The 144179-nt window shown below is 37.8% G+C and overlaps 2 protein-coding genes and 1 non-coding gene across 6 annotated transcripts; 1 reads left to right on the top strand and 2 right to left on the bottom strand.

Annotated features, from left to right (window-relative positions):
- Positions 1-33806: 33806 nt before the first annotated feature.
- LOC143650546 (olfactory receptor 7G2-like) lies at positions 33807-133405 on the bottom strand. 2 transcript variants are annotated; one of them, XM_077121444.1, is made up of 3 exons: positions 133296-133405; positions 53158-53249; positions 33807-35044 (listed from the first exon to the last, which is right to left on the bottom strand). In XM_077121444.1, exons 2-3 carry the CDS (start codon positions 53166-53168, stop codon positions 34096-34098), a joined length of 960 nt encoding a protein of 319 aa, XP_076977559.1. In that variant the 5' UTR covers positions 53169-53249; positions 133296-133405; the 3' UTR covers positions 33807-34095. The 2 variants fall into 2 exon arrangements, with proteins under 2 accessions (XP_076977559.1, XP_076977560.1); XM_077121445.1 differs by lacking the exon at positions 53158-53249.
- Positions 59011-59114, top strand: LOC143651051 (U6 spliceosomal RNA). The gene has a single exon (XR_013159799.1). It is a non-coding gene; the product is annotated as a U6 spliceosomal RNA (small nuclear RNA).
- Positions 109209-133408, bottom strand: LOC143650547 (olfactory receptor 7D2). 3 transcript variants are annotated; one of them, XM_077121446.1, is made up of 4 exons: positions 133296-133408; positions 129060-129153; positions 127331-127470; positions 109209-111703 (listed from the first exon to the last, which is right to left on the bottom strand). In XM_077121446.1, the coding sequence occupies exon 4, from the start codon at positions 111688-111690 to the stop codon at positions 110752-110754; it is 939 nt and encodes a 312-aa protein (XP_076977561.1). In that variant the 5' UTR covers positions 111691-111703; positions 127331-127470; positions 129060-129153; positions 133296-133408; the 3' UTR covers positions 109209-110751. The 3 variants fall into 3 exon arrangements, with proteins under 3 accessions (XP_076977561.1, XP_076977563.1, XP_076977562.1); XM_077121448.1 differs by lacking the exon at positions 129060-129153 and having other exon boundaries at positions 133296-133407; XM_077121447.1 differs by lacking the exons at positions 127331-127470; positions 129060-129153 and having other exon boundaries at positions 133296-133407.
- Positions 133409-144179: the final 10771 nt, after the last annotated feature.

Here is a 144179-nt window from a genome sequence, read left to right as displayed (position 1 = left end):
ATTCACCAAGAAGTAAGGCTGTCCCCAACCCTATTTAATCACAATGGGGCAACTCTGTAAAATCATAAGTCCCTTTTCCTATTGTGCTAATGGAGGAAATAGGATCTACCTTGATGGGCATACCCAAAAAGGGAGGCTGGCTGCAGCCCGAATCATACTGAGTGTTGTTATCAGCCTGATATCACCAGATACCTTCACATTTGCATTTTTAGGAATTCAACTGTGTGAGACCATACACAGATGATCAGATGTTGTCCTTTCAGTAGTCCATGCAACTGGTTGCTACTTTAAATGACAGTTTATAAAAGGCTTTATCTATGGAAAATTTCAAACAGGCAAAAGTTGAGAGAATAATACTAAATACAGCCATATGAAATTGCTAATATTCTATGATTTTTGGCCAAGAAAGCTAGAAATTTTCATGACTCAGCTTAGTATAATGAAATGTCATATACTCATCACTCAGCTTCAATGACTATCAACTCAGAACCTTTTCCATCTATATTCTACCAACTTCCTCTCTTCCCCTGGACTATCTCAGCGCTAATTCTACATCTCATATGACTTTAGTATATCTCAGATATTCATATATTAACTGTAATATGTCTATTCAAACCAACTTCCCTCCGTTAACTCCCTGGTTACTCTGAGATACGATTTGTACATTCAGCAGAAATGCTTGACGTTTTATACTCTTTTTTTTTTTTTTATTGGTTTCAAAATAAAGACCTCACTCCCTAGAATCCTTCAAAGGAAATGAATCCATGCATTTTCTTTCTTTTTTGTTCATGATTATGAGTTTATACATATTTGACATTTTTTTTTGGCATGCGCAAGCACCGGGAATAGATTTTTGATATTTTGAATGTCTCCTTCCACTGAAGTTTATTTTTTTATTGTGACAAGCAAAAATTTTTTTAATTGTGAAAAATAACATATATACAAAAAAGCAATAACTTTCAAAGCACACCACAACAATTCGTTATAGAACATCAACTAGTTCCATCCCTCCATCCCATATTATTGACAGCCCTTTCCAACATGAGAAATTTAGAATGGGCATAGCCCAACTACCCCTAAAGATTTCTGATTTTTGGTATGGGTTACAGCTCCACAATTTTAGGATCTTTCTTCTAGCTGCTCCAAGACACTGGAGCCTAAAAGAAATATCAATATAATGATTCAGCAATCACACTCATCTGTTAAATCCTATCTTCTCTAAGGCCACATTTTCCTTTGATCTTTCTTCCAATCTTTAGGGGTACTTGGGCTATGCCCATTCTAAATTTCTCTTGTTGGAAAGGGCTGTCAATAATATGGGATGGAGGGATGGAACTAGTTGATGTTCTGGAGAGGCTAGTCCTTTAGGTTTCAAGACTTATCTGGCCTAGGAACCCATCTGGAGGTTGTAGTTTTCTGGAAAGTAATCATAATGCATGGAATCTTTGTAGAATCTCAGATAAAGCCCTCAGTGTGCTTTAGGAATGGTTTTGCCTGGGGTTTGGCAAACGATGATAAATAGCAATATCTAGCTGAAGCATGTGTAAGAGTAGCTTCCAGAGTAGCCTCATGACTATTTGAGCTCTCTCAGCCACTGATACCTTTTTTGTTATCATTCTTTTCCCCCTTTCAGTCAGGAAGGCATTATTGATCCATGGTGCCAGGGCCAGGCTAATCCCTGGGAGTCATGTCCCACATTGCCAGGGAGACGTTCACCCCTGGATGTCATGTGTCATGTGGGGGGAGGGTAATCATTTTACTCGTAGAATTGGGCTTAGAGAGAGAGAGAGTCCATATCTGAGAAACTAAAGAGTTTCTCTGAAAGTACCTCTTAGGCATGACCGTAGATAGACTTGAGCTTCCCAGCTTCACAAGAACAAGCCTCCAGATCAAATGCTTGGCCTATTGACTTGGGAATCCCTTATGTTTGAGACAGTATCAGGGTTTCCCCTGTGGTAAAGTTTGATAGTTCCATATTTTTCCCCCATCCTTCAAGGGGTTTTGCCAATACTTTTAATTATCTGCTCAACATACTCTGGGATGTATGTGGGCATTAACTAATTTCTTTTATTCCATACATTTCATACAACAACCTCAGCGAAACAATACCAGCATTCTCACCAAACATATGGTTCCTGAAAATAGCTTAAAATTAGGGGGAAGTGAGACTTCCGGAGAAGATGGCGGCTTAGTAAGACGCGCGGGTCTTAGTTCCTCCTCCAGAAAAGCAACTAAAGAAACAGAAACAATACGAAAGAGCTCCCGGAGCCATGAAAGAGACCAAAAAGACAGCGTACCCCATTCTGGAACGGCTGAACGGGCAGGGAGAATCTGCTGCGGTGAGATACCCGAGGGGCACGCGTTTTCCCGGCCGGGGCGGCTGGCGACTGGGGTCCCCTCCATGCATGTGGCTCCCCGGTCTGACTGGGAACGTTGGATAGCGGGGCCCTCCCACCACGCTTGGCGTCTCGGGCCAGCTGGGCAATTTGGACCGGCACTCCCCCAAGCCGCGGCGGCCGGCAACCCCCCCCCACGCGCGGTTTCCCGGGCTGACTGCGAGATTCGGATTGGCAAGTTAAAGGAGCGACAGCATCTTTTACTGGTGGGCCCCGCATACAGACGAGCGCCACGAGCGCCACCTACTGGGCAGGAAAAGAAAAACAGCCCAGAGATTTCACAGAAAAACCTTTCAACCAGCCGGGTCCCACACCCAGGGAAATCTGATCAAATGCCCAGACACCAGCAGAAAATAATGGATGACGCTCGGAAAATTGAAGATATGGCCCAGTCAAAGGAACAAATCAATAGTTCAAATGAGATACAGGAGCTGAGACAACTAATGCTGAATATACGAACAGAAATGGAAAAGCTCTTCAAAAACCAAATCAATAAATTGAGGGAGGACATGAAGAAGACATGGGCTGAACAAAAAGAAGAAATAGAAAATCTGAAAAAACAAATCACAGAACTTATGGGAGTGAAGGACAAAGAAGAAAAAAATGGAAAAAACAATGGATACCTACAATGGTAGATCTAAAGAGACAGAAGCTACAATTAGTGAACTGGAGGATGGAACATCTGAATTCCAAAAAGAAACAGAAACTATCGGGAAAAGAATGGAAAAACTTGAGCAGGGGATCAGGGAACTGAATGACAATATGAAGCGCACAAATATACGTGTTGTGGGTGTCCCAGAAGGAGAAGAGAAGGGAAAAGGAGGAGAAAAACTATTGGAAGAAATTATCACTGAAAATTTCCCAACTCTTATGAAAGACCTAAATTTACAGATCCAAGAAGTGCAGCACACCCCAAAGAGATAAGACCCAAATAGGCGTTCTCCAAGACACTTACTAGTTAGAATGTCAGAGGTCAAAGAGAAAGAGAGGATCTTGAAAGCAGCAAGAGAAAAACAATCTGTCACATACAAGGGAAACCCAATAAGACTATGTGTAGATTTCTCAGCAGAAACCATGGAAGCTAGAAGACAGTGGGATGATATATTTAAATTACTAAAAGAGAAAAACTGCCAACCAAGACTTCTATATCCAGCAAAATTGTCCTTCAAAAATGAAGGAGAAATTAAAACATTTATAGACAAAAAGTCACTAAGAGAATTTGTGACCAAGAGACCAGCTCTGCAAGAAATACTAAAGGGAGCACTAGAGTCAGATACGAAAAGACAGAAGAGAGAGGTATGGAGTAAAGTGTAGAAAGAAGGAAAATCAGTTATGATATATATAATACAAAAGCCAAAATGGTAGAGGAAAATATTATCCAAACAGTAATAACACTAAAAGTTAATGGACTGAATTTCCCAATCAAAAGACATAGAATGGCAGAATGGATTATGACCCAGCAATACCACTGCTAGGTATCTACTCAAAGGACTTAAGGGCAAAGACACAGGTGGACATTTGCACACCAGTGTTTATAGCAGCATTATCTACAATTGCAAAGAGATGGAAACAGCCAAAATGTCCATCAACAGACGAGTGGCTAAACAAACTGTGGCGTATACCTACGATGGAATATTATGCAGCTTTAAGACAGACTAAACTTATGAAGCATGTAATAACATGGATGGACCTAGAGAACATTATGCTGAGTGAGTCTAGCCAAAAACTAAAGGACAAATACTGTATGGTCCCATTGATGTGAACCGACATTCGAGAATCAGCTTGGAATATATCATTGGTAACAGAGACCAGCAGGAGTTAGAAAAAGGGTAAGATAATGGGTAATTGGAGCTGAAGGGATACAGACTGTGCAACAGGACTAGATACAAAAACTCAAAAATGGACAGCACAATAATACCTAAGTGTAATGTAACTATGTTGGAACACTGAATGAAGCTGCACCTGAAATATGGTTTTTTGCTTGTTTGTTTGTGTGTTTGTATCTTTTGTTTTTGTTTTTTTCTTTTTCCTTTATATATATATATATATTTATTATTATTATTATTTTAATTCTCTTCTCTATATTAACATTCTATATCTTTTTCTGCTGTTTTGCTAGTTCTTTTCCTAAATCGATGCAAATGTACTAAGAAATGATGATCATACATCTATGTGATGATACTAAGAATTACTGAGTGCATGTGTAGAATGGAATGATTTCTAAATGTTGTGTTAATTTCTTTTCTTTTTTTTGATTAATAAAAAAATTTTTTTAAATAAATTAATTAATTAATTGGTATCTGGCCCAATTAAAAAAAAAATTAGGGGGAAGTTATTTTTTCGTCCTTGGATATATAGTTAAATGACCATATCTTAAAGTCACCTAAAAGATTCATCTCTGTGTAGTAATTCCATTAATTTGTTTCATTTTGCCCTTTACATTCAAGCATTGATTTTTAATAGAATTGAGTTTTGTAGTACATAAAAATGAACAGCGGGTGGGCCACAGTGGCTCAGCAGGCAGAGCTCTTGCCTGCCGTGCCAGAAACCTGGGTTCGTGCCCATGCAAAAAAAATAAATAAACCTAAAAATGAACATCATGGTTCCAAATATCACATCCACAAAACAAATAATACAGAGTGGTCTGGCTTCTGTCCCTCTCCCCTTCAGTGGTTCCCTTCCTGATGGGAAATATTTATTAAATTTTTTGTTCCTCCCTTTGTATTTTTAATAAAAGTATATTAAAATGCATGTTATTTAATCTTCCTCTTTTTCTTGGTGTAATGGTAACAAACTATTCAAAGTTTTCTTCACTTTGCTTTTTAAACTTTCTACTCCTTAGTAGTATATCAAGCTGCTCCCTACTCTTATTATACAGTTACGCATCATATGGATGTATCATAGTTTATATAAATAATTTCATATTGATGGACAGTCATTTGAGCTGTTATCACTTTTTTTGTCACTTCCAAGAGGTCTGCTTTGCATATGTCTTTATATATTTTTTCCAGAGTATTTTTGGAATAAATTCGTAGGATTAGGATTGCTTGGTCATAGAGTATCTGTAAGTTTGCTAGATGATAACCAAGTAAACTTATATTGGAATAGTTTCATTTTCTCTAGCAACACTTGAGGGGTGTGGTTTCTCTACAACTTGCCAAAGAGTGTGTTGACAGACTGGATTTTTACTAATCTGATGAAGCAGAGAGGGTATTCCCGAGTACCATCCATTTGCATTTCTCTAATGAGTGAGGCTAAGGTTTTTTCACAATTATATGCCAATTTATTAGTTTATCTCATGAGGCATCAATTCAAAGTCCAAAAATACTAAAATTGGCTGACCAATGGATCCTAATCCCAGAGGAAATGTTTATTTGCTAATGAAAATCATAAAGTCCCACAGTGAATATAGATTCCAAACACAAAAGAAATGAACACATCCATGCTGTAATTGGGAGATATTGGTTATTGTCAGGTTACTTTGAGTATCAAATGAGTTAACATGTGGAAAATACTTGGAATAGTGCTTGGAAAATTTTTACTTATTCAGTCAACTTTTAACAATTGCACGTATTAGTTACATTACTGTATATATATATATGAATCATGCGTCATAGACTGCTTTCATTAAAAACAAAGACTTAGATTTTTCTTTTACAAAAACAGATGTTGTAAGGAGTAATGTCACCAAGATAATATAGTGAGATGTTCCGTGAGTCTGTCCACTCACAAAATCTTTAAACAACTAGGGCAGTGTGATGGTGGCTCAGTGGCAGAATTCTTGCCTGCCATGCCGGAGACCTGGGTTCAATTCCCGGTGCTGCCCATGCAAAAAAAAAAAAAATCTTTAAACAACTAGCAAAAACAGGCAGAACCATTTTTCTCAGTGTGCTAAAAAATACTGTAGTTAGAAGACTATCACTTCCTGATTGTAAAACTTATTTCAAAGCCACAGTAATCAAAGCAGCATGGTACTGGTACAAAGACAGACATGTAGAGCAATGCAATCAGATTGGGGGCTCACAAATCAACCCTTACATTTATGGTGAGCTGATACTTAACAAGGTGACAAAGTCTCCTCAGTTGGGAAGGAAAAATCTCATACACAGATGGAGCTAGGAAAACTAGATCTCCATTTGCAAAAAAAAAAAAAAAAAAAAAAAAAAAGAAGACCCCATCTCACACCATACACTAAAACCAACTCATAATGGATCAAGACTTAAATATAAGAATTAGGATGATCAGATTTCTAGACTAGGAGACATCTCTCCAGAGAATAGAAATCTCTCCTAAGAAGATATACAAATGGCCAGAAAGCACATGGAAAGGTACTCAACATCATTAGCCATCAGAGAAATGCAAATCAAAACCACAACAAGATATCATCTTACACCCACTAGAATGACCATTATAAAGAAAACAGAAAATTACAAGTGCTGGAGAGGATGTGGAGAAAGAGGCACATTTATCCACTGTTGGTGGGAATGCAAAATGGTACAACTGCTCTGGAAGGCAGTTTGGCAGTTCCTCAGGAAGCCAAGCATAGAATTGTCGTATGATCCAGCAATCCTATTACTAGATATATATTCAGAGGGACTGAAAGCAAAATGCAAGCGGATATTTGCGCATCAATGTTTATAGCATCATTATTTACGATTGCCAAGACATAGAAACAGCCCAAATGTCCATCAATAGATGAATGGCTTAACAAGTTGTGGTCTATACATATGATGGAATACTATGCAGCTTTAAGACAGAATAAAGTCTTGAAGCATGTAACAATGTGAATGAACCTTGAGGACATTATGCTGAGTGAAGTTAGCCAGAAACAAAAGAAAAAATTCTACTTGGTTTCATTAATATCAACAAGTATTAATGAGTGAAATTTGAGAGTTAAAGTAAGAACACAGGTTATCAGGAAATAGAAAGAGAGTAGAGATTGAGTACTGGTGTGGAAGGAATACAGAGTGTGCAACAGGACTGATTGTAAAAATTCAGAAATGGCTAGTACAATACTACCTGCTGATGGCACAATAATATAAGTACATTGAATGAAGCTGAATGTGAGTCTGCTTGAGGAAGAAGTGCTGGGGGCATGTATGAAACCGGATGGAAAGATGGAGGATGAAGACTGAGACAGTATAACTTAGGAATGCCTAGAACGGACAATGGTGGTGATTAAATGTGCAAATATAAAATGTTTTGCATGAAGGAGAACAAATGAATGCATTGCAAGGCGTTGAGAATAGGTGATATACAGGAAAAGTTACAATCAATACAACGTAGGGTCTATAGTCAACATTAGCACTGTAAATGCTTCCACTGAATGTAACAAAGGCATTATGCCAAAAATAAATGTCAACAAGGGGGGGCGCATGGGGGAGGGCTATGGATTCTTTGCAAAAGAGAAAGAAATGTCTTCATGTAAAATATGGTGGTGAAGGCATGTCTATGTACTTAGGTTGGATTGTATGATGTGTGAATAGAATTGCTTAAAAATGAACATGAAGAAATAAGTGCTAGAGAAAATGTGATTGATAGGAAAGCTGAGAGGTACAGCCCTCCAGAGGGCAATGTGGGGGTTCCATAGGAGGCTAGGGGTGGGGTTGTCATATGATCCTGCAACCCCATTGCTAGATATATACCTGGAGGAAACTGAGAGTGGGGACATGAATGGACATTTGCACACTGGTGTCTTTGGTGGCAGTGTTTGTAATTCACGATGGATGGAGGTGGCTTAAGAGAACAACGACTGAAGAATGGAAGGGGAACTGTGGTGTTTACATACAAAGGGTTACTGAGCAAGAAGGAATGAAGGCATGCAACTAAGTGAATGAACCTTAAGGACTGAATGTTGGATGAAATGTCAGAAACAAAAAGACAAATATTATTATGTCTCTTCATAGGGACTAACTAGAATATACAAGCTCAGAGAATTGAAGTTGAGAGCATGGGTTATTAAGTTGGGGGCTATTGTAAAGGTTCCTAGATTATAGGCTTTTACAACAGTCACATATATTTAGGAGTTCTAAATATTTATTTCTAAATTGAGATACTGAACTATTCGTATATAACCTGGTCATTCCCTGAAATTTCAGGTATTTGTGTGGCACTTGAGATTCTGAGTTAGAGCAATGAAGCTACAAAAGTCAGCATTACCCCATTCAGCAACTGTTTGAAAAGCTAAAAAAGTTATTAGACTACATCTAAAGATATGAATGAAACTGATCTGGATGGGACTAAGGTAAATGAGAATACTGGGTAAAAGATGATATGGTCCATATTTTCAAACTTCACCCTTTGTGTGAGACCAAAGAGAAAGATGCTTATTTGGGGCAAATTTTGTATTTTGTGTAACACATTATCTAATTAAACTTGTATGGTCAGCTTACTTGAACACCATAACTACATGGAATAAGGCATGAGTTCTTATTGGTTCGTACAGGTTAATGCGATGCCCCAATATATCCCAGAGTAATTGGGCAGAGAATAAAAAGGTGTTTGCAAAGTCCCCGAGAAGGAAGGAAATATTTAACTATTAACTATTCCATCTGGGGAATTCCTCATATTCTCAGAAGCAGTGGGAACAATCAATTCAATAGGTCAAGCCCTCAATCTTGGGGTTCGCCCGTATGAAGCTTATTCTTGCAAAGGAGAGGCTAAGTTTACTAATGGTTATGCCTTAGAGTCACCCCCAGAGAACCTCTTTTGTTGCTCAGCTGTGGCCTCTCTCTAAGCCAACTCAGCATCTGAACTCACTGTCCTCCCCAGTTCATGGGACATGACTCCCAGGGGTGTAAATTTCTCTGGCAGTATGGAACCTTACTCTCAGGCATGATCTGGGACCAGGAATTATGAGAATGAGAAAGCCTTCTTGACCAAAAAGGGGAAGAGAGAAACAAGGCAAAATAAAATCTCAGTGGTTGAGAGATTCCGCAGAGTCAAAAGATTTCCTGGAGGTTATTCTTATGTATTATATAGATAGCCCTTTTTAGTTTATGGTGTATTGGTGTGGCTGGAGGAAGGCACCTGAAACTATTGAACAGAGTTCCAGAAGTCTTGATTCTTGAAGAAGACTCTATAACTGTATGGTTCTTACAACGTGACTGTGATTGTGAAAACTTTGTGTCTGATACTCCTTTTATCCAGGGTATGGGGCAGATGACTTAAAAAAAAAAACGATAGAAAATAAACAAATAATAAGGGGAATCAAAGGGTAGATAGAAATACTGTGGTCAGTGAGAGGGAGGTATAAGGGATACGGGATGTAAGAGTTCTTCTTTTTTATTTCTTTCTCTGAAGTGATGCAAATCTAAATATGATCATGGTGTGCTGGAGTTATACAGAGAAGGTAGGATTTAACAAATGAGTATGATTGCTGAATTATTATATTGATACTTCTTTTAGTCTCCAGTATTTTAGATCAGCTAGAAGTAAAAACCTAAAATTGTGGAATTGCAACCCATACCAAACTCTGAAATCTATTCAATAACTAATTGTTGTGATGTGCTGATGGAGATGTCATAATGTCTTGCCAACATGGCTGCCATGGCTGATGCAAGGCAACACAAAATGGCCTAGCCTGGGACCGGCTTTCTTCCCGGAACTGGCGGTGGTTCACGCCAAAAGCGCTAACCTTAAGTCTGCCCTCCGCCCTAGCAACAACAGCCACCAATCCCAGCCCGACACGTGTCCCTGCATGCTCCCAGCCTATATAAGCCTGTTCACTTCCTCAGTAAACCGGACGCCTTCCACTCACCCCTGAGGGTTGTCTCCTGAGTCGTGTGCTGTGTGCTGTGTCTGTGTGACTGACTCAGTACAGCCGCTTACCCCCAGCCATCAGCTAACCAACAATGTGCTTTGAAATGTATTGCTTTTTTGTATTTATGTTATTTTTCACAAAAAAAGAAAAAAAATGGATTGTGATGATATATGCACAGCTATATGATCATAAGTGAACCATTGATTGTACACTTTGAATGATTGCATGGTATGTGAATATATATATCAATGAAAATTAAATAACTAAAAAATGTAAGGAGAAAGTGGAGTTATAAAAGAGACTATAGGATTTAACAAATGAGTATGACTGCTGAATCATATATTGATATTTCTTTTAATATTCAGTGTCTTGGAGCAACCGGAAGGAAACACCTAAAATTATGGGACTGTAATCCATACCAAACTCAGAAATCTGTTCTATAATTGTGATGCTGTGCTTTGAAATTTATTGCTTTTTTGTATATATGTTATTTTTCACACAAAAAGAAAAAGCAATCAATTGTGATGATAAAAAAATATTTATTCCTTCTAGCCTCCAATGTTCTGGAGCAGCTAGAAGGAAAAATCTGAGAGGATGGTATGGCAGCCCATGACAAACTCTGGGATCTGTCCTGTAACTACTTGTTGAAAATTGCTTTGAAAACTATTGCTTTTTTTCTTTCTTGCTTTATATGTATATGTTTATTACACAATAAAAAAGTTTAAAATATATATATGCACCTGAAACAGAGCCCCAAAAGACAAAGAAAAACTAAAGAAATAAAGGGAAAAATAGATAATTTAATAATATATGCTTTATGAACACAGATGACAAACTCCACAACCAAACACTAGAAAGTTGAATCCAACAACATATCAAAATAACTGTGTTCATATCCAAGTGGGATTTATCCCAGGAATGCAAACATGGTACGTCATACCCAAATCAATCTTTGTAATATGCCACATTAACAGACTGAATGGGAAAAACCCACGATCATCTCAATTGATGCAAAAAAGACATTTGACAAAATTCACTAAACTTCTTAACAAAAACAGAAAAGTAGGAATAGAAGGAAACATCCTTAGCAAGATAAAAGGTTTATATGAAAAACTCTTAGGGAACATCATACTCAATAGTAAAAGACTGAGAGCTTTCCCTCTAAGATCAGGAAAAAGAAAAAAGATTCTCACTGTCAACACTGATATTCAACATTGGATATCTGGAAGTTCTAGCCAAAGCAAATAGGCAAGAACTACAAAAAATGGTATCCAAACTGTGAAGGAAGAAGTAAAAAATTCCCTGTTTGGAGATGCCATGATTATATATATATATATATATATATATATTCTAGAATAATCCACAAGAAAGCTACTAGAGCTAATAAACAAATTCAGTAAATTTGCAGCATACAAGATCAAAATGCAAAACAATTAGGTTTTCATATCTGGCAATGAGCAATCTATAAAATAAATCAAGAAAGCAATCTGGCTTACAATAGTATCTAAAAGATTAAAATATCTGGAAATAAATTTAACCAAGACTTGTCCACTGAAAAGTACAAAATAATGATAAAGGAAACTAAAGAAGACCTAAATAAATAGCAACACATACTGTGCCCATGGATTTGACTAATATTGTTAAGATATTAATACCCAAAGCAATTTGCAGATTAAACACAATCCTGATCAAAATTCCAGCAAGAAATTTTACAGAATTGGAAAATCAATTCATTCAATTCATATGAAACATCTGGCTTCACCAAATTGCCAAGAACATTGTGGGAAAGAAGAAGTTTGAAAGACTCACACCTTCCCATTTCAATTCTTACTGCAAAGCTACAGTAATCTAAAGAGTACAGTACTAGCATAAGGATATACAAGTGGGCCAATAAAGTAGAGTTGAGAGTTATGAAAATAATCTACATACCTATGGCCAATTGACTTTTCACAAGGTTGCCAAGCTTCTCCTCTGTAGGGAAAAAATAATCTCTTTAACAACTTGTAATAGGAAAACTGAATATCCAAATGCAAAAGAATCACAGTGGATCCTTACCACATGCCCATTTAATTCTCCTATTTGGCCTGTGCAGAAAACAGATGGGTCTTGGAGAATGACAGCGGATTATCATAAACTCAATCAGGTGGTGACTCCAATTGCGGCTGCTGTTCTGGATGTGATATCATTGCTTGAGCAAATCAACACGTCCCTTGATATACCTGGTATGCAGCTATTAATCCGGCAAATGCTTTTTTCTCAATATCTTTTAGTTAAGACCATGAGAAATAGCTTGCTTGCAGCTGGCAAAAGTCAGCAATATTCTTTCACTGTCTTACTTCAGGGGTTTATCAACTCTCTAGCCCTATGTCATAATCTTGTTCTCAGAGACCTTGATCGTTTCTCCCTCCCACAAGACATCACACTGGTCGATTATATTGCTATCCTATTGATTGGACTTAGTGAGCAAGAAGTAGCAACTACTCTAGACATATTGGTGAGGCATTTAGGTGTCAGAGAATGTGAGATAAATCCAACAAAAATACAGGGGACTTCCACCTCCGTGAAATTTCAGTGGTGTGGGGCATATCAAGACATCCCTTCTATCTTGAAGGATAAGCTGTTGCATTTGCTACCTATGACCAAAAATGAAGCACAACACATGGTTGTCCTCTTCGGATTTTTGAGACGACATATTTTTTTATGTGGGTGTGCTACTCTGACCCATTTACCAAGTGACCAGAAAAGTAACTAGTTTTGAACAGGGAACTGTATAAGAGGAAGCTTTGCAATAGGTCCAGGCTGCTGTACAAGTTACTCTCCCACTTGGACCATATGATCCAGAAGATCCAATAGTGCTGAACAGTCAGCTGCTAATAGAGATGTTGTCTGGAGCCCTTGGCAGGCCCCTGTAGGAAAACCACAACACAGGCCCTAAGGATTTTGGAGTAAGGCCTTATCATCCTCTGCAGGTATCTACTCTCCTTTTGAGAAACAGCGTTTGGCCTGCTACTGGGCCTTAATAGAGACTGAACACTTAACCATGGGCCACCAAGTTGCCATGAGACCTGAATTGCCTATCATGAGCTGGGTGTTGTCTGACCCACTAAGCCATAAAGTTGGGTGTACACAGCAGCACTCAATCATTAAATGGGAATAGAATATATGGGATAGGGCCAGAGCAGGTCTTGAAGACACAAGTAAGTTACATGAGGAGGGGGCCCAAATGCCCAAGGCCCCCACTTCTGCCACATTACTTTCTCTTTCTCAGACCATAGCTATGGCCTCTTGGGGAGTTCCTTACAGTCAGTTGACTGAGGACGAGAAAACTTGGGCCTGGTTTACAGATGGTTCTGCATGATATGCAGGTACCAACCAAAAGTTGACAGTTGGAGCACTGCAGCTCCTTTCCAGGATGTCCGTGAAGGACAGTGATGAGGGGAAATTTTTTCAGTGGGTGGAATTTCGAGCAGTGCACCTGGTTGCTCATTTTTCTTGGAAGGAGAAATGGCCAGAGGTGCATTTGTATACTGTCTCATGGGCTGTTGTTAATGGTTTGGCTGAATGGTCAAGGACTCAAATGCAGCATGACTGGAAGATTGGTGACAAAGAGATTGGGGGATGAGGTATGTGGATAGACCCTTGTGACTGGGCAAAGAACATGAAGATATTCGTGTCCCATGTGAATGCACACCAGAGTGTGACTTCAGCAGAGGAAAGTTTTAGATTTCCTGTTTTGTGAATACAAGTCATCTGCTTTCCCCAGCTACTCCACCCATTGCCCAATGGGTACATGAGCAGAGAGGGCATAGCGGTATGGATGGAAGTTATGTATACACTCAGGAACAGGAATTTCTACTCACCAAAGCCAACCTGGCTTCAGCCACTGCTGGTGCCAATCTGCAGCAGCAGAAACCCACACTCAGTCTCTGATATGGCTCTATTTCCTGAAGTGATTAGCCTGTTACATGGTGGCATGTTGATTGCATTGGACCACTTCCACCATGGAAGGGGCAGTTATTTATTCTAACTGGAGTAGACACATACTCTGGACATAGGTTTGCCTCCCCTGCACACAGTGCTTCTGGCAAAACTACCATCCATAGACTTAAGGAATGCCTTATCCACTGTCATGGTATACCACACAGCATTGCTTCTGATCAAGGAATGCACCTCACTGCAAATGAAATGTGGAAATGGACACATGCTCAAGGAATTCTCTGGTCTTTCCATGTTCCCCATCATTAAGAGGCAGCTGGGCTGATAAAATGGTAGAATGGCCTTTTGAAGACCTAATTATGATGCCAAATAGATAACAATATCTTGCTGGGCTGGGGTGATGTTCTCCTGGAAGCTGTGTATGTTCTGAATCAGCATTCCATTTTTGGTGCTGTTCTCTCATAGCCAGGAATCAAGGGGTGGAAATGGTAATAGCACCATTCACTATTACCATTAATCATTCACTAGGAAAATGTTTGCTTCCTGTCCCTGGAACATTGAGTTCTGCTGGTCTGCAGGTTTTAGTTCGAAAAAGGAGTGCTTCAACTAGGAGAAGCAACAATGATTCCATTGAACTGGAAGTTAAGACTGCTATCTGGTCACTTTGGGCTACTCATGCCCCTGGGTCAACAGGCAAAGAAGGGGTTACTTTACTGGCTGGAGTTATTGACCCTGACTATCAAGGGGGAAATAGGATTGCAACTACACAATGGGGATAAAGAAGGGTTTTCCTGGAATACAGGAGATCCCCCAGGGCATCTCTTCATACTAACGTGCCTGTTATTAGAGTCAGTGGAAAACCGCAATAATCCAGGCAGGACTACTAATGGCTCAGAAACTTGAAGAATAAAGGTTTGGGTCACCCCAGCAGGCAAAGAACCACGGCCAGCTGAGGTGCTTGCTTAGGGTAAGGGGAACACACATTGGGTAGTAGAACAGGTAGTGAGAAATATGAGCTGTGGCCACGTGATCAGTTACAGAAATGAAGACTTAATGGTATGAATATTTCTTCATTTCTTTGTAATTAATAACTATGTATTTATACATAAAGCAAATATCTTTGTTTTCCTCTCTATCTTATCCCCTTTATCACATGACATAAGTTATGTTGTTCTTGCTATAGTATTTAAGTTGTAGGATATCAAGTTCAAGAGTGAATATTACCCAAGGACTTGTACCCTATTCTGGAGAGATTTAATGCATTTCTGGTTGTATGCAGGACAATTGAGTATCAGTAAAAAACATATCTGCTATTGTTTTCTATTTAGACATTAAGTATGGTTTAAGGTGATGTGTATTGGTGTCAAATTGACAGGGGGTGAACTGTGATTGTCAGGTTCATGTGTCTACTTGGCCAGGAGATGGTGCCCAGTTGTCTGGGCAAGGAATCACTGGCCTATCTCTTGCTGTGCAGACATTTCATGGACTTAAATCATGAGCACATTGATTGCATCCATGGCTGATTACGTCTGAAGTTGGCTGAGGAGAGTGTTTTCTGCAATAAGTGATGCTTAATCTTATCACCTGTGCTGGTTTGAAAGGATTTACGTACCCTAGAAAAGCCATGATTTAATACTAAGCAATCTTGTGGGAGCAACCATTTCTCTTAATCCCTATTCAGTAATATAGGTTAGAAACTTGATTAGGTTTTCTCCATGGAGATGTGACTCAATCAATGTGGGTATTAAATTTGATTAGATAGAGGCATGTCTCCACCCATTCTTTGTGGGTCTTGATTAGTTTACTGGAATCCTATAAATGAGGAAACATTTTGGAGAAAGGAGGAGATTCAGAGAGAGCAGAGCAGAAAACATAACCACGAGAAGTAGAGAGTCCACCAGCCAGCAACCTTTGGAGATGAAGAAGGAAAACGCCTACTGGGGAGCTTCATGAAACAGGAAGCCAGGAGAGAAAGCTAGCAAATGAAGCTGGATTCACCATGTGCCTTTCCAGATGAGAGAGAAGCCCTGACTGTGTTTGCCATGTGTCTTCTCACTTGAGAGAGAAAGCCTGAACTTCATCGGTCTTCTTGAACCAAGGTATCATTCCCTGGATACCTTAGATTGGATATTTCTATAGACTTGTTTTAATTGGGACATTTTCTCAGCCTTAGAACTATAAACTAGCAACTTATTAAATTTCCCCTTTTAAAAACCATTCTGTTTCTGGTATATTGCATTCTGGCAGCTAGCAAACTAAAACATCACCCAAAGGCTTTTAAGGAGAATTCAGAACAGAAAATCTCTTTCCACTTCAGTCTGCCAGCCATTCCTGGGAGTTCATTGAGGACCTTCACTGGAGCTGCCAGCTCATGGCCTGCCCAGATTATTATTTTTTTTGTATGCTATATGGCAGGATCACATTTTACTATTTTTCCATATGAGTATCCTGTTATTGCAGCATCATTTGTCGAATTTTTGTTTGGTTGGGTTTTGTTTGCTTTGCTTGTTTGTTTTTTAGGATGTGCATGGACTGGGAATTGAACCCAGGGTTCCCACATGGCAGGCAAGAATCTACCACTGAACTACCCTTGTACCCCCCTGCCCTATGGATTTTGTGCTCTTATATACCACAATTGCATGAGACACTTTTATAAATATCATATTTACAGTTATCTACTCTTGGTTCTGTTTCAATAGAGAGCCCTAACTAATACAGCACTCTCTGTGACTAGATTAAGAAATGGCTCTCACAGTGGTCAAAACAGCATGGTATTGGCATAAAGATAGATATATCGACCAATGGAATCGAATAGAGTGCTCAGATATAGACCCTCTCATCTATGGACATTTGATCTTTGATAAGGCAGTCAAGACAACTCACCTGGGACAGAACAGTCTCTTCAATAAACGGTGCCTAGAGAACTGGATATCCATATGCAAAAGAATGAAAGAAGATCCATATCTCACACCCTACACAAAAGTTAACTCAAAATGGATCAAAGATCTAAACATTAGGTCTAAGACCATAGAACAGTTAGAGGAAAATGTAGGGAGATATCTTATGAATCTTACAATTGGAGGCGGTTTTATGGACCTTACACCTAAAGCAAGAGCACTGAAGAAGGAAATAAATAAATGGGAACTCCTCAAAATTAAACACTTTTGTGCATCAAAGAACTTCATCAAGAAAGTAGAAAGACAGCCTACACAATGGGAATCAATATTTGGAAACGACATATCAGATAAAGGTCTAGTATCCAGAATTTATAATGAGATTGTTCAACTCAACAACAAAAAGATAGCCAACCCAATTACAAAATGGGAAAAAGACTTGAATAGACACCTCTCAGAGGAGGAAATACAAATGGCCAAAAGACACATGAAGAGATGCTCAATGTCCCTGGCCATTAGAGAAATGCAAATCAAAACCACAATGAGATATCATCTCACTCCCACCAGAATGGCCATTATCAACAAAACAGAAAATGACAAGTGCTGGAGAGGATGCGGTGAAAGAGGCACACTTATCCACTGTTGGTGGGAATGTCAAATGGTGCAACCACTGTGGAAAGCAGTTTGGCGGTTCCTCAAAAAGCTGAATATAGAATTGCCATACGACCCAGCAATACCATTGCTGGGAATCTACTCAAAGGAATTAAAGGCAAAAACTCAAACAGACATTTGCACACCAATGTTTATAGCAGCGTTATTTACAATTGCAAAGAGATGGAAACAGCCAAAATGTCCATCAACAGACGAGTGGCTAAACAAACTGTGGTATATACATACGATGGAATATTATGCAGCTTTAAGGCAGGATAAACTTATGAAGCATGTAATAACATGGATGGACCTAGAGAACATTATGCTGAGTGAGTCTAGCCAAAAACTAAAAGACAAATACTGTATGGTCCCAATGATGTGAATCGACACTCGAGAATAAACTTGGAATATGTCATTGGTAACAGAGTTCAGCAGGAGTTAGAAACAGGGTAAGATAATGGGTAATTGGAGCTGATGGAATACAGACTGTGCAATAGGACTAGATACAAAAACTCAAAAATGGACAGCACAATAATACCTAATTGTAAAGTAATCATGTTAAAATACTGAACGAAGCTGCATCCGAGCTATAGGTTCTTGTTTTATTTTGTTTTGTTTGTTTTGTTCTTATTATTATTACTTTTATTTTTTTTCTCTATATTAACATTCTATATTTTTTTCTGTTATATTGCTAGTTCTTCTAAACCGATGCAAATGTACTAAGAAACGATGATCATGCATCTATGTGATGATGTTAAGAATTACTGATTGCATATGTAGAATGGTATGATGTCTAAAAAAAAATGGTCAGCACAATACTGCCTAATTGTAATGTAATTATGTTGGAACGCTGAATGAAGCTGCATCTGATCTATAGTTTTTTTTTGTTTTTTTTTCTTTCTCTTATATATTTTTGTACTTTTTATTTTTATTTGTGTTTTCTCTGAGTTATCACTTTATTTCTTTTTCTGTTGTCGTGCTATTTCTTTCTCTAAATCGATGCATATGTACTGAGAAATGACGACCATACACCTATGTGATGATATTAAGAATTACTGATTGCATATGTAGAATGGATTGATTTCTAATGTTGTGTTAGTTAATTTTTTTTAATTAATAAAAAAAAAAAAAAAAGAAATGGCTCTATCAGGGATATACCTTAGCTTCTGAGAAGTGAGTCTCCAAAAACATAGCTCCATGTGAGGATTTAACTGAATATGCTTTTGCTAAAGAGGTTGTGGCTGAACATGAATCCAGTAATCCATGCCAGTGGAAGTCAGAGTTGGAAATGTACTTATCCAGGAAGGATCTGTGGAACGTTGTTTTAGTTAATGGTTTGGACCCTTTTGAACTGCATGCGGTTCATGAGAATTTATATGAGCAGAACCACTGCCAGCTTGGACTTAAAGGGAAAGAGAAGGGACAAATCGAAAGCAGAATAACTTCAAGGGCAGAACCCTGGAAGGAAATGCCTAGGCCAAAAAGATTTCCTCAGGCCAAGAAAACTGGTCAACCCACATTGTTGAAAGGGTGGATCTGCTCCTGTGCTTACAGTTGGTAGCCATCTAACCTGGAATTTGGAGAAGACAGGCATTTTACCTGACCCAGTGTTCAGGGACATTGCCATCCCTCCAATGCTCAGAGGTGGTGGGGGGCCTATGGCACAATATTCACAGGGAACCTGAGCACCACCCAGAAGCTTGGAGAGGATTGAATCTGTAGAGAGCTCAGCTGCCTGTTCAATGCTTGGAGATGATGGGCTTATATCCCAGTGTCCAGGGAGAGCACTGTTGCCATTCCAATCAATAGAGAAGGTGGGCTTTGCACTCCAGTACACAAGGAAAGCATAGCCACCGTGTAAACCTTTGTGAGGGCTGGGGCTGCCACTTCATTGGGCCCAAAAGACAAAACATCAACCCATGGATGGTAGTTTTGGTAGAAGCCTTGAGTTCAGAGAAGGCAAATCAATATCAAAAGTACAAGTCTATTTTAGTAAGAGCAAAACACCGCCCCTTCCATGTTTGAAATAGTCTACCAGGCAGCAGGCTGATAACCTTGGGAAATTGTGCCGTATCAAGGACTGAGCATGGCTCTCTGCTGCTATCAGTTTGGATGTTAGGCAGTGGCTGGAGATGAGTCAGCCTTAGTGAGTAGAAATTCAAATCACTGAGCCCATGCAAAACCTCCATCCCTACCACTATAGCAACTTTGTTCATGAGCCCATTGGGCAATGACAGGAGTGGCTGGGGAAACAGGCTGACCGGTATCTACAGAATGCATCACCCTATCCATTTGATTATTAAAATCCTCCTCTGCTGAAATCACCCCCAGTGAACATTCACATGGGACACTAATATCTTTCTCTTTTCTTGCAATGTCGATCCACATACCTCTTCCCCAGATCCCTTCCTCACCAATTTTCCAATCATGTTTCTCTCAAGTACCTGGCCATCCAGTGAAACCATTGGAAACCACCATGAATCAGTATAAAAATTCACACCCACTCCATTTTTCCTTCCAAATCAAACGAACAACCAGGTCCACTGCTTGAAGTTCTGCCCACTGGGAGGATTCCCCCTCACCACTGTCCCTCCTGGGTATCCCAGAAAGGGGCTGCAGTGCTGAAACTTTCCACTTTCAGGTGGTACTCTATGTCATCCCCAAGTTTTCTCTTCCTTGCTCAACTGATCATTTGGAAATACAAAAAAGGCCACAGCTGTGGGTTGGGAAAGAGAAGGCAGGAATAGGAGGCATGAGCGTTTGGGCCACTTTCTTGTGTACTTACTCATGCCTTCAGGGTCTGAAAGAATGCAATTTCATGTAATACCGTACTATTTGATGATATCTCATGTAATACCCTACTATTTGATGATAGAGTCCTGCTCTCTATGCCCAAGTTTGTGATTGGACATACAGATAGGGTCAGACCAATCCCAGTTTGTGATGGCCAACTCAGTCCTCATGGTAACTTGGTGGCCTATATTTAAGCATTAGCTCTCTTTTAAGGCCTAGTAGTGGGACAAAAGCTGTTTTTCAAAAGGAGAGTAGTTATCTGCAAAGAATGATAGGGCTTCACCCCCAAATCCTAAAGGTTTGCACTGTGATTCTCCTATATGAGTTTGCCAAAGGCTCCAAGCAGCATTTCTATTTACCACCGAATTTTCCAGTGGCATGGGAAATACTATAGCCCAAGTGGTAAAGAAGCTTATATGGCAGTCAGGACATGTTGTAGAGACTGCTGTTGTTCTGATCCCCACTCAAAACTACTGGCTATTCAGGTCACTCGGTAAATGGGCCAGAGTAGCACACCCAAATGAGGACTATGTTCCGAATAAGTACCAAACCTAATGAAGCTCACCTTGGGGGTGGGGGATGGGTGCTGACCACCATTACACAGCAAGTTACTCAAAATTTTTTTTTTAACCACAGTTTCTCTGTATCTTTGTCCTCTTCCACGGATACTGGTCAGTGCTTCCCTGGCCTCAACAGCCCCAGAAGAGTTGTTTCAGGCAGTTTCTGCCTGTCCACTAGCTATTTTTGGAGGAAAAGTGAGTCCAGTAGCTCCCTACTCTGCTCTATTCCCTGGAAGCCCCTACATAACTCTTCATTCCTTTTTATAACCAATTAATATTCCATTCAATGCAACATACCACGTTTTGTTCATACATTCATCTGTCTATGGACACTGAGGAAACTTCCACTTTTGGGCAATGGTGAATAATGCTGTTATAAACATCAATGTGTAAATATCTGTTGGAGTCCGTGCTTTCCATTCTTTGGGTTATATCCCTAGAAGTGGAATTAGCAGGTCACATGGTAAGCCTCTAATTAGTTTTATGAGGAATCACCAAACTGTCCCACAACGGCCGCAACATTTTACATTCGTATTTCTCCACATTCCACATCATTTGATAGCTCCTGCTTTTTAATAGTGGCCTTTCGAGTGGATGTGAGATGGTATCTCAGTTTTGTGGTTTTGATTTGCATTTCCCTGATGGCTCATGTTGACCATGTTTTTGTCATTTGTACATTTTTTGAGAAATGTCTATGAATGTCTTTCCCATATTTTTAATTGGGTTGATTTTTTTTTGCTATTGAGATGTAGACATTCCGTACATAGTGTATATATAACACCTTTATCAGGGATCTGGTTTCCAAAAATTTTCTCCCATTCTTATGGTATCCTTTAACTATTTTGATAAAGTCCTTTGATAGACAAAAGTTTTAAATTTTGATTAAAACAAGTTAATTTAAATTAGTTTTAATTTCTTTGAGAATTTTTAATTTTGAGAATTCCCATTTATCTGCTTTTTCTTTTGTTACAACAAATTTGGGTGTAAATTCTAAGAAACCATTGCAGACACAAAGTCCTAAATGTATTTCCCTAGGTTTTATAGTTTTTACAGGTGTTTTATTGATATTTCCCTGTGTTTTCTAGGTTTTCTTTCCCTGTTGTTTGGGTATTTGATCCATTTTGAGTTGATTTTTATATATAGCATGAGGTAAGGGGTGACCTTTACCCTTTGCCTATGGCCACCCAGTTTTCCAAGCATTATTTGTTGAATAGACTATTCTTTTATAACTGAGAAAAACTGTCACCCTTGTCAAAAATCAGTTAGCCGTAAGTGTGAGGGTTTATTTTTGACATCTCAGTTCAATTCCTTTGGTCTAGATGTACATACTTGTGCCAGTAACATACTCTTTTGATTAAGGTAACTTTGTAATATGTTTTGTTATTGGCAAGTGTAATTCCTCCTGCTTTTTACTTCTTTTTCAAGTGGGTTTTGGCTATCTGGGGCCTCTTACATTTCTTATAAATTAGATAACTTTATTTTCTATTTCTGTGAAGAAGGCTTTTGGAAAGTTGTTTGTGACTGCATCAAATCTGTAAATCACTTTGGGTAGAGGTCACATCTTAACACTATTTAGTCTTTCAATCCATGAACATGGAATGTCCTTTCATTTATTTAGGTAATTAATTTCTTTAGGTTGTAATTTCTTTTTAAAACTGATATTGAAATCTTTCATTTATTTAAGCAATGTAGTTTAGTATACTATGTATGAGTTCTTTACATTCCTGCTTAAATTTAACCCTAAATACTTCATTCTTTTAGCTGCTATTTTAAATGAAATTTTTTCTGATTTCTTCTTTGGATTTTTCATTACTAGTATATAGAAAGAGCAGATTTTTGCCTGTTGATCTTGTACCTTACCACTTTGGTGATCTCCTTTATTAGCACTAGATGTTTTGTTGTGGGTTCTTCTGAATTTTATCTACATAAGACCATGTCATCTGCCAATAGTGAAAGTTTTAATTCTTCCTTTCCAATTTGAAGGCCTTTGCTTGTTTTTCTTGCTTAATTGCTCTGGATAGAAATTGCAGTACAATGTTGAATAACACCGGATATAGTGGAAATTATTTTTTTCCTGACTTTTAGAGGGATAGCTTTCAGTTTGTCATCATTGAGTGTGTTGTTAGCTGAGAGTTTTTAATATTTATCTGTTAACATGTTCAGGTGACTTCTTTCTATTTTTAGTTTTCTGAGTGTTTTTATCAAAATGTTTTCCTCTTGAATGGTTAGTAGAATTCACCAAGGAAGCAACCCTGTTCTCAGCTTTTCTTTGTTGAGAGATTTTGTTTGTTTGTTTTTTATTCCATATTTTTACCTGCTATTGTTTTGTCAAGATCTATTCCTCTTTGAGTCAGTTTTGGTGGTGTGTTTGCTTCTATAAATTTTTCCATTTCATCAATTTTGTCTAAATTATTGGCATACAATTGTTCTTAGCATCCTCTTACTTTTTTATTTCTGAGGCATTGGTAGCAACATCCCTTTTTTATTTCTGATTTTAGTTATCTGTATCCTCTTTTTCTTCATCAATCTAGCTAATGGTTTGTCAAATTTATTGATCTTTTCTACGAACCTGGGCTATGGAGGCTCAGCAGGCAGCGTTCTCACCTGCCATGCCTGAGACCCGAGTTCGTTTCCTGGTGCCTGCCCATGCAAAAAATAAATAAATAAATAAAAATTAATATCTAAGAACCCAATTTTGGTTCCTTCTTATTGTTTTCTTATTCTCTATTTAATTCTTTTCCACTCTATTCTTTATTAATAATTTCCTTTCTTTTTCTCACATTGCGCTTAGCTTTCTTTTCCTTATATCATTACTTACATTGGAGGTTAGGTCTCTGATTTGAGACCTTTTTTTTTTTTACATGTACAATCAGTAATTCTTAATAACATCACATAGTTGCATATTCATCATTTCTTAGTACATTTGCATAGATTTAGAAAAAGAAATAAAAAGACAACAGAATAAGAATTAAAACAATAATAGGAAGAAAAAAAAAACAAAAAAAAAACAAAAACAAAAAACCTATACCTCACATGCAGCTTCATTCAGTGTTTTAACATAATTGCATTACAATTGGGTAGTATTGTGCTGTCCATTTCTGAGTTTTTATATCAAGTCCCGTTGTACAGTCTGTATCCCTTCATCTCCAATTATCCCTTCTCTTTTTTTTTTTTTTTAATTAACGGAAAAAAAGAAATTAACCCAACATTTAGAGATCATACCATTATACACATGCAATCATTAATTCTTAACATCATCACATAGATGCATGATCATCATTTCTTAGTACATTTGCATTGGTTTAGAAGAACTAGCAACATAACCGAAAAAGATATAGAATGTTAATATAGAGAAAAAAATAAAAGTAATAATAGTAAAATCAAAACAAAACAACACAAAACAAAACAAAAACCTATAGCTCAGATGCAGCTTCATTCAGTGTTTTAACATGATTACTTTACAATTAGGTATTATTGTGCTGTCCATTTTTGAGTTTTTGTATCTAGTCCTGTTGCACAGTCTGTATCCCTTCAGCTTCAATTACCCACTGTCTTACCCTGTTTCTAACTCCTGGTGAACTCTGTTACCAATGACATATTTCAAGTTTATTCTCGAATGTCCGTTCACATCAGTGGGACCATACAGTATTTGTCCTTTAGTTTTTGGCTGGATTCACTCAGCATAATATTCTCTAGGTCCATCCATGTTATTACATGGTTCATAAGTTTATCTTGTCTTAAAGCTGCATAATATTCCATCGTATGTATATACCACAGTTTGTTTAGCCACTCTTCTGTTGATGGAGATTTTGGCTGTTTCCATCTCTTTGCAATTGTAAATAATGCTGCTATAAACATTGGTGTGCAAATGTCCGTTTGTGTCTTTGCCCTTAAGTCCTTTGAGTAGATACCTAGCAATGGTATTGCTGGGTCGTATGGCAATTCTATATTCAGCTTTTTGAGGAACCGCCAAACGGCCTTCCACAGTGGTTGCACCCTTTGACATTCCCACCAACAGTGGATAAGTGTGCCTCTTTCTCCGCATCCTCTCCAGCACTTGTCATTTTCTGTTTTGTTGATAATGGCCATTCTGGTGGGTGTGAGATGATATCTCATTGTGGTTTTGATTTGCATTTCTCTAATGGCCAGGGACATTGAGCATCTCTTCATGTGCCTCTTGGCCATCCGTATTTCCTCTTCTGAGAGGTGTCTGTTCCAGTCTTTTTCCCATTTTGTAATTGGGTTGGCTGTCTTTTTGTTGTTGAGATGAACAATCTCTTTATAAATTCTGGATACTAGACCTTTATCTGATATATCATTTCCAAATATTGTCTCCCATTGTGAAGGCTGTCTTTCTACTTTCTTGATGAAGTTCTTTGATGCACAAAAGTGTTTAATTTTGAGGAGTTCCCATTTATTTATTTCCTTCTTCAGTGCTCTTGCTTTAGGTTTAAGGTCCATAAAACCGCCTCCAGTTGTAAGATCCATAAGATATCTCCCAACATTTTCCTCTAACTGTTTTATGGTCTTAGACCTAATGTTTAGATCTTTGATCCATTTTGAGTTAACTTTTGTATAGGGTGTGAGAGATGGGTCTTCTTTCATTCTTTTGCATATGGATATCCAGTTCTCTAGGCACCATTTATTGAAGAGACTGCTCTGTCCCAGGTGAGTTGGCTTGACTGCCTTATCAAAGATCAAATGTCCATAGATGAGAGGGTCTATATCTGAGCACTCTATTCGATTCCATTGGTCGATATATCTATCTTTATGCCAATACCATGCTGTTTTGACCACTGTGGCTTCATAATATGCCTTAAAGTCAGGCAGCGCGAGACCTCCAGCTTCGTTTCTTTTCCTCAAGATGTTTTTAGCAATTCGGGGCACCCTGCCCTTCCAGATAAATTTGCTTATTGGTTTTTCTATTTCTGAAAAATAAGTTGTTGGGATTTTGATTGGTATTGCATTGAATCTGTAAATCAATTTAGGTAGGATTGACATCTTAACTATATTTAGTCTTCCAATCCATGAACACGGTATGCCCTTCCATCTATTTAGGTCTTCTGTGATTTCTTTTAGCAGTTTTTTGTAGTTTTCTTTATATAGGTTTTTTGTCTCTTTAGTTAAATTTATTCCTAGGTATTTTATTCTTTTAGTTGCAATTGTAAATGGGATTTGTTTCTTGATTTCCCCCTCAGCTTGTTCATTACTAGTGTATAGAAATGCTACAGATTTTTGAATGTTGATCTTGTAACCTGCTACTTTGCTGTACTCATTTATTAGCTCTAGTAGTTTTGTTGTGGATTTTTCCGGGTTTTCGACGTATAGTATCATATCGTCTGCAAACAGTGATAGTTTTACTTCTTCCTTTCCAATTTTGATGCCTTGTATTTCTTTTTCTTGTCTAATTGCTCTGGCTAGAACCTCCAACACAATGTTGAATAATAGTGGTGATAGTGGACATCCTTGTCTTGTTCCTGATCTTAGGGGGAAAGTTTTCAATTTTTCCCCATTGAGGATGATATTAGCTGTGGGTTTTTCATATATTCCCTCTATCATTTTAAGGAAGTTCCCTTGTATTCCTATCTTTTGAAGTGTTTTCAGCAGGAAAGGATGTTGAATCTTGTCGAATGCCTTCTCTGCATCAATTGAGATGATCATGTGATTTTTCTGCTTTGATTTGTTGATATGGTGTATTACATTAATTGATTTTCTTATGTTGAACCATCCTTGCATACCTGGGATGAATCCTACTTGGTCATGATGTATAATTCTTTTAATGTGTTGTTGGATACGATTTGCTAGAATTTTATTGAGGATTTTTGCATCTGTATTCATTAGAGAGATTGGTCTGTAGTTTTCTTTTTGTGTAATATCTTTGCCTGGTTTTGGTATGAGGGTGATGTTGGCTTCATAGAATGAATTAGGCAGTTTTCCCTCCACTTCGATTTTTTTGAAGAGTTTGAGGAGAATTGGTACTAATTCTTTCTGGAACGTTTGGTAGAATTCACATGTGAAGCCATCTGGTCCTGGACTTTTCTTTTTAGGAAGCTTTTGAATGACTAATTCAATTTCTTTACTTGTGATTGGTTTGTTGAGGTCATCTATGTCTTCTTGAGTCAAAGTTGGTTGTTCATGTCTTTCCAGGAACCCGTCCATTTCCTCTAAATTGTTGTATTTATTAGCGTAAAGTTGTTCATAGTATCCTGTTATTACCTCCTTTATTTCTGTGAGGTCAGTAGTTATGTCTCCTCTTCCATTTCTGATCTTATTTATTTGCATCCTCTCTCTTCTTCTTTTTGTCAATCTTGCTAAGGGCCCATCAATCTTATTGATTTTCTCATAGAACCAACTTCTGGCCTTATTGATTTTCTCTATTGTTTTCATGTTTTCAATTTCATTTATTTCTGCTCTGATCTTTGTTATTTCTTTCCTTTTGCTTGCTTTGGGATTAGTTTGCTGTTCTTTCTCCAGTTCTTCCAAATGGATAGTTAATTCCTGCATTTTTGCCTTTTCTTCTTTTCTGATATAGGCATTTAGAGCAATAAATTTCCCTCTTAGCACTGCCTTTGCTGCATCCCATAAGTTTTGATATGTTGTGTTTTCAGTTTCATTCGCCTCGAGGTATTTGCTAATTTCTCTTGCAATTTCTTCTTTGACCCAGTCGTTGTTTAGGAGTGTGTTGTTGAGCCTCCAGGTATTTGTGAATTTTCTGGCATTCCGCCTATTATTGATTTCCAACTTCATTCCTTTATGATCCGAGAAAGTGTTGTGTAAGATTTCAATCTTTTTAAATTTGTTAAGACTTGCTTTGTGACCCAGCATATGGTCTATCTTTGAGAATGATCCATGAGCACTTGAGAAAAAGGTGTATCCTGCTGTTGTGGGATGTAATGTCCTATAAATGTCTGTTAAGTCTAGCTCATTTATAGTAATATTCAGATTCTCTATTTCTTTATTGATCCTCTGTCTAGATGTTCTGTCCCTTGATGAGAGTGGGGAATTGAAGTCTCCAACTATTATGGTATTTGTGTCTATTTCCCTTTTCAGTGTTTGCAGTGTATTCCTCACGTATTTTGGGGCATTCTGGTTCGGTGCATAAATATTTATGATTGTTATGTCTTCTTGTTTAATTGTTCCTTTTATTAGTATATAGTGTCCTTCTTTGTCTCTTTTAACTGTTTTACATTTGAAGTCTAACTTGTTGGATATTAGTATAGCCACTCTTGCTCTTTTCTGGTTGTTATTTGCATGAAATATCTTTTCCCAACCGTTCACTTTCAACCTATGTTTATCTTTGGGTCTAAGATGTGTTTCCTGTAGACAGCATATAGAAGGATCCTGTTTTTTAATCCATTCTGCCAATCTATGTCTTTTGATTGGGGAATTCAGTCCATTGACATTTAGTGTTATTACTGTTTGGATAATATTTTCCTCTAACATTTTGCCTTTTGTATTATATATATCATATCTGATTTTCCTTCTTTCTACACTCTTTTCCATATCTCTCTCTTCTGTCTTTTTGTGTCTGACTCTAGTGCTCCCTTTAGTATTTCTTGCAGAGCTGGTCTCTTGGTCACAAATTCTTTCAGTGACTTTTTGTCTGAGAATGTTTTAATTTCTCCCTCATTTTTGAAGGATAATTTTGCTGGATATAGGAGTCTTGGTTGGCAGTTTTTCTCTTTTAGTATTTTAAATATATCATCCCACTGTCTTCTAGCTTCCATGGTTTCTGCTGAGAAATCTACACAAAGTCTTATTGGGTTTCCCTTGTATGTAATGGATTGTTTTTCTCTTGCTGCTTTCAAGATCTTCTCTTTCTCTTTGACCTCTGACATTCTAACTAGTAAGTGTCTTGGAGAACGCCTATTTGGGTCTAATCTCTTTGGGGTGCGCTGCACTTCTTGGATCTGTAATTTTAGGTCTTTCATAAGAGTTGGGAAATTTTCAGTGATAATTTCTTCCATTAGTTTTTCTCCTCCTTTTCCCTTCTCTTCTCCTTCTGGGACACCCACAACACGTATATTTGTGCGGTTCATATTGTCCTTGAGTTCCCTGATACCCTGTTCAAATTTTTCCATTCTTTTCCCTATAGTTTCTGTTTCTTTTTGGAATTCAGATGTTCCATCCTCCAAATCACTAATTCTATCTTCTGTCTCTTTAAATCTATCATTGTAGCTATCCATTATTTTTTCTATGTTTGCTACTTTATCCTTCACTTCCATAAGTTCTGCAATTTGTTTTTTCAGTTTTTCTATTTCTTCTTTATGTTCAGCCCATGTCCTCTTCATGTCCTCCCTCAATTTATCGATTTCATTTTTGAAGAGGTTTTCCATTTCTGTTCGTATATTCAGCATTAGTTGTCTCAGCTCTTGTGTCTCATTTGAGCTATTGGTTTGTTCCTTTGACTGAGCCATATTCTCGATCTTTTGAGCGTGGACAGTTATCTTCTGCTGCTGGCGTCTGGGCATTTATTCAGATTTCTCTTGGTGTTGGACCCAGCAAGGTTGTAATATTTTTCTGTGAAATCTCTGGGTTCTGTTTTTCTTATCCTGCCCAGTAGGTGGCGCTCGTGGCACACGTTTGTCTGCGGGTCCCACCAGTAAAAGGTGCTGTGGGACCTTAAACTTTGGAAAACTCTCGCCGTCCTGGGGGTTCGCTAGCCGAAGCGGCTTGAGCCGGCCTAGGGGTCCGAACGCAGGGAGGGTGTCCGAACGCAGGGAGGGTTGCTGGTCACCGCAGCCAGGGAAAAAGCCCGTCCAAATTTCCTAGTCGGCCCTGGGCAACAAGCGTGGCGGGAGGGCGCCAGCGGCAGCAGCCCGCCCGGGAGAGTGCACGTTCCCCGGGAGTCACGGGTTTGGAAGGGGCCTCCCCCACCCGTCACCGTTCTCCGCGGCCTGGGGGTTTCCGATCCAATTCTCTCAGTTGGTCCGGGGGCTGCGCGTGGTGTGGGTGCCAGTCGCCTTGGTTTCAGGGGACCACCTCTCCAATTCTCCCAGCCGGCCCGGGAAGGGGGAAGGGAGTAACTCCGGCCGCTTGCCACCCCGCCCGGTAAGGCCCGCGCGCCTCGGCGATCTCACCCGAGCTGCTTCTCTCAGCCAGCCAGCCGTTCCAGGATGGGGTACGCTGTCTTTTTTATCTCTGTTGTGGCTTTGGGCGCTTTCTGTATCGTTTCTACTCCCCTAGTAGGTGTCCTGGAGAAGAAACTAAGATCCGCGCGTCTTACTAAGCCGCCATCTTCCCTGAGACCTTTTTTTTTTTTTTTTTTTTTAAAGGAAAGACAGAGAGAAGGAAGGAAGGAAGGAAGAAAGGGAAACATCTTTAAACATTTTCTTGTTTTATTGTATTTTGTTTTTTTGTTTTTGTTACATGGGCTGGGGCCGGGAATCGAACCGAGGTCCTCCGGCATAGCAGGCAAGCACTTTGCCCGCTGAGCCACCGCGGCCCGCCCAGCTGAGACCTTTTTTAATGTAAGTATTTAGAACTGGAAATTTCCCTTTCAGCCCTGCCTTTTTGTGTCTCTTAAGATTTGGTATGTTGTGTTTTCATTTAAATTAGTCTCAAAATATTTCCTAAATTTCTGGTGATTTTTTTCTTTGTTCCATTTATTTATTTATTATTATTATTTTTTTACATGGGCAGGCACTGGGAATCGAACCTGGGTCCTCTGGCATGGCAGGTGAGCATTCTTGCCTGCTGAGCCACCGTGGCCCACCCTGTTCCATTGATTTTTTAAGAGTGTGTTGTTTAACTTCCAAAAATATGTGGATTTTCCAGTTCTCCCTCTGTATGGATTTCTAGTTTCATTCCACTGTTTTCAGAGAAGATGCTTGATAAAACTCAATTCTTTTAAATTTGTTAAGACTGGTGACCTCACGGGTGATTTCTCTTGGAGAATGATCTGTGTGCAGTTGGTATTTGGGGCAGCATCTTGTATATGTATGTTAGGTCTAGTTCATTTACCATATCGCTCATGCTATCCATTTCCTTATTGATCTTCCACCTGGTTATTCCATCCAGTTATGAAAGTGTTATTAATAAGTAGGTGTCTTTTCCTCCCTTCAAACTTGTGAATGTTTGCTTCATTTATTTTGTGGCACTGCTATTAAGTACATAAATGTTTATGATTGTTATATATTCTTAGTGGATTAACCCTTTTGTTACTATATAGTGTCATTTTCTATCTATTATAAAAGTTTTTTGGCCTCAAGTCTATTTATCTGATATTATAAGAGTTATCCCAGCTCTTTGTCATTAAAATTTGCATGGACTATTTCTCCTACCCTTTGTGTCTTTGGGTCTAAGGTAGTCTCTAGTATGCATCATAAAATGGATTCTGCTTTTCAAAGCGTTCTGCCAATTTTTATCTTTCACTTGGCAAGTTAATTCATTTACATTTAGTGTAATTACAGTTAAAGCAGGACTTCCACCACTGTGTCACTTTTTTCCTATGTAACTTTGAAATGTAAATGTTTTTGTCTCTCCTTTCCTTTAGGGCATACATTTTGTGTATGGTGTATCTTATCTAATTACTGTCTTTCTATTACGCTGGAGCTTGTATTAAACAATATAAATCTATTACTTTTTTTTCTATTACCTTTTAGTTTGAAATGATACCAACTTACTTTCCATAGCCCATACAGTCTCTTCTCCTAAATCTTCCATTCCCCCACTTTATATTATTATGTCCCACATTGTCTCTTCATATTTTGTATGTCCATAACATAGAATTTTATTTTTCTATTATTCAATTGTATTCTAAATCTTAGAGAACAGGATTATATATTAAATATAGTATATTATTGGGTTTTGCATTTACCCCTGTAGTTACCTTTCCTAGAAATCTTCATTTCTTCATGCTGTTCTAAGCTACTATATTCTGTCTTTTCCTTTCCAACCTGAAAAAGTCGCTTTAGCATTTCATGTAGGGCAAGTCACCCGATGAACTCTGTCCATAAATATCATAGACTCTCCCTAATATTTGAAGGGCACATTTGTGAGGTGTAGAATTCTTGGCTCATGATATTTCTCTTTCAGTAGGTTGAATACCTAGTACCTGCCTTTTTGCTTCCAATTTTCTCTTGAGTACTCTGTGGTTAGTCTTATTTGGGATCCCTTGTATGTAACAATTCATTTTTCTCTTTCTGCTTTCAGAATTGTCTATCTTTGGCATTTGATGTTTTAATTAGTATGTGTCTTGTAGTAGGGCTATTAGGGCTTATCTTTTTAGGAGTTTATAGTGCTTATTGGACATGAGATTCATGACTCTCATCTGATTTAGGAAATTTTCCATCATGATTTACTGAAATATTGTTTCTGCACCCTTTTTCTTCTTCCTTCTGGGGCTACCATAATGCTCCAAGTCCCTTAGGCTCTGCTCACCTTTTTCATTCTTTCTCCTATCTGCTATCCCAACTGCATGATTTCAATTGTTCCATATTCTAATTCACTTATTCTCTCTTCTGCCTGTTTAAATCCGCTGTTAAACTCTTTTAGTGTATTTTTGTTCTCCATTTTTTTCTCATTCCCATAAGTTCTATAACTTTCCTTTTTTAAGTTTTTAGTTATCCTTTTTATTTTACACATGGTCTTGATACCCTTTAATGTTTTATCCATAATTTCCTTTTCTCATCAAAATGCTTAAGAGACATGACTGAACATCTTTGGTTAGTTGTTCTATTATTGCTTCCTTCTTTGTTTTAATTTGATTCCTTGAATGAGCCATCCATTCCTGTACTTTGTGTGACTTATTTTTTGTTGATGACTATGTGTTTGATTATTTTGATAAGATAGTATACACTCTCTGAACCCGAATTTATTAAAGATAACAGTTTTAATTTGTTTGAGATCATTTCAGTGACTTTTTTTCAATTTTATGACTGGAGACATCCACATTGATTGAGTTAAAATATATCATAATTTTCTCAAATCCTGAACAAAATATCTACATTAATTTTATGGATGATGAAGCCAAGAATTGTAGCTCCTGTTGGTGCTTTACAGAGAGCACATTTATTAGCTACCACATTAAACCCCAGCTGCTGGCAGATTTGACTGACAACAATTCATGGCTGCTCCCTTAACTGGAGAATTACTTCCATCAGAAAAGAACAATGCTACTTTGTCCTGCAGGACAAGCCAGTGACACCACCACAGTAACACACTGCAGGCAGTCACTGGTGGCATGAATTTAAATGGTCAGCCCACAGACCTCAAGACAGGAATTACTGTGAGATGTGATATACATGGCACTATCCATGGAGTGTCTCTAGCTGCAAGGATACCTCTCTTAGAACTTAATTCTGGCCCATCTTCCTTCTCTCACTAACGTTTTCTAGAGAGTTTTGCCCTCAAAATCATTATAGCAGTTGTCTCTTACTCAGGCTCTGTTTCTGTGGAGCCTGATTGTGGTAGTATGGAGCTATGTATCACAGAAAAAAACATGCTCCTAATCTCAATCCATTCCTATGAGTGTGAACCCATTGTAAATAGGAAATTTTGATGAGACTATCTCAGTTATGGTGGGGACTAACTGAGTTAGTATGAATCTTAATGATATTACTGAAGGCCTTAGAGGGAATTTCAGGAGAGAGAAAATAGGAGAGAACAAGGAGAAGTTGGATGTGGATGGAATCCAGAAAAGCCAGGAGAGGCCTCCTTGTACATTTCCATGTGACAGAATAATCAAGGACCAAGGGTCACCAGCAGTAAGCCCAAAATGCCAACATCTTATAGGAGAAAGCATCATCTTAATGAAGACTTGAATTTGGACTTCTTCTGATCTAAAAACCATGATTTCTGATCTAAAAGCCAATGATTTCTCATTGTTTAAGCCAACCCATTGCATAGTTTTTGTTTCAGCAGCCAGAAAACTAAAATGCTGACCAAAGAAATTAAACTCAGACTTCATATAAATTTTGAGAAATCACAAAGTTAGAGAAGAGGAAAGTCAGTTTTCAAATCTAATTGAATTTCTGTTAGTATTATGGTATTTAAGAATTGTCCCACAGACATGGTGATAGGAGATTCAGATTTCTGGCTCACCCAATATTCTTGTTATTTTTACTTCTTCTAGAAGACCAAACCCAAGGCGGATGGCACAGTCATGAGAAAGCTGCTTTTGAGATGAGGTTCCTCAAGGCCCCTTTAATATCTCTGTTCCTCAAGCTGTAGACAAAGGGGTTCATCATTGAAGGGACCACAACGTACATCACTGAAGCTACTGCAGTTTTCCTGTAAGAGTGAGTAACTGCAGAACTAATGTAGACCCCAAAAGCTGTTCCATAAAATAAGGAAACAATTGAGAGGTGAGATCCGCAGGTTGAAAACGCTTTATACTTTCCTCTAGCTGATGGCATTCTCAGAATTGAGGAGACAATGTGAATGTAAGAGAAAATGATCCCAAGGACAGATACACCACCCAATATGCTTGTCACTAAATATTCCAGGATGGTATTGATGAGGGCATCAGAGCAAGCAAGCTTGATGATCTGAACAAGTTCACAGAAGAAGTGGGGGATTTCCAGGTCTTTGCAGAAAGATAGCTGTAGCATCATGAGACTGTGGAGCAGGGCATCCACAATGCTAATAAACAAAGAAACTAGGATCAATAAGCCACAGAGGCAAGGATTCATGATTGCTGTGTACCTCAGTGGATGACAAATGGCCACATAGCGGTCATAAGCCATAGCAGCAAGGAGGAAATTTTCCATACCAGCAAAAAACAGGACAAAGCCAGCCTGGATGAGGCAACCTACGTAACTGATGGATTTGCTGTGTGTTTGGATGTTGACCAACATCTTGGGAACTGTAGTGGTGCTGAAACAGATATCAATGAATGAGAGGTTGAAGAGAAAGAAGTACATTGGGGTGTGGAGGTGGTTGTCAGAGCTGATGGTGAGAAGGATGAGCAGATTTCCCAGTATGGTGATCAAGTACATGGTCAGAAAGAGTCCAAAAACAAGGGGCTGCTCTTCTGCAACTTCTGAGACACCCAAGAGGAAGAATTCTGCTACATCTGTTTGGTTTTCTGATTCCATGTTGTTGATGAGTCTAAAGGAAAATGAGAAGTGATAGGAGAGATTACACATGTACAAGGATCCTTTATGTTTTAGAGAAACTCACAAATATTTATTGTAAAATGGGGTATTATTATAACTCTTTCCCTTTCTCTCTCTCTTTCTCTCACTCTCCTCCCTTTTCTTCCCTTTCTTCGTCTACCTTCCTCTCCCCCCTCTTCTTTTTCTGTTCTCCTCTCCCCTCCCCTACTCCATCCACAAATATTATTTATTGAATATCTACTATTTTTCCATATTGTGCCAACTAATAGGAATAAAATAAGAAACAATACATGGATTTCCTTTGAGAATTTCTCCAAGGATTCAAATTAGCAGGACCCCCAAATAAAAAAATAAGAATAATCTGTGCTTTAGAAGAGTGGATCTTAAACTTTGCCTTACATCAGAATCAGCTGGAAGGTTTTAATTGTTTTTTCATTGTTAAACTTTTTATTTGAGAATGATTTCAAACTTACAAAAGGATACAAAAATAAAAAACACTTTATTCTTTAGCCAAATTCAGCTATTATTAATATTTTACTCCTATTTGCTTTGTCATTTGTTTCCTTTCCAAATATGCATGCACAATTTTTTTGTGAATCATTTGAGAATAAGTTATATTTTACGACTCTTTACCCCTAAATATTTCAATATGTATTTCCTAAGAATAGAGATTTTTCTGTTACATTAAAACTACAGTATAGATATAAATTTCATCAATTTATATTGATAAAATACTTTTCTCTAAATTACTCTTCATTCTAATTTTTTCAGTTTATTCAATAATGTCCTTTATTGCATAATCCTCCTTGTTAGGGTGAGATATTGCGGTTGGTTGTCATATCTCCTTAGTGTCCTTTAATCTGGAACACTTCCAGAATTTTCTTTGCATCTTATGACATTGGCCTTCATGATGAATACAGCAACCCCTTTTAATAACTGTTTTATTGAGATATAATTCACATACCATAAATTCACATATTTAAAGTATAAAGTTCATTGGATATTAATATATTCAGTGTTGTGCAACCATTACTACAATCAATTTTAGGGTCTTTTCATCACCCCCAAAAGAACCCCATACCAATTAGCAGTCATGTCTCATATCCTCAGAAGCCCCCTCCCAACCCTGGGCAATCCCTAATCTACTGCCTCCATGGATTTGCCTATTCTGGATATTTAGTATAAATGTTTTTTATGTAATATATGGTGTTTTATGACTGGCTTCTTTCATTCAGCATGTTTTCAAGGCTCATACATATTGTAGCATGTATCAGTACTCGATTCCTTTTTATTGCTAAATGATACTCCACTGTAAGGGTATACCACAAAATGTCATCCATTCATCAGTTGATGGGCATTTGGTTTTTTTCCATATTCTGGCTATCATGACTAATGCTGCTATGAACTTTCATGTGCAATTTTTTCTTTTCTCTTAAGTATATACCAAGAAGTGAGATTGCTGGGTCATATGGTAACTATGTTTAAACTTCTGAGGAAAGTTTAAACTTTCCATACTGTTTTCCAAAGGAGTTGCACCATGTTACACTTCCACTAGCAGTGCAAGAAAGTTCCAATTTCTCCATATCATCACAAGGACTCGTTATGATCTATCTTTTTTGTTATAACCATATCCCAGTGAGTATGAAATGGGTATATCATTATGATTTTTAATTAAAAAATGCTTTAGTAGAGAAGTTGTGGGTTTACAGAACTATCGTGCATAAAATACAGGATTCCCATTTATCACCCACACTGGTATTGATGTGGAAAGTTTGTTACCATTGATGATAACACTTTCCTGCAATTCGACTATTTTTTTAACAGTAGTTACATTTGTTACAATTGATGAAAGATTATTAAAGTTGTATGATAACTAATTTCCATAGTTTATGTCTTGGATATTTTCTTTATATGTATGACCTATTATTATTTTTATGCATGTATTTATTTTATTAATCATCTACCCAAATACTAAATGAAGGGAGTATCTGTCACAAGGTTTTACAATCACATGGTCACATGATAAAAGCTATATAGTTATGCAATCATTATCAAAGATCAAGTCTACTGGAATACAGTTCAACAATTTTTGGGTATTTCCTTCTGGCTATTCTAATATTCAGTAAGATTAAAAGAAATATCATATAATGTATCAGTAGTCATAATCATTGTTAATCCTAATTTCTCCGTTTCACCTCCGACCTCTCATTTGATCATTCTTGCAACCTTCGGGGATATCTAGACAATGACTATTTTAAATTCTTTGTGCTGGAAAGGGGTATTGACCTTATGAATAGAAGAATGAAACTGGTTGATGTTCTTGGAGAAACTGGTACCTCTGGGTTTCAGGGCTTATCTGGCATAAGCCTCCATAACAATCTGGAGGACTTAAGTTTCTGAAAAAATAAACTTGCTAAGTAAAAACTTTATAGAGTCTTAGATAGAGCCAAGGGCATTCTTTAGGGTTTTCAGGAATACTGTTGGTTAGGGCTTAGCATACTGTTGCAATTTGCAATATCTGGTGGAAGTTTGCACAAGAGTAACCTCCAGAAGGACCCCTGGACTCGAAGTTGCTATGCCACTGAAACTTTATTTTGTTCCATTTACTTTCCCACTATTGGTCAAAAAGGCATTCTCAATTCTATGATACCAGCACCAGGCTCATCCCTGGGAGTGATGTCCCACAATGGGTTGAGGGTGGGGAGAGCACAGTGAGTTTATTTGCAGAGTTGGCTTCGAGAGAGAGGCCACATCTGAGCAACAAAAGAGGTTCTCTGGGGGTGACTCTTAGGCAAAATTATGAGCAGGCTTAACTTCACAATTGCAGGAATAAGTTCATAACAGCAAGCCTAAAGATTGATTGCTTAGCCTATTAAATTGGGAGTCCCTAATGCTTGATAGAATATCAGGAATTCCCCAGGTAGGGACATTTAATTGTTCCACATTTTGCCCCAGCTCATGATGGGAACTTTGCACATACTTTTTTTATTTACTGTCCCAAATAATCTGGAATGCATCACTGTATTAGATTAATCTGTACAGAATAAGAAGATCTCATTCTCTATTTCTAGGTTCCAGGTAGTTAGTTCATCTAAATAAACTGAACAAACAGGTTAAATTAGATAGTGTGCTGCAGAAAATTTAAATTTTGGACAAAATAAACATCCTTTTCCTTGTTCTCATGCAGAAATGGAAGTTTTAAATACAGACAACATCATTCTTTACCCTGCATTTTGATTTACCTTAGTCCTAACCAGATCCACTAACATCCGTATCTCTAATTGAAATCTGATCTCTTCAGCTGCCTTAACAGTTGCTGTATGGAGCAATGCTGACTTATAGAGCTGCAGAGCTGCTGAACTCTAAAACTGAACCTCGGGTGTCACAAAGATACCTAAAGTTCCAAGAAGCTACCAGGTTATACACAGAACACATCATCTCAGAATTTAGAAATAACAGATAAAACTCAGGAGTAATTGTGACTTCTGTAAGAGTGTACAAACTAGGAATCTTTATAATGAAGCTTATGAAACATTCTGAACTCCTTAATCATTGATTGTCCAATCTTTGCCCACTTTCCAAGGATTTAAAAAAAAAAAACACTGATTGTTGTATCCAATTCAAAAAAATTTGACACTGGGGCAAAAAATTGGCCTCATCTGGGACCATACTTTGACTAGAGTATAGATGTTGTGGAGTGTTGGTACTCAACTCTTAAGCAGGTTGGCTCAGATACTCTCACTTCCTCAGGAGTGGGTGGCCGGACTCTCAATGTTCTCCAAATGGGCTGTGTACGAGAAACTCAAGCTCATGACTCCATTTATCGTCTTCATTTTCATGAGCCATCAAGATCTGCCTTCTATTCCCCATTTCCATTTCAATGTCCCATCAAATGAGTGTTTAGCCCTTGCAATAGTTTTTCTAATTAGTATTAGGAGAAATCAATAATAGCTATAATAATTATTATAAACTGCTACCACCACCATCATTAATACGAATAAACCTCCAAGTATTGTCAGAAACAGTTCTCAGCACTTTACCTATGTCAACTAATTTTATTTTCTCAACAGACCTATGAGTTAGCTGCTTTATAATCCACTATTTCACCCATGACTTTACAAAAAGATAAACATGAAATCTATACAAAATGTGTTGCAATCTGGTAAGAGGTGGTGGAGGGATTTGGACTCAAGCGTCCAGACTTCAGAGCTGACCTCATTCCACCATATGAGTCACATACGATTGCAAATCCTAAGGCATCAATCACATTCCACCAATTCCTTTTGAAATTTTCCACTTGAATAAGGCGCTGAATTCTTTCTCTGGTTTCAAAGGCTTAAAAAACTCCCTGAACACTTACGTATTGTCTATCTGGTAACAGCCTCAAAGCAAAATATGCATGAAGGAGCTTAAATTAAAATTAGGATATTTCACCTGAAACCTCGAGGTGTTATGGCTCTTATGAATATACAATTATCAGAGTTATTTGTTGATAACGAAAACTGAATTTCATAAATTCCTTACTTTCTCCCACTTCAACCAAGCAATATATGAATAAACCGCCAGTCACAATTTTATATGAAAAGCAATATGAAGTGACACCATGTGATTCCTAATTTCAATATGTGTTCATTTCCATTAATAGGTTATTACTTCTACAGTTAGCTTTCCTGTTATCTACTCCCTTCACTGCAAGTCACAGAGTTCTGTCCCTTTACTCATTTTCACTCATGTCCATGGCAGCCTATGGAAATAATTCTTCACATCTGAGTCAGTTGTCAGATAATGTTAGGAAAGTAAATATGAAGGTAAATAATGGTAGATAAGATCCTCTTTCCTTCTTTTTTCTTTTTGGGAACTGTCACAGCCTGGGCCAGAGAGCTGTGGGAAAAGGAATCCAAAATTTGGTGTCCTTCTATTTCCAGTATTAAGAAGACATCCCTGAGGACGTGGTCACTGGATTTCCCCCAAAACAGGCAAGAGTTTATTGGCAAAGTCCTGGGTACATTAAAGTATTTTGCCATTATTCTAATGAGCAAATGATTTTTTAAAAAGTCTTAAAAGTAACTTAAGTGTAAACCACTCACTAGGATCCTTATATTTAGAGTTGCATGTCACTAGAAAAACTCTTTTTTTAAATTTTATTTTATTTATTTTTTTATTAATTAAAAAAAAATTAACTAACACAACATTTAGAAATCATTCCATTCTACATATGCAATCAGTAATTCTTAATATCATCACATAGATGTATGATCATCATTTCTTAGTACATTTGCATTGATTTAGAAAAAGAAATAGCAAGACAACAGAAAAATAAATAAAATAATAGAGAGAAAAAAATAAAAATAAGAAATAAAAATACATATATAAAAAAACAGAACAAACAAACAAACAAACAAAAAACTATAGCTCAGATGCAGCTTCATTCAGTGTTTTAACATAATTACATTGCAATTAGGTAGTATTGTGCTGTCCCTTTTTGAGTTTTTGTATCTAGTCCTGTTGCACAGTCTGTATCCCTTCAGCTCCAATTACCCATTATCTTACCCTATTTCTAACTCCTGATGGTCTCTGTTACCAATGACATATTCCAAGTTTATAGAAAAACTCTTTTAAGTTTAAGTTTACTTAAATCCCTAAGTACTTAGTTACGTACCAATCGTTTGGTGTGTGATTTGCTTTCAGACAGGCCTGAACTTAATTTAGCCTCCAGCATTGCTCTGTGAACAAGGATATTATACAGCATTTAAGATGATTCCATCTCTTCATTTGCTTATGAAAACCATCATAAAACTTTGTAGGAATGTTGAAAGGATGAGTAATAAATAGCCCAAATCACCAAGTTTGGTGTGTAACAAATGAGACCCTCTCAATATGTCCTAATGGGATTTGTTTCTGCCCTGGACATGAACTGACCATCTGCCATGGCTCATACAGGGGGAGTCAAGGGAGAAGTGAGAACAAGCACATACCAAGTGTGATAACTTTAGATTTCAGGAAAGAATGGATGTGCTGAAACTACCATGGCAACCCTTGTGGAGTTAGTGAAGCAGAGGGAAAGAATAACCCAAATGAACATTAGTGATATCAGGATTCATTTGGCGTGGACATAGGACGCAATATATCTCAAATAAAAATGAATGAAGTAGACGTACATGTATCAACATGATACATGTAATGAATATTCAAAGGAGAAAGGTAATTTGTCTAACATAATATCTATCATATGAGAAGTATTAAATGTTTTAAATTTCTATTTTTATTATTTAACTTTTCAAATATACTGAAAAATAACTAAATCTGGATGCGCACCTCTCAACATCATCAAGTGAAAATAAAATATTTCAAATATTTTTATAGGAACAAAATAATGCATGCTTATTTGAAACTCCTTTATTTTCTGCATTCTCAAGCTTTTGTCAGTCCCTCTAAAAAAATTACCACACTCAACTTGAGATGCATTATTCCTCTGTATTTTCAGTACAGTTATTCTGATTCTAACTATAAACAATGTCTTAGTTTGCATTATGATTTAAAACTTCATATACTGTACATGTCATTTCACAATGGGTTTTTTAAATAATACATTTAATAACACACCTTTCATTTATTAATTTTAACTACCCTATTATATTCTACTGCCTTTTTACATCACAATATATTTAGCCCTTCTCCAATGGATGAGCATTTTCATTGCGGCACACATACACACACACTCACATGAAAAACAGTATAAATTAATGCCTAAAATACAGAGGTAACAACATCTGGAAATAGGAGAAGAGGAATAAAAAGGAATATGAGAAATATATTATCTTTATGGATAGTATTTTGCTACATTACATAAAGAACTCTAATAGCAAAATGTCAGCATGTATTAATTCTTAAAACATAGACATATGGATATTTATCCTATTTGACTGTGCTATTATGTTTTGTGGATTATTTCATAAGTTAATAAAGTGAAATAGGTAGTTGGGGGATTTTAGGAGGTTCTGCACGGTTGTCTACCTTTCCCCAGTGTATTCACAGCCAGTTAAAAGGATCAAGACAAAAGATATCCCCTTCAGAGGGGTATCAGCATCCCCTCCCACCAGGTCAAGAAATTAGAGATAATTTTACAGCATTCTAAAACATTCATCAGAATTGAGTAAGGGAAGAATTATGTTGATAATAAAAACATACCTCGAACTTCAGGGTCAGAATAGGAGATTAGCATAATGAGACTGTTCGAATATGGGTACACATATACAACAAATCATATGAAATAGATGGATTACTTCCGCATGTACTCCCCAGAAAGCTGACCCTAGATGGAATGGTAGACCAAAATATCTTCTATTTGCAAAACATCAACTAGGAGACTTCATATTACCTGGGTGCCAACACTAATGTAGGACATTCAGTTCCTCACTGGATGTTGAGGGATGAAAATGGAATCTCTGTACTCAGGCCACATAGTAAGGCACTGGCTTCCATGCAGATATGATGGTTCCTAGGATGAGACCCGGGTGTACTGTCTACTGTTCTGGGCAGTGGTATGGAGTGAGATGGTCACAGGAAGATTATTTGCAGTCATAGCGGCCCGTGGGGATTCAATATCCAAAGCTCCTCATTATTCAAATTCTCTGTTGTCCTTGGATCCCAGGACAGGAAAAGTCCTTAAGGAGTAAATACCAGCAAAGGAAGAACTTTGCATTGGCTAATTCCTTCACTCAGAGAGGTCAGGGGTATCCTGTTCCCCATGCCCCAACTCATTCTGCTCATATTTGACTTGCATGAATGGACACACCTTCCTTCTGCAACTGAATTTCAGTAACTTGTCTTTCAGTACACTCAAAGGCACCAATATCCTAACAACAATATCAGGAAGACTGATACCACACTTAGGTTCAAACCTATAATTTATGTAGGTGAGAATATATTTTAAAATGTATGAATACAAATGATGATATAGCAAAATTTTTCTAAAAATTTGAAATGAATGGTTAATTCTATTCACGTTACTTTCAGCAGTTTCTAATATGTTTTCTTCCATTTATATGGACTGTGAATGTAATAGATATTTTAATCTGATTTTAGGATTTCAATACCAATATGTCCAAATTTCAAAGTAGTAGCTTCTGCATATATATATTTTTTCACGTTACAGAACACGGGTTGAGTTACAAGTCTTGATTTTCAATGTTGTTGCATTAAATTGCAATCATCGAAGAAGCTGTCAATCTGTGATACCATGTACCCTTGTGTCTTGGGTCTGATTTGTTGTGACAACAAAGTTTAATAGAAGACGAGTATGATAAAATAATTAAAATGTGTAATATTTGTGCTGGTATAGATATAGTAAACATGATCAGAAAAGAGAGCCCAGAAAAAGATGAACACATAAATAAAGACTGTTATTGAAGTGGCATTGCAGTGAAGGTATGGATGCTTTAACAAAATGTTCTTGACAGAAAAATGAATTTGGATTCCTGTGTTACATGAAAGGCAAAAATAAATTTCATCTGCATTCATACCTCCAATGTAAAAGGCAACAATATAAATCCTTTAGACTGATGTAGTTAAATGTTTCTTAAAAAGATAGTTTGCACAAACCATTTAAAAAATATTGACAAATTCAACTATATTAAGATTAAGCACTTGTGTTCACTCCAGAAACACTAAAAATATACCAAACAAGCCACACACCTAATGAAGAAATTTCCAATGCATCCACTGACAATGGATAAATACCTTTTATGAATTAATAAGAAAATATAGCTCAGTAGGAATAATATAAATAGATATTTCACAAAATATGAAAAATAAATAGGATATAATACATAAACCATATTTTATAGTATATAAAATATACAGCAAACTTTCAACCTCATAGTGAGAAATGTACATTAGGAAATAATATTTTGTACCCACTAGATTGCCAGAGTAAATAAAATTATGATGTGATCCTTTGGAGTACCAAGAACTTCTAATGTGAGTGTAAATTGATTAAACCACTTAAGAAACCCTTTGAAAGTACCCACAGGAGGATAAGTACGCCCCTATACACAGTAACTTCAACTATAAGACTCTCTCATTTCCACCAGGAATCACATATAAGCATACACAGTTTCATAATAGCAGAAAATTAGCCATCAAAATTTCCATCAACATCAGAAAGGACAACTTTTTGTGATATCATTGTAAAATTGAAAATAAATGAACTCATGCTACATCTGTAAATGAAGTGTCAATCTCAAGCACAAGGATAGAAAACAAGACCACAAAGTCCATATATTAACATTAACTTTTTGACTCATTCAAAAAGATGCATTTATTTAATAAGTTGTATAGAAATACATACAGAGATGATTAAGTGATTGTTCTAGTTTGCTAGCTACTGGAATTCAATATGCCAGAAACAGAATGGCTTTTAAAAAGGGGAGTTCAATAAGTTACTAGTTTACAGTTCTAAGGCCAAGAAAATGTCCCAATTAAAGCAAGTCTCTAGAAATATCCAATCTACAGCATCCAGGGAAAGATACCTAGATTCAAGAAGGCCGATGAAGTTCAGAGTTTCTCTCTCAAGTGAGAAGGCACATGGCAAACACAGTCAGGGCTTCTCTCTCAGCTGGAAGGGCATATGGCGAACACAGTGTCATCTGCTAGCTTTCTGTCTTGGCTTCCAGTTTCATGAAGCTCCCTGGGAGGCATCTTCCTTCTTCATCTCCTAAAGTGACTGACTGGTGGACTCTGCTTCTTGTGTCTATGTTTTCTGCTCTGCTCTCTCTGAATCTCCTCCGTTCTCCAAAATGTTTCCTCTTCTATAGGATTCCAGTAAACCAATCAAGACCCACATAGAATGGGTGGAGACATGTCTCTATCTAATCCAGCTTAATAACCACTATTGATTAAATCACAACTCCAAGGAGATGATCTAACTACAGTTTCAAATGTACAATGCTGAATAGGGATGAGAAGAAGCGGCTGCCTTTACAAAATGGAATTAGGATTAAAACATGGTTTTCCTAGGGTACATACATCCTTTCAAACCAGCACAGTGATGAAGTGGAATCCTATTTTTAAAACCCATGTTTATATACTGAGAATGATCAAATACTTGTAATTTTGTAGGATTCAACCTAATAGAAGGACAACAGAGAAAATGATAAATACATAGTTGAGGATAGTGGATAATAAAGAAGAGGGATAACGATGTGACCAGAGCATCCTTCGAGTGCATTCTACAGTGATGGTAATGATTTATTTCATAACTGATTGATGGGAGCATGAGTTTTTATTGTATTATTTTAGATTGATTTATATTATTATTTAGATTTATACTATTATTTAGATTTTATGCTCTGTTTTGTAGTAATATTTTAACAAGTAAAATCTAATGAAGATGTTTCAGATTCTTGAGTATAAATCTGTTCTCCTATGTTCTCATAATAAGTCATGATTCTCAGACTTCAGAGCGCATCAAGATCTCACAAAATGTGTATTAAAAATGCTAATCCTTCACACCTCTCCCAGAGGTTCAAACAGTGAAATCCTTTTGTGATGTTCATGGACATGTAGCCTGAACAAGGGTCTCTGTTGGCATCAGTAGAGGATGCTTGCCCTAGAATACTGCAAGGGTTCAAATCTAAATGGTCCCCTAAAGTTTTGGTGATGAATGAAAGCCTGCTCACCCACACAACCTCTGATGACCAAAACAGAAGTATCTCCAGAAACTTCCTTGGATATCCTCCGGGGATTGCATAATTTTCACCATTCCATTACAAGGTCAATTCTGACTGATGTTGCCACTTTCGCACTTTTTGTGGGAAAACAGATCCTCCACACTTGCCTACTTCCCTTTATTCTTATCTTGTTTTACACTCAATACCTAGAAGATCTAGCTAGAGCAGTTAAATATAAAAAAGATATAGGCAGCATCCAAATGAGAAAGGAAGAAGTAAAAGTTTCACTATTTGCAGATGACATCATCCTATATTCAGAAAGTCCCAAAAATCTACAACAATGTTAGTAGAGCTAATGAAGAAGTTCAGCAAGATAGCAGGACAGGAACTCATCAGGCAAAAATCAGTATTGTTCTTATACATTATTAATGAGCAATCTGAGGAGGAAATCAGGGGGGAAAATCCATTTACAATGGCGACTAAAGGAATCAAAAATCAAGAATAAAATAAACAAGGATATAAAGAAACTTTATACAAAAAACCACAAAATGTGGCTAAAAAATCAAAGAAGACCTAAATACATGGATGGGTATACCGTATTCATGGATTGGAAGATTAAATATCATTAAAATGTCAATTCTAGCCAAATTGATTTACAGATTCAATGTAATATCAAACAAAATTCCAACAATTTACATTGCAGAAATGGAAGGGCTAATTATCACATTTAATTGGAATAGTAAGGGGCCCAAATAGCCAAAAACATCTTGAAAAAGAAGAATGAAGAGGAATTACCCACACTTCTTGACTTTGAGGCATATTGCAAAGCTACAGTGCTCAAAGCAGCATGCACTAACACAAGGATAGATATATCAACCAATGGAATTGAATTGTGTTAAGAAACAGAACTTCACACCAATATATAAGTAGTTTTTCACAACACTGTCAAGTCCACTCATTTGGGAAAGAGTAGTCTCTTCAACAAATGGTGCTGGGATAATAAGTTATTCATGTGAAAAGAAGGAAAGAGGACCTTTCTCTTAAAACATGTGAAAAAAAGAATCAAAATGAATCAAAGACCTAAAAACAAGAACCAGGACTATAAAACTCCTAGAAGAAAATATAGAGAAGCTTCTTCAGGATCTTGTGTTAGACGATTGTTTATTAGAATTTACATCCAAGCTCAAGAAATAAAAGAAAAGTAAGTAAATGGGATGTACCCCAAACTAAAATTTTATGCAGCAAGGACTTTGTCATGAAAGTCCTACTCAATGGGAGAAAATATTTGGGAACCACATATTCAATAAGGTTTAATATCCAGAATATATAAGGAAATTCTACATCTCAACAATAAAAGGACAAATATCCCAATTTAAAAATGGGCAAAAGACTTTAATAGACATTTCTCCAAAGGGGGTATAAAAATGGTCAAAATACAGGAAAAGATGCTAAATCACTCTCTATTAAGGAGATGCAAATCAAAACCACAATGAAATATCATTTCTCATCAACTAGAATGACTATTATTTTTAAAAATGAAACACAATCGTTGAGAAGATGTGGATTAACAAGGAACACTCTTTCATTGCTGGTGTGTATGTAAATCGCTGACAACCATTGCGGAAAATAGTTTGGCATTTTCTCAGGAAGCAAAATACAGAATTACCATATGACCAGTCATACCTGCTACTAGGTATATGTACAGAAGAACTGAAAGCAGGACATCAAACAGATATTTGTATAATTATGTTGAGTAGCATTATTCACAATTGCCAAAAGATGGAATCAAACTATGTCCATCAGTCAATGAATGGATAAACAAAATGTGGTGTTTACATACAATGGAATATTGTTCAGCAGTAAATTATGAAGTCTGGATGCATATGACACCATGGACGAATCTTGAGGACACGATGTTGAGTGAAATAAGCCGGATGCAAAAAGACAAATATTTTATTGTTTCTCTGATATGAAGAAATTATAATAAGGAAACTCCTTGAGTTAGAATCTAGAATATAGTTACCAGGGCACAGATTGGTGATAGAAATAAGAAGCTGATGCTGAATTTGAACAGAATTTTTATTTAGATTGATTGTAAAGGTTTGGAAATGGATGGTGGTGATGTTAGCACATGATTGTGCTTACTCTGAGTGTAATTAACAGTGCTGAATTATGTATGTGCCTCTGGTTGAAAGGGGGAAGTCGTGGGTAGTGTATGTCACTAAAATGAAAGAAGATAAAACATGGGAATGTTTAACACAGTGAATCCTGTTGTGGACATTGGACTGGGGTTAATGATACAAGGATAAGAATGTTCCTCTTATGAATATCATTCATAAGAAATGCATGACACTAATTCAAGGTGCTAGCAATATTTTGGTATATGGGGAAAATACACAGTGTTAACTGTGGGCTAACATTAAGAGTACTATTTTAATATTTTTGCATCAATTGTACCAGGGCACCACACTAATGGAAAGTGTCAACAATAAAGAAGTGTGCTGATTTGAAACTGCTCTGTACCCCAGAAAAACCATATCATTTAATCCTGATTTAATATTGTTTGGGGTGGAAACTTGGATTAGATTGTTTCCAAGGAGATGTGATACCCAATTGTGGATGTGTCCTTTTGATTAGATGGAGATGTGACCCTGTCCATTCAAAGTGGGTTTACTGGAATTAGTTTACTGGGATCCTTTAAAAAGGGAAACATTTTGGAGAAACCTCAGAAGTGATAGAGCCAGCAAGAGACCCAGACATTTGGAGATGAAGAAAGAAAATGGCCCTGGTGAAGCTATTTGAAACCAGAAGCCAAAGGACTAGCAGTTGCCAGCCACATGTCTTCCCAGCTGATAGAGGTGTGCTGGACCCATCTGCCTTCCTTGAGTCAAAGTATCTTTTCCTGGATGCCTTAATTTTGGGCATGTTTATGGCCTTAGAGCTGTAAACTTGTAACTTAATAAATTTCCTTTATAAAAGCTGTTCCATTTCTGATATATTGGATTCTAGCAGCTTTAACAAACCAAAGCAATGGGTTATATGAGAACTCTGTATTTTTATATGATTTTTTTTTGTAAACCTACAACTTCTCTAATTAAAACAATACTAAAAAGTAAATGAATGAGTCAGGCAATGTCAGCAGGATGGCAGAAAAGGATGATTGTGATGAATACCCCCTCTATTTGAAAGAGCAAAACACAGGTAGACTATGCTAGAATCAACTTTCCCAAAGCTCTAGAAGATGATCAATAATAGAGCCCAGCACAAGAAATGTTGACTCCAAAAGATAAAAGAAAAATATTAAAAATGGTAGGAGAGGCATTGCACAGCTCATGTGTTCAGGTCTTTCCACTTCCTTTGGTTCCATGTAGCAATTTGACAATCTATGATGGAGGATTAATAGTCCAAGTGAATTCAGCTGCATTTTTCTAGGGACTGATTACTGGTGCACCACGATGAAAATATTGTACATATGTCACAGTACACTGGCACTAAAAGTTGCCCCAAAAGACCAACTCAGGGTGCAAGTCCAGGTCTACTAGTTGAGAAGTTACCCTAGAAAGAAAAGTTGCATTGAATGGGGTTGGGGGGGAGCCATTGAGTGGAGCTAGTGCTGAAAGCTGAAGTGAAAAGGTGGACCAGGACAAAAACACCATGTACCAAAACCCATGGGATTCAGTAAAGGCAGTGCTGAGAGTAAGATTAGTAGCTCTAAATGCTCACATTTATAAAGGAAAGATTGCAAATAAATTGCCTAGCCTCATACCTGGATGACCTAGAAAAAGAAGAGCAAATTAAACACAAACTGAGTAAAAACATGGGAATAACAAGAGTTAGAGCAGAAACAGAGAATAGAAAAGCAATAGAGATAATCAACATAACCAAAAAATTGGTTCTCTGAAAATATTAAAAGTGACAAGACTTTAGCTAGACTGAAAAGGAAAAAAAAAGATATACATAAATAAAATCAGAAGTGAAATGGGGATATTACTGCCAACTTTATGGAAAGAAATGGGTTAAAATAGGATAATGTGAACAATTTTGGGCCAAAATATGAGATAAACTAGATGAAATGGTCAAATTCCCAGGGACATACAAATTTTCTAAAGGAAAGGAAGAAGAGATAGAAAATCTCAACAGACTAAAAATAATTAAGAAATTGTATCAATAATCAAAACCTTCAAAGAAATGAAGGACTAGATGGCTCCACTGATTTTTACTGAACATTCAAAGAAGAATTAACAGCAATACTGCTCAACTTCTTCCAAAAAAAAAATTGAAGAGGAGGGAACATTTCCTAACTCATTCAATGAGGTCAGCATACCCTCATACGATGATAAATAGGTAGATAGATATCAAAAGAAAGGAAAATTATATACCAATATTTCTCATTAATAAAGGTACAAAAATCTTCAACAAAATACTAGCAAATAGATTCCAAGAATTATACACCGTTATCAAACAGGTTTTATCCGAGGAATGCAGGTGTGGTTCACTAAGAATGTAATACATCACATTAATAGAAAGAAGGTAAAAGAGCATAATCATATCAATTGATGAAGAAAAGCATTCCAGCACTTCTTTTTTAACTGCACACAGAAAGCTAATATAAGGAAATATCCTTAACATGATAAATAACATATTTGAAGAACCCAAAGCTAGTATCATACTCAATGATGAAATACTAAAGACTTTCTGCCTAAGATCAGAACCAAGATAAGGTACCCACTATTATCACTGTTATTCAATGTAGTACTGGAAGTTCTAGCCAGAGCAATTAGACAAGAAAAAAGAATGAAAGCTTGCAAATTGGAAAAGACAAAGTACAACATCCCTTATAGGCAGATGGCATAATCTTATTATATAGATAAAATCCCCAAAAATCTACAACAAAGTTATTAGAGCTAATGAACAAATTCAGTAAAGTGGTGAGGTACGGGATTAGCTAGTGAAAATCAGGGATCTTTCTATACACTAGTAATGAAAAATCTGAAGACATTAAGAAGAAAATTCCATTCACAATAGCAATTAAAATAATCAAATGTCTAGGAATGCATTTGACCAAGTGTTCTAGTTTGCTAGCTGCTGGAATGCAATATACCAGAAACAGAATGGCTTTTAAAAGGGGGAATATAATGAGTTGCTAGTGTACAGTTCTAAGGCTGAGAAAATGTCCCAATTAAAACAAGTCTATAGAAATGTCCAATCTAAGGCATCCAGGGAAAGATACTTTGGTTCAAGAAGGCCAGTGAAGTTCACGGTTTCTCTCTCAAGTGAGAAGGCACATGGTGAACTCAGTCAGAGTTTCTCTCTCGGCTGGAAGGGCACATGGCAAAAATGGCATCATCTGCTAGCTTTCTCTCCTGGCTTCTGGTTTCATGAAGCTCCCTGGGAGGTGTTTTCCTTTTTCATCTCCAAAAGTCACTGGCTCATGGACTCTCTGCTTTGTGGTGCTGCTCTTTCTGAATCTCCCATTCTTCAAAATGTTTCCTTTTTTATAGGACTCCAATAAACCAATCAAGACCCACCCAAATGGGTGGAGACATGTCATCACCTAATCCAGTTTAACAACCATTCTTGACTAAATCACATCATCCAGGGAGATGATCTGATGACAGTTTCAAACATGCAGTATTAAATAGGGATTATTCTACCTTTATGAAATGGGATTTTGATCAAAGCATGGATTTTCTAGGGAGCATACTTCCTTTCAAACCAGCAAACCAAGCATGCAAAGGACATGGACATGGAAAAGGACAAAACATTGCTGAGAGAATGAAAGTATATTCCATGTTCATTGATTGGGAGAATAAATATTGTTATGATGTCTCCTCCACCCAAAAGGTCTACAGATTCAATGCAATTCCAATCAAAAGTCCAAAAGGATCCCTTGCAGATTACAGAGAGCCGATCACCGCGTTCCCATGAAAGGGTGGGAAACTCTTAAGTAATGAAAAACATCTTGAAAAAAGAAAAAGAAAGTTGGAGAAATCACACTTCCTGACTTTAAAACTCATTACAAAACAGTAATCAAAAGAGTGTGGTACTAATACAAGGACAAACTTTTAGACCAATAGAATAAAAATGACACTTCTGAAACAAACCCTTACATCTCTGGCCAGCAGTTTTTTACCCAGGTGTCAAGACCACTCAATAGGGACAGAACAGTCTATTCAACAAATACGGCTCTGGGAGAATTGATATCCACATGCAGAAGAAAAATGTGGACATTTACTTTACACCTTAATCAAATATTAACTCAAAATGTGTCAAAGACCTAAATATAAGTTCCCAAACTATAAAACATTAGAAGAAAACATACAGAAACCTCCTCAGGACTTTTTTTTCTTTTTATAACATGAGCAGAAACCAGGAATCGAACCCTGGGTCTCTGGCATGGCAGGCGAGAACTCTGCCTCCTGAGCCACCATGGCCCACTCCAGGACATTTTTTATGCAGGAATTTCTTAGACTTTAAACCAAACGCACATGCAACAAAAGGAAAAATAGCTTGTACCATATAAAACTTTTGTGCATCAGAGGATTTTTTCAAGAAGGGAAAAAGATGACTTAGAGAAAGGGAGAAAATGTTTGGAAACCACATATCTGATAAGGCTATCCTATCCAGAAAAATAAAAAAAGAAACTCTTACAATTCAACAACCAAAAGATACAAACAACTCAAATACATATTTATCCAAGAATGCTTACAAATGGCCAACAAACACATAATAAGATGCTCAACATCATTAGCTATCAGAGAAACATAAATCAAAATACAGTGAGATACCACTGCAAACTCATTACAATGGCTACTATTTAAAAAAAAAAAGAAAATAGGAAGTGTTGGAAAGGAGAGTATGTGGGGAAATATAAATACTTATACATTTTTTATGGGAATAGAAAATGACTCAAGCTTTGTAGAAAACAGTTTGGCAATTTCTGAGAAATTTACGTATAGAATTGTCATATGATCCAGCAGTCTCAATGCCATCTATATGCACACCAAAGTATTGAAAGCAGAGACTTGCACATATATTTGCGTACTTATGTTTAAAATAGCATTATTCACAATTATCAAAAGATGAAAGCAACCCAAATGTCCATCCATAGATGAACTGATAAACCACATGTTCGGAACACTTACAATGCCATCATCCATTATCAAAACTTTTCCACCCCATCAAACAGAAATTTTGTACCAATTGAAACTTAGCTCCTCATCCTTAACCCTAGCTCAGCTCTTTTCTTTATGTTTTCAAATCACTTTACTACAAAAACTGCTTAGGGAGTACAAGAGGCAATAAAACGCAATACAATGAAATATTCTTCAAAATGTCAGCAATGGTACCAAGGCTATTTAAACCAATATGCATCCTTTAAAATTAGAATAACCATTTCATTTAAAAAATTATTGATAAATCTTTACACACATACCTTCCATGCATGGTGTACAATCAGTGGTTCTCAATATCATCATATAGTTGTGTTTTCATCACCTGGATCATTTTTTAGAACAATTTGTATCACTACGAAAAAGAAATAAAAAGAAAAAACTCATACATGCCATATCCCTTACCCCTCTCTCTCATTGACCACCAGTATTTCCATCTACCCAATTAATCTTACCTTTTGTCCCCCCTATTGTTTATTTATTTTTATCCATATTTTTTTACTCATCCGTACAGACCATGGATAAAAGGAGGAACAGACATAAGGCTTTCACAATCACACAGCCACATTGTAAAAGTTCTATCTTTATACAATCATCTTCAAGAATGAAGGCTACTGAAGCACAGCTCAATAGTTTCAGGCACTTCCCGCCAGCCATAAACTAAAAAGGGCTATTTATATAATGCATAGAAATAGCCTCCAGGATAAGTTTCCGACTCTGTTTGAAATCTCTCAGCCACTGAAATTTATTTTGTCTCGTTTCTCTCTTCCCCCTTTTGGTCAAGAAGGCTTTCTCAATCCCTTGATGCTGGGGCATTTACATACAATGGACTACTGAGTGGCTGCAAGAAGGAATGAAGTTGTAAGGCACATAACCAAATGAACCTTGCATTGAATGAAATGACAGAAACAAAAAGAAAAATATTATCATGCCTCACTCACATGCACTAACTAGAATATACTAACTCAGAAAATTGAAATCTAGAGCGTGGGTTACTGGGTGAGACCTATTGTAAAGGGTTCTAGATTGTAAACTTTTACAGGAGTCACATCTATTCAGGAGTTGTAACTAATATTTGTAAATTCTGAGATACTGAGCTATTTGTGTATAACCTGGTTATTCCCTGAAACCAGGTAATAGGACTTACCACAAATCCTTTCTGGTAACTCCATCTCCAATCCTCACAATTCTTCTAATGGCTGCCATTGTATGTTTGTTTCAAACCTCATGTGAGGCCTTATTCACTGGCCTAATACCTTACAGAATCCTGATATGGAATACACCATTCAATGGGATATTATTAGGCCATAAAAAATCATTTTAAGATGATTTTTACTATTTGGGGCCCCTTATCTTCCAAATAAATTTGACAGTTGGCTATTTCATTTTTGCAAAGTGAGTTGTTAGAATTCTGAACAGGGTTACATAGAATCTGAAAAATCATTTTCAGTAGACTAAACATTTCAAAAATACATGAACAACCAACTTCTGTTTTTGTTGTCTATTTTTTCATTTTTATTATTGTTTTTTATTTCATTTGCTTGTGCTTGAATCTTTGTTATTTCTTTCCTTCTGCTTGCTTTCCATTTAGTTTGCTGTTCTTTTTCTATTTCTTCCAGGTATGGTATTAGGTCTTTGGTTTTAGCTCTTTCTTCCTTTTTAATGTAGACATTCAGGATTATAAAGTTCCCTCTCAGCACTGCCTTAGCTGCATCCCATACATTTTCATATGTTATGTTCTTTTTCTCATTCATCTCAGGATACTTCCTGATTTCCCTTTCTGTTTTTTCCTTGACCCACTGACTGTTTCAGGTTATGCTGCTTCACCTCCATATATTTGTGATTCTTCCAATTTCCACCTTTTATTTCCAGCTTCACCCCATTATGATTACAGAAAGTTTCTTTGTGTAATTTCAGTGTTTTTAAATTTTGAGACCTGTCTTGTGGCCCAATATGTGGTGTGTCCTGGAGAATGATCCATGAGCACTTGAAAAATATGCCCTACTGTTTTGGGATGTAGTGTTCTGTATACGTCTGTTAAGTCCAGTTCATTTTCCATATTATTCAAGTTCGTTCTTTCCTTATTGATCCCCTGTACATATGTTCCATCTACTGATGAGAGTGGTTGAACTCTCCAACTATTATTGTACAAATGTAAATTACTCCCTTCAGTTTTTACAGCATTTGTCTCATGTAAATTGGAATACTCTTGTTAGGTGCATAAATGTTTAAGAACGTTATTTCTTTTTGGTGGAGTGCCCCTTTTATTAATACATAATGCCCTTCTTTGTCTCTTTTTTAACAGTTTTGTATTGAAGTCTATTTGTCAGATATTAGTATTGCTACCTGTATTAGTTAGGGTTCTCTAGAGAAACAGAACCAACAGGGAACACTCACAAACATAAAATCTATGAAAGTGTCTCATGTGACCGTGGGAATGCAAAGTCCAAAATCCACAGGGCAGGCTGTGAAGCCAACAATTCCGATAGAGGGTCTGGACGAACTCCACAGGGGAGGCTTGCCAGCCGAAGCAGGAAGAGCCTGTCTCTTCTGAATCCTCCTTAAAGGCTTCCAGTGATTAGATTAAGCATCACTCATTGCAGAAGACACTTGACTTGGTTGATTACAAATGGAATCAGCTGTGGATGCAGCTGACATGATCATGATTTAATTCTATGAAATGTCCTCACCGCAACAGACAGGCCAGCACTTGCCCAACCAAACAGGTACCGCCACTTGGCCAAGTTGACAGATGAACCTGACCATGACACTACCCCACCTCTTTTTTGGTTACTGTTTGCATGGAATGACTTTTTCCAGGATTCCACTTTCAATATATTTGTTTTTTTTGTCTAAGGTGAATATCTTGTAAAAATATACACTAGGACCATTATTTCTACATCCACTCTGCCAGTCTGCATATTTTGATTAGGGCTTTTAATCTATTAATGTTTAGCATTACTACTGTAAAGGCAGCAAGTCCTTCAACCATTGAGAAAAAAAGCATTTGCCAGATCAATAGCTGCATACCAGGCACCAGCAGATGTGTTGATTTACTCAAGCAATGATATCAAATCTGGAGCAGTAGCTGCAATTGGAGTCACCACTTGGTTAAGTTTATGATAATCCACTGTTACTTTCCAAGACTTATCTGTTTTCTGTACAGACCAAATAGGAGAGTTGAAGGGGATGTGGTGGGAATCACCACCCATGCATCCTTCAAGTCCTTAAAGGCAGCACTAATCTCTGCAATCCCTCCAGAAACCTGGTATTGCTTCTAATTTACTGTTTTGCTGGTTAGGGGCAGTTCTAGTAGAGAGACTTGGAGCCCAGCAGATGTTGTTATGTGCCTTCCTATGAGATGTTAAATAAGCCAGAACCTGTGAGAGCCAAGGGAAGCCAAGGGATGAAAGCCAGCCCCAGAGAAGCAAATTGAGGAACCCCTACAGGAACAGAGGCTGAAAGTAATGGAGCTCAGGAGCAAGGGACCAGCAGAAGGCAGCTACATGCTTCCCAGCTGAGAGAGATGCTCGAGACAACATTAGCCTTTCTTGAGTGAAGGTAATCTCTTATTGATGCCTTGGTTTGGACATATTCTTGGACTTAGAACTGTAAATTTGTAGCTTATTCATTCCCTTCATAACAGCCATTCCATTTCTAGTATATTGCATTCCGGCAGCTTAAGAAACTAATACACCAGTTAATAGTCACTTGGAAATTTCAAGTTTGGAATTATATGATTAGTGTTGTTATGAACAAAGTGAGATTACTCAATCATTTGGTAAATTTATGGTCATCCTTTTTAAGAAATCAGCCATACAATTTTCCAAAGTGGCTGCAACATTTTATATTCACACCAGCAATGCATGAAGGTTCCAGTTTCTTTGCATCTTTACCCACACTTTGTATTCAAGAAAATCTTTAATGAATAATAAATAAGGAGTATACATTTAATTTAGCATAATTTTGTGTGGAAGGCATAGGGATAGTAGAGTGGAAATCAGAGGAAGAAGCAACAACATTGCACAGAAGTATGGAGATATTCAAGAGTAAGTGATATAAAGAGGATTTATGGAATTTATGGCTAAGTTATTAGAGATGAGACTGAATATCTACATATAGGACAGACTTTGAGAGTCTAATTTGAAATACTAAAGATTTTATAGGCAATTGAGATCCAGAGCCGAGGTAGTAATTGTAGTTATAATATGAGGAATTTGGGAATGCCAGGAGTAGGAAAAATTGAGTCAAAGGAAATGGGTAGGAGACTATTGAAGGAGTCAAGGAGAGAAATGATGGGTACCTGATTTAAGCCAGTGACAATAGATGGATAGATTTTGGAAGAAAGATGTATTTGTTTTTTATTTTTGTTTGAACAAATTACCAATATTTGTGCCTTAAAACAGTACAATTTTATTATCTTACAGTTCTGGAGGTCAGAAATTTGAAATTGGCAGGGCTGCATTCCTCCTGGAGGTGCTAGAGAAACATCAGTTTCCTGCCTTTCCTAATGTTGTTCTAGTCTGCTAGCTGCCGGAATGCAATATACCAAAATCAGAATGGCTTTTAAAAAGGGGAATTTAAAAAGTTGCTAGTTTACAGTTTTAAGGCCAAGAAAATGTCCAATTAAAATAAGTCTATAGAAATGTCCAATCAAAGGCATCCAGGGAAAGATACCTTGGTTCAAGAAGGCCAATGAAGTTCAGGGTTTCTCTCTCATCTGGAAACGCACATGGCTAACACAGTCACAGTTTCTCCTTCATCTGGAAAGGCACGTGGTGAACACGGTCAGGGTTCCTCTCTCATCTGGAAGGGCACATGGTGAACACAATGTCATCTGCTAGCTTCTTCTCCTGGCTTCCTGTTTCATGAAGCTCCCCGGGAGGCATTTTCCTTCTTCATCTCCAAAGATTGCTGGCTGGTAGACCCAGCTTCTTGTGGCTATGTGGTTCTGCTCTGCTCTCTCTGAATCTCCCATTCTCCAAAATGTTTCCTCTTTTATAGGACTCCAATAAATCAATCAAGACCCACCCAAATGGGTGGAGACATGTCATCACCTAATCCAGTTTAACAACCACTCTTGACTAAATCACATCATCCAGGGAGATGATCTGATTACAGTTTCAAATATACAGTATTGAATAGGGATTATTCTAGCTTTATGAAATGGGAATTTGATTAAAACATGGCTTTTCTAGGGGGCATGCATCCTTTTAAACCAGCACAAATGTCTAGAGGCTTCAGGCATTCCTTGGATGCCCCAACCACCATTTTCAAAGCCAGCAGTATAGAATCATCAAGTATCTCTTTCTTTCTATCTATAGCTTCTAACATCCTCTCTCAAGGACCATTTGTGACATTAAGGATAATTGAAGATAATCTCCTCGTATCAACAGCCTTAATTTAATCACAGCCACAAAGTATTTTTTGCCATGTAAGATTCCAGGGATTAGGATGTGGATTTTCTAGGAGGTCATTATTTAGCTACCATAAGAAATGTGTGTCAGTTAAAATTGGCAAACGCTAATCAGTAAATTCTGATAAGAATGGGGAGGGTTTCTCTCATAACACTACTTGCCTAGTTTTTATTTCACCTGATCATCTTATGAGCCTGTGTCAAAGAAAGATGGGGTTGCACCACACAGTCACATTTGGTGGAAATTAGAGAAAAGAGAATATATGATTTAGCATTATATAGATGAACAGAGGCACTGTCAGGCAGCAGCCCAACTGGATTCTGAGGCTCAAGTGGTATTAGGATTTCCTTTCAGTTTATCAGCATTATTTTCTCAAACAAGCTACACCCACCTGGAAAAAGACGTGAAAACCAACAGTTTTCACAACTCACACCTCCCAGCTTCACTACTAAAAAAGGACCTGAATTTATTTTCCTCTTTATTTACATTTATATGAACTAACCAGATAAGTAAGTCTACAGAAACAGAAAGAAGAATGGAGTTTGCTAGGTGAGGGTAAGGAAAGGAATGGGGAGAGACAGCTTAATGAGTACAGGATTTCCTTATAGGATGAAGAAAATATTTTGAAAGTAGATAGAGGTGTTTGAAAATTAACGTACTAAAGTTCAATTAATTTTACACTTTAAAATGGCTAGCTTTGTACTTGCTTTGGCAGCACATATACTAAAACTGGAATAATACAGAGATTAGCATGGTCCCTGCACAAGGATGACACAAAAATTCGTGAAGCGTTCCATATTAAAAAAGAAAAGAAAAAATGGGTAGCTTTATTTTATTTGAATTTCACCTCACTACAAAAAAGATGGGGGGAGTGGACATAATATACCTCACTGACAAAAGTACATATGTGAAATAAGTAAATGATGTATGTAAGTACATATCTGAGAAAAGTATCATTCAAGCAGAAGGTACAGATGATACCAAGACCCTGAGGTAAGGGGATGTCTGGAGGGAGCCTCGCTGGGAAAGATGGCAAAGAGAGCACAGTAGAAGAGGAAATCAGAGAAGTAGAGGTGAGGGGCTTTCTCTGGTATTTGAAGGACATTTGTAATTATTTTCTCTGAGTGAACTGAGGAGTCATTGCTGCATATTTAAGTAGAAAATTTACATGCTCTGACTTAGGATGATAAAAATCATTCTGGATGCCACTTTGAATATCAACTGAAGGAAGTGCGGAAACTTGCTTTTAGCCAACTTCAACAATCTAGGTGAGATATGACTCTATTACCCAAGATGGGGAGATAGTGAAAATGTAACCGAGAAATTAGGATTTAAGGGATGATTTTGATTACTGAATCATATACCTTTTCAATCTCTAGGATATTAAAGTAGAGAGGGGGAAACACCTGAAATCCCTAAATTGGAGTTCAGCTGCCCTGATATCTGAAATGATTGTAAAACGCTTATCTTGTGCTTTTGTGACTGTAAGGCTTTTACTCCTTTTATCTGATCGTTTTCTTGTAGGGGAAAGGCCCTAATGCTAATGAAGAATTTGAAGTCAGCCCTTAACTAGCTTCAGTTCTGGACATTTGTAAATCACATCAGCTAGACTCTGCAATTGAAAGAAAACTTGTCCCCCTTCCTTTGGCTTAAACTTTTAGTACTGAAGTGATCATTCTGCCTCCCCTCCTGTCAGCTTATGTTCTCCTATTGAAATGATAATGATAAAAACTAGCTCCTTTTCTGCTTAGAACTTGTTATTCAAAATGACCTCATCTCTCTTTGCTAAAATTCTTTTAAAATTTTGAACCTCCTAAACTCAGGGAGACAGATTTTGGACCACTAGGCCATCTGTTCTCCTACTACTTGCCTAGTAATAAACTCTTTCTCTCTTTGACACCCTGGTGTCTCAGGAATTGGTTATTGAGTGTGTCAGGCAAAAGAATCCACAGGCTTTGTCCAGTAACAAAAGGGTTGAGAAGTGGTTAGTTCAAGCAATTTTGAAGGTAGAGTCAAGAAGAATCATTGTCAGACAAGATATTGGTGTGAAAGAAAGAAAGCAGCCAAGGACGCCTACTGGGTTTGGAGACTGAATAGCCAAACAATGGAATTGAATCACTTGAGATAGGGAAGACATTTTTACTGTGGGTGGAGCAACTGGGGAAGGAAGGGGGACATCAGAAGTTGACATTTTGAAATGTCAAAATTGAGATATTTCTTTGACATCCCAGTAGAATCAGGAACTTAGGTGAGAGGTCTCCACTGGAGACATAAATTAGGGGGCCATAACCATATAGGTAGTATTTGAGGCCATGAACCTGGTTGGGGGCACCAAAGAAGCACGTGTAAATAGAGAGGTAGCCCAGGGGCACAACTCTTGGGCACTCAAGGAGAAGAGGAGTAACCTGCAGAGGAGATTGAGGGGAAGATGGGGAGAACCGTGAGGCAGTAGGAAAACCAGGAGACATGATGTTCTGAAAGACCAGTAGAGTACATGAATTACTCAAGGCTCTGGTGAGGAGAGAAGCCAGTCTCCACAACAGGAGTAGGTGGGAATCCTTGCTAGGGACAGGTCCTTCCTAGACTGAGCCAGAATGGTGTTGCAAAGAAGATTCTTTGATTTTGTTGAACTCATGATGTTCCTGATGGCTTGGGAGTCAGGTAGGGTTCCAGGTCCCATTGACAAGTTTCTTTAAAGACATTTTTCTTTTTTGTGAAAAAAAAAAACATATATAGAGAAAATCAACAAGTTTCAAAGTTCATCACAACAATTAGTTGTAGAACAGATTTCAGATACTGGTATGGGCTGCAATTCCACAATTTTAGGCTTTGAATTCTAGCTGCTCTAAGATACTGGAGACTAAAAGAAATGTTAATATAATAATTCAGCAGTCATACTCATTTGTTGACCCCAACCTTCTCTGTATAACTTTACCATCACATTTGATCCTTCTCCCAGTCTTTAGGAGTATTTGGGCTATGCCCATCCTAATTTTTTTATGTTGAAAGAGGCTGTTGATAATATGGGTTAGGGGAATGGAACTAGCTGCTCTGGAGAGGCTGGTCCCTCTAGGTTTCAGGACTTATCTTGTCCAAGGACCCATCTGGAGGTAGTAGGTTTCTGGAAAGTTACTCTAGTGCATGGAACCTTTGTAGAATCTTATATAATTAGATGTTCTTTAAGATTGGCAGGAATGGTTTTGGTTGGGGTTTGGCAAGCTATGATAGCTAACACTGTCTGACTGATGCTTGCATAAGAATGACCTCCAGATAGCCTCTGGACTCTATTTGAACTCTCTCAGCCACTGATATCTTATGTGTTACACTTCTTTTCCCCCTTTTGGTCAGGATAAAATTGTTGATCCCACAGTGCTAGAGCCAGGTTCATTGCTAGGAGTCACCTCCCATGGCACCAGGGAGACTTTCAGTCTGGATGTCATGTTCCACATAGAAAGGAGGGCAAAGATTCCACTTGCAGAGTTGGGCTTAGACAGAGAGGCCACATCTGAGCAACAAGAGAGGTCCTCCAGAACTAACTCTTAGACATACCTGTAGGTAGGCTAAGCTCCTCTGCTACATACATAAGCTTCACAAGAGCAAGCCTCAAGATCAAGGGCTTGGCCTATTGATTTGGGTGTCCCTAATGTATTGGGGTTTCCCTTGTGGTAAGGTTTAATAGTTCTGTATTTTATCTCCCATCCCTCAAGAGACTTTGCCAATACTTTTTTTTTTATCTGTTTAATATACTCTGGAATGTATCCAGGCATTATATTAAGTTACACAGGATTAAAGGCCCTCATTCTCATTCTGAGCTCCGTGTGTTTGAATTATTTAAATTATCTATCCAGACAGGTTGAGTTAGATTACGTGCGACAGAAAATTTAGGTTCTGGAAAAAATAAAACTTTCTTCTTTCTTCCTTTGATCTCAAGGAGCAGACGAGGTTCTAAAGTACTGAAAATGTCTTCCTCACCTCTGTATTCTGAATTACCTTAATCCTCATCTGATTGGCTTCATTCTTATCTCTAAATACCAGATTATACATATATAAAACAGCCTCTCAAAATCCAAAAATAACAATTACCACTCCACACTAAATCTGATTGCTATAAGAGCTTACAATCTAGGCCCCTGTTTTCTCATAAATATTTTCTAAATGAGATCATACAATATTTTGTTTCTGGTTTATTTTGCCTCACCAGATTTGTTCCACAGGTTCATTAACAATGTTGCATGCCTCATAACTTCAGTCATTTTTGTACAGCACAATATTTTATCATATGTATGCACCATCATTCACCAATCTATTTCTCTGTCAGTGCATTCTCAAGCCAATTCCATTCATTGGCTTCAAAGTCAATTCCATTCAATTCCATTCAAAGTCAACAGTTCATCAACACTCTCAATTTTAGATAATTTCATTATTCCCAATAACAAGAAAACAAATAAACACACCCTCATCAAATAGAAAATACAAACCTCCCATTAACTCTTGTCCTTCCCCCCATTATTTGCTCCTGGTGTTGCGGTGGTACTGTTGATGTTTTCTTGTTAAACTCACCCATAGCATGCAATAGCAGTTTTCCCCCATACAATGAACTTACACACTCTTTGTACACTTTTTGTACAAGATTCATACATTTCCAGTAGTTCACGTAATAACTTATTTGTATTTGTAGTGTTAATTGGCAGGACACATAGATCTATACAATCCCGTTCAATCATGTTCACCTTCATTATGGCAATATTACTTACGGACCCACTAGTGAACTGCCTTCACTTCTATCTATTCCCTTACATTTAAGTTCAATCTCATTACCTAACCATTCACCCATCTCTAGCTTCCAAATACTTCTAGGTCCCTTATATGCTGTATTGCATTGATTCATTTTCTTGTGTTGAACCATCGTTGCATTCCTGGCATAAATCCTACTTGGTCAAGGTGTATACTTCTTTTACTGTGTTGTTGGATTCGATTTGCTAATATTTTGTTGAGAATTTTTGCACCTATGTTTTTAGGGAGGTTGGCCTGTAATTTTCCTTGCTTATAGCATCTTTATCCAGTTTTGGTATTAAAGTGATGTTAGCTTCATGAAATGAGTTAGATAGTGTTCCTTTTTTGCTCAGTTTTTTTGGAAAAGTTTGAGCAAGATTGATGTTAGTTCTTTTTGGAATGTTTGATAAAATTCCCCTGGGAAGCCATCTGGCTTTCTTTGTAGGAAGATTTTTGATGACTGATTGAATCTCTTTACTTATGATCGGTTTGTTGAGATTTTCTGTTTCTTCTTGAGTTACTGTAGCTTGTTCAGATGTTTCTATGAATTTGTCCATTTCATCTAAGTTATCTATCTTGTTGGTATACAGTTGTTCATAGCATCCTCATTATCTTTTTTTTTTAATTTCTTCATGATTTGTAGTAACAACCCCCATCTCTTTTTTTTTATCTTATTTGCATCCTCTCTCTTTTTATCTTTGTCAGCCTTGTTAATGGTCCATCAATTTTACTGTTTTCTTAATTGTTTTATAGATTCAATTGTTTTTTTTTGTTCTCCCATTCATTTAACTTTAATCCTTGTTATTTCTTTTTGCTTTATAGATTCTATTGTTCTTTTGTTCTCCCATTCATTTAACTTTAATCCTTGTTATTTCTCTTCTTCTATTTGCTTTGGGGTTAGTTTGCTGTTCTTCCAGGGGAGCAGTTCAGTCCTTGGTTTTTACTCTTTCTTCCTTTTTAATAAAGGCACTTAGGGCAATAAAGTTCCCTCTCAGCCCAGCCTTTGCCACATCCCATAAGTTCTGATGTGTTTTATTCTCATTTCATTCATCTCCAGATAGCTGATTTCTCTAGCAATTTCTTCCTTGACCCACTGGTTGTTTAAGAATGTTTATTTAATTTCCATATATTTGTGAAAGTTCTCATTCTTTGGTGGTTATTGATTTCCACCTTCATTCCATCATGATCAGAGAAAGTGCTTAGAATAATTTCAATGTTTTTAAATTTATAAAGATCTCTTTTGTGCCCCAACATATGATCTATCCTGGAGAATGTTTCATGAATACTAGAGAAGAATGTATATCCTGGTATTTTGGGGTGTAGCAGCATATATATATATATATAGGTCATGTCTAATTCATTTACAGATTGTTAAGTCTTCTATTTCCTTGTGGATCCACTTTCTGGTTGTTCTATCTATAGAGGAGAGTGGTGTATTGAAGACTTCTATTATTGTCATAATGTCTATTCCCCCTTGAGTTTTGTCAATGTTTGTCTCATGTACTTTAGGGCTCCTTGATTGGGAGCACAAACATTTATGATTGTTTTTTCTTCTTGGTCAACTCTCTCTTTTATTACTATATAGTGTCGTTCTTTGTCTCTTATGATGTCTTTACATTTAAAGACTATTTTGTTTGATATTTTTATAGCTACACCTGTTTTCTTTTGGTTACAGCTTGCATGGAACTTTTTTTTCCATTCTTTCTCTTTCCATCTATTTGTATCTTTGTGTCTAAGATGAGTCTCATGTAAGCAACATATAGCTCGATTATATTTCTTAATATTCTGCCAATCTGTATCTCTTAATTGGTAAGTTTAATCTGTTAACATTCAAAGTTATTACTGTAGAGGCATTTCTTGAATTCACTATCTTATCCTTTGGATTTTATTTGTCAATCTATATTTTCCTTTCCCTCTTTCTCTTTTATCCTTTAAGTTACCCTTACTAGTAGTCTTTAATCCTGCACCCTCCACCAGACCTTCTTCTTTTCAGCCAACAGAACTTCCTTTAGTATTTCTTGTAGGACTGTTCTCTTGTTGACAAATTCTCTCAGCATTTGTTTGTCTTTGAAAATTTTAATCTCTCCCTCAGTTTTGAAGGACAGTTTGGCTCGGTACAGAATTCTTGGCTGGAAGTCTTTCTCTTTCAGGATCTTAAATATATCATACCACTGCCTTCTTACCTCCATAGTGCCAATTGAGTAGTCTGAATTCAGTCTTATATGGTTTCCCTTGCATGTAGTAGATTGTTTTTCTCTTACTGCTTTCAGGATTTTTCTGCTTCCTTTCAACATTTGACAGACTGATTAGTATGTATCTTGGGGTAGGCCTATTTGGATTTATTCTATTTGGAGTTTGTTGGGCTTGTTTGATTTCCATATTTATGGCTTTTATAATGGCTGGGAAGTTTTCTCACCATTTTATCCTCAACTAATCTTCCTAACCCTTTACTCTTCTCTTCTACTTCTGGAACAACCATGATTCTTATATTTGTGCACTTTGTTTTGTTCATCATTTCCCTGAATTCAAATTCAAATTTTTCCATCTTTTTTCACCATTTGCTCTTTTGTGTGTTTGAAATCATTTCTCCTGCCCTCTAGTTCACTTATTCATTCTTCTGCCTCTTCAAATCTGCTGTTGTTTGTCTCTAGTATATTTTTCATTTGGTCTACAACTTCTTTAATCTCTGTGATATCTGCTATTTTTCTGTTTATTCTTTCAAATTCCTCTTTATGCTCTTCTAGTGTCTTCTTGATCACTTTTATCATTAGCCATCCTATTGATTTTATATAGTAGAGTTATATGAACAATTTTGATTAGTTGTTCCAAAGTCTGTGCCTCCTCCAGTATTTTAATTACATTGTTAAGCTGGGCTATATCTGTCTGCATCTTCATATGCTTAGGTACCTTCTGTTGTCTTGAAGGCATATAAATATCCTGATAGGGTTACTTGGAGGTTGATTTCCTTCAGTAGTCTAAGGCTTTGTATTTGTAGGGTGGATGTGGAGCAGGATGTGGGGCATGGGGCAGGGCACAACAGTGGCGTGACAGGTTGCAGCACGGGTATAGGCACAGGCCAGGGATGCTACACTGGTGCCTGTGAGTATGGGGTGCAGGGCAAGGCATTGTAGAGGTGTTGTACGGGAGTCATGGGGACAGGGCACAGTTCAGGCATGCCTTAGAGTGCCAGAGTAAGGTGTGGCATGGGGGACACAGAGGTGTGGCGTTGTGGGAGGCAGACATAGGGGGCTGTGAGGATCCACAAGGGCTGGTATACAGGCAGAATATGGGTGGGTATCAGGGCACAGAGGTCGGGCACAGGGAGGGCATGGCACCGGTGTGTCCTTGTGCAGAGAGAAGGGCCTGGGGAGCTGGGATGCAGATGCTTGAGTGCACAGGGGCAGGGTACAGGTTGTGGGCATTGCAGGACGTGGGTCATGGGTGTGTGATATCGGGTGGGTGGAGCCCTGGTGTGGGTGTGCAAGTGTGGTGAGGTTTGGAACAGGGATGCACATATGTGCAGGGTAGGGGCTATAGAGCACAGACGCACACATGAGCACCTGCTAGACATGGAGCAAGGCTTTTGCGCCATGGGGTGGAGCAAGAGTGTGCGTGTGTATGGGGTAGGGTTTGTGGGGTGCAGGGGTTAAGAGGTTGATGCACCATGGAGTGCCTGGTGGAAAGGATGTGGCTGAGCACATGCACTGGTCTGGGGCTGGGGCTCCTCTCTGCTTGTGTGCAGAGCTCAGTTGCAGTGGGGTGGGATTGCACCTGCTTGGGCTGGGAGCGAATGTGATCTATCAGGTCAGTGCTTGCCCAGGGCTGGAGGACATGGCGAGGTTATGTGAGTGCGCGTGCACAGATCTGGGAGGATTGGATGCTGATGTACGCAAGTGCAGAGCTCAAGGGGGCATAGCGGGGTTGCAGGAATGTATGCTCTGGGGTGGGAGTGGCCTGAGCATGGAGGTGAGTATCAATAGCCTGGATGTACAGGTGACTGCCTGCAAGGGGCAGGGAAGGGGAGGGGAAAGTCAAGGAGTGCTCAGCTCTCGGGACAGGCAGTGCGCAGCTCTTGGAACAGGCAGGGCAAGACTGCACTTGTGCATGACAGGTGGGTAGGGCTTGGGCGAGCATGAGCACCCGTGCGGGATGGGATTATGAGGTGGGGTTGTGGGGCGGGATGCGTGGCAGATGTTCAAGGCTGGGGTGCTTGGACCACAGTGGGGGTGCAGGTGATGGTATAGAGGTACATGGGGTGGGGGGTGAGTCACAGGCTACGGAGCAGGGGTGGCATGCATGAGGGTAGCACATTCAAAAGACGTGGCTTGGCTTACTTCCTTGTCCCTGTCTCCCTGTCCATGCACTCCTGAGGGCTCCCAGCTTCCATTTGGAAAGGGGCGACTTAGACTGTTGGCACTAGCTGGAAGATCTCTGGTTCGCTGTGTCTCAATTCTTCAGCTTTTGCAATCAGGTCCTCCCTATGTGGTGTAGAAGACCCTCCCAGGTCACTTGTAGCATGGAATCACCATCCCAGTCACCTTACCGTTACTTATCTAGCTGTTCCTTGGAGCAGGAGTGAACTTGACCTATCCTATTCTGCCATCTTCCCAGAACTTCTCTATAAAGATTTCATAAAGCAAAGTTTTACATTAGTTTTCTCATCTCCTCCAATAATATCATATAGCCATGACCATATAGGGAACAAGCATATAACAGGAGACTTGGTATCTTATGAACTTGCATCTTATCTCCTTCTATAGGAAATGAAAATGAAAATGAAACTCAATCATAGATCCATTTTCCCCTTTGGATATTGCTGCAAACTTGGAGGTTGTAAATCTGTACTTCCAACTTCCATTTCCCCCCTGCTCATTCTCTCTTCAACCAACCATATCTGCAGACTTTGTGCCTCCACCACAATCACTCTTCTTGAGGTCTGCAGTAACCTTGTACCCCCATAAATTCTAAGGGACATTCCCAGGCTGCAAACTCCTTGATTTTTCAGTAGTGAAGTCATTAGTGATTGCATGCTATTTCTTCAAATAGATGTACTTCTCACAATCAAGACATGATGGACCAATATGCCCCATAATCGTGCAAAGATTACTTAACCAAAATACATTTTTCCTTTGTGAACATGGGGTTCTGCAGTTCAAGGCTATTGGGGGTCCTTGAATCATTAACACATTCATCAGGGAGAAACTTCTAACCTTGATATTAAACCCTGTGAAGCAGTGGCAAGAGTTAGGGCAGTAACTTCAGGAGCACATGGGGCCCTGGGAGATTTCCTTAAAGGAAGGTAAGGGAACTTCTTTAATCTCCAGGAGAATGAACTTCTTCACTGAAAATGTGTGAACATACTAAATAAAGGAGGGCTTTGGAAGAAAGAAATTCATCTCTTTCCACAGCTACCTTTAGGGAGCTAGAATTAGAAAGTTTCCTCTCTATTATTTTCTCCTTATCCCTGGGAGGCTGCTATTTTCAAAAGTAGAATGACAATAGAACAGTTTATTTAATGAGGCGCCCTGAAAGTCATTCCTAGAGGTCTTGGAAACTTTAAATAAGCTCCCAGAGCCCCCAAGGCAAATCATCTTGGGCTCCCCAAAGATCTAAGTAATTCCCTGCCTGGACCATCTCCAAGTACTTCCTGTGAAAAAGTCATTGTAGGAGAAGGGCAACCAGGGACTCCCAGTTTGGCATCTGAAAGAGACAGTACACCTTAGTGAGCACTGCGTGGGGAAAGAAAGAAACGATGGAGGGAAAACTTTACTTAGACTCAAGGGCCCAACAAATAAGTGTCTGTTTATACAGGAAGAATGGTTCTCAACGTGTAGTCCCTGAACCAAACACATCAGCACCACCTGGGAGCTTGTTAGAAATGCACTTCCTTGGTCTCCAACCCAGATCTATTGAAGTAGGAACTCTGCGGTTAGGGATGAGCCACTTATACTTAATAAGCCCACCAGGTAAATTTTTTGCCCAGCTAAAGTTGGGGTGAGGATAACTGCCCTAGGAGATTAATTAAAATAAATCCATGAGGGTTCCACACAAGGTACATTTTCACCACCACAAGCTAATCTGCAAATTACATTTGTTTTTGTCTTTGCAATGCTGATACTTTTTCCATTGTGCATCTTCCTGCATTTGTTGAAATTGGCAGAAAATTAAAATACGTATGCTTGATAGCAATAATCTTTTATACATTCCTTAATTAGCATTTCTCAATGTTTCCATGTTGAATTTAAAAATCAACATCATTTATCATTTTAAAGATATATCCTTGTTTTTCCAGTTTGAGAGCTTGCACCAATTTCTCCTCTTCTACACTTAACATTGCACCATTTGCCTCAGCCTGCTAAAAATGATCAGATACATAAGTATTTGCATTATAAGTATAAACATTATTTTGTCACAGCATATTGTTCTTAAGATACAGACATGTGCATTTAATATTTTATATCAAATATGGCAATTCTAGTTATGAAAGTAATTTGTCAATTATTTTTTCTATTAAATTTGGCAACTATAAGTCTAAGTTTTATTTAATATTTGTTGCACATTTATTGAGCACTTACTGTTCAAAACCATGGAAATGGTTTTTTTATGGTGAGCAAAAAAAGAAGCAGTACCTGAATACATGAAGTTCACATTTTGGATGATAAGGAAGGGGGACAGACATATATGAATTAAACAGCTCCCTAAAATAACATGACTATGATAGAGGCAGTAAAAGGAACTGCAGGTGATTGAGAAGTGGAAGGAGGAAAGGTAAGGCATATTTAAGTGGAGAGGTAAGTGATGAGTTGGAGTTAAACTGCACGCTGAGGGAATGAAAATTATTCCAGATGGCCTGGAACAGCCTAGCTTTCATGGGTATATTGACCACCTCCCAAGAGCCACTAGAAGCCAGGTAGGATGTGCAAACATACACTGGCTAGAATAAAAAATACTGTAACAATTCCTTTTTTCTTATGTTCTGTAATAATTTTTTAAGTTATTTTTCTTTGAATATCTTAAGTTATTATAAAACTAACTCACTCCAGAAACTTAAGATATTTTTGATCACTTAATTACTTTTCATCTGTTAATAATTCATTCCATAGCTCCATCGTAAGTTGCAAAAATTTACATTTTCCCAGAGAGGAGAAAAAAAGGTTTGATCTCTTTGAGATTCGCACATTTTAAACAAGGTTAAAGATTAGGAGAGTTTATTATACCCATATTTATTCTCATTTATTTAATTCAGTGATTTATATATTCATTTGCTTTTTCAATTAATGAATTTCTGTGGGTTTTTAATTCTCTGATTTAAATGATCTTGATTTTTATTTGTTATGTTTTCTTAGTATCGGATTCATCATATTTAATTAACTATTTTATGGTAGTAAAATACAAGCAATCATTCATGGAAATTAAAAAAACAGCAAAAATATTGAGTAAACAATATAATCACAATTAACTTCAATTTATTACTCCTTTTAAATATAAACAATACTATCATTTTATCCCTAATCTCCAAACCTTTTCCATTTGTGCTATGTGTAGAGTTAGAAAAATCTTTATATCCTGAAATTTTGTATTAATTATATATTCTCATCTGTAGTGTAGGAATGTGTGGTTCATGCTTTAAATTCCTGGCTGCAGGAGGACTCAATAATTGAAACTTATTATTTTTTAAGCTCTTCTCTTTATGACAAATATTTTAAATATTCAGTCTTCTCAAGAAATAGCATAGAATAGTGGTTACAAGTATGGGTTCAGATTGCATGGGTCTGGGTTACCTGCATTTGGTTTTTGGCTTCACTGCTTTACAATTTGGGTGACCTAGGAAATGTCACTATTATTATATTTTCACCACAGTATTTTAGCTATTACCTCAAATTCTTTCCTGAGTTCTGTTACATCATTTCTGAGCTTTTGTAATTCTGATTTATGTTGTTCCTTTATGACTTATATTTTAATGTCTTTTACATTGTTTTAATGTAGATCATAATTTTGATCTGTTTTGTGGGTATCTTTTACTGGCATGCTTTATTTTCTGTAGGGAAGTTATTCTGGGTCTTATTCTTTAGCAAACTTCTTGTTGCTACTTTTCTGTTGCTCACCTTTATGTGAAATATATTTTCTTGAACTTTTAGAATAAGGTAAGGTTCAGGAAAGCTTTTCTAATTTGACAGAGCTCCTGTTCAGTTCAGTGTTCAAAAATACAGTGATTTATTTTCTCAGTTTTCTGAGATCTGGGCTCTTCTACTTTGGACTGGACATGCAGACTGTAAAAGAAATATAATACACACTACATATGCAATTTAAAATTTCTAATAGCCATGTTTAGAAAGGTGGGTGGAAAACATTAATTTAATGACATATATAACCCAATACATCCAAAATATTTCCATTTCAACATGCAATGAAGATAAGCAACTATTAATGAGATATTTTACTTTTTTGTACTGTCTTTAAATTCTACTTTTACAGAACATCTCAATTTGGATGTTAAATTTTCATTAGAAATACTTGGTTTGTGTTTGGAGTTCATAAAACTTACAGTTGAAAAACTATATTCACCTATCTGAATTGTTCCAAACACATGTTCTTCACTCCCGTTAGCAACATTTCAGATGTTCGATAGACACATGTGGGCAATTCAAGTCTAGACCTTCTCTTTCCCTGTCTTTTTTCAGACTCAGTTATGATTCAACTCCAGAAGTTTCTCTTCAGTGTATTAGTGTGGCTTGAAATGGACCCTGGTGGGTCAGTTTTAAGAACTCTTCTCTCCTTTTTACCCTGGATCCCTCACTCATTGCATTTTTAATGCAGTTTGTTGAGATTTATAGTCACAGACCATACAATCCATCCAAAGTATACAAACAGTGGCTCACAGTATCGTCACAGAGTCATGCGTTCATTACCATGATCAATCTGAGAACGTTTTCATTAGCCCAAAAAGAAAAACAAAAAAATATAATTATAAAAGAAAACCCAAAACATCCTTTACTCTTATTTTTGTGTGTGTACTATATGGTGGCATCACATTTCATTATTTTTCAATATGAGTATCCAGTTTTTGCAGCACCATTTGTTGAAATTTTCTTTTGTTTTGTTTGTCTGTTTTGCTTGTTTGTTTTCTGGGAAGTGCATGGACCAGGAATTCAATCTCGGTCTCCACATAGCAGGCAAAAATTCTACCACTGAACTATGCTTGCACCCCCAATATCCCTTACACTTTATCCACCCTAGGCCAGTTTGAAACTATTATGTGCCTAAGAAAAGCCATGTTTCAAACCTGATCCAATCTTATGGGGGCAGCCATTTCTTTTAATCCTGATTCAATATTGAAGGGCAGAAATTTTTAAATGTATTATCTTCATGGAGCTTTTACCCACCCAATTGAGGGTGTGGCCTTTTGCTTAGATGGAGATGTGGCTCCATCCAACCAAGGTGGATTTTGATTAGTTTTTTGAGGTCCTTCAAAAGGGGAAACATTTTGAAAAAACCTCAGATGCAGATGCTGGGAGAACAGCTGTTTCAGAGCTGATAGAAACATAGATGTTTGAAGTTGCTTGGAGGGCCACAGAGAGAGCAGGTGCTTAGACATGGGCAGAGTCCAGCAGATGTCACCATATGCCTTCCCATGAGATGCTAAGCAAGCCAGAACCCAGAGATGTGTCCTGGAGGAAATAAGTGAAGGCCCACAGATGCCTAGAGAAGAAACCACAGGAAATAAAGGCTTAAAGCAAGAGAGTCCAAGAGGAAGGGGCCAGCAGATGCCAACCATATGCCTTCTCAGCTGACAGAGGGGTTCTGGATCCATCAGCCTTCTTGAGACAAGGTATCGATCCCTGGACGCTTTAGTTTGGACATTTTTATAGCCTTAGTACTGTGATCTTGCAACTTAATAAATTTCCTTTTTAAAAGCCATTCCACTTCTGGTATATTGCATTCTGGCAGCATTTACCAAACTAATATACAGCCCTATTGTGGAACCCTAGTATTGGTATGGTACATTTGCTACCATATATGAAAGAATGTTAGGATCACTTTTGCAATAGATACATTTTTCCCGTATGCACTCTATCACTAACTCCTTGTCAAAATGTCATATATTTCTTCTTATTTATATTTGTTCTGTTAATCATAATCATCACCCACCACAAGGCTCACTGTTATATCCCTCCATATTTTAACCTCTATTTTTTCTTCTGGTGGCATACATGACTGTAAACAACCCTTTTCAACCACACTCACATACACGTAAGAATTATTACTTATACTTACAATAACATGCCACCATCACCTCTATCCATTTCAAAATTATTAAGTTCAACCTAGATAAAAATTCTACACATATTAAGCAACCACTCTCCATTCTCTAGCCTCATTCTATCTCCTGGCTATAGATATTCTAGAGTTTTTTTTTGGGGGTGGGGGTGCATGGTCCAGGAACCTCGATTTTTTTCCTATGAGTTTACATATTATAATTAGTTCATGTTAGATAAATCATACAATATTTGTTTTTTGTGTCTGACTTATTTCACTTAGCATAATGTCCTCTAGATTCATCCATTCTGTCAAGTGCTTTCATGAATTCATTCTTTCTTACAGCTGAATAATATTCCATCGTATGTTTATACCATATTTTGTTTATCTGTTCTTTGGTTGATGGACACTTAGGTTATTTCCAATTTTTATCAACTGTGAATAATGCTGCTATGAACATCAGAGAGCAAGTGTCTGTTTATGTCCCTGCTTTCAAGTCTTCTGGGTAAATCCTGAATAGAGGGATTACCTGGTGGTAAGGCAATTCTATACTTAGCTTCCTGAGGCACCACCAAACTGTCCTCCACAGCGGCTGGACCATTTTACATTTCCACCAGTAGTAAGTGGTTCTTTTTCTCAACATCCTTTCAAACACATGTAGTTTCCAATTCATTTAATAGCAGCCATTCTAGTGGGTGTATAATGATATCTCATTTTGGTTTTAATTTTCATTTCCCTAATAGCTAGTGAACATGAGTACTTTTTCAAGGTTTTTTTAGCCTTTTGTTATTTTTCTGTGGAAGATTGTCTATTCATTTCTTTTGCCCATTTTTTAATTAGGTTGTATGTTTTATTATTGTTGCATTGTAGGATTTCTTTATAAATTGTGGATATCAAAATATGTGGTCTCCAAATATTTTCTCCCACTGAGTTGGTTTTTGTTTGTTTGTTTATTTTTTGCATGGGCAGGCATCGGGAAATGAACCCAGGTCTCTGGCATGGCAGGCAAGAACTCTGCCTGCTGAAATACCATGGCCCGCCCAAGCTGGTTGTCTTTAAACTCTTATGACAAAGTTCTTTGAAGCACAGATGTATTCAATTTTGAGGACATCCCATTTATCTAGTTTTCTTTCATTTCTTCTGCTTTCAGTGTAAGGTTTAAGAAGCTACCTCCTATCACTAGGTCCTGAAGATGTTTCCCCACATTTCTTCTAGAAGTTTTATGGTATGGGCACTTATATTTAGGTCTTTAATCCATTTTGAGTTAATTTTCATATAGGGAGAAAGATAGAAGTCCTCTTTCTTCCCCCCTCTTCAATTTTTTTTAAGAGTCTAAGCAGGATTCTGAAAAATAGACTTCTGCTCAGACTCTTTAAGAGTCTGAGCAGCATTCAGGATTCTTTCTTAAATGCTTGGTAGAATGACATATGAAGCTATCTGGTCCTGGACTTTTCTCTTTTGGGGAGCTTCTTGATGACTGATTCATACTCTTTACTTGTGATTGGTTTGTTGAGGTTGTGTATTTGTTCTCTTGTCATTGTTGTATGCTTATGCTTTTCTAAGAAATTGTCCATTTCTATGGACAATTTCTATGCTTTCTAGTTTATTAGCATATAGTTTCTCATAGTATCCTCTCATTACCTTTTTTATTTCTGCAGGGTCAGTCTTTACGTCCCCTCTTCTATTTCTGACTTTATTTATTTCCATCCTCTGTCTTCTTTTTGATTAGCTTAGCTAAGGGTCCATCGATTTTATTGATTTTTTCAAAACACCAACTTCTTGTTTTGTTGATTTTCTCTATTGTTTTCATATTCTCAATTTTGTTTATTTCTGCTCTAATCTTCATTATTTCTTTCCTTTTGTTTGCTTTGGAGTTAGTTTGAAGTTGTTTCTCTAGTTCATCCAGGTGAACAGTTAATTCCTCAAATTTTGTCCTTTTTTCTATTTTTAAGGTAGGCATTTAGGGCAATAAATTTCCCTCTAAGCATGGCCTTTGTTGCATCCCATCAGTTTTTTGATGTTTTTGTTTGCCTTGAGATAGTTCTAATTGTCTTACAATTTCTTCCTTGTCCCCTTGGTTGTTTAAGAATGTGTTGTTTAGTCTCCATATATTTGTGAATTTTCTGGCCCTCTGTCTATTATTGATTTCTGTCTTCATTGCTTTATGATCTGAGAAGGTATTTTGTATCATTACAATCTTTACAAATTTATGAAGACTTGCTTTGTGACCCAGCTTATGGTCTATCCTTGAGAATAAACCATGAGCATTTAAGAAAAATTCATATCCTGGTGTTGTGGATTGTAATGTTCTGTAAATGCTGGTTAAGCCTAGTTAATTTGTCATGTTATTCAAAATCTCAGTTTCTTTATTCATTCTCTGTCTAGATGTTCTGTTCATTGATGAGACAGGTCAATTGAAGTCTTGGTAGAGGTTTCTACATCTCCCTTCAGTGTTGTCAGCGTTTGCCTCATGTATCTTCAGGCACTCTGGCTTAGGGCATAAATATTTGATTGCCATGTCTTCTTGATGAATTGTTCCCTTTATTTAATACATATTGTCTTTCATTGTGTCTTTTAATTATTTCACATTTGAAGTCTAACTTCTCAGATATTAGTATAGCTACACCCATTCTTTTCTGGTTGTAGTTTGTGTGAAATATCTTTTTCCAACCTTCCACATTCAATCCATTTTGTATGACCTTGGGTCTAAAGTGAGTCTCTTATAGTCAACATATAGATCAGCCCTGTTTTTTTTTTTTTTTTTTATTAATTAAAAAAAGAATTAACAAAACAATTAGAAATCATTCCAATCTACATGTACAATCAGTAATTCTTAATAACATCACATAGTTGCATGTTCATCATTTCTTAGTACATTTGCATCGATTTAGAAAAAGAAATAAAAAGACAACAGAATAAGAATTAAAACAATAATAGAAAGAAAAAAAAACAAAAAACAAAAAAACAAAAAACCTATACCTCACATGCAGCTTCATTCAGTGTTTTAACATAATTGCATTACAATTGGGTAGTATTGTGCTGTCCATTTCTGAGTTTTTATATCCAGTCCCGTTGTACAGTCTGTATCCCTTCATCTCCAATTATCCCTTCTCTCTTTTTTTTTTTTTTTAATTAACGGAAAAAAAGAAATTAACCCAACATTTAGAGATCATACCATTCTACACATGCAATCATTAATTCTTAACATCATCACATAGATGCATGATCATCATTTCTTAGTACATTTGCATTGGTTTAGAAGAACTAGCAACATAACCGAAAAAGATATAGAATGTTAATATAGAGAAAAAAATAAAAGTAATAATAGTATTAAAAAAATAAAAGTAATAATAGATGCAGCTTCATTCAGTGTTTTAACATGATTACTTTACAATTAGGTATTATTGTGCTGTCCATTTTTGAGTTTTTGTATCTAGTCCTGTTGCACAGTCTGTATCCCTTCAGCTTCAATTACCCATTGTCTTACCCTGTTTCTAACTCCTGCTGAACTCTGTTACCAATGACATATTTCAAGTTTATTCTCGAATGTCCGTTCACATCAGTGGGACCATACAGTATTTGTCCTTTAGTTTTTGGCTGGATTCACTCAGCATAATATTCTCTAGGTCCATCCATGTTATTACATGGTTCATAAGTTTATCTTGTCTTAAAGCTGCATAATATTCCATCGTATGTATATACCACAGTTTGTTTAGCCACTCTTCTGTTGATGGAGATTTTGGCTGTTTCCATCTCTTTGCAATTGTAAATAACGCTGCTATAAACATTGGTGTGCAAATGTCCGTTTGTGTCTTTGCCCTTAAGTCCTTTGAGTAGATACCTAGCAATGGTATTGCTGGGTCGTATGGCAATTCTATATTCAGCTTTTTGAGGAACCGCCAAACTGCCTTCCACAGTGGTTGCACCCTTTGACATTCCCACCAACAGTGGATAAGTGTGCCTCTTTCTCCGCATCCTCTCCAGCACTTGTCATTTTCTGTTTTGTTGATAATGGCCATTCTGGTGGGTGTGAGATGATATCTCATTGTGGTTTTGATTTGCATTTCTCTAATGGCCAGGGACATTGAGCATCTCTTCATGTGCCTCTTGGCCATCCGTATTTCCTCTTCTGAGAGGTGTCTGTTCAAGTCTTTTTCCCATTTTGTAATTGGGTTGGCTGTCTTTTTGTTGTTGAGATGAACAATCTCTTTATAAATTCTGGATACTAGACCTTTATCTGATATATCATTTCCAAATATTGTCTCCCATTGTGAAGGCTGTCTTTCTACTTTCTTGATGAAGTTCTTTGATGCACAAAAGTGTTTAATTTTGAGGAGTTCCCATTTATTTATTTCCTTCTTCAGTGCTCTTGCTTTAGGTTTAAGGTCCATAAAACCGCCTCCAGTTGTAAGATCCATAAGATATCTCCCAACATTTTCCTCTAACTGTTTTATGGTCTTAGACCTAATGTTTAGATCTTTGATCCATTTTGAGTTAACTTTTGTATAGGGTGTGAGAGATGGGTCTTCTTTCATTCTTTTGCATATGGATATCCAGTTCTCTAGGCACCATTTATTGAAGAGACTGCTCTGTCCCAGGTGAGTTGGCTTGACTGCCTTATCAAAGATCAAATGTCCATAGATGAGAGGGTCTATATCTGAGCACTCTATTCGATTCCATTGGTCGATATATCTATCTTTATGCCAATACCATGCTGTTTTGACCACTGTGGCTTCATAATATGCCTTAAAGTCAGGCAGCGCGAGACCTCCAGCTTCGTTTTTTTTCCTCAAGATGTTTTTAGCAATTCGGGGCACCCTGCCCTTCCAGATAAATTTGCTTATTGGTTTTTCTATTTCTGAAAAATAAGTTGTTGGGATTTTGATTGGTATTGCATTGAATCTGTAAATCAATTTAGGTAGGATTGACATCTTAACTATATTTAGTCTTCCAATCCATGAACACGGTATGCCCTTCCATCTATTTAGGTCTTCTGTGATTTCTTTTAACAGTTTTTTGTAGTTTTCTTTATATAGGTTTTTTGTCTCTTTAGTTAAATTTATTCCTAGGTATTTTATTCTTTTAGTTGCAATTGTAAATGGGATTCGTTTCTTGATTTCCCCCTCCGCTTGTTCATTGCTAGTGTATAGAAATGCTACAGATTTTTGAATGTTGATCTTGTAACCTGCTACTTTGCTGTACTCATTTATTAGCTCTAGTAGTTTTGTTGTGGATTTTTCCGGGTTTTCGACGTATAGTATCATATCGTCTGCAAACAGTGATAGTTTTACTTCTTCCTTTCCAATTTTGATGCCTTGTATTTCTTTTTCTTGTCTAATTGCTCTGGCTAGAACCTCCAACACAATGTTGAATAATAGTGGTGATAGTGGACATCCTAGTCTTGTTCCTGATCTTAGGGGGAAAGTTTTCAATTTTTCCCCATTGAGGATGATATTAGCTGTGGGTTTTTCATATATTCCCTCTATCATTTTAAGGAAGTTCCCTTGTATTCCTATCTTTTGAAGTGTTTTCAACAGGAAAGGATGTTGAATCTTGTCGAATGCCTTCTCTGCATCAATTGAGATGATCATGTGATTTTTCTGCTTTGATTTGTTGATATGGTGTATTACATTAATTGATTTTCTTATGTTGAACCATCCTTGCATACCTGGGATGAATCCTACTTGGTCATGATGTATAATTCTTTTAATGTGTTGTTGGATACGATTTGCTCGAATTTTATTGAGGATTTTTGCATCTGTATTCATTAGAGAGATTGGTCTGTAGTTTTCTTTTTTTGTAATATCTTTGCCTGGTTTTGGTATGAGGGTGATGTTGGCTTCATAGAATGAATTAGGTAGTTTTCCCTCCACTTCGATTTTTTTGAAGAGTTTGAAGAGAATTGGTACTAATTCTTTCTGGAACGTTTGGTAGAATTCACATGTGAAGCCATCTGGTCCTGGACTTTTCTTTTTAGGAAGCTTTTGAATGACTAATTCAATTTCTTTACTTGTGATTGGTTTGTTGAGGTCATCTATGTCTTCTTGAGTCAAAGTTGGTTGTTCATGTCTTTCCAGGAACCCGTCCATTTCCTCTAAATTGTTGTATTTATTAGCGTAAAGTTGTTCATAGTATCCTGTTATTACCTCCTTTATTTCTGAGAGGTCAGTAGTTATGTCTCCTCTTCCATTTCTGATCTTATTTATTTGCATCCTCTCTCTTCTTCTTTTTGTCAATCTTGCTAAGGGCCCATCAATCTTATTGATTTTCTCATAGAACCAACTTCTGGCCTTATTGATTTTCTCTATTGTTTTCATGTTTTCAATTTCATTTATTTCTGCTCTAATCTTTGTTATTTCTTTCCTTTTGCTTGCTTTGGGGTTAGCTTGCTGTTCTTTCTCCAGTTCTTCCAAATGGATAGTTAATTCCTGAATTTTTGCCTTTTCTTCTTTTCTGATATAGGCATTTAGAGCAATAAATTTCCCTCTTAGCACTGCCTTTGCTGCGTCCCATAAGTTTTGATATGTTGTGTTTTCATTTTCATTCGCCTCGAGGTATTTGCTAATTTCTCTTGCAATTTCTTCTTTGACCCAGTCGTTGTTTAGGAGTGTGTTGTTGAGCCTCCAGGTATTTGTGAATTTTCTGGCACTCTGCCTATTATTGATTTCCAACATCATTCCTTTATGGTCCGAGAAAGTGTTGTGTAAGATTTCAATCTTTTTAAATTTGTTAAGACTTGCTTTGTGACCCAGCATATGGTCTATCTTTGAGAATGATCCATGAGCACTTGAGAAAAAGGTGTATCCTGCTGTTGTGGGATGTAATGTCCTATAAATGTCTATTAAGTCTAGTTCATTTATAGTAATATTCAGATTCTCTATTTCTTTGTTGATCCTCTGTCTAGATGTTCTGTCCCTTGATGAGAGTGGTGAGTTGAAGTCTCCAACTATTATGGTATATGAGTCTATTTCCCTTTTCAGTGTTTGCAGTATATTCCTCACGTATTTTGGGGCATTCTGATTCGGTGCGTAAATATTTATGATTGTTATGTCTTCTTGTTTAATTGTTCCTTTTATTAGTATATAGTGTCCTTCTTTGTCTCTTTTAACTGTTTTACATTTGAAGTCTAATTTGTTGGATATTAGTATAGCCACTGCTGCTCTTTTCTGGTTGTTATTTGCATGAAATATCTTTTCCCAACCTTTCACTTTCAACCTATGTTTGTCTTTGGGTCTAAGATGTGTTTCCTGTAGACAGCATATAGAAGGATTCTGTTTTTTAATCCATTCTGCCAATCTATGTCTTTTGATTGGGGAATTCAGTCCATTGACATTTAGTGTTATTACTGTTTGGATAATATTTTCCTCTAACATTTTGCCTTTTGTATTATATATATCATATCTGATTTTCCTTCTTTCTACACTCTTTTCCATATCTCTCTCTTCTGTCTTTTCGGTTCTGACTCTAGTGCTCCCTTTAGTATTTCTTGCAGAGCTGGTCTCTTGGTCACAAATTCTTTCAGTGACTTTTTGTCTGAGAATGTTTTAATTTCTCCCTCATTTTTGAAGGATAATTTTGCTGGATATAGGAGTCTTGGTTGGCAGTTTTTCTCTTTTAGTATTTTAAATATATCATCCCACTGTCTTCTAGCTTCCATGGTTTCTGCTGAGAAATCTACACAAAGTCTTATTGGGTTTCCCTTGTATGTAATGGATTGTTTTTCTCTTGCTGCTTTCAAGATCTTCTCTTTCTCTTTGACCTCTGACATTCTAACTAGTAAGTGTCTTGGAGAATGCCTATTTGGGTCTAATCTCTTTGGGGTGCGCTGCACTTCTTGGATCTGTAATTTTAGGTCTTTCATAAGAGTTGGGAAATTTTCAGTGATAATTTCTTCCATTAGTTTTTCTCCTCCTTTTCCCTTCTCTTCTCCTTCTGGGACACCCACAACACGTATATTTGTGCGGTTCATATTGTCCTTGAGTTCCCTGATACCCTGTTCAAATTTTTCCATTCTTTTCCCTATAGTTTCTGTTTCTTTTTGGAATTCAGATGTTCCATCCTCCAATTCACTAATTCTATCTTCTGTCTCTTTAAATCTATCATTGTAGCTATCCATTATTTTTTCTATGTTTGCTACTTTATCCTTCACTTCCATAAGTTCTGCGATTTGTTTTTTCAGTTTTTCTATTTCTTCTTTATGTTCAGCCCATGTCCTCTTCATGTCCTCCCTCAATTTATCGATTTCATTTTTGAAGAGGTTTTCCATTTCTGTTCGTATATTCAGCATTAGTTGTCTCAGCTCTTGTGTCTCATTTGAGCTATTGGTTTGTTCCTTTGACTGAGCCATATTCTCAATCTTTTGAGCGTGGACAGTTATCTTCTGCTGCTGGCGTCTGGGCATTTATTCAGATTTCTCTTGGTGTTGGACCCAGCAAGGTTGTAATATTTTTCTGTGAAATCTCTGGGTTCTGTTTTTCTTATCCTGCCCAGTAGGTGGCGCTCGTGGCACACGTTTGTCTGCGGGTCCCACCAGTAAAAGGTGCTGTGGGACCTTAAACTTTGGAAAACTCTCGCCGTCCTGGGGGTTCGCTAGCCGAAGCGGCTTGAGCCGGCCCGGGGTCCGAACGCAGGGAGGGTTGCTGGTCGCCGCAGCCAGGGAAAGAGCCCGTCCGAATTTCCTAGTCGGCCCTGGGCAACAAGCATGGCGGGAGGGCGCCAGCGGCAGCGGCCCGCCCGAGAGAGTGCACGTTCCCCGGGAGTCACGGGGTCACCGTTCTCCGCGGCCTGGGGGTTTCCGATCCAATTCTCTCAGTTGGTCCGGGGGCTGCGCGTGGTGTGGGCGCCAGTCGCCTTGGTTTCAGGGGACCACCTCTCCAATTCTCCCAGCCGGCCCGGGAAGGGGGAAGGGAGTAACTCCGGCCGCTTGCCACCCCGCCCGGTAAGGCCCACGCGCCTCGGCGATCTCACCCGAGCTGCTTCTCTCAGCCAGCCAGCCGTTCCAGGATGGGGTACGCTGTCCTCTTTATCTCTGTTGTGGCTTTGGGTGCTTTCTGTATCGTTTCTACTCCCCTAGTAGGTGTCCTGGAGAAGAAACTAAGATCCGCGCGTCTTACTAAGCCGCCATCTTCCAGGAAGTTCCTCAGCATTAAAGTTTTAAGGTTCCTTTGTGCAAGGGCAAAGTCTGTACCCAGATCAGCCCTGTTTTTTAATCCATTCTGCTAGTCTATGTCTTTTGAGTAGGGATTTTAATCACTAATATTTAATGTTATCTGTGTAAATGTAGTATTTCCTTCTATCATTTTGTCTTTTGGATTTTTATGTTATATCTTTTTTTCTCTTTTTACCTTTACTGATAGTCCTCATTTCTGCTCTCTTCTCTGCTCTCTCTCCAGATCTGTGTTTTCCTGTCTTCCTGTAGTGCTTCCTTTATTATTTTCTATAGAGCCAGTCTCTTAGAAACAAACTCTCTGAGTGACCATTTGTTTGAAAATATTTTAAACTTCCCTGTGGTTTTGAAGGACAGTTTTGCTGGGTATAGAATACTGGTTGGTAGTTTTTCTCTTTCAGAATATTAAATATATCATACAACTGTCTTCTCACCTTCATGGTCTCTGCTGAGAAACCTGCACATAGCCTTATCAAGCTTCCCTTGTATGTGATGGATTGCTTTTCTTTCACTGCTTTCAGAATTCTCTCTTTGCCTTTGATATTTGACAACTGAATAGTAATTGTCTTGGAGTATTTTTATTTGGGTCTATTTTGTTTGGAGTATGCTGTACTTCTTGGATCTTTAATATTATGTCTTTCATAACAGGTGGGAAATTTTCAGTGATTATTTATTAGTTTTTTTTTTCTTTTTTTTTTTTTTTGCCCCTTTCCCTTCTTTTTTCATTTTTGGATTCCCCATAACACATAAAATCATGCACTTCATGTTGTCATTCAATACCCTGAGACCCTGCTCATATTTTTCCATTCTTTCCCTTGTCTGTTCTTCTGTGTGCAGTATTTCACATGTCCTGTCCTCCGGCTCACTAATCTTTTCTTCTACCTCTTCAAATCTGCTGTTGTAGATCTCCATTTTTTTTTCATCTCTTCTACTGTGCCTTTCATTCCCATAGGTTCTTCCATTTGCTTTTTCAAATTTCAGCTCTTCTTTATATTCACCCAATGCCTTCCTTATAACCTTCTTCTCTTTTGGCATATCTTCCTTCAACTTGTTGACTTAACTTTGTTGAGATTTTGTATTACTCTTTGAACATTCTTAATTAGTTGTTTCAACTCCTATCTCTCGTTTGAAATGTTGGTTCCTTCCTTTGAAGGAATTAGTTATATCTTCAGTTTTCCTAGTATGAAAGTTTTTCTCCATGTCTTGGTATTTAGCTTCCTTAATTAGTTTATTCTGAAGGTCGTTTTCACTATTTTACCTAGGGTTTTCTTGTTAGTTGGCTTTATTTTATATCTGTTCCTTGGCATTCAGTTCAACTAATTCTAAACCTCAGCATAGTGTCTGTCTAACTGATGAGAATTTTTCAGCTCTTGATTTCCTGGTTCTTGCTCTGCCTATATGGAACCTGTTTTGAGGAGGATTTCCTCAGATATGACTGACCCCAGTCAGACCAGACAGGCTCACATCTCAGGAGGAGGGGTAACCAATATCAAGATTCTCTAATAGTGAGACATAACACATTATAAGACTTTCCTATGAAACTTCTAGACTCCACGCTTTTCCAGTCCTGCCCAACATATGGCACCTGTCAGCCTGCATTTCCCACCTGCATAAAGTGATGCCATCCCTTTAATTTTCAGCAGTCTTTCTCTGCCAGTGGTGGTGTTGTGACTGAGTCTGAGGAAGGAGGCGGGCTTAGACTGTTTCCAGTCCCTGGGGCCTGAATTCCTTGAAGGAGGGCCACCACTTGAACTGGACACTGCCCGCCTTTCTTGGGAAAGATATCTCTCTTAGGGAATTATCCCCATTTACCAATTTCCTTTGTCACTCAGTCATGCTTAATTCTGCCCTTGCCTTGGGTAGTGCTGAAGCCTGAAAATGTTCCCAATTCTCCCTAATGAGCTGTTAAAAAGTTTAAAGACAAAGTAGAATAAACAGCTTTTCAGAGCCAGATCACAGTTCCGCATGTTTGCTTAAGCAACAGCTGGAGTTGGTACATTGCCCTATGTGCCCCCAGGCTCTATTTGCCCCCTTTTTCTTGGGGCCCAGTCCTTTTCCAGTATTTTGTGCTGTCCAACTTAAAAAGCCTCTGTTTTTTTCTTCCCCTGTCAGACCCACCCGTTCACTTTGGGTTCCCTTAGTGCTTACTCTAAGTTTATTTGTGCTCAGGGGCTGTTTTCAGCAGTCTAAATTGTTCATTAGTTCTGCAATTTGAGCTTGGATGAGCTACCTTCCTTGCTTCTAGTAGGGTCTGTTCCTTTTTCCCTTGGGGAACCAGCCTGCCATGCTCATGCAGGAGGAGGAACAGCCTCTGTGGCTTGGGGGACAGTTTTGTGGGGGATCTCAACCACTCCACCCATTTCAGACTAGTGTATTGTGTGTGTCTGGTCACTGAGGTTCCCCCAATTACTGTTCCATACAGTTCCTGGCTCTTTACTAGCTGTCCTGGAGGACAACATAAATTCATACCTCACTGTGCTGCCATCTTGTGCTGCCTCCATGTTAAGGGTTTAATATCCAGAATATATACAGAGCTCATACAGCTTAACCACAAAACGACAAACACCCCAATTTTAAAAATGGGCAAAAAGACATCTTCAGACACTTTTCTCAAGAAGAACTACAAGTGGATGAAAAACATATGAGATGTTCAACTTCACTGGCTATTATGGAAATACAAATCAAAACCACAATGATACATGATCTCATACCTGCCATTATATTAAAAAAAAATGAACAAACAGAATATTACAGGTGCTGGAGTGGATGCGGAGTAAGAAGCACACTATTTCACTCTTGATGGGAATGTAGAATGTTGCAACCACTCTGGAAGGCAGTGTGGTGGTTCCTCAGGAAGCTAAGTATAGAATTGCCATATGATCCAGCAATGCCATGACTAGGTGTGTATTTGGAGGAACTGAAGGCAGGGATACAAATGGACACTTGCACACTGGTATTTATAGTGACATTATTCATGATTTCCAAGAGATTGAAACAGCCCAAGTGTCCTTCAAGTGATAAGTAGATAAGCAAACTGTGGTATAAACGTATGATGGGATATTATGCAGCAGGAAAACAGAATAAAGTCATGAAACATGCAACAATTTGAATGAACCTTGAGGACATTATATCCAGTGAAATTATCAGAAACTAAAGGACAAATATTGTGTGGTATTACTAATGTTAACTCACATTGATGAACAATTTCTGAGAGTTAAAGTTGAGAACATACATTATCAAAAGACGGAAAGAGGGTAGAGATTGGACATTTGATGCTGAAGGCATACAGAAGGTTCAACAGAATTGATTATATAGATCCAGAAATGGATAGAATAATACTATCTGACTGTAGTACAATATTGTATGAACACTGAGCAAAATTGAGTGTGAGCATGGGTTGAAAGAGGATGGCTAGGGGCATATATGACACCAGAAGTTAATATAGACAAAGACTGGAACTCTGCACTTAGTGAAATCTAGAGTGGTCAATGATGCTGATTAATTGTTCAAATACAAGAATGCTGTTATATGACAGAGAACAATTGAATGTCAACATTGCAAGGTGTTGAAAATGGGATGGTATATGGAAAAAATGCAATATTATAGTAAACAGTAGCATTGTAATATGCTTCCGGTAAATGTAACAAAGGAAATATGCCAAGGCTAAATGTCATTAAGAGGGCAATATAATGGAAGGCTATTGAATTCTTGGTGTTGGTATTTGTCCTTTTCATTTCATTTTAATTTTTTTTTTACTTTTTATTTTTTAATCTTCTTTTTTCATTCCTCTACTTCTTTCTTTGCAAAAGAAATAGAAATGTGCTTATATAGATTGTGATTATACCAGGAAACATTGTTTACTTAGCATGGATTTTAAGGTGTGTAAACAAAACTATTTTAAAAATAAACAGAAGATAGAAGTGCTGGAGAAAATGTGGAGAGAGGGATATACCCTTCCCTATTCACTGTTGTTAAAGAAGTAAAATGATGCAGCCCATTATAAGTGCAAAATGGTGGTTCCACATGGACTGTGTATAGAATTTATATGTGAGCCTGGCAACCCCGCTTTTAAGTATATACTTGGGAGAACTGAAAGCATGGACATGACTGGATAGTTTCACGGTGGTGTTTATGGTGTCAGTATTCACAGTTTGCAATGGATGGAGATGGCCTAAGGATACGGTGACTGATGGACAGAAGGGTGGACTGTAGTGCGTACATACAATGGAATATTGAGCAGATGTAAGAAGGAATGACATTGCGAGCCATGCAACTAGGTGAATAGAACTTGAAAGCAGTGGGTTGATTGAAATAAGCCAGAAATGAAAAGACAAGCATTATAACACCTCACTAAAATGGCCTACCTACTATGTAAAGACTCAAGAATTGAATCTGAGACCACAGGTTATCAGGAGAACATTCTGTACTGCAGCATAAAGGTTTCTAGATGGTAATGTCTTACAGCGCTCACATCTATTCCAAAGTTATAACGGTTATTTCTAAATTCTGAGATGCTGAGCCCGGCATGTATGACCCGATTGGTCATTAGAACTCTGGGTATCTGTGTGACACCTGAGTTTCAGAGCTAGAGTTCTTCAACTCTGAAAATCACTATTACCCCATACAGCAACTATTAATAAAGCTGAAAGAGAAATCAGATTTCAATTAGAGATATGAAGGAAGCAGTTCTTGTTAGGACTAAGGTAAATCAGACCAAAGGATAAAAGATGATATTGGCTGTGTTTTAAAACTTCAACTTCTGTGTGAGACCAAAGGAATGGATGTTTATTTGGTGCAAAATTTATATTTTTGGTAGAACATTATCTCATTTAAAGTTGTATGGTCAGTTTTTTCAAACACCATCATTACATGGAACCTTGAATAGGGTTTGAGATCTTGTTGGTTTGTATAGGTTAGTGTTATGTTCCCAATACATTCCAGAGTAATTTGAGCAGAGAATAAAAAAGTATTTGAAAAGTTCCCTTGAAGGACTGGGAAAAATGTGGAAATATGAAATTTCCCCACCTGGGGAAGACCTGATATTCTTGCAAGCATAGCGGACTACCACTTTAATTGGCTGAGCTCTTGATATTCGGGCTTACTCTTATAAACTTACTGCTTTAAAAGGGATGCTAAGTCTACTTATAATTATACCTGAGTCACTCCCATAGGACCTCTTTTTTCCCTCACATGTGGTCTCTCTCTCAGTCCAACTTGGCAATTAAACTCACTGCCTCCCCAACTCCTATGTGGGACATGACTCCCAAGGGTATAAATCTCCCTGGCAACATAGGACATTATTCCCCGTGGTGAGCTTGAATCTGACATCATGGGATTGAGAAAGCCCTCTTGATCAAAAGGTGGAAGACAAAGGAAAAAAAATTAAATTTCAGTGTCTGAGAAATTTCAAATAAGGTCAAGAGGCTATTCTGGAGCTTATTCTTATGCATTATCTACATCCCTTTTTAGTTTTAGGTGGATTTGAATACTTATAAGAAAATACCTGAAACTGTTGAACTTTATTCCAGTAGTCTTGATTCTTGAAGATGATTATATAACTACATAGCTTCTACAGTGTGATCCTGTGACTGTGAAAACCTTGTGGCTGACACTCCCTTTATCCAATGTACGGAGAGAGATGAGTAAAAAAAAAAAAAAAGACAATAAATAAATAAAGGATGGGGGGATAAGGTGCCTGGGATGTTCTGGATGTTCTTTTACACTTTTATTTTTATTTTCATTCTTTTATGTTTTTTTGCAGTAATGAAAATATTCAAAAATTGCTTGTGATGATTAATTCACAACTACACGATGATATTGTGAACCATCAATTGTGTACTTTGGATGATTATATGAATACATCTCAATAAAATTTCATTAAGAGCATATACGAATGTTAAATATTGCACTGTGAAAGAATCAGCAGATCAAAGAAGAAATTGCAAGGGAAATCGGTAAATATCTTGAGGTGAATGAAAATAAGGACACAACATACCAGAACTTATGGGATTCAGTGAAGGCAGTGCTGTGAGTGAAATTTATAGCTCAAAATGCCTTTGTTAAAAAGAATAATGAGCTAAAATTGAAGAAATAAATGAACACCTGGAAAAAGTAGAAATGAAATATCTAAAATTGAAAGCAAGCAGAAAGAAAGAAAAAACAATAAATGACATTGGAAAGAAATAAATGACATTGAAAAAAATAGAGAAAATCAACAAAACGCACAGTTCGTTCTTTCGGAAGAACAGCAAAATAGGAAAATCCTTTGTTAGATTGACAAAGAAAAAAATAGAGAAGACACAAATAAATATAATCAGAAATGAGAGGGGGATAATTGCTACTGTACCCACTGAAATAAAAAAGATCATAAGAGGATACTATGAACAACATATACCAAAAAGTTAGACAACTTAGATGAAATTGACAGTTTCCTGGAAACACGCAAAAACCTACAGTGACTCTAGAAGAAACAGAAGACCTTAACTAATCAATCAAGTAAAGAGACTGAAACAGTCATCTAAATCCTCCCGCCAAATAAAAGCTCAGGACCAGGTGACTTCACAGGTGAATTATACCAATCATTCCAAGAAGTTTTAAAATCAATCCCCCTAAAACTGTTCCACAAAAATTGAATTCTAGAGAAAACTAGCTAAATCATTCTATTACTCCAACATCAAACTAATACCAAAGCCAGATAAATTTTCTACAAGGAAATAATATTACAGACCAATCTCTCTAACGAATCTAGATGCAAAAACCCTAATGAAAATACTAGTAATCAAATCTGATGCAATAATCCTAATAAAAATATTAGCAATTGAATCCAACAGCACATTAAAAGAAGTATACACCATGATCTCTTGTACATAAGTGGGGTTTCAACACAAGAAACCAATTAATATAATACACTACATTAACACATTGAAGGGGAAAACACACGATTTTCTTGGTTGAAATGTAAACGGCGTTTGACAAAATCCTGCGTCGTTTCTTGATAAAAATACTTGGAAAGATGCGAATAGAAACTTCCTCAATCTGATGAACAGCATACATGAAAAACCCACGGATAACATCTTATTCAATGATGAAAGACTGAAAGCTATCTCTCTAAGATTGGAATGCTTAAGTTGTGTAGGGTTTCTAATTTGGTTGATTGCAAATGTTTGGAAATGGGTAGAGGTGATGGCAGCACATTACATGTAATTATTGGTGCTGAATTATGGTTTAAAGGGGAAATCAATGGGCAGGTGTGTCACTAGAAGAAAAGCTAGAGGATAAAACATGAGACTATATGATGTAGTGAACCCTGTTGTGGACAATGAATGTGGCTAATTGTACAAAAATAAGAATGCTCTTCCAGGAACCAGAATAAATGTACATCACTATTAAGAGATGTTAACAGTAGGGTGGTATAAAGGAAAAATGCAACTAATGCAAACTATGGACTATAATTAACAGTAATATTATAATATTATTTCATCAATTGTAACGAAGTTACTATACCAATGCTAACGGTCAATAATAGAGGGTATAATAGGTATGGGAATTTTTTCCTTTTGGAGTAATGAGAATGTTTCAAATTGATCGTGATGATGAAAACACAACACTGTGATGTAACCAACAGCAACAGATTGTACACTTTGGACCCATATGGTTTGTGAATAAAACTGTTTTTCATAAATACATTTCAGTGGATTTAGGATGTTACATGTGATTCTCATGTTAACCATAAAAAACATATCTTTAAAATCTACCCAAAAGAAAAGGATAAGTAATTCAAAATGACTCATTATAAAAAATAATATAAACAACACGAAGACAGTGATGCAAGTAATTAGGGACAAATATGTGCGACTTACCACAAACTAATTAGCAAATGGCAGAAGTAAGTCTCGCCTTACTGGTAATTACTTTAATGTAAATGGATTAAATTCTCCAATCAAAAGGCAGAGATTGGCAGAAAGTATAAAGACATATGACACAACTACATGCTGTTTACAAGAGACACATTCCATCCAAAGAGCAAACATGTTGGAAGTGAAAGGATGAGGAAATGTTTCCAGAAAATGGTATCCAAATGAAAGCAGTGGAAGATTTAATAATGTCAGACCAAATAGACTTTAAGCAGAAAAGTATTACGAGACAAAAAAAAAAGACAGTATACATTTATAAAAGGACCAATTCAACAAGAAAAGTTAACAATTATAAGCATAAATGCACTTAATAACAGGGCCTCAAAGTATACAAAGCAAACATTGTTAAAATTGAAGAAAGAAAGAGTAGGGTTTTTCAGTACACAATTAAAATGATTATCTAGGTGAAGATAAATTAGGAAATAGAGGATCTGAATGACATTATAAGACAACTGGAGATAACAGAGACATATATAATATTTCACTCAACAGCAGCTGAACACACACTCTTTTCAAGTGCACATAAAATCATTTTCCAAAATAGACCATAAGTTACGGCACAAGAGAAGTTTCAGCAAATTTTAAAATATTAAAACATAAAATAACTTCACCCCAAAAATTGAACAAAACTGGAAATCCCCCATCTCAACCTGATTTTAATTATCTGCATCTTCTTCCTTTTTGTCTTAGTCTAGCTAAAGGTTTGTAACTTATTTTTTATCTTCTCAAAGCACAAACTTGGTTTTATTGATACTGTCCACTGTTTTTGGTTCTCTGATTTATTTACATTCTAATTCTAATCTTTTTTATTTCTTTCCTCCTTCTTGCTTAGGAATTAGTTTTCTATTTCTCTGCTTCCTCCAGATGTTCCACCAGGTCTGTGATTTTAGCTATTTCCTCCCTTTTAATGTAGGTGTTTAGGACTATAAATTTCCTTCTTAGCTCTGCCTTCATTGCATTCCATCCATTTTTATATGTTTTATCCTTATTTACATTCATCTCAAGATATTTATTGATATCTCTTGCAATTTTTTCTTTGACCCACTGATTGTTTAAGTGCTTGCTGTCTGAACTCCACATAATTGTGAATTTTCCAGTTCCCTAGCTATTATCGATTTCCAGCTTCATTCCAATATGATAAGAGAAGGTGCTTTGTAAAATTTCAGTCTTTTAAAATTTATTAAGACCTTATTTGTGTCCCAGAATGTAGTCTATTCTGGAGAATGTTCCATGAGCACTTGAGAAGTATGTATATCCTGCTGTTTTCGTGTGCAATGCCCTATATATGCTATTAGGTCTGGTTCATTTAGGTTCCTATTTCCTTACTGATCCTCTGTTTAGACATTCTATATATTGAAGAGAGGGGGATGTTTAAATCTCTCATTATTATTGTAGAGATGTCTATTACTCCCTCTTGTTTTGCCAGTGTTTGCCTCACTTACTTTGAGACACCTTGATTAGGTGCATAAATATTTATGCTTGTTATTTATTCTTGGTGAATTGCCCTTTTTATTAATATACAGTGACCTTTTTCATGTCATAACTTTTTTGCATTTAAAGTCTATTTTGTCTGTCAGTATAGCTGCCCCAGATTTTTTTGTATACTACTTGCCTATATATGTATAACTTTGCCTTCTTCCCTCCATGGTGTCTGATGAGAAGTCAGTACTTATCCTTTCAGTGCTAATCTCTCAATGCTTTTTGGATTCTCTCCTTCATTTTGGCACTTGGCAGTCTGATTAGTATGTGGCCTGGAGTAGTTCTATTTGGATTGAGTCTATTTGGTGTATGTTGGGCTTCTTTAATTTGCATATTTATGTATATGATAAGAGTTGGAAACTTTTAGCCTTTATTTCCTCAAATATTCTTCCTGACACTTTTTCCCTTCTCTTATCATTTTGACACCTATGATGTGTATATTTGTGTGCCTTGTGTTGTCAATCATTTTCCTGATACCTTGCTCAAAATTTTCCATTTTCTTCTCCATTCGTTCTTTTGTCTCTTCACATCAGCTGCTCTGTGTTCTAACTCACTGATCCTTTCCTCTTCCTCTCCAAGTCTGTAAGTCTGCTGTTGTGTGTCTCTAGTATATTTTTAATTCAATTGACAATGTCTTTCGTTTATGTAAGATCTGCTGTTTTTCTATGTAATCTTTCAAAATCTTCTATATGCTCTCATAGAGTCTTTTTAATATCTTTGTGTTTAGCCATCTTGTTGAAATTAGAAGATATTTGCTTGCACAGAAATTATATTTGTTTGCACATCTTTGGATAGTTATTCCAAATTCTGTATCTCCTCTGCCTTTTTAATATAATCATTTGTCTTAGCCATATCTACTTCTTTCTTAGTATGTCTTCTAATTTCTTTTTGCTGGTATCTGGGTGTATTAGTTAGGGTTCCCTAGAGAAACAGAATCAACTGGGAACACTCGCAAATATAAAATTTATAAAAGTGTCTCATGTGACCATGGGAATGCAGATCCAAAACCCGCAGGGTAGGCTGTGAAGTCGATGACTCAATGGAGGGTCTGGATGAACTCCAAAAGAGAGGCTTACCAGCCGAAACAGGAAGAGAGCCTGTTTCTTCTGAATCCTCCTTAAAAGGCTTCCTGTGATTAGATTAAGCATCACTCATTGCAGAAGATGCTCCCCTTGGCTGATTACAAATGGAATCAGCTGTGGATGCAGCCGACATGATCATGATTTAATTCTATGAAATATCCTCATTGCAACCAACAGGCCAGCACTTGCCCAACCAGACAAACAGGTACCACCACTTGGCCAAGTTGACACATGAACCTGACCATGACACTGGGCATCTGATTATCTTGATAAGATTATTTTGAAAGTTGGTTTCCCTCCATTTTCTAAGATTTTATTCTTGATTTGGTTCATGTTAAAGCTATTCTTTGGTACTTGGCTTGTCAGTATTTCCCAGCCAAGACAGGGATAAGGTTCCACACAAGAGATGTAGACCATTTCCAAGGGGCTCTGAGGTTAGGAAAGTAGCTTCTCAATACTTCACGTTCCCAACCTCCCAAACAGATGGTCCTTTGGCAACCTATTCCCGCAGACCTACAAAGATAAGTTATTGTTTTTGCCTCTGCCCCCTCTTTCTGAGGTGGGCAGAAATAATTGCACTGCAATGCTGTTGAAGCATGTCCAGAAAAGAAAAATGCTGTGGGGCCCCACAGTCCAATTTCACTGACCAACACTTTGATCAGAACTGTGTCCTGTAACCCTCGGTTCCCAGGTGGAGGAGGGCTTACCAAACTCTCCCAGTCTGCAGCAGCCAACAGGGCAGCATCCTGGCCAAGCAGAAGCCAGTTGCCTCAAGAGTGGGGATAGGGACAGGGAACTACAGTGGATTTGATTCACTGTAGTTTCTCTGTGTGCAGAAATAATGGAGACACAGGTGCCCTGGTCACCCACGTGGAAAGGCTCAAGGCTGTGGAACCCAGAGGGTCAATGTCACTGGTCAGCAGTTGGAACAGGACTGTGCCACATCCTCATCTTCTCCTGGACAGAGAGCTCCTCTCTCTCTCAGTCCATGGAAGCCAGGTGGGCAAGAAGCAGGTCTACCTGAAGCTGCTGGCCTTGGTTGTGAAGAGCAGACCCTGGGAGCCAGAGTTGAGTTCAGCTACTCTACTCCCCACAGCTTCTCCATTTCATCGTGTTGTTCCTTATATATTGCAATGGTCCTCCCCTGTCTCCTGAGCCCCAGAACTGCTGCTTTTTTGGCCATTTTCTCGATGTTTTTGGTGGAGGAGTGAGCTCTGCCTCTCCTTATACTTAACTTTTAGTTTTATGCTAAAAGCAATTCTGAGATCTCCTTTTTTATTCCTCTGTGATCATTCCCATCTTTCTTGAGAACTTCAATAAAAATTCATGTTATCACATACATATGTAACATATGCAAACATACATATTTATGTTAATCTATGTCTAGTCCACGTTCTTAAATGAGGATAATTAATTTATCATTGTGCCAAAAATCCCCTTTCAATAGTAGTTAAGATCCTGTGAACTAGCAACACTTCCCTGTCTTCAGTAGGAGCCTTGGAATCCTGTATAATTTAAAATAAGTCTGATGCTGTCCAATTGCAGAATTTTGGGGGTTTTATTGATATCACATTGTCAACTGGACCTCTTATGAATATTGGTTTCACTTCCAAAATGGGGGTCTGAACAGGTCCTGACTTATTTCACTTACCATAATATCCTCAAGTTTTGTCCATGTTGTTGTGTACTTCAAGACTTCATTCCTTCTTACGGCTAGATAAAATTCTTTGTATGTAGATACTACATTTTTAATCTGTGCATTGGCTAATGGACACTTGGGTTGTTTCCATCTTTTGACAATTGTGAATACCATTATGAATATTGTTGTGCAAATGTCTGTTCACATCTCTGCTTTCAGATCTTCTGGATATATCCCAAGTAGCAGGATTGCTGCTTATACTACTTGTACTTGTAAGTACTTATATGTAGAACTCTATACTTAGATTCCTGAGGAACTGCCAAACTGCCCTCCACAACAGATGTACCATTTTACATTCCCATAAGCAATGAATAAGTGTTCCTAAAGTAAGTCTTTTGTAGGCAGCATATAGACTCTGCTATTTTAACCACTGCAGCTTTGTAACATGCTTTAAAGTCAGGAAGTGTGAGCCCTCCAACTTCGTTCTTTTTCAAGATGGTTTTGGTTATTTAGGGCCCCTTGCCCTTCGAAACAAATCTGATGATTGTTCCATTTCTGCAAAGTAGGTTATAGGGAACTTAATTGTCATTTCGTTGAATCTGTAATCAATTTGTGTATAATTGACATCTTCATGATGTTTATTCTTCCAATTTACTAACGTGGCATGTCCTTCCATTTTTTTTAGGTCTTCATTGATTTCTTTTAGTAATGTTTTATAATTTTCCATATATAAATCTTTTACACCCTGGATTTAATTAATTCCTAGATATCTGGCTTATAGTTTCTATTGTAAATGGAGTATTTTTTCTTGATTTCCTCCTCAGACTACTCCTTACTAGTGTATTAAAACATTACTGACTTATAGGCATTAATCTTGTATCCTGCCATTTTGCTGAATTAATTTGTTTAGTATGCTTGTTTTAGATTTTTCAGAGCTTTCTAAGTATCTGATCATGTCATGTGAAAAGAGTGAAAGTTTTCTTTTTTCCTTTTCAATTTGGGTTCCTTTTTATTCTTTTTCTTGCCTAATTGGCTCTAGTTAGAACTTTCAGCACAATGTTAAATAATAATAGTGACAGGGTTTATCTTGACCTGTTCCAGAGCTCAGAGCAGGAGTTTTCAGGATTTCATGACTGAATATGATGGCTAACTGTGTATCTTTCATATATGAACTTTGACTTTTCTACATCAATTGAGTTAATCATGTGATTTTTCCCTTTGTCTTTTTTTTAGCTTTTACCTAATGTCTTTTTTTATTAATTAAAAAAATATTACAAGAAAGAAACACAAACATTCTTAACATATGCTCAATCTGTTCTACATATATAAGCAGTAATTCACAATATCATCACATAGTTGCATATTCATCATCATGATCATTTCTTAGAACATTTGCATCAATTCAGAAAAAGAAATAAAAAGACAACAGAAAAATAAAATGAAAACAGAAAAAAAATTATACATACCATACCCCTTATCCCTCCCTTTCATTGATCACTAGCATTTCAAACTAAATTTATTTTAACATTTGTTCCCCCTGTTATTTATTTTTATTCCATATGTTCTACTCGTTTGTTGACAAGGTAGATAAAAGGAGCATCAGACACAAGGTTTTCACAATTACACAGTCACATTGTGAAAGCTATATCATTATTCAATCATCTTCAAGGAACATGGCTACTGGAACACAGCTCTACATTTTCAGGCAGTTCCCTCCAGTGTCTCCGTTACATCTTGAATAGCAAGGTGATATCTACTTAATGCATAAGAATAACCTCCAGGATAACCTCTCGACTCTGTTTGGACTTTCTCAGCCATTGACACTTTGTCTCATTTCACTCTTCCCCCTTTGGGTCGAGAAGGTTTTCTCAATTCCTTGATGCTGGGTCTCAGCTCATTCTAGAGTTTTTCTACCCTTTGTCTTTTTGATGTGCTCTATTACATTAACTGATTTTCTTGTGTTGACCCACACTTACATATCTAGGATTAATCCCACTTGATCGTGGTATATAATTCCTTTAATATGCCATTGGATTCTACTTGAAAGTACTTTTTGAGAATTTTTGCATCTATATTCATTTAAAAAATTGGTCTATAATTTTCTTTATTTGTAATAAATTTGGGGGGGTTTAGTATTAGGATGATATTGGCTTCACATAATGAATTAGGTAATATTCCCTCCTCGTCAATTTTTGGAAGAGTTTGAGCAGGATTTGTGTTAATTCTCCTTGGCATGATTAGTAGAATTCACCTTGGTGGAAGTGGGCTTTCAAACTTTTGGAGATCTTTGATTATTATTTCAATCACTTGTGCTTGTATTGTTGCGATATTCTATTTCTTCTAGAGTCAGTGGTGGTTGCTTGTGTTTCTAGGAAGTTGTTCATTTCACCTGTCTTCTAGTTTGGTGGCCTACAATTGCTCATACAATCCTGTAATGATCTTTTTATTTCTATGGCTTTAGTAATGTCGTCCCTCTCATTTCTGATTTTTCTTATTTTCATCATCTCTCTTTTTACTTTGTGAGTCTTAAGGGTTTTTCAGTTTTATCAAAGAACAAACTTTTGGTTTTGTCGAATCTCTATATTGTTTTTTATTCTTAATTTCACTTATTTCTGCTCTAATATTTGTTATTTCTTTCCTTCTGTTTGCTTTCACTTTAGTTTGCTGTTCATTCTCTAGTCCCTCCAAGAGTGCAGTTAGGTCTTTGACTTTAGCTCTTTCTTCTTTTTAATGTTGGTATTTAGGACAATAAATTCCCATTTCAGCACTGCCTTCACTGCATCCTATAACTTTTTAAATGCAATTTTTTGAGACATATTCACACATCAAATTATCCATCCAATATATACAGTCAATGCTCACAGTATCGCCAAATAGTTGGGTATTCATCACCATGGTCAAGTTTAAAACACTTTTGTTACTCCAAGAAAAAAATAGAAAAAAAATTTTTCAAAAAACACCCAAAATATCCCATGCCACTTCCCCCCATTATTTATTTATTTATTCATTTTTGTTTATTTTATTAGTCACCTGCCCATACACTGGATAAAAAGGGCATCAGTCACAAGGTTTTCACAATCACATGATCACAGGATAAAAGCTATATAGTTATACAACCATCATCAGGAATCCAATCTACTGGATTACAGTTCAACAGTTTCAGGTGTTTCCTTCTAGCTATTCTAATACAATAGAAACTATAAAAGGACTATTCATATGATGCAAAAGAATAACCTCCAGAATTACCTCTCAACTCTATTTGAAATCTCTTAGCCACCCACTAAAACTTTGTATTGTTTCATTTCTAACTTCCCCCACCCACCACCACCTGCACCAAGTAGTCATTCTCAATCATAAGATGGCAGGACGATGCTCATCCCTGGAAGTCTCCACATGGCTGGGGAGACTTATGCCCCTTTGAGCTATGTCCCATGTCGGGGAGAGGGAAGTGAGTTTATTTGCAGAAGTGGCTGAGAGAGAGACCACAACTGAGCAATAAGAGGCTCACTGTAGGAGCCAAAGATTAAAACAAGACCTGCAGAATTTGTTGGGAGCAGCTGGCCTCAGGGTGGTGGCAGGAAACTGTGGAGATTGCTATCTGCTTTATGTAGAACAGTCTGGGAGGAAGAGAATGTTTATCCCAAATGGTTATGTTAAGTATAAAGGAAGAGAGCACTGAAAGATAAGCACTCTGTTCCCCCAGGAAATGCATGCATACCTTTTGTCACCCTGCAGTATGTAAGCAGGATCTGGTTCAGAATAAAGTTGTCTGTTGTTTGCTAAAGTTAAGCTTCAGACCCCCGAACCCATCGGTGTCTTTTTCTTTCTTTCTTTCTTTCTTTCTCGTCATTCCTTAATATCCTTCTTTTCTTCTGTCTCTCCAAATCTACTACTGAATGCCTCCATTGTATTTTTAATCTCTTGTATTTTTCTTTTCATTCTCATAAGATTTTTTATTTTTGCATGCTTTTGAAGTCATTATGCTCACCCAGTTTCTTTTTTATATCCCTTATCTCTTTTACCATATTTTCTTCATCTCCTCACATTGATTTAGAAGATTCACTTGAAAGTCACCAATTAGCTGTTTCAACTCTTATATCTCATCTGAAGTGTCAGTTTTCTTTTTGTGTGGCCATATCTTCTTGTTTCTTAGTAGAGCATGTTTATTTGCTTGTGTCTAAGCATCTCATCTTCATGATGAGTTTATTCTAGATGTCAATTTCTCTCCCTTGCTTAGGATTTTCTCGTTGATTGACTTTGTCACATAGTTCACCTGTCGAATAGATCATGCCTAACTGATCAGAATGGTTTTGTCTCTTAATCATCTAATTCTTGCTCTGAATGTATGGTACAATTTTTAAGATCACACTATTTTTGCAATTACTTCACCCTCAGGAAAAATGTTTCCTTTTCCCTCTTCTTCTTCCAAGATGACTGATCTGTTCTTTTTTTTGTTTTATTTGCCTCTATATGTTTTTAACACTCCTTCCATTATCTTTAGCCTGCTTTTACCTGAACACTAATTCATAGGGGAGGGTTTCCCCAAAAAAGACCTACCCAAGTCTATTTTCCAGTCAGAACAGACTCAGGGCCCACAAAGTAGGTGCATATAAGTTCCAAATTTCCCTGGAGAGGAGACTTGGAAGAATGCTTATCTTCTCTATGCTATCTCCCGGATTTTGTGCTTTCTTGTAATGCCCAGCCAATGATACTCTTCAGCCAAATTGTCCCTATAGTTCTAAGGAGGTGCTATAATTTTAATTCTCAGCCCACTCTGGCCCTGCTATTGGATGGTTGAGACCAGCCATTTTTGGCCAGGGCAGGTTGAAACTGTTGCTCAGATCCCTCTGGGATCTGGATTCTCTAAACAACAGCCACACACTGTGCTGGGCTTTGCCCCTGTATTAGCTAGGGTTCTCTAGACAAACAGAATCAAGAGGGAACACTCACAAATATAAAATTTATAAAAGTGTCTCACGTGACCATGGGGACACAGAGTCCAAAATCCGCAGGGCAGGCTGTGAAGCCAATGATTTCGATGGAGGGTCTGGGTGAACTCCACAGGAGAGGCTCGCCAGCTGAAGCAGGAAGAGAGCCTGTCTCTTCTGAATCCTCCTTAAACGGCTTCCAGTGATTAGATTAAGCATCACTCACTGCAGAAGACACTCCCCTTTGGCTGATTACAAATGGAATCAGTTGTGGATGCAGCTGACATGATCATGATTTAATTCTATGAAATGTCCTCATTGCAACAGACAGGCCAGCACTTGCCCAACCAGACAAACAGGTACCACAACTTGGTCAAGTTGACACATGAACCTGACCATGACAGTCCACCCCTTGTCAACTTGGCAGCTATATATATCACCTTAAGCCATACCCCATTTCCAAATAAAAAACAATAAAACACACATTTTTTTCTTTGACCTAACAATACTCAACTGTCCTGCATATAACTGGAAACACATTAAATCTCTCCAGAATAGGATGCAAATCCTTGGGCAACATTCATTCTTAAACTTGATATCTTACAACTTAAATATTATAACATGAACAAAACAGCATTACAGTTCTTGTTTCTGTAATCGATCACGTGGTCGAAGTTCATATTTTTCACTACCTTCTTCCACTACCCATTCCATGTTCCCTTAACCCTCAGCAAGCACTTCAGCTGGCCGTGGTTCTTTGCCTGGTGGGGTGACCCAAACCTTCATTCCTGAAGTCTCAGAGCCATTAGTGGTCCTGCCTGGATTGTGTTGTTGCAGTTTTCCATTGATTTTAATCACAGGGCATGGTAGTACTAATAGACGCCCCAGGGGATCTCTATATTCCAAGAAAACTCTTCTTTACCTCCATTATGTAGTTGCAGTCCTACTTCCCCCTGATAGTCAGGGCCAATCACCCCAGACAATAATGTAATCCTCTTCTTGGCTTGTTGATTCAGGGGCATGAGTAGCCCAAAGTGATGGTGGCAGTCTTAACTTCCAGTTCAGTGGAATCATTGTTGCTTCTCCTGGAGGAAGCACACCCCGTTTTGGAACTAAAACCTGTAGACCAGCAGAGCTCAGGGTCGCAGGAACAGGAAGCAAAAATTTTCCTAGTGGATCACTAGGAGTAATAGTGAGTGGTGCCACTCCAATTTCCACCCCTTGGTTCCTGGAACCATGGATCCTGGCTATGGAAAAAATAGCACCATACAGCGGATGCTGATTCAGAGCATACACAGCCTCCTGGAGAACATTACCCCAGCCTTTCAAGGTATTGCCACCTTGTTGGCACCATAATTGAGTTTTCAAAAGGCCATTCCACTGTTCTATCAATCCAGCTGCTTCTAGATGATGGGGAACATGGTAACACCAGGGAATTCCACCAGCATATACCAATTCCTGCACTTCATTTGCTGTGAAATGTGTTCCTTGATCAGAAGCAATGCTATGTGGAATACCATGATGATGGATAAGGCATTCTGTAAGCCCACAGATGGTAGTTTTGGCAGAAGCATTGCATGCAGGGAAAGCAAACCCATATCCAGAGTATGTATCTATTCCAGTTAGAATAAATTGCTGCCCCTTCCATGAAAGTAGTAGTCCAATGTAATCAACCTGCCACCATGTAGCTGGCTGGTCACCTCGGGGAATGGTGCCATATCAGGGGCTGAGTGTGGGTCTCTGCTGCAGGTAGATTGGGAACTCAGCAGTGGCTGTAGTCAGGTCAGCCTTGGTAAGTGGAAGTCCATGTTGCTGAGCCCATGCATAACCTCCATCCCTACCACCATGACCACTTTGTTCATGAGCCCATTGGGCAATGACAGGAGTTGCTGGGAAAGAAGCTGACTGGTATCCACAGAATGGGTCATCTTATCCACTTCGTTATTAAAAATCTTCCTCTGCTGAAGTCACCCTCTGGTGTGCATTCACATGGGACACAAATATCTTCATGTTTTTAGCCTATTCAGAAAAGTCTATCAGCATACCTCTTCCTCAGACCTCTTTGTCATGAATTTTCCAATTATGCTCTTTCCAAGTCCCTGATCATTCAGCCAAACTATTAGAAACGGCCCATGAGTCAGTATACAAATGCACCTCTGGTCAGTTCTTCCAAGCAAAATGAACAACCAGGTACACTGCTCAAAGTTCTGCCCACTGGGAGGATTTCTCGTCACCTTTGTCCTTCAGGGACTTCCCAGAAAGGCGCTGCAGTGCTGTAGCTGCCCACTTTCGGGTTGTACCTGTATATCATGCAGAACGATCTGTAAACCAGGTCTGGGTTTTCTTCTCCTCAGTTTACTCACTGGAAGGAACTCCCCAAGAGGCCACAGCTCTGGTCTGGGAAAGAGAAGGTAATGTGGCAGGAGTGCAGACTATGGGCATTTTACCCACTTCCTCATGTAGCTTACTTGTGCCTTCAGGACCTGCTCTGGTTCTATCTCATATATACTATTTCCATTTTCTGATGGAGTGCTCACACACCCAACGTTATGGCTTGGTGGGTCAGACAACACCCAGGTCATGATAGGCAACTTAGGTCTCATGGTAACTTGGTGGCCCATGGTTAAGTGTTCAGTCTCCTCTAAGGCCCAGTAGCAGGCCAAAAGTTATTTCTCAAAAGGAGAGTAGTTACCTTCAGCAGATGGTAAGACTTTGCTCCAAAATCCTAAGAGTCTGCATTGTGATTCTCCTGTAGGGGTCTGCCAAAGGCTCTAGGGAACTTCTCTATTTGCCACTAACACTTCCATCACCTTTGAATCCACTGGATCATACAGTCCAAGTGGCAGAGCAGCTTGTACAGCAGCCTGGACCTGTCGCAGAGCCTCCTCTTGTTCAGGTCCCCACTCAAAACTAGCTGATTTTCTGGTCACTTGAAAAATGGGCCAAGTAGCACACCCAAATGAGGAATATGTTGTCACCAAAATCCAAAGAGGCCAACTAGGAATTGTGCCTCTTTTTTGATCATAGGAGAGGCCAGATGCAGAAACTTATTCTTCACCTTAGAAAGGACATCTCAACATGCCCCACACCACTGGACACAAGAAACTTCACTGAGATGGAAGACCCCTATATTTTGTTGGATTTATCTCCCATCCTCTGACACGCAAATGCCTTACCAATAAGTCTAAAGCAGTTGCTACTTCTTGCTCACTAGGTCCAATCAACATGATATCATCAATATAATGGACCAGTGTGATGTCTTGTGGGAGGGAGAAATGATCAAGGTCCCTGCAGACAAGATTATGACATAAGGCTGGAGAGTTGATATACTCCTGAGGTAGGACAGTGAAAATATATTGCTGACCTTGCCAGCTGAAAGTGTACTGTTTCTGGTGGTCCTTACTAACAGCTATTGAGAAAAAAGCATTTGCCAGAACCATAGCTACATACTAGGTACCGGGTGATGTATTGATTTGCTCAAGCAATGATACCACATCCAGAACAACAGATGCAATTGGAGTTACCACCTGGTTGAGCTTAATACACTGTCTCTTCCAAGACCCATCTGTTTTCTGCACAGGCCTGGGTGGCCAACTGCACAGGTCAGGCTGGAGGTCGGGCAGCTATGTCCTCAGGGCAGACTATTACAGGATTGTCTAGAAAAAAACTCAGCCTGACCTAGGGTTTCAACCTCTCCACATCCATCATTATCAATCCATATGTCACCATCCCATTTTTCAGGGTCCCACTCCTTTCCAATCAATGCTCTCATTTTAATGGCAGACACCATGTAAGACTGTGATTTCAGTTTTTTGTTGTAAAGTTGCTATGCTAACAATGAAATCCTGAGTCTGATTTTCAGAGGCCTCAAGTCTGCAGCCACAGGAAATAATATTTTCCTTCAGGGCACTCATAGAAACTTTCACATCTGTCATATAGCATGTAAGCTTCTCATTTGAAGCCTTCAGCTCATCCGTTTGTCTCATCAATGTATACAGCATATCTAATAACCACCAGCCAAAATCTCTATGCCTCCTAATTCCACAGAACTCTGTAATGGTGTGAAAAACATTATCCCCCCAGAGCCTGGCTTTGTATAAGTGAATCATCAAAAGAATCCAATGGATATTTTGATGATCTCTTTTGCCAGCTCACCCCAGGGATTGGCAGTGTCATTCTGATTATTGGAAACAGAGACCTTAGTGCCTTTGTCAGGATAGAAACCAATTGTAAAAACCCATTTTTAAGATTCTGTGTCTTAAGAACCATTCCCAGTACAAAGCTGTACTAACTAGGGTTCTCTAGAGAAACAGAATCAGCAGTCAAATTCCATAAATATAAAATTTATAAAAATGTCTCACATCATCATGGCAATGTAGATCCAAGGTCTGTAGGGCAAGCCACAAGTTGGCAGCTTCAATGAAGGTCCTCAATGAACACTCAGGAGAGACTGGCTGGCTGAAGCAGGAAGAGTGACTGTCTCTTCTGAATCCTCCTTAAAAGCCTTCCGGTGACTAGATTAAGCATCACTCATTGCAGAAGACACTCCCCTTAGCTGATTACAAGTGCAATCAGCTGTGATGCAGCCAACATGCTCATGATTTAAATCCATGAAATGTCCTCATAGCAACAGACAGACCAGTGCTTGCCCGGCCAGACAACCAGGCACCACTACCTGGCCAAGTTAACACAAGAACCTGACCATGTCATTAACATATTAGTCACGTTCTTTATTTATTGATTCTCTGCCTAGATGTTCTGTCTATTGATGAGAATGGTGTATTGAAGTCTCCAGCTATTGTTTTAGCCTATTTTTTTTCCTTTCAGTTTTACCAATGTTTCCTAATGTATTTTTGGAGATTAGGTGTATAAATTCTAAATATTTAGGTGTATAAATATTTGGAGAGAAACTAATTAGTGTTATAAGTATTTACTCTTGGTGGATTTCCCCTTTTATTAATATATGATGGCCTTTGTCTCTTTTGCATTTAAAGTTCATTTTTTTCTAATATTAGTATAGCTACCCCCACTCTTTTCTGGTTACTATTTGCATGGACTATCTTATTCCAACCTTTCATTTTCAACCTGCTTATGTTCTTAACACTAAAGTTAGTCTCTTGTAGAGAACATTGAAATGGATCATATTTTTTCTCCCCTCTTCCAGTCTATGTCTTTGAATTGGGGAGAATAATCCATTTACGGTCAATATTATTATTGTAAAGGCAGTATTTTCTTCACCATTTTATCTGGTAGCTTTTATATGTCATATCTTATTTTTGTATCTTTCTTTTAACTCTTTTGGTTACCCTCACTGACATTCATTTCTACACTCTCTTTCCAACCTCTCTCCTGTCTTTTTCTTTCAGCTTGTAGCACTCCCTTTAGTATTTCTTGTAGAGCAGGTTTCTTTTTAACAAACCACCCCAGTTTCTGTTTATCTGTGAACATTTTAAACTCTCTCTCTCTCTCTTTTTTTTTTGGCATGGGAAGGCACTGGGAATTGAACCCAGGTCTCCGGCATGGCAGGTGAGAATTCTGCCACCAAGCCACCATTACCTGCCCTCTCCCTCATTTTTAAAAGGAAGTTTTGCAGGATAAAAAAATCTTGGCTGGCATTTTTTCTCTTTCAGTATCTTTACTATATCACAGCAAACAAACAAGTGTGTATGTATATATATATATCACACCACTGCCTTCTTTTTTATAAAAACTTTTTCTATTGTGTAATATAACATAAACACAAAGCAAAGAAAGGAAAAATGCAATAGTTTTCAAAATACTCTTCAACAAGTAATTACAAGGACAGATCCCAGACTTTGTCATGGGCTACCATACCATCATCTCAGATTTTTCCTTCTAGCTGCTCCAGAACATTGGAGACTAGAAAGAATAAATACATATACATATTTATTTATTTATTTATTTATTTATCAGAACTTTTTTACTTTCTGTGAAAGATAACATATATACAAAAAAGCCATGAATTTCAAAGCAAAGCACAATTAGTTGTAGAACAGATTTCAAAGTTTGGCATGGGTTACAACTCCACAATTTTAAGTTTTTATTCCTAACTGCACCAGGATACTGAAGTCTAAAAGAAATGTAATAATGATTCAACAATCATACTCATTTGTTAAGCACGACCTTCTCTTTATAACTCCACCATCACTTTTTCTTCAGAGACATTTGGGCTATGCCCATTCTAATGTTTTCATGTTAGAAGGGCTGTCAATAACAAGGGGTTGGGAGATGGAACTAGCTGATGTTCTGGAAAGGCTGGCCCCCTCTAGGTTTCAGGAACAATCTGGAGATTGTAGGTTTCTGGAATCCTAGTGCATGGGACTTTTGTGGAATTTTATATATTACCTAGGTGTTCCTTAGGGTTGGCTGGAATGATTTCAGTTGGGGTTTGGCAAGCTATGATAGGCAGCAATGTCTAACTGAAGTTTGCATAGGAGCAACCTCCATAGTAGCCTCTCAACTGTATTTTAACTCTCTCAGCCATTGATACCTTATTTGTTACACTTTTTCCCCCTTTTGATCAGGATGGTGTTGTTGATCCCATGGTGCCAGGGCCATACTCATCCCTGGGGGTCATCTCCTATGCTGCCAGGGAGACTTTCACCCCTGGATGTCATGTCCCACGTAGGGGCGAGGGCAATGATTTCACTTGCAGAACTGGGCTTAGAGAGAGTGAGACCACATCTGAGCAACAACAGAGGGTCTCTGTAGGTGACTCTTAGGCACATCTATGGGTAGTCTAAGCTTCTTTGCTACTTACGTATGCTTCACAAAAGCCAGCCTCAAGGTCAAGGGCCTGGCTTATTGATTTGGGTGTCCCTAAAGTTTGACACAGTGTCAGAGGTTTCCCTGGTGGTAAAGTTTAATAGTTCCATATTTTTCTCCCATCCCTCAAGGAACTTTGCCAATATTTTTTTATTACTGCTTAATATATTTCAAGATATATCCAAGCATTACATTAAACTATGCAGGATTAAAGGCCCTCATTTTTATTCTGGGCTCCCTGTGTTATGATTGTTTAAATGAGCTATCTAGACAGGTTGAGTTAGATTATGTGCTACAGAAAATTTAGGTTCTGGACAAATTAAACCTCTCTTCCCTTTGGTCTCAAAGAGTAGCTGAGGTTCTAAAATATAGACAATGTCTTCTTTAGCCCTGTGTTCTGAATTATGTTAATCCTGACTTGATTGCCTTCATACATATCTCTGAATACCAGATTGTTCATATATAAAACAGCCTCTAAAAATCCAGAAATAATAATTACCATTCTGGACAAAATGTAACTGCTACAAGAGCTTACAATCTAAGCCCCTGTTTTCTTCTAAGCATTTTCTAAATGAGCCTATACAATAATTGCTCTTTTCTTTCTGGCTTATTTTGCCTCAGTAAATACCCCATAGGTTCATCCACAATGTTGCATGCCTCACAACTTCGTTCCTTTTTGCATCAGCACAATATTGGGTCATATATATACAACATTATTCACCAATCTACTTCTTAGTCATTGCATCCCACATCACTGCCTTCTGACCTCCATGGTTTTTAATAAGAAATTGGCCTGTAGTGTCACTGAGCTTCCCTTCTGTGTGGGAACATTTATTCTGTTTGGGCAACATTCTACTTCTCGGAACTGAGTGCTGATGTCTTTCATAAAAGTTGGGAAGTTTTCAGCCATTATATTCTCAGTTGGTCTTTCTGAACCTTCCTCTCTCTGCTATTTCTAGGGAATCCATAATGTGTTTATTTGTGTGCTTCGTGTTGACATCAATTCCCTGAAACCCAACTAATTTGTTTTTTTTTCTATTCTCTTCCCTATCTGTACTTCTGGGTGTAGTACTTCGGGTGTCCTATCCTCTAGGTTACTGATCCTTTTCTCTGTCTTTTCAAATCTGCTGTTGCATGACTCCATTGTATTTTTTAAATCTATTTTTCCTTTCATTCCCATATGATTTTTTTATTTTTTGCACATTTTGAATTGTTCTTTTGGCTCACCCAGTTTCTTCTTTATATCCCTTACCTCTTTTGCCATATTTTCTTCATCTCCTCATGTTGATTTAGAAAATTCATTTGAACATCATTAATTAATTATTTCAACTCCTGTGTCTCATCTGAAGTTTTTTTTTTCCCTCCGTTCATAGAGCCATATCTGCTGGTTTCTTAGTATAGCTCTGACTTATTTGCTTGATCTAGGAATCTCATCTTTATGATGAGTTTAAACTAGAGATCAGTTTCTCTCTTTTGCTTAGGATTTTCTTGTTTATTGACTTTGTGCTATCATTGACACATGGTTCAACTTATTGTAGACCTTTAGAACAGATTATATTTAACTAATCAGAATGTTTTTAGCTCTTAATAATGTGATTCTCGTTCTGAATGCCTGGTACCATTTTTGAGATCACACTATTTTTGCAATTATTTCACCCTCAAGAAAAAGCTTCCTTTTCCCTCTTCCTCTTCCAGGAAGGTTGATCTGTTCTTTTCATATTTTATTTGCCTCTATATGTTTTTAACTCCTTTCATTATCTTTAGCTACTTTTACCTGGAAGGCTAATTCTGCAGGGAGAATCTCCCCCATAGGGATCTACTCAAGTCTATTTTCCCAGCCCAAAAGACTCAGAGCACATAAAGTAGATGTATATAAGTTCCAAATTTCCCTGGAAAGGAGATCTGGAAAGACACTAATCTTTTCTAAGCTATCTCCCTGATTTTGTGCTTTCTTCTCATGCCCAGCAAATGGTGCTTTTCAGCCAACTAGTCCCTATAGTTCTAAGGAGGTACTATACCTTTAATTCTCATCCCACTCCGCCCCTGCTGTTGCATGGTTGAGACAGATGCAACCAACCATTTTTGGCCATGGCAGGTTGAAACTCTTGCTCAGATCATTCTGGGATCTGGATTCTCTAAATAATAGCCACACACTCTGCTGGGCCTTGCAACCACCCTCATTTTCTTGGGGAACAGCTGCCTTTTGGTAACCTGTTCCCTGCCACAGTAAGAAGTTATTGTGCCTCTCAATCAACCCCATTTCCTGAAGCACTCAACAACAAGGATGAACCTTAGACATATTATAGTAAGTGAAATAAGTCAGACACAAAGGAAAACATATTGTATGATCCTATTGAAATTAACTAATTATCATAGGTAAACTCATGGCCATAGAAGCTGGAATATAGATTACCAGGATATAGAATGAGGCTACAGAATGGAAAGCTGTTGCTTAAGATAGGCAGAATTTCTAACTAGATTGAATTTAAATGAGTGGGAATGGATAGAGGTAATGGTAGCAACCTGTTGTGAGTATAAGTAACGGTGCTGAATTGTTTGTGAATGTGGTTCATAGAAGTTTTGAGTCATATATTACTTTCCTTACCAGAAGGAAAGCCAGAGGTTTAAACATGGGACTGCATAACATAGTAACTTTTGGGGTGGACAATGACTATGATTAACTATCCAAATATAAGAATAGAGCAATCAGGGCGGGCCACGGTGGCTCAGCACAAGAATGCTCGCCTGCCATGCCAGAGGACCCGGGTTCAATTCCCGGTTCCTGCCCATGTAAAAAGTAAAAAATAAAATTGTGAAAAAAAAGAATAGAGCAATCATATGAAACTAACACAAAAAGTTAATATAGAATGGTATATGAAAAAAATGTGTACTGCAGACAATGGACTATAGTTAGCAGTAATATTTTAATATTCTTTCATCAACAGTAACAAATACACCACATGAATGCTAGGGATCAATGATAATGGTTGGGATGGTGATATCAGGTGTTTTGGGTTTTTCTTTTTCATGGAGTAATAAAAATGTTCCAGAATTAATAGTGGTGATGAATGCACAACTATCTGATGATACTGTGACCCATTGACTGTATACTTAGGTTGGATTGTATGGCATGTGAATAAGTCTCAAAAAATTGCATTAAAAAAGAAAAATGTCGGGTGGGCCACGGTGGCTCAGCAGGCAAGAATGCTTGCCTGCCATGCCAGAGGACCCGGGTTCAATTCCCGGTGCCTGCCCATGTAAAAAAAAGAAAAAAGAAAAATGTCCAAAAAATATAACAGTCATGAGAGTAGTCAAGCTCTCAAATTTGGATTTATAGTCTTTGGATTTGTAGCATTTTGCATAAGTTAGGTTATGTTGCTACAACAAACAGAACTAAAATGTAAATGAAGTAATGAAAAGTGTCTTTCTCGCTCAGGAAAGATATCTATGGTCTTAGACAACTGTCCAATGGAGCCTGGCACATAATGTCTTAGTTTTCTAGATGGTCTATCAAAATAAACCTCCATAATTTCCAAACTCAAGTTACAAGGAAATATATACCAGCTCTTAAATGCATTAGCCTAGAAGGGACACATTACGTTCACTAATATTTCATTGGCCTTATTAAGATGTACCGCATGCAATTTCAAGGGAGCAAGGAAATACAAATTATCTTGGTTCTCCAATAGGACAGAAGAGCAAGAAGGAGTGTCACTCCCTGGTAATTTAAGCTACAGTGGTGTAAACAGCATCAAAATCCATGTGAAAAGAATGGATTTTGTACAGCCTGCAGGTAAGAATGTGGACTAAGGGTCAGGGGTGTGGTTTTTGAATCCAGATTTTTCACTTGCTCCCTCCATAAGTTTCTTTTTTTTTTTTTAGCTTTCACGGTCTCAGTTTTCTCCTGCCCAAACTGGGCACTGTGATTCTTCTTATTGGGAAGATTATATAATAAACAAAGAGCTCTTAGCACAACCCAGGCATGACAGATTTGATAAGCATTAAATGATAAATTTTACTACATGTACTTTAATCATACTTTATCCAGTAAAAAAAACACTGTTGGTGATCCATATATATAAACAACACAAATCCACACGCAAACACATAGAAATAAATTAAGGTAAACAGTGTCAATAGTTTGAGAACGTTGCGCCAACACTTCAGGTGACAAAGCTTCTGATCCAAATTTAGAACTTGCCAAGGTGGAAGGACGATGACCCCGGATATAACTATTGGACACAGCAGACATGGCATCTAAGAAATGACTGGGATATATTTGTTTACAATTATGTAATCACTAGGGGAAACCAAGTTCATAGATGGTTTGAGAGATCTAAGGATATAAACTTCAGAATCAAATTGTTCTCACCACGGAGACCCACAGAACTCCTTACTCCTGGGGCCAGTGCATCCATCACAGGTCAGAGGCTGCTCTGCGGATGAGTCTTCCCAAGGCCCTCTTCACGTCCTTGTTCCTCAGGCTGTAGATGAAGGGGTTCAGCATGGGGGTGACCACCGTATACATTACTGAGGCTACTGAGACTTTCTCGGGGGCCTGGGTCACTGCGGAAGTGAAATAGACTCCAACACCTGTCCCATAAAATAGAGAAACCACTGAGAGATGAGACCCACAGGTAGAAAATGCTTTCTGCTTCCCCCCAGATGATGACATCTTCCTTATGGATGAAACAATTCGAGAGTAAGAGAAAAGGATCCCCGAGAGGGGAAAAACACCCAGCATACCTGTCATAAAATATATCAAAGTGCTATTAAGGAAAGTATCAGAGCAGGCTAGCTTGAGAACCAGTGTCAGTTCACAGAAGAAATGTGGGATCACAAGGTCTCTACAAAAGATCAGCTCTATCATCAGAGAAATGTGCAGGAGAGAGGTCATAACACCAATGAACCAGATGATAAAAACCAGCAGGCCACAGAGGTGGGGGCTCATGATGACCATGTAATTCAGGGGGTGACAGATGGCCACAAACCGGTCAAAGGCCATCACCGTGAGAAGGAGAGTGTCCAGGATCGGAAAAAACATAGAAAAATAGACCTGGGTGAGGCAGTCCATGTAGGAGATGACTTTGCGCTCTGTCTGGATGTTAATGAGCATCTGGGGGACAATAGTGGTACTGAAACAGAGGTCAACCAAGGACAGGTTGGACAGAAAGAAATACATGGGGGTATGGAGGTTGGAGTCAGAGATGATGGCCATGACGATGAGCAGGTTCCCCAGAAGGGTGACCAGGTACATCATCAGAAACAGTACAAAGATGAGCGGCTGCAATTCTGAATCAACAGAGAGCCCAAGGAGAATAAACTCTAAAACTCTTGTTTGGTTTCCTGCTTCCATGTAGCTGATATATCTATGAAGAAAGAGACAAGAAAAACAAAAATTAACAGCAAAGGGGCATCCTCAATGTAACTGAAATGTCAACCATGTTTTCCACTCATTCTTTATGGGGTCAGTCATTTTGTCTAAGAGTCGGACCTCCTTTCACTCAAAAATTTGGTGAAATTCTAGAATATGTAGTCTTTAATCTCAGTTGTCTGTCTTAGCCATCCATTTTATAACAACCCTGTCTGATGATCTGGAAGCAACAAGAACGAGGAAAAGCAACGTCCTCTCCTACTTATAGGATCAAATGACAAGGACACATTATCCCATTTGTGGAAGTTCTGCCCAAAATGCACGATCTCAGTCTAAAGATTAAGGAACATCAGACAAACTCAAATTGAGGGACATTGTGCACTATGTCTAAACTACATTCTTCAAAAGGGTCAATACCATAAATGACTAAGAAAGTCTAGGAAATGTTTCAGATTAGAAAGGCTAAAGAGATTTGTTGACCAAATATAATGCATCAACTGAGATGCTCTTCTCCCAAAAATGAAATTATTGGGATAATTGTGAAAATCAGAATGAATTTTGTGGGTTTGATAGTAGTATCAGTGCTATTTTAGTTCTTTTGATAATTATTCTATGGTTATATAATACAATAGCCTTTTTTAGGAAGTACTGAAGATTTCAAGGTAAAGGTGGATCAGTTCTGCAATGCAGAATAGTTTTAAACAGTTCAAAGAAATTATGCAAACATACACACACACACACATGAGAGAGAGACAGCACGCAAAAGAAGTTAGAGAGAGAGAGCACGCAAAAGAAGTGAGAGGAAGAGGAGAAGGACGAACAGGAGGAGGAGGAGGGGAAAAGGAGGGAGAACAGTGGATAAAGAAAGAAAACTAAATATAAAATGTCAGCATTGGAGAATCCCAGTGAAGGGAACACACAGAAATTATCTGTACTGTTCTTTTAACTTTTCTGTAAATCCAAGATTATGTCAAAATAAAAAGTGAAAACGCAGCACTTTCACATAATGCAAACAGTAATGGATAGAAAAAGGGGAGAAAAACCATTCAGGAGTTACAGAAAAGAGTCCAACCTCAAAGAAAACTGCATCTGAGGTCACCACCACTCATAGATTTGGAGGCTGTGCAGAAGAATTAACAGGACGGAGACTGCTATCCTTACAAAGTCCCGCTTGCAAGGTTGGTTCCTGGCAGGAATCTGGAAACTTGGATTGTAGGAGGGTCCCCACCATTCCTTGATTAAGAGTGGCTCACTGTGCCTAAACTGAGCAAACTATGTGGTTTATGCTTCCCTTATGGGGTCTATGATTTTGTATATGTGCTAAGCAGAGGTGCCTATGTCACCAGCCTAGGCACCGAGTCTCTCATGAGATTCCAGGGCAGACATTTGATATGCACTGTCACAGCTCATTGCTGAAGAAATGAGTGTCCCATGTGACTCTACTGGGAGAGAACTCCTTTTGAAGGTTGTTCTTTGTTTCTTCTGGATTTTGTCCCATGCCCTTTTCTTCTTTGCTGATTTTGCTTTGCATACTTTCCTGTAATAAATCAGGACCCTGAATACAAATAAAGGCTGATCCTGTGAGACCTCATAGCAAGTCACTGAATCTGGGTCATCTGTGGGACATCTGACACAGAGCCCAAATTCACACTCACCTAGCAATCTCAGACAGGGGAATTTAGTCTAAAGTGATCCTGGGTGGATTGTGCACCAAGCCCCAGGTAGAAGCAAATGCTAATGTGTCTTGGTAAGTTCTTTTGACTTAGAATTTTTGCCTCAATGTTTATAAGAAAGATCGGAGTGAGTTTTTTTTCTTTTAATACAAAGTTTGGTATTCAGATAATGCCAGCCTTATAAAATATGGTGGGAGTTTTTCTATCACCTGCATTACATTGTATATAGTTAATGTTATTTTTCCTTAAATATTTGGAAAAATTCATAGAGGAGGCACTGGACCTGACATGCTCTTTATGATAGGTTTTTAATTAGCAATTCAGCTTTTGAGATAGGCATAGTTTATACAGAGTTTGTATTCACTCATAGGTCAGTTCTGTTAAATTTTGTTTTTCTGGGAATTTGTTCATTTCATGTAAATTTCTGAAATTACTAATTTAAAGATGTCCATATATAGTGCTATTTAAAATGCTTTTTTCATGATCATTTCACCAGGAATTTATCCATATTTATAAATCTTTCAAAGTTACCATCTTTGTCTTCAATGATATACCCCATTGCATTTTGTTTTCTATTCCATTAATGTCTTCTTTAAAGATGATAAAATTTTTTTTGCATTCTTTAGGTCTAATATCCTATATACTTTTTCTCACTTCTTGAAATGGATGTATAGCTCATTGATTTACAATATTTCTTATTTTCTAATAAATACATTTAAGGATGATATATTTCCTCCTTACATTTTATTTACTAAATAGATTTCATTTTTAAAATAATTTATTTACTATAAAATATACATTTGAAGTATGAAAACAAATATTTTCATTCTACGTGGCAGAAAACAATGTTAATATATCTGCTTGCACAGAGTCTTAATTATAAACAGTAAATACACCAATTAAAAAAAAGAGCAACACAGAAAACAATGTGGGGAAGCATCCTAGGATCTCATGTTAGGCAATAGTTTCTTAGACTTTATACCTAAAACACAAGTGATGAAAGAAATAGGAGTACTCATTCATTGCTGGTGGAGATAAAACATGGTGCATCTGCTGCAGAAAAACAGTTTGGCAGTTCCTAAAAAAGTTAAATATAGAATTACCGTGTGACCCAGGAATCCTACTACTAGATATATACCCAGAATAACTGAAAGCAGGGACTCAAAAACATATTTGCACCATAATGTTCTTAGCAGCATTATTCACAATTACCAAAAGATGGAAGCAACCCAAGTGTCCACCGACCAATGAGTAGATAAACAAAATGTGTGTATATATCCATGATGGAATGTTATTCAGTTGAATAAAGGACATGATGCTGAGTGAAATAAGCCAGTCACAAAGGGGCAAATATTGTGTGATCCCAGTGATAAGAACTGATTATAATAAGTGCGTTCACAGAGTTAGAATCCAGAATATAGGTTATCAGGGATAGACTGGGAGTTTTCTATGTAGAGTGATTATAACATTTGCAGATAGTGGGGATGGTAGCACATAATTGTGAGTGTAATTAACACTGCTGAATTATGTATATGAATGGGGTTTAAAGGGGGAGTTTTGGGTCATGTATGCTACTAGAATGAAAATTATAAGATAAAACATGGGCTTATATTACACAGTGAACTATATAATACAATGTGGATGGTGGAATGGGGTTAACAGTAAAAGTCTAAGAATGCTCTTTCATGAATTATAACAAATGTATGATGACACTAATACAGGATGTTAATGATAATATGAGGGAAAATACACCTAATGTAATCCATTAAAAAAGAAAGAGCAACATATGCTTAAAAGAAGAGATAGAAAAGGTCAGATAATATTGATAAATTGTTCACACCCTTACTCATAACTATAGAAATAGAAACTAAGTTGACACAACTATGTCATTTTCAACTATTACGAGGAGAAATTATATCGTAAAATAGTAACTCCTAGTTTTGTCAAGGGAGCATTGAAATAACGACCTCACATCCTGTTAAAGAAAACGGGAGCTTTAAAAGATACAAATGTAAATTAATTAAACACACACACAAAAAGAGAATTGAGCCATAAAGGCAAAAAACATATTTCTGGAATTAATGCCAATGAAACACACACACACACACACACCACAAATACATTCAAAGAAAATGAGAAAAGAACCCTCATGACACATAAAGGAAATGTTATAAATTAGTAAAGATGCATGAATGTCAAGATGTAAAAGTAATGGGAAACGGACATTTTTTCAAGGAAACTGTATTTCTAGCTCAAGAGGAAGCGAATACACCAATAACAAGCGCAGAAATTTTGTGGACAAAGGATTATCACCAACCTCAGCAATTTCGCTCAGCTTAAACCCCTTTTATTTTGGCATGGGCAAGCTCCAGAAATCGAACCCGGGTCTCCGGCATGGCAGGAGAAAATTCTGCCTGCTCAGCCACCATTGCACCGCCCCCTTTCTAGAGACTTTCTCTCTACTCTCAGGATAAAGACCGCTGCTCTCCCCCAAGGACCTGCCCCTGCTGATATCAGCCATCCTCCTTGCCTCATCAAACCCCATGCCAGCCTTTCATTCTCCAAGCTCTAACACTTTTGCCTTCTTAAGTAACCTAAGAAATATTGATTCTCCTCCCCCCAGCTATGCCTGTGCACCTACGCCTTTCAGCTGGTGTCTTCCAGACCTTTGTTTTCTTATAATAATTTTATCTTCAGCTCTCAGAGCAAGTATCACTTCTTCAGAGAAGCCTTCCCCAGCTCTCCAGCTCTTTCTGCTACCAAGTATGGTCCCCCTTGTTTGTGTTGTCACAGAACCCTTTACTTTTCTTCACTGCATGAATCATAGTTATGTTTGCATTTACTTATGGAATTATTTGATTAATGTCTGACCCCTTCACCACTGAATGATAAGCCATGCAAGTTCAAAGATTATATTTAAGATGCTTCTTTTTAACTAATCCTGGTTTCCTCAGTGCTTTGTATTCAAAGAGCATGGAAAGTTAAATGAAAGTTGAGACTAAAAATGATCTTACATAAGACAAAATGAGAATCTACATGGTAATCTCACATTGATTTTGGAAGCAAAACCTGAAAAAAGAGTAAAAGCAGAAAGAAAAGTATGCCTGCTGTTGTCATATTTAACATTATTTCTGATCATTCAAAAGAAATGTCAAGGGGTGCACGGGTAGTTCAGTGGTAAGAAGTCTCACCTGCCATGTGGGAAACCCAAGTTTGATTCCCAGCACATGTACTCCAAGAAATGCACACACACATTCAGCAAACGGTGCTCTGATAATGGGATATGCACATGGAAAAGAATGAAATGTGACACTCCACCACCACTGCAAAGCATACCAAAGAAAGAAAGAAAAAGATGCCAAAAGAGAAGAGAAATAAATGAGATAGAATATTAGAAAATCAAAATCAAAATGGTGACTATCAACTGCTGATATGAATACCTGCTAAAGAAATTAAACTTCAAGAAATTAGATCTAGCCAGTGCCAACAACGTTCTCAGATATCTGCAAACGACCATTAGGGAAGTTTAGAGAGATAATGTCCATTTGCAATTGCAGTGACAATATAAATAACAGCTGGCATAGAGTGACCATTGTCATACGTGCTTGTTAAATAAAAGAATTACATATGCCCTCTAGTGGAAACTAACTCATGGTGGAGGGGGATGGAGAGACAGGTGCTTTGCCGGAGAGAGGTTCTTGAACTTTGCTACACATCAGCACCACCCGAAGGGCTTGTTAAAACAGACTGCTGGCCCCCATGCCCAGAGTTTCCACCAACAGGTTTGGGTGAAGCCATCTAAGAATTCCCAGGTGATTCCTGTGCTGCAGCTCTGGGGACCCACTTTAAGGATTTCTATACTAGAGAGAAAAGGAAGCCTTTAGCATCTTTAGGAAAGAAAGCACTTGAGGATTGCCAATTTCTACCAACCCTGAGAATAACACTAGTTTCCAGAATGAGAGACCATGCGAGCTGGAGGTGAGAGAATATGCTGTGATGGAATCTAAAAAAACAAATAGTCAGAAAAATAAAATCCAGAGATTTAAAAAAATTGTTAAGGGACATTACCATGTTATCTCTTTCTCTGCTGCTTCCCCAACCATTCTTTTACATTCTCTTTTTCACACAGCACTCGGTAGGGTGTTGTGACTTGCTCAGATATTATCACTGGGAGAAATGTTTGTCCAACCTCCTTTTCCTTTGGCTGTTGGGTGCTGAAGACTGACTATGCCACCAGGATGACAAGGAGATAGAGCCTGTTATAAAGTCATCCCCAGCTTAGGTCTCTGAGAGGTGCAAGTACATTCTCCTCCTGGTCAAATGTCAGTGAACTACAGGTGCTAAGGACGTATATGTGGTTTCATGAGTCTTGGGAAATTTTTCATCACTCCTCATTAAATAAATTGCTCTTCTGGTGTCTTACTCTCCAAGTGATTCAGCTCCCTTGGGGTGAAGAGCAAATGACATACAGGAAACACGTTTGCTAATGTCTTTGGAGCCAGGTGGAACTTTTTGCCACCACTGGGCCTCTTCCTTCCTGGAGGAGTCTTTATCACTGTTGATTTGGTTTTGAGGTGAAGAGGCTTCCCTTAAGGAAAGTGTTTTTGTGACAAAGACTCATCTCCCTGTAGCCACGGTATTGTCTTCTAGAAGTAACACAGAAGAAAATGAATCTGTTGTGATTCTTTGGCAACTTGGTGCTAAACCATGTTTCTTGAAGATGATTGTATAATGATATAACTTTCACAATGTACTGTGTGATTGTGGAAACCTTGTGTCTGACGCCCCTTTTATCTACCTTATCATCAGACGAGTAAAACATATGGAATAAAAATAAATAAATAATAGGGGGAACAAATGTTAAAATAAATTTAGTAGATTGAAATGCTAGTGATCAATGAAAGGGAGGGGTAAGGGGTATGGTATGTATGAATTTTTTTCTGCTGTCTTTTTCTTTCTTTTTCTGAATTGATGCGAATGTTCTAAGAAATGATCATGGTGATGAATAGGCAACTATGTGATGATATTGTGAATTACTGATTATATATGTGGAACAAAATGATCATATGTTAAGAATGTTTGTTTGTTATTTTTTTAAAATTTTAAAAATTAATTTAAAAAAGCAAAAAAAATAAGGACTAAACAATGTCCCTTAGATTTAGCAACATGGAAGACATTAGACAGAGCACTTTGGGTATAGTGTGGGGGAGGAGTCAATTTGTAGTGTGTTTGGGAGCAACTTGGCAGTGAGAAAATTCAGCTTATGATTATAGAACACTGGCAGAAAAGTTTGATTGTGAAGAAGAGAAAGGATATGATACCATAAATTTTTTTTGAATGCTGTATGGTGGTGTCACATTTCATTCTTTTTTCCATGTGAGCATCCCCTTATCGCAGCACCATTTGTTGAATTTTTATTTGGTTGGTTTTGGGTTTGTTTGCTTGCCTGTTTGTTTGTTTGGGAAGTGCATGGACCAGGAATCGAACCTACGTAAGAATTTTTTTTTTAAGATGTGATAAAATATTTAAATAGCAAAGGAAATTCTCCAGTTGGTTGTAAGAAATTGAATAATTATAGAATTGTAGAAATCAAGGCTCTAAAAGATGTGCCATCTTTGTGTTCATTGAATAAATTAGAAGGAGAGCAGTGGAATCAAAGTCAGATGTATTATTAACAGAGTTAGTAAGTAAAAGCAATTTCCTATAATCAAGTATAAACTGTTAAAGGAACATTTTTCTACCATATATATATCCCATGACAAACATTTGCGATCTCCATGGTATAATTTGGCAGTCATTGAATCTATAAATACAAGACTTTAAATGTCACATAGCAATTTTCCATCCTCTTAGTAAATAGTCTTAGAGAGCAAAAATTCCATTGTTACAAGATTCAAATAGATCTACACTGTAAGGGTGACATTTTTAGGCTATGAATTTACCAGACTTCTTTTTAAATTAGTAAATCATTTTATGACAAAAGGTATCCAAAGTATTAATTTACAGTCTTTTATATTGTAAGTATCAGCTAAATAAAAGTGCTTGCATTTTCTCAAATTTTGTGTCAATTGGTCTTTGATATTGTTCAAAAGTTCTTTATTCTACGGATAAATGTCCAATGGATTAATTGGAGCTCTTTTATGTTTTAAAACATACCTTTTAATCCTTTCCTCATAATTCCAATGAAATTTCCATAACTGAAATGATTTATCATCTCACTGCTAAAAGTTCTATATCAGTGCAATAATCAAAGACACTTTATATAGGAAACTGTGGTTTGTAACCCAGAAAATCATGTTCTTAAAGCTAACCCATTCCTGTGGGTGAAATCTATTGTCAGTAGGATCTTTTGATTAGGTTACTTCAGTTAAGACATGGCACAATGTGGGTTTTAATTCTCTTACTGGAGACCTTTATAAATAAGATGAATACAGATAGAGAGAGAAAGCCACAGAAGAGGCTGAAAGCAAGAAAACCCAGAAGAGAAATGAGAGACCAGCAGATGCTGCCTTGTGCCTTGTCATGTGAGAGAGGAGTCCAGCATCGTTGGCACCTGGCCTTCAAGAAGAAAGCATTAGCTTGATAATGCCTTGATTTGGACACTTTCAGGGCCTCAAAACTGAAAGCTTGTAATCTAATAAATTTCCATTGTTAAAAGACAACCCATTTCTGGTATCTAAGCTAGCCAACTAAAACACTGACTGAAGTTACAAGCTCATATACTGTTAAAAATGGTTTAAATTTTTTTGTTTGACATTTAATTCTGATTTCAGGTAACTAAATTTACCAATTCTGTTTTGATTATTGAGAGAAAAATGTTCAAATTCACTATGCATTTGCTGAAAAATATCTCATTTTCTTCACTTTGTTGTCTTTGAAAAATTGCACAATAAATAGCTTTTTGTTTTAATGTCATGGTAAATTGGAATTGACACACAAATGACATATTTTCTTCCAGTTTCTTTTCTTCTTTAGTATTCCAGGTGTATTATTAGTTTCTGTATCTCCACTCAATTCTGCATCTGTAATATGCTGTGCTGGTTTGAAACTGCTATGTACCCCAGAAAAGCCATGCTCCTTTAACCTTAATCCAATCTTGTGCATGCAGATTTCTCATGGGTGGGATCTTTTGGTTAGGTTGTTTCCATGGAGATGTGACCCTGCCTATCAATTACTTTCCTGGAGTCCTTAAAACAGCCAGTACAGAGAGCAGACACAGATGTTTTGGAATGCAGACAGAAATACCCCAGGTGCTAAGCAAGTACTCAAAGAAGTAGTCAGAACCTAGAAGGAGGTGACAAAGATGGCAGAGAGATGAAACCAAAGGACACAGACATTTGGAGACATTTGGAGGTGCTAAGCAAAGAAACCCAGAGTCTGCCCCCGAGAAATTAAGTGAGGAACCACAGGTGCTTAGAGTGAAAGCCACTGGAAACAGGAGCTGAGAGAGTGGTCTGAAACCAGAAGCCAGGAGAGAGGTCCAGCAGACAGAGCCATGTGACTTGTGACTGAGAAATCTGGATGCAATAAGCTTTCCTTGAGTGAAGTTATACTCTTGTTGATGCCTTAATTTGGACATTTTCATGGCGTTTGAACTGTAAATGTGTAATCCAATAAATCCCCTTTATAAAAGCAGACCTATTTCTGGTATATTGCATTCCAACAGCTTTAGCGAACCGAAGCAAATGCCTTTGGCTGATATTTACATACTTATCAAAAACTTGTTTTTAAATGAAAAATAACTATTTCATAATTAAAATCAATATTGCAATTTAATTACTGGTACAATTTACATAGGTATCACTGTAACATGCTTTGAAGTCACAGAAGGGCATTATAACATAAATGCATAGAAAAAATCATTTGATCAGAATGAATCTGTTGTACCCATTACATCATGTTCAACAAGCCCAGTACAATAAACACATAAAGCAATGGTGAAAGTGAAATGCAATCCTAAGAAAGTAATAAAGTTGTATTTAACAAAAATATTTTGTCCTGTGTGCTAGTTTGAAAGGACGTATGTCCCCTAGAAAAGCCATGTTTTAATCAAAATCCCATTTCATAAAGGCAGAATAATCCCTATTCAAAATACTGTATGTTTGAAACTGTAATCAGATCATCACCCTGGAGATGTGATTTAATCAAGAGTGGTTGTTAAACTGGATTAGGTGACAATATGTCTCCACCCATTTCGGTGGGTCTTGATAAGTTTCTGGAGTCCTATAAAAGAGGAAACATTTTGGAGAATGAAGGAGATTCAAAGAGAGCAGAGAATGCTGCAGCACCATTAAGCAGAGATTCCATCAGCCAGCGTTTTGGAGATGAAGAAGGAAGACGCCTCCTGGGGAGCTTCATGAAACAGGGAGCCAGGAGAAAAAGCTAGTAGATGACTCCATGTTTGCCATATGCTCTTCCAGATAAGAGAGGAACCCTGGCTGTGTTCACCATGTGCCTTCTCGGATGAGAGAGAAATCCTGAACTTCATCAGCCTTCTTGAACCAAGGTATCTTTACCTGGATGCCTTTGATTGGACATTTCTATAGACTTGTTTTAATTGGGACATTTTCTCAGCCTTAGAACTGTAAACTAGCAACTCATTAAATTTCCCTTTTTAAAAAGCCATTCCATTTCTGGTATATTGCACTCTGACAGCTGGCAAACTAGAACACCCTGCTTAAGTTTTTAAATTTAAATTTTAATTAATTAAAAGTAAATAAATTTTAAAATTCTGTTCCTCATGTGCACTGGTCACATTTCAATTGCTCACTAGTCAGTGACCAGTGGCTCCAGTATTGGGCAGCACAATTCTGAACAAAGATATTTTTGAAGCACAAATGTTCACTTCCACAGCTGCTAATACTCTCCAGTTTCTTTCTTTAAAAAAAAAAAGAAATGAAACTGTGGCCTATGGTTTCAACTTTAATTTTAAACAAGCGTGAACCAAATTTATTTGGTATATATATATATATATATAATATGGCAAGAAGGAGTTGGATATGAAATATATAAGGAGGGACTGTAGACATTGAAATTGATGAAGAATGTACCCAATATACCCAAATTATTTGGTTGCATTGTGATAGTCATTGTTAGGGGAAGAGACCAGTCTAAGGTGAGCGTTTCATCAAGCCTGACTTACTATGGATGGGGTGATGTGGAGGGCCATGGGATACTTCCCCAAAGACTGACATGTAATTACATCAAAACCTGAAGGAAGAGGGTTAGTTTGCACCTATATTATCCTGATTCCATCAATCCCTTCTCCATAAGAAGGAACTTCTCCATGAGGAGCACATGAACACCTATTTCATTATGTACTAAATATCATGACTTCAGTGTGTAGAAGGCACATGGACTCAAAATATCCCAATCCAAGTCCTAACAATGATTTTCCTTCTCATCATATTCCTTTTGCTGTTCCCCCACCTCAATGAAAGGGAGCTCCATCGAATGAACCTGTGGCATTATTGGCATCTCCTGGGAGCTTTTTTGATAGACATGAAGAATCCAAGCCCCACTGCAGACCTGCTGAACTATAATCTGCATTTTAAGAAGATCTCGGGATGGTTCATATGCACAGGCGAGTTTGAAAAGCACTAATCTAGTCCACTGGTTCTCACACTTGACTGAGCATTGGAATCACCTGCGGAGTTTGAAAAAAATTACTGATGAGTAGGCTCTACCCCCCAAGTATCAGATATCATAGGTATTGGGTGTGTCTTGGACATCAGGATTTTTAACTTAAGATGATTTTATTTTCCAGCAAAGTTGCCATTGTCATGGATAGTCTTGGACCATCATCAATATGTAAAATAGCTTTTCACATTTGGTCTCTATTCCCTCACCTGCTATATTTTATCCATAAAACTTACCCATCTTGAAATTATATTATTTAATTGCTCATTATTTTCTAACCCTTTGCAATATAAGCCCCATGAGGTCACAGATTCTGGTCTTGTCTGTGTCTAGAGCTGTAACTGGCATTTCACGGGTGCTCAAATCTTCTAGCCAGGCTTCTATTTTCTGGACTCCATGTTATACGGAAATTGAAAAGAACTGACATCTAAAAGACAATATTCCTCAGAATATAAGAACTGGTATTAAGCAGAGAAACTCTAAAACAGTCACTGAGGAGAGGAGAGAGGGAACTTATCTAAGAGACAGAATAACAATGCTTAGTATCAACAAAAGCCAACTGAATTTTAAAACTGCAATTTTTTAACTTTTGAAATAATTATTTATTGCATATTTTCCTCCAGAGTTTATGTCTAGGTTCACCTTGTATTTCAAAAAGAAGAGTAACCAGCATTCAAAATACGTCTGGCTATCTATGACCATGTTAGTTATACAAAGACATTTTTACACAAACATTTATCAAACACGTATTATGAACCAGAAACTGAATAAGATGCTATAAAAAATAAAGATGACCTGGGCAAAATTTCCACCCTTGCTGAAGGGGAAGACAGTGAGGAAAGGAAAGAAAATTGGAGAGAGGAGATCATTTGCCACCACTGTAATTTCTCTTCATGTGGCTGCAAAATTTTGCTGCTTTAAACTGCATATTTTTAATGGCACCAAGCCACACTTGGTTGTAGAATGTTTCACTATGATTCTTTTCACCCTTCTGGAGTCCACACACCCACCCACAATCTCAACTGTACTAGGCTATTATCTAATTAATTAAATTCAATAAATTGGTTGCCTTTTATTCTAGCTGAAGTTCGGGGGGGAGGTATGCAGAACTGTAATCAAAAGTAATATATGTTCATTGCGGAAAATTAAGAAAATGCAGAAAAACCAACCCAACAAAAGAAAATAGACACCCATAATCCTGCCTCTCAGAGATAGAAGGAACACAGATGTTTTGGCGAATTATTTCCTAGTAATAGTTCATCTCCAAATTGATATTGCTATATATGAATTTCTGTCTTCTTTTTTCCACCTAACATTATAACATGGCATTTCTTCATGTTAGTGTTCTCTAGAAACATCATTTTAATGGTTGTAAATTCTTTGCTTATATAAAGAAACCCTATTTTTCATCCTATTTGCATAGGTTCAAAATTTCTGCTACCATAAACATTATACTTAGCAGTAGTAAACGCTAAACATTATACTCCAACAGCGACCATCAAAACATTATACCGCAAAAGTAATGCTGTAAGCAGTACACCCCAGCAGCAAAACTTCATAAACATGATACTCTAACAGCAATATTCCAAATGGTAAACTGCATCAGTAACTGTACTCTACAGTGTACCTTGAAGTACTATAAGCCGTAGTGTTCACATTTTTGTACCCAAATCTTTTTTGGCCAATCTGATTACCTACTTTCCTTGATTTAAAAGAGGTGAGTCCCACAAATACTGTATGGTCTCATTGATATGAACTAACATTAATGAATGAACTTGGAGGATTTCAATTAAGAACAGAAGCCATCAGGAGATAGAAATAGGATAGATATTGGGTAATTGGAGCTGAAGGGATACAGATTGTGCAACAGGACTGATTGTAAAAATTCAGAAATGGATAGTACAATACTACCTAATTGTAGTACAATAATGTTAGTACACTGAATGAAACTGAATGTGAGAATGATAGAGGGAGGAGGGCTGAGGGCACATATGAAACCAGAAGGAAAGATAGATGATAAAGACTGAGATGGTATAACCTAGGAATGCCTAGAGTGTACAATGATAATGACTAAATGAACAAAGTAAAAAATGTTTTTGCATGAGGAAGAACAAAGGAATGTCAATATTATAGTGTGTTGAAAATAGATGGGCATTCATATTTTAAAACTTTAACTTATGTGTGAGACTAAAGCAAAAAGTATTTATTTGGTACATAATTTATATTTTGACCAGTGCATTTCCTAATATAACGTATATGGATAGGTTAATTGAACACCATAAGTACATGGAACCTTGAATAAGGCATGAGATTTTATAGGTTTGTCCAATGTGATGCCCCAATAAATCCCAGATTGATTTGAACAGTGAATAAAGAAATGTTTGCAAAGTCCCCTTGGGGGAATGGTGAGAAAGGGAGAAAAATCAATTTCCCCATTTGGAGAATTCCTGATATTCTCGCAAGCAGTGGGGACAACCAAATCAATAGGCCGAGCCCTCAATCTTGGGGTTTGTTCATGTGAAATTTATCTACACAAAGGATAAGCTAAGCCTACTTAAAATTAGGCCAAAGAGTCACCCCCAGAGAACCTCTTTTGTTCAGATGTGGCCTCTCTCTCTCTCAGCCAACACAGAAAGCAAACTCACTGCCCTCCCCCTCTCTATATGGGACATGACTCCCAGGGGTGTGGACCTTCCTGGCAATGTGGGACAGAAATCCTAGAATGAGCTGGGACTCAGTATCAAGGGATTGAGAAAACCTTCTCGACCGAAAGGGGGAAGCGAGAAATGAGACAAAGCAAAGTTTCAGTGGCTGAGAGAGTTCAAACAGAGTCAAGAGGTTATCCTGGAGGTTTTTCTTATGCATTATATAGATATCACCTTTTTAGTTTAACATGTATTAGAGAGCCTAGAGGGAAGTGCCTGAAACTGTAGAGCTGTGTTCCAGTAGCCATGTTTCTTGAAGATGATTGTATTATGATACAGCTTTTGCAATATAACTGTGTGATTGTGAAAACCTTGTATCTGATGTTCCTTTTATCTATGGTATGGACAGATGAGTAAAACAGATGGATTAAAAATAAATAATAGGGGGAACAAATGTTAAAATAAATTGAGTAGATTGAAATGCTAGTGATCAATGAAAGGGAGAGGTAAGGGGTATAGAAAAAGAATAGGGGGAACAAAGGTTAAAATATGTTGGGTAGATGGAAATACCAGTAGACAAAGAGAGGGAGGGGTAAGGGGTATGGTATGTATGAGTTTTTTCTTTTTCCCTTTTAGTTCTTTTTCTGGAGTGATGCAAATGTTCTAAGCAATTATCATGATGATGAATATTCAACTGTGTGAAGATATTGTGAGCCATTGATTGTGCACCAAGTATGGAATGTTCATATGTTAAGAATGTTCATGCTTGAATGTTGTTTTGCTTTGTCAACTAAAAAATAAAAGTAAAAAACCAAAAACAAACAAACAAAAAAAGAGGTGAGTCCCAGTATAGATATACATCTGGAAGGTTCTTATGCTAGCCTGACCTCCAGAATAAACTGAGCCAAATTGAATTCTTTCATAAGGACTCAATAAACTGTGGTCCCAATTTCCCCATTATCTCCAACATTTGATAATTCTCAATATATTTAGCTATTTCTTAATAAAAATTGCAAATAATACTCCTACATACACACACAAACCTAAAGAAATGTAAGAACAACACAAACGTGCAAGGCACAATTAGAAGGTATGGTAGGGGTTCTTATTTGGTGTTTGGACTGGGGAAGCCTTCTCCAATAAAGAAATCACATTTATGGACCATAGATCATGATGATGATGGTAGAGTGATAACTTGGTATGGTAACAAAGCAGTCACTATTGTTAAAATTTAAGCAACTAGAGACCTAGGATCAAAAGTTCCATGTTTCCAAAGGATAAACACCAGAGAACTTTGTTGCTAAAATAATATGGATTTATTGAGCAAAAGTAGTATGCAGGTGGAGCTCAAATCCAAGTTCTGCTCAGAAGGCTTGGTTTTGGAAGCAGCTTGTATGGCTGTTTAAAGGAAGCAGGCAGTGAGTGAGTGTATGGGTTAATCAGAGTGGAGTGTCCTTGGACAGGTAACAGTCAATTAATTAGCAAGCCATGTCCAAAAAAAAAAAAAAAAAAAAAAAAAGCCAAGGCCAGGCTATCTGGCAACTGTTAGAAGACTCTTTATTGCTTGCTACAGTTTCCCTTCTTCACAGGGGGAGACCTCCATTACCACCACAATTGATATGTCAATTTAGCTCAACTAAGCCTTTTCCTCTTCTTCATAGTTACCTGGGTAAAGTGGAAACTCAAACAATCAAGGCAGGTAGTGCAACTGTTGTCCATTCATTTTCACATTCCCTCCTTTTGCTTGAGGGAGTCCCAAGACAACTTGAAGACCAAGGGGGATTATCTCGTTTGGCTTTGGTAAACTAGGGACAGGTGAAACAAAGAACAGTTTAGTGGCTTACAGTCACTGGGACACGAAGTGGGTGAGCCCTCAAAGGGTTACTGAGCTAAAGAGGAGCAGGAGTACAAGAATAATTAGTGGGTAGATTAGGGAAAGTATTACTATTTCACAAATCACTCCATCCCACTGGTCTTACAATCTTTCTGTCACTTCTTACACATAAGTTCCTGAGTAAGGGAATGGGAGGTATATGTTTGCAGCTTATGACACGGGGAAATAAGACCACAATTACAATATAAACAGCAACAATGTAGACAAATAATCAATGCTTTCAGTGTGCTCAAAAGAAGAGTACAATTCTAATGCAAGGTTAGGTGAGTGATCCAAGAGTCAAAAGAGAGTATAAACTAACTTTCTGATATGGTTTACAGAATTGTAGTGTGCTAAGGTATCATTGACACTGGTGAACATATGTTCACCAGGTATATAAGATAATATTTAGTATCTTTAAGAACATGAGCAGTGAAATCATCTAAACTTGTTACTTGTGTTAGGGCATCTAAAGCTTCGGTACCAAGGAGAAAAATATTAAGGAGCAATCTCACTATGCTTGAGGGCATTTTAAACAATTTTGTGAGGCAGTAAGATTCTGGGGTGCACAGGGCAAAACTTTATGAAGGCTTTCTGGCAAAAATATATATATATCTTAAAATGTGCTTGCCTGTCCAATTGTAAAGGAGGTATGGCCAAAAGGGTGTTTTATACAACTCACTAACAACTGGGGGAGGCAATTATGCTCCAGTTCTTTTAGAGTTATTTTGTTTCCTTGTTCATTTGTTTTGCCATGCAGCAATGGATTGGTTACATTCTAATGTGGACAGCTATCCCATGTGTTGATGCACAGCTAAATCAGAAGCATTATGAATTTAGTTTTGGTGCTTAGGATGCAATATTCTGCAACGATTCAAGTTAAACTGTCTTAAACAGATGTCACAGATGGGCAGGCTGTGTTTCAGTTTAAAAACAGAAATAACCTGCTGAACTTAGAAAGAAAGGTTATGAAGAGTATTAGAGTTAGGTAGTTGTTACTTTGGGGGACATGGATGATTGACAGTTATTAGTTAATTATTTCAGTGAACTAAAGACAGCGGAAGAATATTTCATGGGAAGCCAGAGCTACTTGAAGCTGGTACAGATCTGCATATCCAATAGTCAGTCTTGTGGAATGCTGCTGTGGCTGCAGGTCAATTAAGGAAGATATTAGATGAAATTAGATGAAGCAGGAGAAGAAGCTTAAAGGCATAAACATAAATGTCTAGTGAGTATGCAAATGGGAAGGTCTTTTGTGAGTAAACTGACTGCAGAACTTCTTCCAATAGGGTCTACAATATTTGTTGCTAATGGGCAGGTGTCAGACATAGTACCACACACGCTGCCTTCCTATAGAAACAGGCTTTAGGGCCAATTGTGTCTTTTTAGCTTCTAACCACATAGCTCTGGCTATTATTTCCCTAGTGGATATTTTTCTTGTGCATTCTTCATAGTGTAGCATTTTACTTCTTGAGAACAGGTATATGAGCTTCAGGGTTCCACTGTCTTTCCCCACAGTACCTTACAGCACTGTGAAACAAGGCCAGTCTGGAGGTGGTGTCCAGTGAAGAGGTAAAGCAGCTGAGCCTTTCCCAGCATGCAGAGCTGCAGGTATCTGTGGGAGTAAGGTATTTCCATCTATTTGGAGGCATGACCAGAGATGTGGCTGATACTTTTAAAATTTGGGGAGCCATGGAAATCAGCTGTGTCAACAACTCAAATGGGGAGCATCAGGGGCAATAGCTGAATCCTGGTTTAAAAATGGAAGCACTTTAGTAAAAGCAGAGGTCTAATTTTTTCTTCATATGTCTAGTAGGGTTATGTTAGTTAGCAAGCAGAACATAATTCATATACTTGCTTGGATTTTCATTTAAAGCTTTGCTTTTCATTTAAAGTTCCTTTTTCTTGAATATGAAGCTCTGAACTATAGCTGACTGCAAACACATTTAGAGAAGCATCGGAATAAAACAATGTAACTGACAAGGACACCTGGATGTTCCTGTGACAGATTACATCTTTAAAGTAATTAAAATCATGACTAACAATATTATACTGTTCCATAATATCACGCAGACTAGTACCAGGACATAATGTGGTCAGTGAGAACATTGTTACGTCTTTAAGAATTTTACATAATCTTTAAATATTTATATGAACAATATTCATCAATACAAACTTAACTCTAAGAAAATTAGAAAATCCTTTTTAAGTCTGACAGTTTTTATGTAATTCCTAACATATTAAATGAACATGACTATTACTAGCACTTCTCTTTTTACATGGTGAAAGGATAAATCCCCTGTGACTTGAAAAACTGAAAGACAAATTGAAATAAAAGACATTCCTTAGCATTTGACCTTGAGTGGAATATTATGTTAACCAGGAAACGGGGAAACAATATTTGCTTTCTTATTTATCTAAAGTTAAGGAAAAGACTCAGTTCTTCTAAAAGTGAGAAGACTTTATTTTTTTAAACAACCAAGGATGTGATAAAATCAATGTAAAGCGCAAACAGTTATTCGGATAAAACAGACTTTTTGCCTTTTACATTGATTATTTCATTAAAAGTGTGTATAACATTTTATCAAACAGACCAATAATTCAAGAAAATTTTGTTACTTTAATAGAGAGAAAACTAAATGTTAGTTGTGCATCAATATATTATTTGATACTGACTTAAAAATTTTTATAAACTCCCTGAATCTTACTCAACTTTGACCACAAGAAATAAATTTCCTTTTTGTGAACTTTCTGAAACTTTCTATTCTACTCAGGTCTTGTTCTATATCTTATTCTTTTTTTATTCTGTTACAACCAGTCATTAAGGACAAACTTACTCTTTTTCTTTTAATGAAAATGTATTTTGTATACCTTACATACTTAAGTTATTAAAATGATTTTGGAAACTGTCTCCAAACAAATATTTTACAACATGCAAGTACTATTAAAATCAAACTTTACAGAATAATGACTCACTTGGTTAAATGCAAACATAGTCTTTCTTCCTTTAAATTCTTAGTAGCTGCAATACTAGCTCATTTGATCAGTAAATTTATATACATTCAGGGAAAATATACTCAATTAAATACAGTTGGATGCTTGCATTGTACTTAGCTCACAGGGGATGGTTTTCAGAAATATTATGTTTTTCAGTTTACCATTTTATCTGCATTTCAGTGAGAAATATTATGAAACATTTATAAGGACATATTTCTGAAACAGCCTTCTGAGGGCAAGTTTGGAGGAGCAGCACTGTTTAGCCCTGTTTAGGGCACTGTCCCTAAAGTGGAGGTGGAGTCCACACATCTCCTTCTCCCTCCAAGTTTTCCTTCAGTTTGTGACTCCTCTGTCTTTCTTGAGGCAGTCTGCTGTAGCTGACTGTACCACACGTAATCACTGGCTGAGCCATGATTCATTCCAGGCTCACAAAAGCAACCAGCGTTTTCTGTTTTTTCTTTTTAATGGGGTTGTTTGATTCAAAAGTTACCAAACTTTAATGGGACCAACTTTATTAACCTGGCCATCCAGATTTAAGTAGAATGAACATGGAAACAGAACAGAGAACATTGATGATGTTATCTTTGGCTTGAAGTTTTTTGCTAATATTCCTTGTTCTTTTAAAATCATATAGTGAAAGTATACAAATGAAATTATAAAACATGTTTTGCCCAAGTAGATTTGTCCAAATATTTAAAATACTTTAGTCAATGCATTTTTGAAAGAGTAATATACACTCTTTAGCAAGAATGAATGGCACATATAGATGTTTCACTGACCCATAAAAAACAACAATTCAATTTTATGTGAAGTTTGAAATTAGTGAAGATATTTTGTTTCTATAGTTTCTACCTTTAGGGGCATTTTAACTCTATGAACATGACCACTACTATAGGGCACTGAACAAGGGTGAAGCTGGGAACAAGCCTCACAATTTTGTATAACAGTTATTAAATCAGATTACTTGAGAGGGATTCCTAAAGCTTTTGCCATTTTCTATCTCATGGTTGCTTCTCTATGCCCACTATTTTTTATAGTCATACGGTAGACATCTTAGCAAATGTTGGACATATTAGGTGGATAAGGGGAAAAATATTTACTTCTTGATTAGAGGAGAAGGTTTCCCCAACAGAGTATTTTCCTCACAACTACAGTTTCATTTACTCGCTAAACAGAGTAGTTAAAGGAACTTTGCACTGGTCTGACAATTTGAACTTTTGCTAATTATTTAAATATATTGGTTATTTCTTAATGTCCCCTCAGGAATTCCAGATTTTTGGATACCAATTCCTTTTAGCTAAGATAGCTTTAATCTTTGGCTGGGTCTTTTTTTTTTTTTCTTAATTTAAAAAAATGACAGGCTAGCTACTCTTTATCATCTCTCTTGTCTAGCTATTCTCACAGGCCTGTCACTAAATTGGAGGTGGAAGTCCACACATCTCTTTCTCACTATAACTACTCATTCATTTTGCAATTTCTCTCTTTCTGGAGACACTCTGCTGTAGCTGACTATACCACACATAGTAACGGCCAGCTGACTGCAGCAGCAGTGCATCTGTCATCTTTACTAAATTTCACAATCTTTTGTTTTTGTTACATGCACTCTGTTCCCTCAGGCATTCATGCAGAGGCTCACAGCAATCAAGCAATTGGGTGACCCCCCTTCATATTGAAGAATCAGGCCCTCCCAGGGTTACCCCCATGGATTCCCCACCCTAGCTCATGCTTTGGGTCCAGGGAACAAAGGAACAATTAGGACAGTGACTTCTGTCCCGTCTTCAGTTTCAGTTACTTTATATTTGATTTTGAAGGGAAATATTAGGGCTCATAAGATGGGTTAGTTTTAAAGGACATGACAGGGATTGCACAGAAGATTGGATTTACGGAGGGGAGGAGAAAGGGTTTTTGGCAACACAGGAAAGAGAGAGCAGAAGTATCTGTCACAGAAGGAGAGAGAAAGCTGAAGCGGCTAGTGGAAGCATTGTTACTTTCAGTTTGATGAATTAGATCATGGGTTCTTATTTTTAATTTCTTCATTGTTTCCTTAACTGATTCTAACCAAGCCTTACTTTCTCTTTCAGTAGTCTCTAGGAGCCATTCATTAAAAGCTTCGCATTTAGCAAATCTAATTTTAAATTTGGAGCTGAAGTTTCTCCTCGAGATAATTAAGTCTAGCCAGGTTTTTGGATACCAATTCTTTTTACCTAAGTTAGCTCTAACCTTTGGCTGGGTCTTTTTATTATTATTATTATTTCCTGATTTAAAAAAAAAACAGGCTAGCACCTATATATCATTGTCTCTCTTATCTTGCTATTCTCACAAGCCTGTCACTAAAGTAGAGGTGGAAGTCCATACATCTCTTTCTCACTGTAACTCTTCCATCAGTTTGTGAGTCCTCTGTCTTTCTCAAGACAATCTGCTCAAAACAGCCCCATTATGGCTGTATAAATTTATATTCAAGAAAGGTTAGTTTAGCTCACTTATTAGAATAGTTCCAACTGTTGACATTAGAATTCTTATATATATAATAAGTGGCCAATTGGAATGGAAGTTTCCACAATGGGACCTCAGCTGATCACTTATTACCCATTTCTCCATGAGTATAAAGCAAAACAGAGTCAATGAAACAGAGAGCTCTTACCTGGAGATTTAGCAATTAATCTGCAAAGGCTTACCAGGGTATTTGCTCAATAAAACAGATTTTGATCTCAACCAAAAGAGACAGGCATTCAAAGTTCCAAGTTGGAACTTCTGACTCACCCCACTGATGGTCCTGGAGAGGACAGCACTCAACTGGCTCCTGTAGGTACTGTGCCCCTCTCTGAGACAGTGGCAGGCAGATGACAGAGTTCTCAATCAGATCTCACTTCTGACACCAGAAATGTTCAACTTTAGGCAGCTGAAGACTTAGAAACAGAAGTTCCTGCTTTCCAGAAAACCTTGCTAAAATAATAATATGGATTTATTGAGCAAAAGAAATGTTCAACTTTAGGCAGCTGAAGACTTAGAAACAGAAGTTCCTGCTTTCCAGAAAACCTTGCTAAAATAATAATATGGATTTATTGAGCAAAAGTAGCCTGCATGTGGAGCAGCACCAAATGGGAGTTCTGCTCAAAAGGCTGGGCTATGGAAGTGGCTTAGATGACGGTTTAAAGGAAGGAGGAATGAGCGACTTGAGGTAGTCAGAGAAAGGGGGAGTGAGGGAGTGTGTGGGTTAACCAAAGTGGCATGTCCTTGGACAAGCAGCAGTCGATTAATTAGCAAGCTGCAGGAACAGGATGTTTGGGCAAGGTCCAGGCTAACTGGCAACTGTTAGAAGATTCTTTATTGCTTGCTACAGTTTCCCTTCTTCACAGTGGGAGAGGCCTCCATTACCACCACAAGGGATTACTGGTATGACAACTTAGTTCAATTTGTCTCTTTAATTCTTAATAGTTTCCTGGATAAATCAGAAGCTCAAGCAAATCAAGGTGGCTAGTGTAGCTATTGTTCATTGCATTTTCACCCTATAATAATGGAGGAATCATATATAAAATCTGCACACAATTTCTTTCTCTGAGTCAATTTTGAGATGGAGAATAGTTCCAAGATGCTGGTAAGTGACATGAAAGCAATAAAATATTTTTAAATTCCGAAATCCCTACTAAGTTCCCACTTCTCTCTACCATTTCCCTGAGAACTTAAGTGGCCACAGAAGTTACAAGGCAGAAGGGGGATAAATGTTCACAAGGCAGATAACCCTTTTATAGAAATTCTACAATAGAGGTAGAATAGTCGTGAGTCAGAGATGATGCAGAGGAGATACTTGCATGGTGTGGAATGTTCATTTTAAATACAAGACATTCCAGGTAGTAGTGTCAGAAGCAGGGAAGGGAAGGGTAGCACATAGGAGATCTTAGTTAACTAACAAAACCAAATGGCTTAGATAAGGTATAAGCCTTCATAAGTGAATGAATTGAAAATATAGGGTGCATCCCTGTTTTGTCAGTGTTAGTCTTACCTCTGTCCAAGAAATTTCCATAAGAAAATGGAAGCAGAAAACCAAACAGCTATTTCAAAATCTATCCTTTGGGGACTTTCAGATGAATCAGACCTACAGCACCTCCTCTTTGGGTTGACCCCCAACATGTAGCTGGTGTGTGTTTTAGGTAATGGGTTCATCATCCTGGCCAACAGTTCTGTCTCCCACCTCCACACAGTGATGTTTTTCTTCCTCACCAACTCGTCCTGCACTGATATCTGTTTCACCTCCAACATGACCCCCAAGATGTTAATGAATATTCAGACAAATAGCAAAGTTATCATGTATGAAGGCTGCCCTACCCAGATGTATTTTCTTTTCATGATTATTGCCGGGTTGGATAATTTGCTACTGGTCGTAATAGTCTGTGACCAATTTGGAACCATCTGTCACTCCCTGCACTACAGTGTTGTTCTAGTTTGCTAGCTGCTAGAACGCAGTATACCAGAAACAGAATGGCTTTTCAAAAGAGGAATTTAATAAGTTGCTAGTTTACAGTTCTAAGGCTGAGAAAGTGTCCTAATTATAGCAAGTCTATAGAAATGGCCAATCTAAGCCATCCAGGGAAAAATACCTTGGTTCAAGAAGGCTGATGAAGTTCAGGGTTTCTCTCTCAAGTGAGAAGGCACATGGCGAATACAGTCAGAGTTTCTCGTTCATCTGGAGAGGCACATGGTGAACACGGTCAGGGTTCCTCTCTCATCTGGAAGAGCACATGGTGAACATGGCGTCATCTGCTAGCTTCTTCTCCTGGGTTCCATGAAGCTCCCTGGGAGACATTTTCCTTCTCCATCTCCAAAGGTCGCTGGCTGGTGGACTCTGCTTCTCGTGGCTGTGTTGTTCTACTCTGCCCTCTCTGAATCTCATTTCTCCAAAATGTTTCCTCTTTTATAGGACTCCAGAAACTAATCAAGATGCATCCAAATGGGTGGAGACATGCCTCCAGCTAATCCAGTTTAACAACCACTCTTGATTAAATCACACCTCCAGAGAGATGATCTAATTACAGTTTCGAACATTCAATACTGAATAGGGATTAGAAGAAACAGCTGCCTTTACAAAATGGGATTAGTATTAAAACATGGCTTTTCTAGGGTGCGTACATCCTTTCCAACCTGCACAACTGTCATCATGATCCCCACTTCTGTGTTTTCCTGCTTTTGTTTTCTTGGTTAATTTGCCTGATATACTCCTTGCTGCCCATGTTGATGGTTTTGAGGGTATGCCCTTTGAAAATGAGAGAAATACCCCACTTCTTTTGTTAACTTGCTCAGATCCTCAAGTTCAACTGCTCAGTCATCAGCAACATCCTGCTGTATTTTGTGAGTGGTCTGTTGGGTGTCACCCCCTCACTGGGATCCTTTCTTCTTATTCTAGAATTATTTCCTCCATAATGAATATTTCATCTGCTGAGGGCAAGTCGAAAGCCTTTTCCACCTGTGGGTCACACCTCTCCATCATCTTCTTATTCTATGGGGTGGCCCGTGGGGTGCACCTCACTTCTGGGACAGCCTATCCCTCCAGAAAAAGCTCAGTAGCCTCAGTGATGAATACCATGTTCAACCTGTGCTTAATCCCTTCATCTATAATCTCAGGAACAGGGACCTGAAAGAGGCTTTGAGGAAACTTCAGCAGAGAAGCTTGTTCCCAGTGAGATAATGGCAGTTAAGAAGAAACAACAGAGGTCAAAAGTGCTGACAAGTGGCATTCCTGAATACATAATCTAAAGACAGGAATAAATACTATTCATGATATATTAGAAGAAAGTATTCCTTGACTAGAAGACAAACTTGAAGCAACACATCCAAGTCTTACCATCTACCAAGGAAAATGGATGATGCCCCCAGTACCTAGACTTCCCATGATAATATACTATTTCAAGGATGCAAACTCCTATAAGCATCAAGACAGGAAAAGCAGGCAGGGTATGCAGCAAGAGAAAACAATAGCAACAACCAATGTTCGCATATTATTGTCTTACTCCTCTCAGTTATGTTCTAGTTTCTGGCACCGTGCCTGCTGGACCATGCTTTTCCCGGTGTTTGTCTAAAAACTGTGTTAACTGGACTGTTTCATAATGATCCCCCTTTTCCCATAAAATTGCACTTATTGAACATTATTTTGGTGGTTGCCATTGACCTATACTGAAGACTTCCATAGACTTCCTTAGAAACTCATTGTAGTGTCTACTTTAGGAGAAAGAAAATTCTTGTCTTTGTCAATGCATACGAGGCAGCAGACCTGAAATAAAAGTCCAAAGGAATCTTCTTGCTCTCTTCCCTGCCTGACCCAAATTTCCCGCAAACATTCATAAGCCTGATTCCTCTCACAGTTTAGGCTTCAAATCAAACTCTCAGCTCTTCAGAGAAGCCTATCTTGACCAACAGCCTTCTACCCACTTCAGTTTTCATCATCTTTCACAGTACTTATATCTTAAGTGAAAGCAGGACAAAATGGTTAGGGAAGCTCTAAGTTGAAACCCCTCTTCCTCAATCACTAATGGTACAATCTCGGACAACTATCTTAATTCTCTGTGCCTCTGTGCCCTCATCTGTAATAACAGTGGCAATACCTTTCCAAATGAGTTCTGTTGGGAATTAAATGCTACACATAAGAAAATTCTGAACAGCATCAGACATAGCCAGTATGCAATACGTTAGCTATCACTTGATCCACAAATGCTGTCAGCATCTATGGTAAACCACATGAAAATGAAAAGCAATTATAAGGTCTCAGTCAGGGACTCTTCTTTCCCTTTAACCTATACTACAATAGCTTTCACTGCCTTAATGGACAAGGGAGGGATTCATTACCAGCAGAACAGAGTTGGAAAAACTGTGATGAGAGTTCATATGGCAGTGGGTTGGGTGGAGCTGAGTGCATCTCAACAGGCCTGATTCAGGGCACCAGGAAAGCCATCTAGGAAAAAGGGCTCTGTTCAGTGTTCAGTCCTCTCAATAGGAGCACTGAACGCTGTAAGTCAGATTTACGGAGTCCAGAAAAAACTTTCCTAGAGCTAGATACTAGATAAGGGCCGAACCCAGGAACCCCTACAACAGACTACTGGGAGGACAAAGCACCCTTTACATTGGTCCACCTTCATGGGGAGATTTCCTGAACTGAGAGCAAAAGAATAAAAAAATGTTTTGGGTGAACTTGAGGACAATTGGAACCGCCTGTAAGCACTGGATTTGGAAATGGGTAGATCTGTGTTTCAATCCCAATTTTCCATCTAGAAGGATATTCACTCTGGGTTTCCAAGCAGCCTCAGATTTGTCATTTATAAATGGCTGTTAGGGGAATTAGAGAAAATTAGTGTGAAGTATCTATGCCCTAATTATCAAAAAATTTTGGGTACTCCCTCAGCATATACCCTACTCTGGCCAAGCCATTTGCCTCAACACTGACCTTTGGTCTAGTTAAACAGTTTTCCAGCCCTAGGGTCTAAGTTCCCCAGAACTCAAAACTACTTCTGTGGTTACCACCCACATGCCTCACCCAACTCACATCTGCAGCCACTAACCTTATCACCCATACCCCTCCCCTAGAACCCAGTGCTGGCCCTAAATGATAAAGTAACCATCCCCACTGCCCTCAGACCTCCAACCCCACTCCCTTTTCATGTGAGTTTGCTTTAAACTAACCAATCCTTGACTCCTGTGGGAAATCTACTCACATCAACCCCTGGAAAAGAATAAAGTCACAAACCCACAAATTCCTTTTGTTCTGCTTATGTCTCTCCACCTGCTATTTGAGCCACCTGAGCTGATCACAATTTCCATCCAACCCTCATGGGAGCCCACTCTGCCTGGGGCTTGTGAGTAATAAACTACCTTTTCTCAAGTATCATTGTCTCAGTTTCTTATTTCCTCACACCTGACTTCCCACCAATCCACATTTAAAATCCAACTTAAGTAAATTCTAAACAATCTAATATAGAGAAGATTTTCAAGTCAGGGGAGCATTATTTATTTACTCATTCCTACATCCAGCCCCAAAGAGGTAGATCTATCGGTAAGACCCTGCCCCTCTGAAAGCTTTGACCAGCTACATTCTTCTCTAGCAGGTGTCTGAGGATGGGATACAACTGATTGCACCTGGGAAAAAAAATTCCTTTATTCACTGTGATAAAGTTTTAGCTGCCTGCCAATCTGAAACACTTGGCCACAGTGATCTGGGCAGAATTAGGTGGGATCAAGAGGATACAACCATTGTCATGGGACTGGAGCAGTAACCGATTAATTTCCTTGGTGTCATTCACTTAGTTTCTGGTCTAGATATTACTACTCATAGGGTTTCTCAACCTGGGAGCTACTGACATTTGAGGCTGGATCATTCTTTGCTGTGGGATACAGTCCTGTGCATTATAGGATGTTTAACGGTATCCCTGGCCTGCACCCACTAGATGCTACTAGCTTCACCCCAGTCATGAAAATCTGAAATGGTTCTAGACATGGCCAAATTTCCCTTTGGGGCAAAAGCACCCCTGGTTGAGAACCACTGACCTATCATGATCCAGAAGAGTCAAGGAAAGGTGAATACAGGAAAAATGAAGTGAGGAGAAGACCCCGTTTGTCCCAAGGCACAGAGCAAAGTCCGTCCTTACAAGAAGAAGGACTTAGGCCTGGAATGCACACATGCAGAAAGCACAGATGAACATTTCTGGTGATCTCAAAACATCAGAGGGCAGGAATCTTGTTTGGTTTTGATATCTGCTTTTATTCCCAATGTCTACTGCATGTAAAGGCCTAAATAAATATTTGTTAATATGTTTTTATGCTCACAATGTACCGGGTATTATTCTAAGTACTTTACAAAAGTTAGCTTAGTTATTCTTCACCAGCACACAATGAGGTAGATACAGTTATTGTCCCCTTTTGCAAAAAAGGGAAACAGTGGCAAAGAAAGATTCATAGAAATCACTGAACTTTTAAATTCACGTTACTGTCTGAAAATTTCCACTATTTCTGAAGGTGAGCCTTTCCTACCAATTCTGTCTCTAATTGGGTTGCTTTGGGAAAAGATACATATATACACATTTAGCCCTGCTTACCTCCCTTCAGTTTAATCTCCAGGGTGTACCTTCCACCAGATGAAGGACTAAGGAATATGTTTGTACAAATTCTGAATATTCATAGGTTTGACTCATGGATGTCGCATTCCCATCCCTCACCCTATCTATTGGCTAAACCTAACTCCACCCAGATCCATCCTTATAACTTCACCATGAAGCCCATTCCAAATGAAAACCAGCAAAAGAAATGCATTGGGTCAACAGACATTGCAAATCAACTCTGGATCATACCTTTCCACTGAAAAGAGGTTTCTACCAATTAACTGGATATGAGGTCATCCATAGACTACTCCTAACCTATCCTATTACCAATGTCCAGAAAAGAGCTCAAAATATAATAGGGGCTATAAAGTCTCTAAATAAATGAATGTTGGGCCTCAAATAGAACCTGGATGAAAAGTGTCATGCTTTCACTTGTCCCCTTTGAGACCTCAAGGCACAGAAGCATGGAGTTGATGACTGAAGTTTGCAGGGTTTACTCTGGGACAGTAGGAAAGAGGAATCTAAGGAATGAGCCAGATTTTTTTTTTTTTTTTGAGGTAACTCAGATCTGAGCTGTTTATTCCCAGGATCTGAGCGGCTCACAAAAAATATCAACTTGATAAAATAAAGTGTTTAGGGGTCTTGCGGTGATCAGTTTCTCAGAATTGTAAACCAGTATTTCTTCTATTTCCTCACACTCCATTTTGTTTTGCTCCTTGGAAGGGGACTCCATGTGCATGAGTGTCCAATGAAACTCCAAAGGACTCCAAACAAATGACTGCTGAGATCTCTGCAGCTCCAAAACTTTCACTGGAGATTCCAACAGAACCTTCATTATGAAGTGTTACCCAAAAATGGTGCAGATTTCACTGGCTCCCTGTGTTAATTTGCTAGCTGCTGGAATGTGATATACCAGAACTGGAATGGCTTGTACAAAAGGGGAATTTAATAAGTTACAAGTTTACAGTTTTATAGAAGTTCAGATGTCAAAATTAAGACATCAAGAAGTTATCTTCACTCAAGAAATGTTGATGGGTCAGGAACACCTCTGTGAGTGGGGTAGTCATGTGGCTGGCATCTGCTGGTCCCTTGCTCCTGGGCTCCATTGCTTTCAGCCTCTGTTCCTGTGGGGGTTCCTCACTTTACTTCTTCATGGCTGGCTTTCATCTCTTGGCTTCCCTTGGCTCACTCCAGGTTCTGGCTTGCTTAACATCTCATGGCAACATGTGCTGGTCCCCAAGCATCTCCAAACATCTCTGTCTCTGTTCTCCATGTGTCCACATCTGTGCTAGCTCTGCTGTGAAGTTTCTGTAGGCTCTAAGGCTTCTGTAATTTCTGGCTCTCTCCAAAATGTTTCCCCTTTGAAAGGATTTCAGTAAACTAGTCAAGACCCACCCGGAATGGGTGAAGTCACATCTCCATCTAACCAAAAGTCACATCCACAAGTAAGCAAGTCACATCTCCATGGAGATAATCTAATCAAAGGTTCTACATAAAATATTAAATCAGGATTAAAAGAAACAGTTGTTCCCACAAGATTGTATCAGGCTTAAAAAATGGCTTTTCTAAGGTACATGATACTATCAAACCAGCACATACCCTATTAGGCAGGTCCTAGGTATGACACCTTTCAAAGCTGATGGTAAGATAAAGATTGGGAATTAGGGAGAGGGAAGGGAAGTAGCAGTTGGAAGTCATGCTTTGATTCATCATAGGTAAACAAAGCTATTCAATAATGGAATAAGCCACTTGGCAAAGTATGATGTACCACCAATCAAAATGCTCGGATGCTAGAGGTCCTTATTACTTTAAACGGAAAGTTAATTATAAAAGCCCATCCTTTCCATAATATGAATATAAGAACTCTAATCTTATTGCAACAAGATGGAAGAATGTAAAAATAATTATACTGAAAGAACATAGACTGGAGTAAATATTGTATAATTCCATCTATACAAAACTCTAGAAAATGTAATCTAATCTGCATTAATAAAAATCAGATCATTGGTTGACTGCAGAGGAACTGGGATGGATAATAAAGGGGCATGAGGAAACTTTTGAAGATTCACTACCTTGATTGTGGTGATGGTTTCATGGGTGTGTATATATGTCCAAACATCAAATTATATACTTTTAATATGTGCAGTTTATTATATGTCAATTACATCTCAATAAAACTTAGTTTCCTCTCACTTGGACTCTTGCAACAGATACACACTGGCCTGTGGTGGACTACAAAAATGACCATTGTTTTTTCCTTTCTATGTCATACCACTTCTGCTTCCAACATCCTTCTGCTTCTGAACATCCTTCCCCTGTGGGCTCATCCACATGACTGCACTGGTCAATGGAGTGTAGGCAAACATGACACAACAAGAGCTTGAGAAGTGTACAGGCTTTTGGAAGTCTTCAGCACTGTGTGAACAAACCCTCACTATACTGCTGGAGGATGAGACCTTGAGGAGCACAGACAAACCTTCCCAAGTGAGGCATTCCCAAGAGTAAGTAACCCCGACACACCCTGGCAGCCAACTGCAGATGCACAAGTGAGTCCAGTCAAGAGAACTCTCCAGCTGAGCACAGTTCAAGTGGTCAACCAACAGAATCATAAACTAAATACATTGTAGTTTTTAAAAACTATGTTTTGGGTCATTTGTTATGCAGCAAAAGCTGATAGATATATAGTACCTTTCTCCAATAGGGCACTAGTTACCATTTAAATTGCAAAACTCACATGGTGCCTAAAATGTAAATGAATTCCCATCAACTTTCAGTTGACATTTAAATTAAAGTATATTACATAATGTTCCATTTTATACCTTCAACACTATTTTATATTCCATAGAGCCTTTCTTTTATCTCAGAGAATATGGTATATTTTCTTTTGTGCCTTTGCAGTGGTTTGGTTCTTATTATATCACTTCTTATTTGAGACTTTCTTTGATTATCTCAAGTAAAGTTCAAAAACCTCCTCTTTGAGACTCCTGAATGAAAAAATAGTGTATGCTAGTTATGTTATTTTTTTTGTTTATATAACCTTCTCCTTGAAATTTACTCCTTAAAGGACAGTACCATGTCTTATTAATCTTTCTTCCCTCAGTCTAATTAAGGGACTTAATAACTGATATTCATTGGTCCTTAGAGGAGAAAGGAAATTCTTGAGTGGATTATCAACATGTTATCCAAATGTTAAAGAAGACAGAGCTGGTTCTTGATGGAAAGGCCCCAAGAATTAGCCATAGTGAGACAAAACCAGGCTAGACTGCAATTAGAAGTCCCCTCCAGAAAGACTATGTAAAATTGTGTCCATCTGGAGAACTGGCAGTGCAATGAGATGCAAGGGCTCTGGGCCACTTATAGCATTAATAAGAATTCGTGTTTCTTTCTGCCCTGAAGAATTGGGCCCAGAAGGAATAGTTGCTCTGGATTCCCATACTCCTCATTACACGACACTGAAAGAAAGCACTCTCCTTCCCTTAGGCCTGATCTCTAGGGTGCAGACTGTTTTCTAAGCCTAGGCAAGAGCTAGGTGATTACTATTTCTTCATTAATGAGCCAAAGAAAACTTTTGGACAAGGCCTGCTGAACACTGAGCCCATAACTCAGGGATGAGCAATTGCTCACACGCAAATATCTGAATATTTTTTCAGATTTGTGAAAAAAAAATCTGAAAATTTTTTTCATTTCAGTGCATATTTGTGAAAGGAAGGTTGTAGAGATTTTAGGAAGTCAAAGAGAATGGAAGTCCTGTTACCTGCCTCTATGCTGATGGAAGCATAAAAGCTCTGCAGTTAAGAGGAGATAAAAGAGGGCTGACTGGCAGAGAGACAAATCAGTTGATAATGCCCCTGGTTTTCCAGCTGCTAAGTTACTGCTTTTCACCTATCTTTTCTGCATAAAATGGTGTTGGGAGAGCTAATCTATATAAAGAGCTAAAATCTTTTTTGATAAGATGGAAAAACAATTATTTTTTTAAAAGATTAAGTCAAAACGATTTTCGAGGTTTGAGCCTGGAACATTCCATTTCTAGGAAGATTTATTTACATTCTCAAAGAAAACTAGATTGGTTTTAAAATATTTTTCTTTTGAATTGAAAAGTTAGTTGCCCACTTAAAGATGATTAAAGTAACACTTGCTCATTAAGCTGAAGGCTGAGAAGGATTTTCTTAGGTAACAGATTAAGATTTTGGAGGCCAAGAAGCCAAACCACATAAAAATTAATAGACTTTAGGACTTGGGCACCTTGGGTTCGTGGAACCTAGGGCCACCACTTCTCACTTGGGAAAACAGTCCAAGTGACTAAATATGGTAACTTATTGTTTTAGTTTCCTGGGCTGCTAAAGCAAACACCATGAAATGGTTCATTTTAAACAATGGGAATTTATTTGCTTACAGTTTTGAGGTCAGGAAAATGTCCAAATCAAGGCATCATCAAGATGATGCATTCTTTCTGAAGACTGACAGCCAACAATCCTTGTCTCCTGTCACAAGGCAAGGCATATGGCAGTGCCTGCTGGTCTCTCCCTTCCCTTTCAGGTTGCCTTTATTTTAGCTTCTTGCTTTCATG

Source organism: Tamandua tetradactyla, chromosome 11 (assembly GCF_023851605.1).
Source record: "Tamandua tetradactyla isolate mTamTet1 chromosome 11, mTamTet1.pri, whole genome shotgun sequence".
In the NCBI taxonomy this organism is placed as follows: Eukaryota; Metazoa; Chordata; class Mammalia; order Pilosa; family Myrmecophagidae; genus Tamandua; species Tamandua tetradactyla.
This window is presented reverse-complemented; position numbering and strand designations above follow the sequence as displayed.

What these genes read in the sequence shown, in the direction of transcription:
- LOC143650547 (XM_077121446.1), bottom strand. Translation starts at nt 111,690, where the DNA reads ATGGAAGCAGGAAACCAAACAAGAGTTTTAGAGTTTATTCTCCTTGGG.